Raw genomic sequence first — 144179 nt, forward strand, 5'->3', positions numbered from 1 at the left:
CATAACACCATGATGATAGACATTGCATTTTCCCTAAGCTATGAAAATTTTGATGATGTCAAGGACAACAAAATTGCATTTGAAATGTGGAACAAGCTAAAAGATATCTATGGAGGTGATGATAATGTGAGAAGAGCCAAAGTAGAAAGTCTAAGAGTACAATTTGATCAGATGAGGATGAGAGAGGATGAAAACATTTTCCAATATGTTGAAAGAGTCAAAGTAGTTGTCAGTGTAATCAAGACATGTGGAGGAGACGTTGAGGAGGAAATAGTTGTAAGTAAATTTCTTAGAAAATTACTTCCCATTTATGGAATTAGAGTTTCTGGAATTCAAGAAAGAAGATGTGAAGAAAATCATAAGATAAATTTAGAGGCCATATTAGGAGGATTAACTTGATTTAAGCTAGATGACTATGACATCTAGCTTCCAAGAACATTGCATCAACATTATAGCCAAGTTGTCACTCAAGGAGAATGGCAAGAAGATAAATGATTCTTAGTCAGAAAGTGAAGAAGAATTAGAATAGAGTTTAGATCGTGATCTTGAGATGGTTGAAGCTATACTAGCAAGGAAATATTGTAGAGGTAGAGGAAAATACAAAGGTAAGGTTCCTCTATTTTTTTTTTCATGTGAAGATATTGGACATATTGCTACTAGGTACCCAAACAAGAAAAACAAGGATGAGAAGAAATGTCACAAGTGCAATGGCAAGAAAGAATTCAAATCATTCAAGGAAAAAGGTAAGAAAACATGTTTTATGGCTAATCATTCTAATGATTCTGATGATGAAAAAGATGAAATTGTTTACATTGTTGTGAAAGATGAATCTAATAATAATGAGGAAGATAAAATATTGGTACTTATTTCTTATGTAAGCAAAAATGATACATAGATCATAGATAGTGGTTTCTCTCTTCATATGACTAGTGATAAAACAAAGCTTGAACAATTTGAAGACTATGATGGTGGTAGTGTGAGGTTTGGTAATAATGAACCTTGCTGCATAAAAGAAAAAGGAAGAATCTCACTAACCAAAGAGCTTGTATGTGATAATGCCTATTGGGTTGAAGGTCTGAAACACAATTTTTTGAATGTGGCATAGCTACTCAATAATGGATTCAAAGTGGAATTCATGCATGGAAAAGAAAGACTACTGGATGACAAAGGAGAACTGATTGGGTCAAGCATATAGAGAAAAGGTAACTTGTTCTATCTTAAACTTGGTGAATGTTCATACTTTATTGCTCAAGTTGAAGAAATCTGGTTATAGCATAGAAGGTTGTATCATGTGAACTTTGATAACCTAGTGAAAATAAGAAAATTTAGAAAAGTAAGAGGCATTTCTAGTATAAAGAAACCTGAGGTTGGTCTATGAAAAATTTGTTAGATTGGTAAGATGGGAAAGACTAGCTTTAAAAGAAAGAACTATCAATTTGAAGAAGTTTTGGAAATTGTGCATACTGATTTGTGTGGATCTATTGGAATTGAAAGCTATACTAGAGAAAAAAAATTCATTCCTTTTGTTGATGATTACTCTAGAATGATGATTGTCATGTATGTGAGAGAGAAATCAAAAGCATTTGAGAAGTTCAAATGGTATTTGGCCAAAGTAGAGAAGGAAATAGGGAAAAGACTGAAATTCTTGAGGTTAGATAGAGGTGGTGAATTCATCTCCCATGACTTCAATAACTTTTGCATTGAAAGAGGAATCAAAAGATAGGTATCAACACCTGGAACCCCAAAACAAAATGGAATAGCTGAAAGGAGGAACAGATCTATCATGGACTATGCAAGAACTTTAATTATTGAAAAGAACATTGCTATCAAATACTGGAAGGAAGCTATCAGCACTGCAGTTCACACCTTGAACTAAGTACAACTAAAGAAGGACTCATTCAAAACTCCTTATGAGTTATGGTATGGCTATAAACCCAATGTAAGTTACCTGAAAGTATTTGGAAGAAAATGTTACATTTTGAAAGAATCTAGAAAAGGTAAATTCGATGTGAAGGGTGATGAAGGAATATTTTTGGGTTATTCTTGCAAGAGTAAAGCATATAGATGTTTGAACTTGTCTACTCATAAATTCATAGAAAGTGCATATGTGAAAGTTGATGAGTTTGCAGAAAGGACTAATGAAGAAAGCAAAAAGGAACTAGAAGATTACAGGAGATTTTTTTTCATTGAACCTGATATAGTGCCAAATACATCTATCAATTAGGAATCTTCTACTCCTGAGTCTTTAGTAACTAATTTGTAAGAAGTTCAAACTGAGCTACAGGAACCCGAGTCACATACAGATGCTACCAAGCCAATGCCTATTGAGTCTAAGGACCCAAGCAGTCGATAGAATAGCTAGAACATGAAGTTGAAATGCAAGAGGATGAAAATGTAATTCATTCAAAAGGCAAGGAACCTATATTAGTGAAATATGTCAGGAGACATCATGCACTAGATCAGATTTTTGGAGAGAAATATGAAGGTACTATGACAAGAAGTAAGCTAAAAGGTACTTTTTTATTTGCTGATTTTGAACCTAGAAGTTTCAAAGATGCATTAGCAAATGAAAGTTTGATTGAGGCTATGAATGATGAGATAGAGAAAATAGAGAAGAACAAAACATAGACTCTTGTAGCTAGGCCAAAAGATAAAAATGTGATTGGAACTAAGTGGGTATTCATAAATAAGTTAAATGAAGATGGTAAGGTGTCAGGGAACAAAGCTATAGTAGTATGTAAAGGATTTAAGGTATATTAGATGGATGCCAAATCAACAATTCTCAATGGTATATTGGATGAAGAAGTCTACATTGAACAACCTGAAAGTTGTTTTGATCCAGAAAAGGACATGGTCTAAAAATTACACAAAGCATTGTATGGTCTTAAACAAGTCCCTAGAGCATGGTATGAAAGATTACATAACTATCTTATTTAGATTGGCTTTCAAAGAAATAATGAAAATAACAGCTTGTATATCAAGGAAGGACTAGATTACAAGATTGTTTTGGTAGAAATATTTGTGGATGACACGTTGTTTATAGGAAATGATGATCTTTGCAAAGAATTTTCAGAGCAAATGAATAGGGAATTTGAGATGTCAATGTTTGGTGAGATTAAATTCTTTGTTAGTCTACAAATTTAGCAAAGTAAGAATTGCATCTACATCACTCAGTCTAAATACATCAAGGAGATACTGAAAATTTTTGGTATGGAGGATTGTAAACTAGTTGGAACTCCTATGTGCACTGGTCTAAAGCTTACCAAGGATGATGAATCAAAAGAGGTAGATCAGACATTATATATATCAATGATTGAGAAATTGCAGTATGTAGTTCATACAAGGTCGGATATTGCTCTTGCAGTTGGTATTGTGGCAAGATTTTTATCAAAACTAAGAGAGAATCACATGATGAAAATCAAAAGGGTTATTAGATACTTGAAAAGCACTAAAGATTATGGATTGTGGTACAAATTTGGAGGTAATCAATATTTGAAAGTGTTTATTGATGCTGATTGAGCAAGAAACATTGATGATAGAAAGACTACAAGTGGAGGAGCTTTCATTCATGGAAAGAGGTTGGTTTCTTGGACAAGTAAAAATAAAAATTACACATCCTAATCTATAGCAAAAGAAGAGTATGTTGCAATAGCAATAAACTTTTCTAATATTGTTTTGTTCAAACAATTATTGGAAGGCATGAAGGTGGAAATCAAAGAATTTACTATGATGTTTTGTGAAAATACAAGCGCAATCAACATATCTAAGAATCCAGTGATGCATTCAAAAATCAAGCACATTGCAATAAAGTATCACTTTGTCAGAGAATTGGTACAGGATAAGGAGATCAAATTGGAATATGTCCATACAAAGGAACAAATTGCTAACATATTCACCAAACCATTACCTAAGGATGCATTCTTCTATTTAAGAGGTAAGTTAGGGGTCATTCCCCTATCTGAGGCTCACTAAAATGAAGTTTTAGTGATGCATCAATAGGTATCAAGTTGAAGATCTATCAATTGCTTCAGTATAGTCATGGGACCATTACATATGAATTAGTATTCAAGGTACATCACTACTCATTTGGTTTTTGTTGTCTTTGGAATGTGTTGTCAAAGAGGGAGAGTATACTATCATATCTATCTGAAATTTGAATTTATTTGTGGAGATTTTGATGTTTGATAAGAAGTTATATAATTCCTTCACAGAGGGAGATTACTATATTTGTGAATTTTTTAGAATAAAATCTAAGAGGGAGAAATATTATGTTAGAAAAAGACTTGTTCTAAAATTTTAACTACTATGGCATGTTGTGTTTCCATCTATTCCAAAGAGGGAGATTGTTGGATACAATTAATCAATTGTGTGTTGTCTTTGATGTTACACAAATGTCATATCAGTTATCAAATAGAGTCTATCAAGCTTAGTTGGTCAAAAAAGAAAAAGATAGAGTCTACCAAGCTCAGATGACTAGAAAAGTGAATTATAAAGTCTACTAAGTGTTCCTAAATATTACACTATGGAGACAGTTTCTACTAAGCTCACTCGAGTGTCAAAAGATTTCATGGTAGATGTCAGTGGTAACTAAGCCCCCAAGGTTAACAAATGAAAATCAATTTCTATCGAGTGCACAAGGTCAGTAAAGGAAAGTTAGTGTTTACTGAGTTCACTTAGTCTCTAAAGGATTTTACAAAAAATTTAGTGTCCACCTTGTTAGAAAATTGTAAAATCCTATTGTAAAATTTAGTGCCATTTTTGTAAATTTTTTAACAAGGTGGACAGTTTTATTGAGTTGTTCTAAAGTCCTCTAGCAAAGCCACTCCTAGTAGTGATTAAATTGTCTAATAGGGTCACACCTAATAGTGTGTTTTGTAACCTTTAATAGGGTTGGCTCCAAATAGGACTCACTTCCAAAGAGTGAAAATTGGTAGCTAGTAACTTGGTGGTTTCTCCCATATTGGGTTACCATGTTAAATCTGGTGTCTCTTGTGTTGATGTTATTTCTTTTATGCATGCATGTTAAATTTCTGTGAATGTTTAAAGATTAGTAATAAATTAACATCTACCTAGTTATAGAATTTTTCTATGTGGCTACCCAATGATAGAAGTATCTAGTTTTATAAGACATCTCAGGGATCTATAGATTTGTTTTTGTGGTAATTGATTCAACCCCCCTCTCAATTAGTCCATCTATAATTCAAATAGAATGAAACATGCAAGGCATGGTATCAAGATGGCATATGGAGGAAGACCACATGGGGAAGAAGCCACCAATCTAAGGAGGAACTCATAGTTAAAGATGAAATGGGAACTCATAGCAAGATGGTCCTAGGGGAGATGCCAACATAACAAGACAATGCCAAAGAATAAGGGTAGCATTATTAGTGGTAAATCCTTGTCACAATAAAACAAATTCCATTATAAGAAGAGACCATGTGGAATGATGAACGTGAAAGCAAGGAGCTCCACATTAGCAAAAATTAGCCTCAAGCCTAAGAAGAATGTCTTAAATGTTGGAAAGGATTGAATAAGATCATGAATGAAGAATGATGGAACTGGCAAAGAATATTTTCAATCATTGTTTTGTCATTGATGTTAAACTTGCTACTTGCAGGAATGATAATTGTTTTAGTGATCCAAATACTATCAATTGGTTGATTGACAAGGAGGTGGCAATCAATAAGATGTAACTAGAGTACCTAGAGAAAGGTTAAAGTTATGATATTGTAATGAAGTACAAGGATCAGCTAAGCCATTGATGAAATAGTGTATTGTTGACATACTCTAAGACACAGATAATAGACACACTAAAAAAAATCAAAGATGTAAGCGTTTAGCTAAGTAATTTGTGAAAGCTTAACTAAGTTCATAAGAGAGTGCCGAGCAAGCTGGTTTGTGTCAAATAGATTCTTAGTTGAAGTTGAGAAAGCTCACTTTTAGAGTGTGCTAAGTAGATAACAAGTGTCAAGTGAATATCAAGTGCCAAGCAGAAAACAAGTATCGAGTAAGAAATAGGTGCCGAGTGAAAATATAGATTTCAAGATGAAAACAAGTGTCGAGTAACACAAAAGAAGCTGAGTATCAGTAAACTAATAATGTTGAGTAACATAGCAGAAGCTGAGTATCAGTAAACCAATAATGATGAGTTGCTGCATTATTTTGAAATCAAAGATTTGCTAGATTGGTTGTTACCTAGAGTTTTGTAAACTAGATAGAAGATAAGAATGATGAGCTGGTGGCATAGAACACCATGTAAAACATTTTTAGTGAATACAACTAGATGCTAGACAAAGTTTCTAGATGAAGAGATATGGGGTAGATACATTGTATCCTACCTAATCCATTGAAACCCTAAAGTTGGAAAGGGAGAATTAAGTAGGAAAGATATTTCAGATTTCTATTTAAGAAGTTATAAGGTCACAAAGCAGATATATGGTGGTAAAAAAGCATGAAAGCATGAAGTGCTGAAGAAGGTGCTAAGGAGAAAGAGAGCACAAAATACTCTATTTCGCTGGTTGACCACAGATATGATTGCATTGGTATGATGAGTAAGAAGACTCAAGGAGACGAAGCTTGAGAGGAAGACAAGCTATCAAAACTGAAGTGATTAAAAGCAAAGAAAATGATTGAACTGAAGCATGATCTGTAATTGGCAAGATATGTTGTAAGTTGTATTAGATCAAAAGCCATTTTTGTTACTCTCTAGCAATTGTAATAGTTAAGATAAATCCTATGGACTTAGGTTGGTTTAATAGCCATGTTGTAAATCCTTTAACAGGGTGACATTCCAAGTGAATGTTCTAAAGTCCTTTAACTAGGCCCATTCCTAACAGTTTGGTGAAATCCTCTAACAAGGTCACATTTAACAATGTGTTATAGCCTTTAATAGGGAAGGCTTTTCACAGGACAGACCATCAAAAGTGGTTAAAAATCAATTGCACAGTTATTTTGTGGGTATCATCCCCACTATAGTTTTACCTTCTTATTCCTAGAGGGTTTTTGGGTTATCAAATTCTTAGTGTTATGGAGTGATGCATGTTTACTTTTCATAGTTGTTTCAATATTTAAATTGCATGCATGATAATTTCAGTTATGTACCATTAAGGATTTATAGAGAAAGAGAAAAAGTTTCATTAGGGCATTTGGACCTTGAATACTTGATTCTCCCCCCCTCTCAGTTATTCTAAAGAATTATAACAATTGGTATCAGAGCATTGGTTGCTGATTTAGTTAAAAAGGACTAGAAGAAGAAAAGATCAAAATGCCTAAGAGAGAAGCTCCCAAGCTCAACAATGACAACTTTTTTGCATGGAAAAGCTTGATGAAGATACATCTTGGATCCATAGGAGATTATGCTCAAAATTCAATTGATAACGTGTTGATCCAACTGGTACTCTTACTATAGAAGATTTGAAAAACAAATAGGAATACAATTAGACAATGCTAGAAATTGCTTCTGCACTCAACTATACTGAATTCAATGATATCAAAGGATGTGACACTAAATTCAAGATGTGGAAAGCCCTATTTGACATTTATGGAGGAGATCAGAATGTCCAAAGAGAAAAAAGAGAATGTCTTAGAGGAAAGTTTGATGATATGAAAATGGAAGAAGGTGAGAATGTTGTTCACTATGCTGGAAGAATAAAGGAAGTGGTAAGTACAAATAAGATGCTTGAATGGTCAATTAGATGATGATAATATTAATAGTAATTTTTTAAGAGCCTTTCTCCCTATCTATGCTATTAAAGTATTAGCTATACAAGAGCTAAGATGTGTTCCAGGAAACAATCTAAGTTTTGAAGGTATAGTAGGTAGACTCACTGCATTTGAGTTATCTAACTTTGACAACTACAAACCTGAGAATGTTGAATCTTCTTTCAAAGCTAAGCTATCATTAAAAGGTGTTGATTAGGTGAAATAAAAGAAGGGAAGAAGAAAGATGAAATATGTATCTAGTGATAGTAGCACTGATGAGGAAGATGTGGAACAATTGGAAGCATTACTAGCTAGAAGATTTTACAAAGGCAAAGGAAAATTCAAAGGTATGCTACCTATCATTTGTTTCAATTGTAATGAAGTAGGACATATTGCTGCAAGGTGTACATAAAAAAAGGAATACAAGGAAGGAAACAAGTACAAAAATAGAAGAGAAGATGATAAAAGAGATTACAAAGACAAAGGCAAGAAGTGTTATATTGCTGAAGAGGATTCTAATGATAATGTTGATGAAGTTGTTTGTGTGGCCATAAAGGACCAATCTAATGAAGAAGAGCCAATAGAACTGGTAACATGCATGAACAAGAATGATATATGGATCATAGATAGTAGATGCTCACATCACATGATAGGAGACAAAAGTAAGTTTGTTAACTTTACTCAGTATGATGGAAATAGTGTTAGATTTGGTAATGATGCTCCATGTCAAGTCAAAAGAAAATGTTCCATTAAGCTTATAGAGAAAATCTCATGTGATAATGCATACTATGTTGAAGGACTAAACTACAATTTGATAAGTGTCTCACAATTAGGCAATGTAGGTTGCAAAGTAGAATTTGGAAATAAAATTGCAAAAATCTATGATACTGATGGTAGATTGGTAGGAAAAGGAGATCAAACAAGAAGTAATCTATTTTATCTTGATCTAGAAAATACCTCTTCTCTTTTTGCAAAATTTGATGATGTATGGTTAAGGCATAGAAGGCTATGTCATGTCAACTTTGATAATCTAGTCAATATCAGTAAAATGAAGAAAGTCAGAGGTTTACCTAAATTGAAGAAATCTAACAATATCATATGCAAACAATGTCAGCTAGGAAAGATGACCAAGTCAAGTTTCAAGATTGAAAACTATACATCTAAAGAAGTACTTAAGTTAGTCCATACTGACTTATGTGGTCCAATAGAAGTAGAAAGCTAAAAAGGAGATAAATATGTAATGTTGTTTGTTGATGATTATTCCAAGATGATGATTTTTATGTTCTTAAAGAAAAAATCTCATGCTTTTCAAATGTTTAAGTTGTATGTGGTTAGAGTTGAAAAGGAAACAGGAAAAAGTTTGAAATTCCTAAGATCAGACAGAGGTGGTGAATTTACATCAAATGAATTCAAGATATTTTGCAATGACAAAGGAATCAAGAGACAAACATCAGCCCCAAGAAATCCCCCACAAAATGGAATTGCTGAGAGAAGAAATAGATCTGTGATTAATTGTGCCAGAATATTAATGATGGAAAAGATTGTTTCTCTATAATATTGGAGAGAAGCTGTAAGTGTGGTCGTTCATACACTAAATCGAGTACAAGCCAAGAAAGGTACAAATGCAACACCTTTTGAATTATGGTATGGTCACTTACCCAATGTAAAGCATTTCAAAGTATTTGGTTGAAAATGTTTTATCCTTAAAGATGCTAGAAATAGAAAATTTGATGCAAAAAGTGATGAATGCATATTCCTTGGTTACTCCACTAGAAGTAAAGTGTACAAGTGTTTAAATACTAACACTAAAAAAATTGTGGAAAGTGAAAATGTAAACTTTGATGAGCATGTAGATGTCCAAGTTGAATAATCAAAGAAAATGGATGACTACATAACCTTTGTGTATTCTTATGAAGGAATGCATATTGATGAAGATACTATCAATCAAACTGGGATTCAACAACAAGTTATAGTTTCAGCTAACTCACAACCAGTAAATGTCGAGCTACATTGAGAAGCTGAGTTACAGATGAAGAAAATGCTCATTTTGACTATGAAGTTAGTACATATGACAGAGATGTAGAACTACCTATCAACAAAGCACATAGTGATCCTAAATCTGAGAGATCAAATATGGAAATAAGGACAGAACCAAGATTGTCCAAATATGTGAAGAGGCAACACCCTACTGAACAGATAATTGGTAACAAAGATGCAAAACCAATGAAAAGGAATAGACTAAGAAATGAATCATGTCTACTAAGAAAATTTGAACCTAAGACAGTGTATGATGCATTACAAGATGGTGACTATTATAAAGTTATGGAAGAAGAAATTGATCAAATAAAGAAGAAAAAAACTTGGAGTTTAGTTCCTAGACCAGTTGACAAAAATATGATTGGTACCAAATGGGTATTCAAAAAAAGCTAGATGAGAATATTGAGATTACTAGAAACAAAGCTAGACTAGTATGTAAAGGTTATGCTCAAGAAGAAGGATTAGACTATGGGGAAACATTTGTCCTTGTTGCTAGAATGGAAGGAGTAAGAACTTTACTTGCATATGCTGCATATAAAGGTTTTAAAGTCTATCAAATGGATGTAAAGTATGCTTTTGTGAATGGTATATTAGAAGAGGAAGTCTACATTAATGAACAACCAGATGGTTTTGTTGATGAAAACAATAGAGATATGGTTTATAAACTACATAAAGCACTCTATGGTCTGAAACAAGCACCTAGAGCATGGTATGAGAGACTTCACAAGTATCTAGTGCAAATAGAATTTGAAAGTACTGATGATAACAACATGTACATCAAATTTGAAGAAGGTAAGGATATTATTGTATCTGAAATATTTGTGGATGACATAGTGTTTCGAGGAAAGGAAGTCCTTTGCAAAAGTTTTGCTGACAAAATGAAACATGAATTTGAGATGTCTATGTTTGGAGAAATCAAATTCTTTGTTGGATTACAAGTACATCAGCTAAAATATGGTATATTTTTGACACAATCAAAGTACATCAAAGAGATATTTAAAATGTTTGGATTAGAAGACTCCAAACCACTCAACACATCAATGGCAACAAGACATAAGCTATCAAAAAATGATGTATCAGCTGAAGTTAATCAAAAAAAGTACAGATCAATGATTAAAAATTTACAATATGTTATACATAGTAGACCAGACATAGCATTAGTAGTTGGAATAGTGGCTAGATTCTTTGCCAATCCTAAAGAGAACCATCTCATAGCAGTAAAAAGAATAATGAGATATCTTAAAAGAACTGATGACTTTGGCCTATATTATAAAAAAAATGAAAAGTTTGAGCTTAATGCATATACAGATGCAGATTGCAGAGGTAACATTGATGATAGAAAGAGCACAAGTGGAGGAGCACTATTTTTAAGAAAAAGATTAGTTACTTGGACTAGCAAGAAGCAAACATGCACATCTTAGTCCACTGCAGAATCAGAATACATGGCAGCAGCAGCCAATTGCACAAACATTGTGTGGCTCACACATTTATTGAAAGGAATGAAAGAAGAGGTAACCAAACCTGTGATATTATATTATGATAATACAAGTGCTATAAATATATCTAAGAATCCAGTAATGCATGCAAAAACCAAGCATATTGCAATCAAGTATCACTATGTCAGAGAACTAGTAGAAGACAAACAAGTGAAGATGGAGTATATTCACACAAAGGAACAAATTGCAGATATCTTCACCAAACCATTGCCCAAGGATGCTTATGAATATCTAAGAGGCAAGTTGGGGGTAATGCCCGCAACTCAAGTAATTTAAAGCAACAAAGATGTTGCCCTACATCAACAAGAGTAGATCATTGAAATATTAGAAGAATGATGTAGAGGATGATATCAAAAAAAAGAAAATCCAAATCAGTCACAAGCATGGTGACAAAGGGAGAAAATATGAGATGCAAAGCTTATATTTCGCATGTTAAAGATGTTACATCTTTGGCATTTATGTCAAAGAGGGAGATATATGCAGAAACTGATCAAAACAAACAAAATAGTATCAAAACAAACAAAATGAGAGAGAGATAATCATGAGGTAGATATATATGAAAGAGGGAGACTTATGAGGAATGATCGAAAAGTGGCAAAAAAGATATATGAGATCAGTAATAAAGCTACAATCAAGAGGGAGAAATAGAAAGTAGAAAAAGAGGGAGAAATAGAAAGTGGCAAAAAAATGTATGTAATTTTTGTGGTAACTAAGTTGATAAAATGATCAGTTTGGTTTGCCATCAATGCCAAAGAGGGAGATTGTTGGAAATGATTGAATAAGATCATGAATGAAGAATGATGGAACTAGCAAAGAATGTTTTCAATCATTATTTTATCATTGATGTCAAACTTGCTACTTGCAGGAATGACAATTGTTTTAGTGATCCGAATACTATCAATTGGTTGATTGACAAGGAGGTGGCAATCAATAAGATGTAACTAGACTACCTAGAGAAAGATTGAAGTTATGATGTTGTAATGAAGTAAAAGGATTAGCTAAGCCATTGATGAAATAGTGTATTGTTGACATACTCTAAGACATAGATAATAGACACACCAAAACATATCAAAGATGTAAGGGTTTAGCTAAGTAATTTTTGAAAGCCTAACTAAGTTCATAAGAGAGTGCTGAGCAAGCTAGTTTGTGCTGAACAGATTCTTAGTTGAAGTTGAACAAGTTCACTTTTAGAGTGTGCCAAGTAGATAACAAGTGCCAAGTGAATATCAAGTGCTGAGCAAAAAATAAGTGCCAAGTAAATATCAAGTGCCGAGTAAGAAATAGGTGCCGAATGAAAATATAGATGCCAAGCAGAAAACAAGTGTTGACTAACATAGAAGAAGTCGAGTATCAGTAAACTAATAATGCTGAGTTGCTACATTATTTTGAAATTGAAGATTCGCTAGATCTAAGCCAACAAGGTTGTTACCTAGAGTTTTGTAAACTAGATAGAAGATAAGAATGATGAGCTGGTGGCATAGAACACCATGTAAAACATTTGTGGCAAATACAACTAGATGCTAGAAAAATTTTCTAGATGAAGAAGAGATATGGGGTAGATACATTGTATCCTACCTAATCCGTTGAAACCCTAAAGTTGGAGAGGGAGAACTAAGCGGCAAAAGATATTTTAGATTTCTATTTAAGAAGTCATAAGGTCATGAAGCAGATATATGGTGGAGAAAAAGCATAAAAGCATGAAGTGCTGAAGAAGGTGCTAAGGAGAAAGAGAGCACAAAATACTCTATTTCATTGGATGACCATAGATATGATTGCATTGATATGATGAGTAAGAAGACTCAAGGAGACGAAGCTTGAGAGGAAGACAAGCTATCAAAACTGAAGTGATTAATAGCCAAGCAAATGATTGAACTGAAGTGTGATCTGTAATCTGCAAGATATGTTGTAGGTTATATCAAATCAAAAGCCATTTTTGTTACTCTCTAGCAATTGTAATAGTTAAGCTAAATTCTATGGACTTAGGTTGGTTTAATAGCCATGTTGTAAATCCTTTAACAGGGTGACATTCCAAGTGAATGTTCTAAAGTCCTTTAACCAGGCCCATTCCTAATAGCTTGGTGAAATCCTCTAACAAGGTCACATTTAACAATGTGTTGTAGCCTTTAACAGGGCAGGCTTTTCACAGGGCAAACCATCAGAAGTGGTTTAAAATCAATTGCACAGTTATTTTGTGGGTATCATCCCCACTCCAGTTTTACTTTCTTATTCCTAGAGGGTTTTTAGGTTATCAAATTCTTAGTGTTATGGTTTGATGCATGTTTACTTTTCATAGTTGTTTCAATATTTAAATTGCATGCATGATAAGTTTAGTTATGTACCATTAAGGATTTGTAGAGAAAGAGAAAAAGTTTCATTAGGGCATTTGAACCTTGAATAACTGATTCACCCCCCCCCTCCCCCCACCTCTCAATTATTCTAAAGAATTATAACATTAAATCCTAAGGAACAAAGCCACCAATGTTAGAGAAGGAAAGTCAATGGCAAGGCATCTAAAAATATATCCCACATTCATTATATGGTAAAACTTTGGAGTGTTTAAATGAAAAAACACATGCATTGTATAATGTCTTAAGACATGTGGCCTTTTGAAAAGGCAAGCTATTCATTGACTAGCCCATATACAGCCAACCAGAGGAAGATAGTGTAAAATTTTGGATGCCCAAGTAACCACCATGATGACTATTAATCATAGATTGGTTTTGACATTTAAGTATCAACACACTTAAAAAAATTCTCAAGATGATGCTGAGTATAATATAGAAGTTGAGCTATAATCTATGTTGAGCCAGAGAATTTAAGAGGTGTCAAGTGAACTTCAACTGCCAAGCAATCTTTAGGTGCTAAGAAAATTTCAAGTGTCAAGAAAAGTATAAATGCTAAGTCACTATAGATGCCAAGTGAAATAGAATTACTATAGGAGTCGAGTGAGATAGTTTTCCTATAATTTTCGAGCATCAACAACTAATAAGTGATGTGTAATACAGAACCAACATATGAGTTCGTATCTTCAAAAACTTAGATGTAAATCATTTCGGAGCTGACATAGGACGAATCTCAAAAGATCTTGAATATAAGATCAAATATTTTGCATTACCTATGTAATCAGCATGCAACCAATAAGAAAAATATAGAAGACATGCAACCAAATAGGAAAAGTGCAAGAAATAAGTGGGAAAAGAAGATTTAATATTGATCATAGATTCATACCTAACCCTAAGTCTTTGAAACCTTTAAATGGAGGATGAAACTAAATTGTATGTGTGAATGAGAGAATTGTATGGGTGAACTATAAAAAAATTCAAAGGGGAGTTTAAAAGACTTAGTGAAGAATAGAGCAACATTATAGAGTCTAGTTGACTAAGAATAGAGTATTAGAACGTCGAAGAGTAACACATTAGATCAAGAAAGGATCATATCAGTCAAAGAAAAAATAGGATTTGTGATCATCAATTCATCAATTAAGGATTACAAGTTATCAGGTCAAAATCTTCTAATACTTTCTAGCAATTATATTATATATGGAAATCCTATGGACTTAGGTTGGCCTAGCAGCTATTAGAAAATCATTTAATAGGGTGGCATTCCAAGTGAATGTACTAAAGCCCTTTAACTAGGCCTACTCTTAGTAGGGTAGTGAAATCCTCTAACAAGGTGTGAAGTCTTTAACAAGATAGGCTTTTCATAGGGAAAATTATTAGAAGTGGTCAAACAATGTAAACTTGAATAGTTACACATTGCCGCAGTGATATTTTGTGGTTGTCATCCCTACCCTAGTTTTACCTTAGAACTCATTTTGGAGGGTTTTTGGATTACCAAATTTGTGTGTTATCTATTTTCATGCATGTCTTCTACTTTCATATTTATGAGATGAATTAGATTCATGTGGATAATATTAGTTGAAAGGATTTGAAAAGGTTAAAGTTAATTACTTCTGATTCACCCCCCCCCCCCCCATAGAAGTAAATATTCTCACTTGTTAATTTGAACAATTGGTATCAGAGTGAGTTATCCTAAGAAGAAGCCTTACATTTTGGAAAAAAGATATGGAAATTGAATTCTACAAGCTTTGGAAGATCATAGAGAATCAATCAATTAATATACAACTTGCTCTACATGCATTGGAGGAAGCTAGAGAGGAACTAAGAAAATCCTTGAAGAAAAGAAGAGAGATTGCATAGCTGAAAATGGCACACAATACAAGGAGATTGGCACCTCAAATCTATTTTCAAATGGAGATTCCAAAGAGTTTGATGCAACAATAGTAGACCTAATGGAGAAGAATAGATCTCAAGCAGAAGAAATTAGAACACTCAAACTTGAATAAGAGTCACAAGCCATAATGCTTTCTGAGATGACTAAATAGAAGAAAAGAGCCACTAAAGTCAAAGCTATGCTAGAAGAAGATGAGAGAAACCTTGCCAATAGACTAAAAGAAAAGTCAATTGAGATTGCAAGAATTTCACATAGGCAACTAGACACCCTGAGCTAGATGATGAATGTACATCATGAACTAAATATCAAGGATATTGAGATCTCCACATTGAAGATGCAAAATGATCAGCTGCAAAATGACCTGAAAAGAGAAAAGGAGATTGAAAAAAGCTTCAATAAACCCAATGAAGCAATCAAGTACTTTGAGTAGCTACTAAAATCACCAAGGGCTAGCAATGGTACTTCAGGACTTGGTTACACCAATACTAAATAGGGAGAGTCATCCCAGACTATAGAAGAAAGGAGTAACAAAGGTAAGAACACTAAACCTACTTTTCATTTCTATGGTGAAAGGGACATAGCTCTAATGTGTGTAGGAGCAAGAATGAACATCAACATGACAAGCCTAAGAATGCAAGTTATTGTCATAAGTGCAAAAAACAAGGACATCAAGCACATAACTGCAAGACTAGGACTATCAGGACACCAAGATTTGAAGGTCATTGCTACAATTGGAAAAAGTATGTACATAGAGCTTTTGAGTGCAGATCAAAGCCTATGTGGACACCAAATCAAGTAGTAAGGGGAAAAACCCATGGAGATCACTACAATTGGGATTACAACACTAGTTATAGCTGCCATTACTGTTAGGAATATGGACACATTCCTAAAAGTTGCATAAGGACACATTTTAGAGGAAATTACAGAAGATGGTTGAGTCAAACCACATGTTTCAATTGCTTGAAGACTAGTCATATCAGCCCAACAAGGTCAAAGACACCCAACTCAAAGAAAAAAAAAGGTAAAGAGAAGGTAGATGTTGAACACATCATAGGAGAAATGAATAAGACATGGAAGAATAAAGATGGGTGTAACACATCAAATGAAGGGATCACCTAATAGGTCAAGTGGTCACACTTCATCAAACTAAGAAAAAGTGAAGGCATGAGGGACTGATTTACAAAGTTTTATCATAAATCAGTTCCTAAAACAAGAAAATACTTAAAGGAAGAGATTAGCATGAACAAATATGCAAAGTTAAAATTTCAAGGTTTAGGAAGTGTTTCCTAGTTACCCTCAAATGCTGAGTATCAATCCAGTACATGATGATTTGACTGTCAAAATAGTGGGACCCAAATGATTAGTAGAAGCTGAATGAAGAAGAAAATTTAGTTAAAGCCGAGTAAAGAATACTCCTATGGAATCCAAGTAAAGAAAAGCCAATGGAAGTTGCATAATGTAGAATCTTTTAGAAGCCAAGTGGATAGGTGTATCTATACTAAGCATTAAATGCATAAAAAATAGGGTATATCATCACGTTTTCAATCATTTTTCCTCACCACAAACAAAGAGAAAAGACATGAAAGAGCACATAGAAAGTTTTAAAGTAGAGAATCCAATGTTTGAACAAGATTTCAACATCATTTCAACTTGATTTCATTAGTCTTGAGATATTTACATCTGTATCGAGTTACACAATTTACCATTTTCTTCATGTTAAAACCCCATAATTATGGAAATGGCTTCTAGCTCTAGGAAAACTCAGAAGAAGAAACCTTTCAAAGTCTAGCTAGTGTCCAATGAGGTCAAACAACTCAATTTATGCTCAATACCAAAGGTTACATATAAGAATGACCCTGTTGGAGCCCTATCCATCATACACCCTGAGGATGTAATGGTTCAAGATGTTAGGAGATGCTATAATTGAAAAATTGGAGCCATAGGTGACATGGAAATGAGAGAGGCATATGAGAAATTATGTGAAAATGGAGTGTTGAAGAAAGAGTACAAAATTGTTGAAAACAAGGGTTTAACATGTGCCCTAGAATTTCCTACAGTTTTCAAAATTTAATGGATTAGACTAGTACTTAGTTGAATAGATGATGGAAGTTTATGGTTGGAGGATGGTCCAATAAAAATCACCAAAAGAATTGTGCATAGAGTGATAGGGTACCCAACCTTAGATCAGCTGAAGACACTTAGGAGTGATGCAAAGGAGGCAATTCAAAAAAATACTGGTGCAAAGTGGAATAAGAGAGGGATGAAAATTGATACCATCCAAGACCCTCTTATTGATTTTTCTATCAGAGTGATTGCACATAAATTCTATCAATCCAATAGACTCAACAGTGTGCCTTGCATTGTAGTGGATGTAGGATATAAATTTTTGAAGAAGGATCATACCTATGATCTTGTAGAACTACAACTACAATAGATAAATGAGAATCTAGTAGCTATCAGGAGAACCAAGGGAGCCCAAAGCAAATTTGGTGCCATTTTAATATATATTTTCTTTTATGTTAAGAATGAGTTTCCTTCATTTGGTAAAGTAGCCTAGAAAACTAATAGGTCTATTATAGCTCAAGTCAATGAATGCATAGAGCATATGGGAGCTAATTTTGAGAGCTTAATAACTATCTATTTTGAGGACTTTAAGAAGACAATGAAGAAAAGGCTAAGGATTCTAGTGTAATTAATAGAAAAATATGTAAATGATGTATGTTTTCTTGTAGATATTGATTATACATACATTCAATTTGCCATACCAAGAGTGAGATGGTTAAGACCTCTTGTGTATGAAATTAACATAGATGAAGCATCAGTAACAATAACTGCATTATTGGTAGAGGAAATAGATAAGGATACACCATATTTTGGAACCTACAATGTGGTAAGGTCAAAAGTGGATATGGATTTGAAGACTACCTCTACTTTGAAAAAGAAGGACAAGCTTTTTAAAATGCTAAAGGCCAAATTTGGGGAAGGCACTGTAGAAGAAGAATAAGGTGAAGATGTCAAGGATGATGAAGAAGAGCAAGGTCAAGGACCACTTGTCTTAACCCAAGGTATGGGGGAGGATGCAGATGAAGAGGATGATGCCAAGTAGGAATCACCCAAGGCTAAGCTAAAGAAAAGAAAGACAAAGAAGAAAGCTACAAAGCCAAGCCCAGCCAAGCCAACTACAAGGGTTTACACTAGGGCTACAACTCTAATGGTAAAAGAGCAGGAGAGACAAAAGGAAATAGAATAAGGAGGAGCTATAGAGAAAAAGAAAAGAAGAAAGTATGTTGCACCTCCAAAATCAGATGAAGAAAGGACTAAATCTGATGAAGACCAATTTAGATTGGTAAGCTATTCTACGACATCAAAATTGGAAAGAATTTGCAATAATATCAAAGAAAATGCTGATTTAACTAGTCTAAAGACCATTGAATTTAATAATTTGTCAAGGGAACAACATAACATAGTGGAAGAGTCCATCTACACTATCATGGCTAAGTTCAAGACCACCCCACTTGAACTGGACAAACACAATGCCTAAGGAGCTAAGCTCTCTAGTTGAGAATAAATAGCATTATTTTCTTAAGATAGAGAAAGAAACAAGGGAGTCTAGATTGGCTCATGTAATGTTATACCTTACAAAAGGTCAAATACCAAAGGCTAGCAAGAAACATGGGAGAAAATTTCCACCCAAATATAGAGCCTTAAGATTTTGAACAACCAAATAGAAGATATTGTCCAAAAGTCCACACAAATGTGGAAATTAATATACAGTTTGACAACTATGAAGGAAGGATAGGAAGACCCATTTAAGGTAGAAATGGTGGAGAAGAAGAAGAGAATGAGAAAGATGAAGGAGAGAAAGAGACAAAAGAAGAGATAGTGGAGAAGACACATGGTGAAGAGGCAATAGTTGAAGAGTAGCAAACTAAATAGAGTGTCCAAGACACCCAGCTACCACCACCAAGTCCTCCACATATAGCATCTATATAAATAGTAATTTTAAAGGATGTTCTTGATACCTTAGGTCAAAACATCAACCCTCTAACTATAGAGGATCTCAAAAAGATCCTTCGCCAAACTACAATGCATTCACAACTTTGTAATGATCTAGTTTTGGTGAGTGTGGATGAATTAAAAAAGGTTGTAGAAGAGATAACAAGGGAGAAAGAAAACATTCAAGTACAATATATACAACCTCCCATAACTACAATAGATAAACCTAAAGAGCCAGAAGCACAACATAAAATTTCTAAGGTTGATAATATAGTTACAATCTCAACAACTACCGAGGAATTAGCAAACAAACAAATAGGGAAAGATGTTCCTACAACACAACCTCAAGGTGCACCTCCTCAAATTATCATTATTGACCAAGGTAGTAGAGAAAAGGAGAAAAAAGAGGAGAAAACCCCTAAGGAGTAGGAGGCAATACAAACATTAGTGAACTTTCCTACCGTAGGGACTCCTACTAAGAAGTTGGGCACTAATGCAGTACCATTGTAGATTTTAGCACTAGGCTCGAGCTCCACCAAGGTTACAAGGGTACTTCACTATGGATACCTTGAACTTGATGAAGAAATAGTCATACCTAGTTATGACTCAAGAACTATGAACCTACAATAGATAAATGAAGTGCAAGAGGTACTTGAGAGAAGGAAGAGACAAGAGATACTAAAAAATGAGTATAGGTAGAAGCAAGCACTGGTGGAAATCAAAGAAATATTTCTTGATGCTTTCAGTTTGAAAGTACCTAATGAAACCAAATCCATCATGGAGAAATTATCCAATATAGTGGACTAGGTATAGAATGAGGACCTTGACACTAATGTTAACTTATTAGAATGGTCAAAAAAGAAATTTTAGATGAAAGTGAATGAGAAAATATCTAGTGAGATAGCACTTTCATAAATTGAATTGGCTAAGAAGATTGAAAAAATGAAGAAAGTACTTGAGAATGTATTCTCATTGTACACCAAGTTGTGTTGTTCATCTTACTTCACACAAGAGACTAGCCAAAGCATAATGATCTTGGAATGAAATCTCTAGATTTCTAGCACTTAGCTACCCAAAGATCCAACTCAGAGTGGGAAGCACTTTGCAACTACACTTCACACATAGAAAGAATTAGTTGTATGGATAGAAGAAGAGGCCAATATTAAGGCCAAATTGATGCAAAAACAATCCTCCATTACTCCACATCTAGAAGTACTCCATAAGGAACAAGCCTATGTAGAAAATATTCTAAAGAAAGACACTAATCTTTCTACACTAGAAGGCCTTGTTCATCTTGTAGCAAAGATAGCCATCCAAAACAAGTCATTGGTAATAGAACTAAACAATTGGGATGCTTCTCTCAAGATTATTATGGAGGTAAATAAAACATTTTTGGCAAAGTACTCTATTCATCCTTAGGACCCTTCAACATAAGTGTCAAAAAGGGGGAGAAATAATAAAGGGAGATGTGATATAATGTTTTGGGGGAGATGTGAATAAGAATAGGAGATAATACATTTTTTGATGGAAATAATGAATATCAAAAGGGGAAGATATTCACATTCACATTTTGAGGAAACAATAAAAGTTAAGAAGGATGCAAAACTGCAAGAAGATGTGAAAGGGAAATAGATATAGAGTACATGAAGTAAAAATAGGGTACAAAGATATAGAAACAAAGGTAGACAAGGCAAAAACTATCAGAATGTACATCAGCATGAGATACATTCAGCACAAGAATTTTGGTTACAAGAATGGAAATGACATATCAGCTCAAAGGGAGTTACAAAATTTTGAGGTATATGGAATTTTGAATTAGTTTTTGAAGTCTTGTACATATGCTAAAAAAAATATGTAATATACTCATAGAGATTAGATTTATAATGTTTAGTTAAGTGTTTTTTCCACTCATGTCAAAGGGGGAGATTGTTAGTCTCAAATTGGTTTTGACATTTGAGTGTCAACACACTTAACCAAATTCTCAAGATGATGCCGAGTATAATACAAAAGCCAAGCTATAGTGTATGTTGAGCTAGAGAATTCAATAGGTGTAAAGAAATCTTTAGGTGTCGAGCAAAGTTCAAGTGCCAAGAAAAGTATAGATGTTGAGTCACTATAGATGTCAAGTAAAATAGAACTACTAGAGGAGCTGAGTGAGCCAATTTTCTTATATGTGTCGAGCATTGACAACTAGTAAGTGTTGCATAACATAGAATCAACATATGAGTTTGTAGCTTCACAAACTCAGATGTAAATAGTTTTGGAGCTAAAAAAGGATGAATCTTGAAGGATCTTGAAGATAAGACTAAATCTTTTGCATTAGCTATGTAATCAGCATGCAGCCAATAAGAAAAATAGAGAAGGCATGCAACCAATAGGAGAAGTGAAAGAAATAAGTGGAAAAAGAAGATTTAATATTGATCGTAGATTTATACCTAACTCTAAGTCTTTGAAATCTTTAAAAGGAGGATGAAACCCCATTGTATGTGTGAATGAGAGAAGTGTATGGGTGAACTATAGAGAAATTTAGAGGGGAGTTTAAATGACTTAGTGAAGAATAGAGCAACATTGTAGAATTTATTTGACTAAGAAAAAAGTATCAAAACCTCGAAGAGTGACACATAAGATCAAGCAAGGATTAGATTAGTCAGAGCGAAACCATGAACTGTGATTAGCAATTGCGGATTGCAAGTTATCAAGTCTAGCAATTGTATTAGATATGGAAATCCTATGGACTTAGATTGGCCTAGTAGCCATTTGTAAATCCTTTAATAGAGTGACATTCCAAGTGAATGTACTAAAGTCCTTTAACTAGGCCTACTTTTAGTAGGGTAGTGAAATCCTTTAACTAGGTCACCTTTAACAAGGTGTGAAGTCTTTAACAAGATAGTCCTTTTACAGTGTAGACCATTGGAAGTGGTCAGACATTATAACCTTGAATAGTTACACATTGTTGCAGTGATATTTTGTGTGTGTCATCCCCACTCTAGTTTTAACTTCTCATTTTGGAGGGTTTCTAGGTTACCAATTTTGTGGGTTATCTATTTTCATGTATGGCTTCTAATTTCATCTATATTAGATGAATCAGATTCATGTGGATAATATTGCAAATCTTCCCACTTGTTAATTCCAATAGATGACATTAGCATGGAGTTCAGATGAGTAAAATATGCCAAGTGTCAAGCACTTCACATTCCAACTAAGCACAAAATTGAAGTATGTCATAGTGGACACATGGCAACATGGGACTTCCCTACTTCATGGAGATGCACAAGGTTTAAATAAAGTAGGAAAGCACCAAGCCACCATGTAGCAGCAGTCGCTAGTTAATGGTTATGTGGATGGCTATATCCTAGACCATTAATAATGTGCCACATGGTAGTGATTTGGTAGGTGCAGATAAAATGATGACAATGCAGTTGACTGGATGATCAGAGGACCAATAAGATGCTTCCATGTGGCAACCTGATCAAAGGGGGTTTGACCCAAAATGGAAGCTAGAAGGAAAATTCAAAAATGTTTTCAAAATATTTTCCAGAGATTAAATACATGATTTTTAAATTAAAAAATGTTATATTTTCTAAAGTTTGAACTTTAGAAATTTTAAATTTTTGAAACTTTGAAGTTTAGACAAAAGATTTATAGATAAGGAGCTGATTTTTCAAAATGACATTTCAAGAGTTCTTGATAAGTGAACATAGGCATATTATATATCATCAAACCTAGGAGAAGATCTTTCTAATTATGGAGCTTGTTTTCACATAGGGAGTCATTGGTTCAAGTTATAAGAAGAAATGTAAAATATGGGCCTTCTCAGTAAAATGGGAAAAAATTTAAAATGTAGTTGTAGGCATGGTAAAAACACATGGTTAAAGGTATGTTGGGTTAATCTTGAGAATATTATGTCAATCTGGTATAATTTGGCTCCACTTTTTAATCATGATTGATATTTGTTTTTCTAGTTGTGCTAAATTTTGGGATTGAAGTTGGAGTCATGATTGAAGAATCAAATCTTTTGTGAAAGAAAAGAGGAAATGAAAATATCTCTAGGTTGGGATTGAATTATTTTCATCCTATATATTTATCTTTCTCTCTTTCATTTAGGGTTGGAAAAATAAGAAATTCTGGAATAAAAACATTTAGCAAAAATGGTTTTCGGAGTTGATGAAGTCTAAATGGACAACATCTGAGATGTGCTAGTTCTAGACCATGAAGCTATTCTTTGGTTGTGATACCCCCTTCCGATCCCATTAGTTTCTCATTTCCACCATTTTCTCTCTTGTATGATAGCATATGCTTATTGTATAGTCTTGTTCATTAGGTATTTTTTGAGTCAATTTCATGCATTTTCATGTATTATTTCAAAAATATATATCACACCAGGTGTTGAGTTTCATTTTAGATCTTGTTTCTTTTATTAGTGGTTTGCAATCTTTTATGATCTTTGAACAAAGAGTCTAGGTCATAGTTGCAGTCCCTTAAGGCTGTATGGTGTTTCATTATTGCCTATAATTCAACGAGTTATGTAAATTATTTATGGAAATCAACAGGGTTGCTATTTTATTGAGAAGGATATTAGGTAAGAATTATATTTAGATTGAACATTGATATCCAATTTACAAGGTAAATGGATAGATCTTCAATCTTGGCATAGGATGTGTGTCTTAGATATCAAAAATGCATGAGAGAGATTTGTAAATTTTCCAATGAATGATGCACTGATGATTTAAAATATTATTAGTTTATTGTGCATACTTGGTTTTAATCCACTTTCCCCACCCACATAAAATAAAATCAATTTCAAAACATCTTTATATTTTATGTTTGAAGAAATAGAACAAGATGCCCTAGGACTCAACTTATGAATTGTATTATCTTACACTTAGCCATTATAGATCTATGTTATTGCATGAGTCAATAGGAGAAATAAGGGCTAAATCTACTATTAATAGATTCAAGAATATGTTTAACATTGGTACCATATAAATTGAATCTGAGGTCCACCTACTTAGATTTTGTAGAGCCTGAAGTAGAAGAAGGTTCTAGCCTTATAGTTGGCTCGGTGTCTAAAAGGATATCTTAATAATGGGAGTTAGCTACCCCTACATGTATCTTGTTCTCATTGGGGTAATTTGAAACCATCTTTGTTTCAAAACAGCAATAGCTCCTATGCTTGGGGGGCAAGGATGTCATCTCCTTCTTTTCTATCTTTTTAGGATCCACTTTTCCTCAGTTAAGTAGTATCTATATATTATGTGATATCCAATCATACATGCAAGTTTTGGTTTGCATTGAGGGTCTCTATCGTTGATCATAACCTATTTTTTTGTTTGACATTGGGTTTCCATTGTTGATAAATCTCTCACCTTGGAAGATGAATAGTGTGTTGTCTCTCACTAGGTTACTTTTTCTCTTCTTGCATGATATCTCTTTACATTCTTCACTTATATGGCCCCATAGGAGATTTGACCTTCTTGGCTTGGACTAGGTGTTGTCTTGATGTTAAAGAAGTCTTTATCCTTGTTCTTTTCTTTCCTTAACATGTCAAAATAGTATGTATTTTTTCTAGATTAAGGAGGGAAGCATATATATGATCTCCCTCATTCTATATTATGCATTTTATTTTAAGATTTTTTGTAACATGCTATTGAAGGTAATGCACATAAGTTGCTAAATTCTTAAGAGACACACATTTTCAATTTTAAATATGCAAAATCCTTAGAAGGTAACATAAATAAGTTGATAAATCTTGAAGAGATCTGCATTTTACAAATGTATTCTATGGTGATATGAGGATATGGATCCATGGGTACTTTAGAAAATTCATCAAAAGAAACACTACATACATGCACAAAGCTACTAGAAGATGCATAACTTTATTGGGTGACTATTAAGTTCTTTCTTGGTGGACCATCTTATTATTTTTGTGGGTTCATAGTGAAATACACATATCTTACTGGATGAGCTAGCCACTCCTCTCTCCCTCTTCTCTCTCTTTGCTAGAGATGTCTCTTTTATTGTGATCTTGGAGTTGAAAAAGACTTGAGTCCCTAGGGGCTTAAGGAAATCTTTGTCCCTTTGATTTTAATAAAATTATCTTTTTGTTTGATCTACTTTGCACAGAGTTTGTGTCAAGTCCACTCTTGCTAATGTGGGGGCTAAATGTATCATCCTAAAATGGAAGCACTTCCATGTTAAGAGTGTTTAGCCATTTGAGTAGGTGATTTGGGGTCATATCAAAAACCTTGAATGGGTCTTTAATGTGGATCCATATTTTTCCCCTATTCTGCACCCTTTTCCACTTTCTTTCTACACTTTTCTAGAATTCTAGACTAAAATCCTAAGATTCTTGACTTTTTGGGTCAAGGACAACCTCAAGTTCAAGGTCAACCTCGACCCTAACCTAGGTCAGGGTCAACCGTGACCCTCACCTAGGTTAGGGTTGACATCAACCCTAAACCAAGATTAAAATTTCAAGGTTCCATGATTTCTAAATGTTAGGTTTTGGAAAGAATTGCTTTGTCCACTTTCGAGATGATTGTTTGTGTCTCTAAAATGGTAAACTCTAAAATTACATTTAATCTAGGTTCGTTTCTAGGGGTTAATATTAATGGGGGTTTAATTATCCAACGTTATCTTCTCTAGAATTTTGTGCCTTAGATCACTATATAATGAAGTCTCCTCTTCTCATTTTATCTAACACAAAATAGAAGGCAGAAGGAAATGAGACAAAGTTATTCTCTTTCATGATCAAGCATTCAAGCATTATCAAGTTCAAGAAAGAATCTATCTTCAAGCATTCAATTCATCAAGGAGATCCATTGTTAGCCATTAAAGGATTCAATCTCTATAGAGCCCTCTTGTTGTAGATTCATCCATTTCCATTCAATTTTGGTGTTGAAGATCTAAGATAATTGATTTGAGACATCTTACATCCATTTGGAGCATCTATACTTGTGTATTCAAGGACTCAAATCCTCCACAAGAATTTATACATAAGAAAGGTGAATAGCTCCATTTACTTTATTTATACATATTGCAAATTCAATTACATTTCAAGGTTGATTCCAAACTAGGGTTTGACCAATGTAAACACACCATTCAAACAAAAACCCATTTTTCTGGTAGGTATAGGTACAAGATATCAAATTGAAGTGTAGATTTGGATACCCTTTTTGTCAAACTTATGGGATACATGAACATAAATTTTGTTAGAGTAGTATAGGTCAAGGTCAACTTTTTGGGGCATAATTGCCCTGGGGTAAGATTGTGCCCTACTATCTAGGTCAAGATCAACCTACCCTCAGAAAAGAAAAAGACTTATGGATTTTGTAGATCTTGAATTTTTGATTCATGAATGTGATTCGATTCAACAATTAATTGTAAAATTGTTTGATAGGGTTTTCAATAGGTTCTTTTGTGGAGGGAAGTATCTTCATCTCTTCATTTCAATACTAGCATTTCCAAGTTTGCACATCATATCAAAATAATCTATACGTATGTGTAAAATGTGGGTTTAGGGTCTATTTCATGTGCATTATTTTAAACCCTATTCATTAACCATATTTTTATCCTATACATTTAGTATCTACCTAGTTCTTTAGTGTTCACTGAGTCATCTAGTGTGAATTGAGTCCCTACTACTTGAAGTGATCAGTACCAAACTTCAACATCAATCGATTGCCTAAGTGTGTCAAGTGTTGGAAGTGTTTTTTGAGTGTTAGAACATCACTGAGTTTTCTTTAGAGCCCAAGTTACAACAACTAGCCAATTTTTTGAATTATGTTGAATTGGGTATTGTAGATGACTTGATGCAATGGAGCCTAGTGGGTTAGATAAAATGTTGATCAACTAGTCCTAAGGTCCTCTTTACTAAAGCTATATCAACCAAATTCCTTTATGATGATCAAAGTGCAAGCACTAATCACAAGTTATTTAGTCTTGATGTTAGGTTATCACAACCACTCACCCAAATAAGGAAAACCCCATTCACAAGGGAACCCTCCAACCAAGATAACTTATCACAAGTTGCTTACAATGCACTACTTGTCCAATTTGGTATAAGACCCCTAAAGCTTGTGAAATGACTAGGGAAGACTCAAACATAAGGGAATGGTATATTTATGTCACATAGAATGGGGTTCAATGGTTAAAACCAAACTATGCAACTTTTGGCACATAGTTGCTTTGAAAAAATGCTCTATGGGCTAGTAGCCATTTTTCATGAAAAATAGAGTTAGTTTCAATAAACTCCACATAACCTAGGGAAAAAATCAAATAATTTCATACCCTTTTGGGACATACTAAACACACTAAAATATCAAGGTTGAGTGAAGAAAACAAATGGGATTATGACCAACATATCGCCTAGGATATTATGCCTATTAGGGCTCCATTAACAACAGAGGTATATGTTATAGATTCCCAATCTTGGAAAAAATTATTTTACATGAGAGGGAAGAAATAAAAAGGTCACAAACCCAATTTCAAGTCTTGATGTCAAATCTGGAGTGAGTTATGGGAGTTATTGAATTAATTTCCTAGCATGCACATGGGTCTTGCATGCCTAGGGAATCAAATATTTAATAGTTCCCTACAAGTACTAGTATGAAACCAAATGCATCTTTTAATTTATTAAAAACACTATGATTTGACCAAAGGTCATTAGATTCCCATCTTGAAATCACTAGTTATGATAAAAAGTTGAAACCCTAGGTTAGAACTTATCTAGACCAACCTATGCAAAAATGTGAATAACTTTAGTTTGATGATAGGAAGAGACTTAAAAAAATTAATTTGAAGGATAATTCACTCACTTATCCAAAAATATTGGTTTTCAATAGTGGAGTGATCGTACAGGTCAATACACTAAGTTGTAGCAGTCATATTGAAGGAAAAAACGGTTATTATATTGATTCAAAATGTCAAAATACATCTCTCTTCCTATCACCTACCTAAAAGGGATTCTTGTAGGCCTTCCAATGGTCATAAAAATATTTAAAATTTATTTTTGGTCATTGGGCTTTTTTTACATTAGTTTTCAAAAAGTTGCTAAAAGTTGCTTCACAACTTTTGAGCGACTTTGCACTTTTTTGCAACTTTTGCAATCTGTAGGTAAAATGAAAAGAAAACTATTCAAAATGACCCAAATAGGATCAAAATATTATGAAATATGGAAATAATTCAAAATACTAAGTTTCTAATCCATTTGACCATCTTTGAACATAGTTGACAAAGGGATTATAACAATCCCTAATCTTGGAACTAGGTCTTACAACTTGGTCCAAATGTTGAGATGATAGTACTAACCTATTCTAGATGTTCTGATGACTTTGATGAGTCATCATTTGTTTTGGGTTCTCCTACACGATGACTCTAGAAGGAAGTTACTTGAATTTTTATATATGTAATACATTATATCATATCCAAGTGAGAACATATAGGATTGAAGTGAGAAGAAGATAAATATGAATTAAAGAAGGCTATAAGTAGTATAAGGAATAGAAGAAAATTATTTATCACATCAAGGTTATCATTTTTATTCAAAGGAATCTAACTCAGCAATCAAAGTTGTAGATAATAGATCAGCCATTGGTTCACCCTAATAGGTGCATTAGTAAAATCCTCTAACAAGGTGGACTTAATAGTCTTCTTCCAAATCTCCTAACAGAGTGCATACTTCATTGCGTGTTTTTGAAATCCTTTTTTAAGGTTGACTAATAGACCTTATTTCTAGTAATAGGGAAGATCACTAGAAATAATCAATTATAAGCCTTAATAGGCTAACTTTATACTAGAGTCATAAATCTTGTGGGTATCATCCCCACCCTAGTTTTACTTTCTATGTGGAAGGTTTTTGTGTTACCATATCTTGTGTCAAAGTATTATGAATGTTTTATTACTTTTATTCTTTCATACATGCAACTAGATGAGATTATGTGGTGATGATTTAATTGGTGAATTAATTATGTTTTATTGGTTTTTGATTCACCCCTCCCCTTTTAGTAGCCTATCCTACCTTATATTTCCAACAATTGGTATCAAAGCATTTGGTTCTCACTTCATATGTTTGACAACTTGAGAAAAATATTAGAGGAAATGGAGGCATATAGGTTAGAAAAATATATTGAGGATGAGAATTTGAATCTACAGTTGGGCCATTGGATAACTCAAGAAAGCTATGGAGCATCTTTTCCAATCTTTGCAAAGAAGGAAGAAAATAGAAGTAGAATTGAATGACAATCTCTACATTGGAAAAAGAATTTAAGACTTGTGCCAAGAAAAAGGTTTAGATAAATTTGATGCAGCAATCAAAGACCTACTTGAAAAGAATCTCACTCCTCATGAAGAAATTAGAAAGCTAAAAGGAGAAAAAGAAATCCAATCAGTCAGGATATGTGAAAACTTGGAACAAAATGACAAAGCCAATGAAGATAAGAGATTGCTATCTGAGAAGATAGAAGAGAAGAATAATGAAATTCATGGACTATCAATTCAACAAGAAGAGTTGTTTGATCAACTCAATGATGAAAATCAAGATCTTCTTAGCTCAATGATAGAGAATGAATGGTTGTACAATGATCTCAGCATGGAGAAGAAAACTAATGAAGGACAATAAAATCTCAAGAAAGAATAAATAAAATTGAAAAGAAAATTCAATCAAGACATAAAGGAAAAGCTGGTTTAGGCTATAAAAATGAAGGATAATCATCTCAACAAGGAGCTCAAAATAAAAAAATCCTACTTGTACTGATTATGGAAAAACAAGAAATTCATCAAACGAGTATTGGAGCAATGGAAAAAAAATATTTAATGGAAATTTTTACTATTGCAATAAGCATGGGCATAGAGAAAGTGAGTGCATAGAGAAAAATGCATTTCAAGGAAAATGTTTCAATTGCAACAAGAAAGGACATAAATATTTTGAATGAAAGACCAAGAAGTGGAACCCAATAAAGAAAATTGTGAAAGCAATATTTGGTTGGGATTATAGTACATGGTGTAGATGTCACTATTGTAGTGAGTTTAGGAATATTGGAGCAAATTGCATAAAACATCACATGAGGAAAAGAGATACTAAAAAGAGATTTTTTTATTGTACAAAACCTTGACACCTTGCCAAGAACAATATGAACAGAGGAAGACTTGAAGATGAAGAGAAAGCAAAGGCTTACAATATCAAAAAGAAAATGAGGCAGCAATGGGTGTAGGAATCTCTAGAGAATGCAAGTCAATGTCCTAAAGTTGTTGACACCCAACTCAATGAGTTGGGTGACTAAGCCATTTCAACTTAGACATCTACTAATATCACTAGAACTATGATTCAAAAGAATAAAGCGTATGTGTAGGATCATGGTGTGCCAAAAAGTGGCAATGTGAAAAAAATAGAATTTGAAAATGTCTAAAAGCATTTCAAAGTCTGCTATGACCTTTTTCCATCCATCCTAATACCAAAGCTAAAAAGTAGGCCCAAGCCTTATTGAGTATCCAATTTAATATTAGATGCCTAATATTATCATATATCTAATATGAAATAAAATATCCGATACCTATACTATGATTTTTTTTTAAAGAAAAACCCAATGGCAATTTTTTCACACTACATTTTGTGTTTTGAGCTTCGGTATTTGATCCACGAATGGATAGCCTATATAGGTTAGTGATTTTTTTATTTTTTCTATGTTTTCAATAAATTTTATTATGAATTTGTTAAATTTTATTATAAATTTGTTAGTTTTAATTGAATTTGTTAAAATTTAGATTTTTTTTAATAGAAATTGTTGAAATTTAGGTTTTTTAAATAGAAATTATGTTTTGCAAATTAATAGGTATGGCTAACAACAAATGTCCCTAGGGGCTCTAGGGAAACTAGAGATGCATTTGGTTGTTTTTAATGCATCAAGAGGGGTCATAGGTTAACCTATCAGCTCTCTCAATGGATTTCATGACAACATATGTCCCTAGGGGCCCTATGTCACCTAGGGACCCATTTGGTTGGCTCTAATGCATCAAGAGGGGTCATAGGTTAAGCTATGACCCCTATTGACACATTTCATGATTACATATGTTCCTAGGGGCCATAGGGCCCATAAGGATACATTTGGTTGGTTCCAATGTCTCGATAGGGGTCATAGGTTAATCTATGACCCCTATCTATGAATTTCATGACAACATATGTCCCTAGGGGCCCTAGGGCCCCTAGGGACACATTTGGTTGGTTCAAATGCATTGAGGGTGGGTATAGGTTAAGCTATGAACCCTCTTGATGTACTTCACAACAACATATGTCTCTAGGGCCCTTGGAACCCCTATAGTTGCATTTGGTTGTTTCAAATGCCTCGAGAGGGGTCATAGGTTAACCTATGACCCCTCTTAATTCATTTAATGACAACATATGTCCCTAGGGGCACTAGGACTCCTAGAGATGAATTTTTTGGGTTCTAATGCATTGGAAAGGGTCATAGCTTAACCTATAATCCTTCTCGATGCATTTCATGACAAGATATCTCCCTAGGGGCCCTAGGGCCCCTAGGGACCATTTGGTTAGTTCTAATTTGTCAAAATATCAATGTATTTCATGAAAACATTTGTCCCTAGGAGCCCTAGGACCCCTAGGGGCCCATTTGGTTAGATCCAATGCATTGGGAGGGGTCATAGGTTAAGCTATGACCCCTATCGATGCATTTCAAGACAACATATGTCCCTAAGGGCCCTAGGGTCCCTAGGGACACATTTGGGCTGTTCTAATGCATTAACAGGGGTTATAGGTTAACCTATGACCCCTCTTGATGCATTTCATGACAATGAACGTCACTAAGGACCCTAGGACCCCTAGGGATGCATTAGGTTGGTGCCAATGCATTGAGAGTGATCATAGGTTAATCTATGGCCACTATCAACACATTTCATGAAAAAATATGTCCATAGGTGCCCTAGGGACCCATTTGGTTGGATCGAATGCATCAAGAGGGGTCATCAGTTAAGTTATCACCCATATTAATGCATTCAATGACATATGTCCCTAGAGGCCTACATTTGTTTGGCTCCATGCATTTCATGAAAATGAACGTCACTAATGGTCCTAGGGCCCCCAGTGATGCATTTGGTTGGTTCAAATGCATTAAGAGTAGCCATAGGTTAACCTATGACCTCTCTCGATGCATATCATGAAAACATATGTCCCTAGAGGCCCTATGACCCCTAGGGATGCATTTGGTTGGTTCTATTGCATCAAGAGGGTTCATAGGCTAACCTATGTCCCCTCTCAATGCATTTCATGACAACATCTATCCCTAGGGGCCCTAGAACCCCTAGGGATGCATTTGGCTAGTTCTAATGCATTAAGTGGGGTCATAGGTTAGCCTATGACCTCCCTCGATGCATTTCATGACAACATATGTCCCTAGGGGCCCTAGGACTGCTAGGGACCCATTTGGTTGTTTCTAATGCATCAAAAGGGGCCATAAGTTAACCTATGAACCCTCATGACACATTTCATGACAACATATTTTCCTAGAAGCCCTGGGACCCTTAGGAACCCATTTAGTTGGTTCTAATGCATTGAGAGGGGTCATTGGTTAATCTATGACCCCTATCAATGCATCTCATGAAAAGATATGTCCCTAGGGGCCCTAGGGCCCCTAAGGATGCATTTGGTTGGTTTGAAGTTGTTGAGAAGGGTCATAGTTTAACCTATGGCCCTGCTCGATGCATTTCATGATAATGAATGTCCCTAGGTGACCTAGGGCCCATAGGGATGCATTTGGTTGGTTCAATGCGTTGCGATAGGTCATCGATTAACCTATGACCCCTCTTGATGCATTTCATGACAACATATATCCCTAGGGACCATAAGACCCTTAGGGATGCATTTTGTTGATTTTAATGTGTCGAGAGGGGTCATAGGTTGATGACCCCTCTAGATGTATTTCATGGCAAAATTTGTCCCTAGGGGCCCTAGGACCCCTAGGGACCCATTTGGTTTGTTCTAATGCATCAAGAGGGGTCATAAGATAAGCTATGGCCCTTATCAATGCAGTTCATGATAATATATGTTCCTAGGGGTGCTAGGGCACCTAATGGTGCATTTGGTTAGTTCCAATGCATCGAGAGGGGTCATAAGCTCCCTCTTGATGCATTTCATGACAAGGTATGTCGCTAGGGGCCCTAGGACTCCAAGAGACACATTTGATTGGTTCAAATGTGTTGAGAGGGGTCATTGGTTAGCCTATGACCCCTCTTAATGCATTTCATGACAAAGAATGCCCCTAAGGGCCCTAAGTCCCCTAGGGACACATTTGGTTGGATCTAATGTGTCAAGAGAGATTATAGATTATCCTATGACCCCTCTCAACACATTTCATGATTCAAATGCATCGAGAGCGGTCATAGGTTAACCTATGACCCCTCTTGATACATTTCATAACAATGTATGCCCCTAGGGGCCCCAGGGCCCCTAGGGACACATTTGGTTAGTTCCAATTATCAATGCATTTCATGACAACATATGTCCCTTGGGGCTCTAAGAGCTCTAGGGATGCATTTGGTTGGTTCTAATGTGTCGAGAGGTGTCATAGGTTAACCTATGACCCCTATCTACTCATTTCATGACAATATATGTTGTTAGGGGCCCTAAGGCCCATAAGGATGAATTTTTTTGGTTCTAATGTGTTGAGAGGGGTCATAGGTTAACGTATGACCCCTCTCAACACAATTCATGACAACATATGTCCCTAGTGGCCTAGGACCCCTAGGGACCCATTTGGTTGGTTCTAATGCATTGAGAGGGGTCATAGGTTAATCTATGACCCCTATCAACACATTTTATGACAACATATGTCCCTAGGTTCCTTAGGGCCCCTAGGGACACATTTGGTTGGTTTGGATGTGTCATGAGGGACCATAGGTTAACCTATGACCCCTCTCGACACATTTCATGATAATAACTCTCTAGGGGCTCTAGAACCCCTAGGGACACATTTGGTTGGTTCTAATGCATCGAGAGGGGTCATAGGTTAACCTATGACCCCTCTCGATGCATTTCATGAGAATATTATATTTAATAATGTAATACTTTATATTTTAGTGTAATAATAATATATTATTAGATTATATTACAGTAATAATCATGTATATTCCTAGATTATATATTTAACAATAATAACCATATATAATATTATATATAATAATAATATTTATCATATATATTACTTTATTATATTTATTTATAATAATAATTATATTTATAAATATATTATATTTAATAATAGTAATCATAATAATTATACATATTACTATATATAATAATTATTATAATCATATATAATAATGATAGTTAATAATAATCATAATCATATGTAATAATAATAATACCCACACTTCCCGAAAATATATTTCCCTCTAAAATTTTCCTCTAAAGTTTCCCTCTAAAAGTTTCATCTAAAATTTCCCTCCAAAATTTCCAATGTGAGTGTCTTCCCTCCCAATTGCAAACTTTGAAGTAATCAAATACGTGATTTCATACTGGGTATCTGATTTAAAATCGAATACTTTATTTGAATTCCCAATTAGACTTGGTATTTATGAAACCTATTTGGTCAACCCAAAAAATGTGTTTGAGAAGGGTTTCACTGACACTTAGACTTCGACTAGCCATTTGACAATGTTATTTTTATCAAAATTGAATGAAGTGAAAAGGTTTTTTTTATAACACTTTCAAGATTCCATCAATATAAGTGCTATCAAATTCTAAGTTTGATAAGTATTTATTAGTTAATTTTCAATGAAGATGATTGTAAAGTGTTGATTGACATACTAATTGAAAAATAGCTATAACTTTCAAATGGTATAATAATTTTTAAATCCAAAAGTTGCATCACATTCAATGTTTTGCCTAGTATAAGGAAAAAATAATAATTTGGTAAAGTTTTCAATTAGTTAAGGTGGTCAGACATGGGAGGTTTTTATTCCAAAAGAGTTTTAGTAGAAAATTCATATTTAATTATTTATTTGGAATAAAAATACCTAAAATATGCATCACATCTAGGCATGAGTCTACTTTTTATATCTGTAATTATATTAAAAACTATTATCATTTGATTTTGATTAAGGTGGTCAGACATGGACTTACATTTTACTTTTTGCCCTTAAACTTTCACAGTACTACATTAAAATCCAAACTTTTGACCAATCAAATATTTTTTCTGTAGATAAGGTCTAGTAGTTTAGAAGCTAAATTCAATTTCTTACAGATTACTTTCTTACAACTTTTTGATATAAAGTATAGAACCACTTTAAAATTATGTGTCAAGTTGACATAACCCAAATTTGGTAGTTTTTCACTACCACTTAAGCCCATAATTTGGTTGACCATGATCTTACTCATACCCTAGATCACACACCAATTCTAGTTAGCAAAACGAAAATCCATATTAGTATTCAAGAAACACAAGGATCCTCGAATTGAGATGAAAAATGAAGACCTTATCAAGCTAGGTTGGGTTATAAGACCTTACTGAGAAAGGTTGGTTTGCATATCTTTATTGAGTTTTGGATTCAAATACTAAGTTGGTGATTCTAGTGAGTACCTAGTTCAAACCAAGTTTGAAGTTCTCTTTCAGTTCACAGTTCCTACTAAGTCAAGAGATACTACTAAGTTAAAGGTGTCTTCTAAGTGATGAAGACCTAAGTGAGTGGAGGAAATCCTATCACTGAGAAAATATTTGTATGAAGAATTAATGGTGATCATAAAGACCAAATTTTTTTTAAAGGAGGAAATTGAATGTTTTGTTTCACCAAAAGAATTTAGAGCATTAAGTGAAGAGAAAATTAAGATACTCTGAGTGATTGAAGAAATTTTTCTTGAAGATTTATACTGTGTTTGAATTTTTATTGATCAAGTGGAATCTTCAAGAATTAAGGTGTAGAAGGGTTCTAAGATGTTGGTTGTTGGAGTTGATTGTGTAGCTCTTGAGTTCAAACTAAGTCCAACAATTACGAAAGTGTTTGACCCTACTAGAGCATAATCATAGATTCCTCCAAAGCAACTCCTTGTACACTACTCTATTCAAGAATTGGGGAAACTAGAGATGAAAAAATCATTCAATGAGCTATGTGTGGATGACATTTTTAAACTTGAGCACAAGCACCTAGAGATGAAAGGTTTGACACATATCTTGCATATGTTGAGGGCTTTCCAAGGGAAATAGATTAGATTCATCTTGAGCCATGTCCATGACATACATTTATGGCTTGATCACCCTATTTTGATCACAAAAAAAATGATATATAGAATTATCGAGTTGACAATGTTAAAAAAGGTAAAGACCACAAAATCCTAGGTTAGGTTGAACTATCCAAGAGAACTCCTGCCTAGTGAGATGGAAGAGGAATGAAACTAAGTGGTGTTAGAGAAATGGAATTATAGTTTGGAATTCATGTGATTGCTCATAAAATATATAGCTCAAGCCGTCTGAACAACATATCATGAAAAGCTATTGACCTAGCCCTAAAGGTGGTGAAGAATAACCTATCCAAATTGGCCTTATCAAGCTAATGCTAAACTAATTCAACAAAAAACATTGACATCATCTAAGTCTTAAAGAACAACCCATATAAGTTTGGTTCTTTGTTGGCATACTTATTCTTTTATGCTCAAAATTTTTTCCCTTCAAAAGGTACTATGATGTGGAAGAAAGATACACTAGTTCTATATCAAATTAATGAGTTTATAGAAGAGGTGGATGAAAATATTAATAGTATTATGAATAACTACTTTGAGTCCTTCAAGGAGAAAATGTAGAGTAGATATAGAATCCCCAATAAATTGATGGAAGACTATGAGCAAGATATCCATTTTTTGGTTGATTGTGACAAGGTCTATATCCATGCAAAAAGGCTAAGGGTGCACAAGTTAAACCTCTCAAACATGAGGTTAACATAGATGACACTAAGGACATCATTAAGGCAATCATGAATGAGCCAATTGACCCCAAGGCATCTTATTTTAGCACTTTTAGGAGGCTAAGACTAGAATAGTACTTGAAATCAAGTTACCTTAGGTATTGAAAAGAGGAAGGAAAAATATAGAGAAAATACTTAATGGAAATAAATTGTCCAGTTCCCCTCTCATTCTAATTGAGGGTAAAGGTGATGACCTTGAAGAAGAATAAGGAGAAGAAGATAATGTAAAGGAAGAAGAACCTAAAGAGGAAGAGTCTCCCAAGGAGAAAGTGAAGGTGATAACAACCAAACTTAGAAAGTCTTCCCCTACTCTGTTTACAAGAATATCCACCAAATCAAGAAAGAAAATAAAGTTGGGCGATGATGAAGATGAAGCACAATAGATCATATTTTAGAAGATTGCCCCTACCTTTGAAGAAATATTAAAAGGACTTGTAGAAGGAGGTGATGGAAATATAAGAGGTGTAACTAAGAGGGAAGGGGTGAATTAGTTACTACAATAACAAATCTCATATCCTTTAGATGTCAGTACAAAAATGCAAATAGATAACTAAATACTGCTGAAGCTTGGTAAACACAGAGAATGTTCTAACTCGGTAATAATTGGATTAGCTTGGTAAATGATTAAAAAATAAGCCTTTAGATTTTATATATGATTACCATTACTTTAACTTAGTTGCAAAAACATAAAATAAAATAGCATGAACACATTTGACACTAGGAATTAACGTGGAAACCCAATTAGGGAAAAACCACTAATTTGCAACTAGCTACTATTTTCCACTCTTTTGAAGTGATCCCTATTAGGAGCCAACCATATTGAAGGTTACAAAACACACCATTATGTGCAGCCCTATTAGAGGATTTAATCACCCTATTGGAAGTGGCCTTATTTGAAGTCTTGAGAACAATTCAATGGAATTTCCACCTTGTTCAAGGATTTGTGAATAGTTGTTAAGACAACTCTATGATGAGATTTAGATCACTACTACAATGGTTAGAGAGTAAAAATGAGATGACCTGATTTGAATGTGACTGAATTGCTGATTACAAATCTCTATTCTGGCTTGTACGTGATCCTTCCTTATCAAATATAGCTTTGCTACTCCACAAGGATATTCCTCTCATCCTTCAAATTTTCTTCCTCTTCTCATTACTGGCTTTTCAATCACATCTTCATACTTGCATCCTTTGAAATCACAACTTGACCTGTACTTATATCTTCCACTTTGTCAAGTTGGCTCAAATAAAACTTAGAATAATCAGTATTCATCACCTTAGTAGGCTAGAATTGATAGATAAATCAAATAAGCTTAATACAACAAAGTAAGAAAATCCTTCATTATTTGAACCAGCTTGGTAGAAACTAAGAAAAAATTTCCTTTATTAACCAATAGAAGCTTAGTTAACATTGAAAACTCAAACAAATCTTTTGCCAATGGAGTGAGCTTGGTTAGCACTAGTTCCATCCAACTTTCTTTCATTTACTGAGTGAGCTCAGTTAACACTCACTTTTTGCAACTTTTCCTTCGACCCCCAAGTGAACTCAATAAACACAGGAATGCTCAATAGACACAAAAAATTGTCTTCACTACACAAGTGAGCTCAACATATACTAGCTGATCATGATATGATATTTGTATAACATCAAAGACAACACATAATTAATCAATTTTATCCAACAATCTCCCTCTTTAGCATTGATGGCAACACAACATGCCATAGCACAATGAAATTTTGGCTTTAGACTTGAGAACTCCCTTTGTTGGTATGAAATCTTCCTTTCACTAGATTCTATCTGCAACTACTACCAAGTTAATTCTAAACTTTCTCCCTCTTTTAGAAAACTTTTTCTTTGGAAAATTCCTCCCCCTTTGGTTTCTTACATTATTCTAGATCCAAAAATTTCTCAAGGATATGATAGTAAACTTCTCCCTCTATATCAACACATGCCAAAGAAAATTATTCTATAAATACCAATGTACATGTTAAGTACTAGTTCATCTACAATATGTTCTTGCTAATTATACACCAATTGATTGATCTTTGACAGGTTTTGGTTGATGCATTCACTAAACTTCTTTTAGTGAATTTTAGATAGGGGAATGACCCTTATCTTACCTCTTAGATATAGACATGCATCCTTAGGTAATGTCTTGGTGAATATGTCTGCAATCTATTCTTATGTATCCACATATCCCAATCTAACTTCTTTATTCTACACTAATTCTCTTAAGAAATGATATTTTATAGCAATATTCTTTGTTTTGGAATGCATTATTGGATTCTTTGATATATTAATTGCACTAGTATTATCACAATATATGACAATTGGATCTTTGATCTCTAACTTCATTCTTTCAAATAGTTGGTTGAACCAAACAATGTTAGAACAACTGATTACTGCTGCTACATATTCTGCCTCTATTATAGATTGAGATGTACAATTTTGCTTCTTGCTTGTCCAAGATACTAGTTTCTTACCAAGAAAGAATGCTCCATTGCTAATGTTTTTTTTGTCATCAAGAATTCCTTCTAATTCAACATCAGTAAACACCTTCAACTCTAAATTGCCTCCAAGTTTGTACCATAAGCCATATTCTTTAGTACCTATTAGATATCTCATGATTTTCTTGATTGCCATCATCTAATTTTCTCTAGGATTTGCTGAGAATCTTGACACCATTCCATCTACTATCTTGGAATCATCATTTTTGGAAGGCTTATATATGACCTGTAGACATAGGGGTTCCAACAAGTTTTGAATCTTCCATTCCAAATTTCTTCACTATCTCCTTGATATACTTGGATTGGTGATGTAGATACCATTTTTGTTATGTTAGAATTTTATTTCACTAAACATGGACATCCCAAATTCTTTACTCATTTCTTTTGAAAATGTTTTACACAAGTCATCATTTCCTATAAATAGAATATCATTAACAAATAATTTTTCCAATACAATCTTCTTGTTTGGCCCTTCCATGATATATAGACTACTGTTATCATTTTTTCTTTGAAAACCAATCTATATCAAGTAATCATTTAGTCTTTCATACCAAGCCCCGGGAGCTTGTTTGAGACCATATAATGCTTTGTGTAACTTGCAAACCATGTCTCTTTTGCTAGGATCTACAAAATCTTCTAGTTGCTCAATGTAGATTTCTTCATCAAGAATTCTATTCAAGAATGTAGATTTAACATACATTTGATATACTTAAAATCCTCTATGTGTTGCATATGCTAGTAAAGTTCTAATACCTTCTAGTCTTGCCACAAGAGAAAATGTTTCACCATAGTCAATAACTTCTTCTTGAGAGTAACCGTTGCACACTAATCTTGTTTTGTTTCTTGAAACTTGTCCATATTCATTCAATTTATTTCTAAATACCTAATTTGTACAAATTACATTTTTGTCCTTGGGTCTAGGAACATGAGTCCAAGTTTCATTATTTTGTATCTATTCTATCTCAACATTCATTTCTTCAATCCAACTTTCATTTTCTAGAGCATCTTTAACACTTCCAAGTTCAAATTTAGCAAGTAAGCATGTACTTTTTAATTTGCCTCTTGTCATTATTCCATCTAATATGTCTTGAATGATCTAATGAGGTGCATGATGTCTTTCGACATATCTTGCTAACATAAGATCTTTGGTCTTTGAATGAGTTCCACCATCTTCTTCTTGAAATTCAATTTCAAGCTCGGGTCCTTTTGTCTGTGACTTAGGTCCATCAGGCTTAGTTTGCACTAGCTCAATAGCCTCTGATTATGACCCAGGTCCTTGTAGCTTGGATTGTACTATGTACAACTTGGTAACTATTGGAGTTTCTCTAGACTCAGGAGATGAAGATTCTTTTCTATCAGATAGATTTGGTAGGGTATTAGGTTCATAGTAAACAAATCTTCTATAATCTTATGGTTCCTTGTTGCTATATTCTTCACTCTTTTCTACAAATTCATCAATTTTGACATGTGCACTTTCTATAATTTTTTGAGTAGACAAATTCAAACATCTGTATGCTTTACTTCTATAGGAGTATCCAAGAAATATTCTTTCATCACCTTTTAGATCAAATTTTCCTTCTCTAAATTCTTTACATATATAACATTTTTTGCCAAATACATTCAAGTAATTGACATTAGGTTTGTAGCTATACCATAGCTAATAAGGTGTTTTGTTTGAATCTTTCTGAAACTAAAATCTATTTAAGGTATGAACTACAATGCTGATAGCTACCTTCCACTGTTTGAGAGCAACATTTAGTTCAATTATTAGGGTTCTTGTATAATTCATGATAGATATGTTTCTTCTTTCAGCTATACCATTCTACTGTGGTGTACCAAGGGTTGATACTTGTCTTTTGATTCCTCTTTTAATGCAAAAATTATTGAATTAATGGGACATGAATTCACTACCTCTGTCTGATCTTAAGCATTTCAACTTCTTTCTAGTTTCTTTTTCTACTCTTGCTAGATACCACCCAAATTTTTGAAATGCTTCTAATTTTCCTTTTAGGTACATTACTGTCATCATTCTATAGTAGTTATCAACACAAAGAATAAAAAATTTCCTCCACTATAACTCTCTATTCCAATAGGTCCACATAAGTCTATATGAACAATTTGCAAGACTTCTTTTGACTAATAGTCTTTTCTCTTGAAGCTTGTCTCTCCCATTTTATCAATTTGGTAATTCTTGCATAGACCGACGTCAGGCTTCTTCAAACTAGGAATAGCTCTTACTCTTCTATGTTTGCTTATCTTAGCTAGATTATCAAATTTCATATGACATAGCCTTTTGTGCCATAACCAGCTTTCTTCTAATTGAGCAATAAAATGTGAACAATAACTAAGATCAAGATAAAATAAATTACCTTTTGTTTACTTGCTAGGTCCAACCAAATTTTCTTTCCCATCTAATATTTTGGCTTGTCCATTCATGAATTCTACCTTGAATCCAATGTTTTTCAACTATGCCACACTTAGTAGATTATGCTTTAGTCCTTCAACCCAATAAGAATTGTCACATACAAGTTCTTTACTCAACAAGATACATCCTTTTCCTTTTATGTTATCGAGTTCATTGTTTCCAAATCTTACACTACCTCCATCATAATATTCCATCTGCTCAAATTTTGTTTTGTCACTAGTCATATGATGTGAGCAACCACTATCAATAATCCATATATCATTTTTGCTAACATGAGAGATAAGTGCCATCTTATCTCCTTCATCATCAGATTCATCTTTCATAGCAATATATACCATTTCATCTAGACTATTATCAAAATCTTTTGCTATAAAACAAGATTTCTTACCTTTTTCCTTGTAGTTCTTGTAGTTCTTAGATTCCTTCTTGCCTTTATGCTTTTTTCTTTTCTTCTCATCCTTGATTTCCTTATTCAAACACTTAGCTGCAATGTGACCAACTTCTTCACAAAAAAAAGCAGGTTAGAGAAACTTTAAATTTGTATTTTCCTCTACCTTTGAAATACTTCCTTTCAAGTAGGGATTCAACAACTTCAAGATCACTTTCTAAACTTTTTTCTAATGTTTAATCTTCTTCACTTCCTAATTGACTAGATTTTGAATTTTTACCCTTTTCTTTGGGTGTGAGCTTAGCTTGGAATGTAGATTCAATATTATTTGAAGCAAGAACATAGTTATCATAGTTATCTAATTAAAAAACTATAATCTTCCAACTAGAGTATCCAAGCCTTTTTTAAATTTGGATCACATCTTTTTTCTTGAATAGTAGATACTCTAATTGTATAAATAGGAAGAAAAGTTCTGAGGACTTTACTTACAACATTTTCCTCCTTATTGTCTCCTCTAGATGCTTTGATTACACTTACACTAGCCTTGATTCTTTCCACATATTTTGTAATGTTTTCATCTTCTCTCATCCTTATTTGATCAAATTGTCCTCTAAGGCATTCTACTTTGGCTCTTCTTACATTGCCATCTCCTCCATAGATATCTTTTAGTTTGTTCCACATTTCAAAAGTAGTTTTGCAATCCTTTACCTCATCAAATTTAGCATAACTAAGAGCGGATGCAATGTCAATCATCATGATACTATGATTCTTCTTTTCAACAATATCTTCAACTAATAAAGTTCTAGTGGGAGTCTTATATTAATAATAAAGATACTTGCAACCAAAATCACTAATAGTGGCTAGATGTAATCTCATAAGTCCTTGCCATGCTAAAAAATTGTCTTTGTTCAGTTCGAGAATCTCTCTTTTGTAACACATTGTCATCTTTAGCTTAGGTCCTTGAAACCTTCTCTACAAGAACTAAAAGCTCTAATACCAATTGTTGGAAATATAAGAGGAGTGATTGAGAGGGGAGGGGTTAATTAGTTACTACAAAAATAAATCTCAAATCCCTTAGATGTTACTACAAAAATGCAAACATATAACTGAATACTGATGAAGCTTGATAAATGTACAATATGTTGTAACTTGGTAATAACTAGATTAGCTTAGTAAATGATTAACAAATAAGCCTTTAGATTTTATCTATGATTAGAATTACTTTAATTTTAGTTGCAAACACATATAAGAAAAAATAGCATGAACACATTTGACACTAGGAATTAATGTGGAAACCCAATTAGGGAAAAACCACCAATTTGCAACTAGTTTATATTTTTCACTCTTAAAAAGTGAGCCCTATTAGGAACCAACCTTGTTGAAGGTTACAAAATACATCACTAGGTGTGACCTTGTTAAAGGATTTAATCACCCTATTAGGAGTGGCCTTGTTAGAGGTCTTGAGAATAATTCAATGGAATTGCCACCTTATTAGAGGATTTATGAATATCTATTAAGCTAACTTTGCTAGGATATTTAGATCACTACTACAATGGTTAGAGAGTAACAATGAGATGACTTGATTTGAATGTGACTAATTTTTTTATTACAAATCTTTGTTCTGGCTTGCACTTGATCCTTCTTAATCAAATATAGCTTTCTTGCTCCATAAGGATATTCTACTTATCCTTCAAATTCACTTCCTCTTCTCATCACCAGCTCTTCAATCACATCTTCATACTTGCATCATTTGAAATCACAACTTGTCCTTATATATCTTCCACTTTGTCAAGATGGTTTAAATACAAATTAGAATAATCAATATTCATCACCTCAATCAGCTAGAATTAATAGATAAATCAATTAAGTTGAATACAAAGAAATAAGAAAATCCTTCATTAGCCTACCCAACTAGGTAGAAACTAAATTAAAAATGATTTTCTTTGTTAACCAACAAAAGCTTAGTTAACACTGCAAACTTGCAAAAATCCATTAGCAACTAAGTGAGCTTGGTTAGCACTAGTTCCATCCAACTTTCCTTCATTACTCGAGTGAGCTTGGTTAACACTCACCTTCTACAATTTTTCCTTTGATGCCTAAGTGAACTTAGAGGACACTACTTTTTTAACTTGCCAAACATAGGAACACTTGGTAGACATAGAAAACTATTTTCACTACTTGAGTGAGCTCAGCATATACTGACTAATAATGATATGACATTTTTGTAACATTAGAGACAACACACAATTAATCAATTATATCCAATAGGAGGACGTATTGCATCTTTCGAGTCACTTAAGTATTACACTAGGAGTGTATAGGAGAAGAAATAGATAGAAGATTCCCTAGCAGAAAAAATGGTAAAATAGAAATACTCTCTTAATGAATTGATGAAACAAGTTCCTAACAATACTTTGAAGGGAGTTAAACCTATTTGGGAGAATGTAATAAATTTGGAAAAAGACATTAGGGAACAAAATTTGAGGAAACTAATGCCTAATCTATTAGACAAGGATGTAAATTAATCATTGAAGATAAATGAGTAGAAGCTTACCCCAAAATCCAAAGCATTGCCGATAATGTCTAAGGACATTGAACCTATTTTCAAATCAAACATTGCTGCATGGAAGAACATCTATGTGATGCATAAAACTAGTGAACAAATTGTGCAAATTGATGAAAAGGATGATAAGGAAGAAGATGTGAAAACAGACAATGAGGAAATAGATAATGAAGAAGTTGATAATATAGAAGAAGATGATGTTGATGAGGAAGAGGTTCAAGAAGCTATAGGAGGCGATATTCCTAAAATTTAGAGCATAGAATACTCAAATGTAGACAATATAGTAGAAGAGATGATAGCCTCTCTTCCTCATTCTCTAAGCAAAGACTTAGTGTAACCCATCTGAGAGAAGGCTTCTACCAAGTTTGTTAAGGTAAAAAATGTATCATCAAACACCAAACCAATCTCTAGAGAAAGCTTACTGAGTGCTATACTGAGTGAAGTTTCTATCACTTCATCAACTGAGAAATAGGCTCAAGTCATTCGAACATCGGGCTTGGCTGAGCAACAGAAAGGTATTCCTATTGTTAGTGTTATTTCTACTGTTCCTACATTTGTTTATGTTTCTACTATTTCAACTATTGTTTTTATAGTAAGTGTGCCCACATCAAGTGTAATGATAGTTGAAACTCAGTCTCAACCAAGCACATAAGTTTTGAATAAAGGAAAGGAAAATTTTTCCTCTATTATTCATAAAGAAAAGGGTTAGGAGGTTGAAGCCTCTAAGAAAGAGATTGATCTAGAGGAGGATATTGTGATACTAGACTGGGATATTTCAAATCTAGTTCCTAATCAAATGGATACCCTTGGTGAGCTCTAGAAGGAAAGAGAAGAACAAAAAATCTCAGACAATAAAGGAAAAAGAAAAACTAAGTACTTGAAGACATCAAGAGCACATTTGTTGATTCTCTAAACATTGTGGTTGATGAGAAACTACCAATTTTTGGTGAACTTGTGGAAATTGTTCACAAGTACAATGAGGAGCTAAATACACAAGAAGAACTTATACAGAGGGCAAAGAGAAAGTTTGAGAATAAAATTTTGGAGAAGGTAGCAAAGAAGATAGCTATAGACCAAGTGGAATTATCCACTATTCTTGCTACACTTGAAACTTATGTAAATAATGTAGTTTTCCTATTTATCAAGTTAAGTCACAAATTTATCTTTTTACTAACAATATAAAGGCTAAATTATCCAAGATAGATGAGGAAATGAAGGAAAGTGCACATCAATTGTTTCTTGATCCTAGTAGCATCTCTACACATTTTGTAAAGATTAGGTACTTGACAAATCTTTAGGCATAATTGTTAAGGAAAGAAGCCAAGATTAATGCTACACTTGGAAAAATTCAAGGTAGGATTCTTCCAAACATGGATGCAATATATAAACACATTATACATGCAAAGACATTGATTTGTGATAACAACTTCTCCATAGCTGACCATATGATGAAATTTTTAGCAGAAGTATAGATAGCCTTGCATGCATCAAAGGTATTGCAATAAAATTGGGACAAGGCCATGGAATTCATTTTGAAGGTACACGATCACTTCTTGTCACATTTTACTATTAACTTGTATTTTATTTTATTTTTTGCATTTTTGACTTTTGTGTCAAAAAGGGAGAGTTGTATATCATACTCTAGATATCTGTATAGGGAAGTTGAGATATATGTATGGTGGAGTATGCAATAAGAAGAGAAACACATGTACAATATGACAGATGTAAATATGAAGAAAAAAATGTATTTACAAAAAATGAGAGTAAGTGGTTACCAAGCTACAACAATAGACAATAGTCAAAACCAAGTTGAAGACCTAGATTGTTGATAAAGGGAGTTTTGACATTTATTTTGGGCATTCAGATTTTGGGTATGATAAGTGTTTTTATCACTAGTGCTAAAGAGGTAAATTGTTGACCTTATGGTAAAATCATTTGTCTATAAATGACTTAAAACTTAGTCAGTTGGTTTTATTGCTACCAAGATCTATAGTTTCTACTAAGCTTAACATACTTCTAGTAGTGTTAACCAAGTGTTTCAGTTGCTCCTGAGCTATATAGTCAAATAATACTTCATGCTGAGCTTTACAGTGTCTACCGAGCTACTAAGCTAAAACACAGTGTTACCCAAGTGTAGCAGAAGCTACCAAGATCTCCAGTACAAGTGATGAAGATCTTAGTGTTAACCAAGATCTATAGTATCAACCAAGTATATCAGTGTCTAGGAATCTCATAGTGTTAACTAGGTGAATGAAGTAATGAATATAGTGCTGACCAAGCCATGTAGTGTCAACCAAGTAATTTAGTATCTATCGAGTTCTTCAATTTTCACCAAGTCATCCAGTGTGAACTGAGTTCCTACTACTCAAAGTGATTAGTATGGACCAAAATTCAATATCAACTGAGTGCCAAAGTATTCTAAGTCTTGATATCATTTTTTGAGTGCCAAAACATCAATGAGTTGTCTTCAAGGCCCGAGTTACAATAGCTAGCCAGCTTTGTGAATTATAATGATTGGGTATTGTAGTCAACTCTAGAAGGAAATTAATTAGATTGGTATATATGTAATAAATTATATCATATCCAAATGAGAACATGTATGATTAAAGTGAGAAGAATATGAGTGTGAATTAAAGAAGGCTACAAGCAATATAAGGAATAGTAGAGACTTATCTATCACAACAAGGTGATCATTGCTATTCAAAGGAATCTCACTCAAAAAATTAAAGTTGTAGATTGAAGATCAGCCATAGCTTCATCCTAATAGTTGCATTAGTCAAATCCTCTAACAAGGTGGACTTAGCATTCTTATTCAAAATCTTCTTAAAGAGTGCATACTTCATTGTGTGTTTGTAGAATCCTTTCACAAGGTGGACTAATAGTCCTTATTGCTTCTAACAAGGCATGTCACTAGAATTGATTAATTGTAAGCCTTAACATGCAAAATTTATACTACACTAATAGATCTTGTGGGTATCATCCCCACCCCAGTTTTAAATTATATTTAGAAGGTTTATGGGTTACCATATCTTGTGTCAATGTGTTATGAATTTTGTATTGATTTCATTCTTTCATGCATGGTGTAATGCCCTGCCAAGGGATCCAAAGAATTAACCTAGAATTTAACTAAGTTTAGAAACAATTTTTTTTTCATGATAGTAAACATCACATATAACTTATGCACAATAATAGAAGCAAAATCATTTTCCATCTAAAAGTAAACATAACATAAATAACAGATTATATTCTTTAAGATGCCTTAATGTTGAATCACATACATGAATCCATCTAGTACAACATCCTCATGAAATGACAAGTCCAATGTTTATACATTACATTTCAAATGCTCATTCATCCACTGTACATGTCACAGGTATGACAAGCTAAAAAGAATATACATACATAGAATAAGGTACATCATCCTATTCTAATCCATGATACATCAGAGTAGAGATAATCACATGATACAACATCATAGAGAACATATAAATCCATCATAAAGATCAAACATAATAAACTAAGTGCACGGTTCCTCCCAACTATCAATAGCATCATTAGACCATCGTGGATCCTAGCCATCCCTCCGTGCATAACATTCCAAATCACCAAAGAGATCATCGGTATTACATAGTAGGAATGTCACTCCTAATAAATACAACATCATATGTAGAAGTAATCTAACATGCAAATAAAAGCATAAGATAACATCATCTAACATATACTAATCATCAATGAAAAAGGATACATATCCATCATCATGAAGGACGCATCAGCCACGATGTCTCAATGAATTTCAAAATGATAAGAGTGGAAAATACACTACCACTTGACCACGTGGTACGTAAGTGGTCCACTCCCACTGTGCTAAGGAGATAATCTCAAGTCCCAAACAGGCTATCAAAATCACATAGCACATATCTCTATAATTCCAAGAATCCTAAAAGTTTACTAACTCAAAGGTTCCAAACACAAAATCTAACATCTAATCCCAGAGGCACACAATGACATGTAGGAACCTACTATGCAAGCAGGAAAGTGTCATCGCAATTATCACGTACAAGTTATCCTGGTAGTTAGCTAAACTCCATGGGTCCATACTGATTTCATGCGGCCACTAGTATCGTCTCATACTGAAGAGGCATACTATGGAATGCAAGGTCACAACCATGCATCTCACTACTCCTATCCTAGCCTATACAAGCACTCAAGGCATGGGTGAGAACAAAACATTTATCTTTTTAGGTTCATTCAGTTAGTATTAGGTGTGAATGTTATCACTTATTAATCCAACTTACAATGAGTTACCCTGGTAGCCTCTTAAGGCCCCGGCCCCCATTGCAAGCCACTTCCAGTCACTACATGCAGATATCCTACCCTAATGCTCATGGAATCATAAATCTCAAAATTACAAAAGATAATCCATAAAATCATCAATTATGCATAAAAGCATCAAATCTCCATGAGCTAACATCCATAGAAATTATGAACACAACAACTCTCTATTGGCAACTGAAGTATCACTGATAATCAAATATCCAATGGTTCACAATGACCAAAATATATATATCTCAATCATACTGATCGAAGAATCCAAAAATGGTTGAGTCGAACATGTCACATCATGACATCGTCAAAATAAATCCACATTATAGTCCCATCATGGAAACTAGAAAATAAACCAAGGATAACTGATCGATGACCAAAAATAATGGTTAAGTCAAGTGTCTCATTCATAATAATCTCAACTATAACAATCAGTAATCACAACCAATACATAGAGCATTCCATCACATAACCATGGTTGGGTTTATAAAGATCGTTATTAAAACATCATCATGTCAACACAATCACATAACCTGCAAGCCTCTAGTAGATGTCCTATACTATCAACACTAGTCAACCCAAAACCCAAAACAATAGCATAAAGAATACACAATGTAGATACATGTTTTGGTTTTACAACTTGAATGTAGAGATCTCAATTTAAGTTTCCAAGTCTGAAGAATGAATGAAGGAACACATATATTGTTTTGAATAAAAGTTTTCCTTATTAGAACTAAAAAAATCCATTTTCCAATTAATAACATTTGTTTGATACATCCCCCACCCAACTATCAATTTGTTATTTAATAATTTAAAACATTTTAATTATTAAATAGTTGAAAATTATTAAAGAGTCACCTTTATGAAAATAAACCATCAATATAAGCCATTGATCAAATAATAGCTTAAATTTATAAATAACATATTTACATATTACATATATATATATATATATACATACATGCATACATACATACATATGTACATACATTTTCATTAAATCAAATTAACAATTTCGATTGACACCATATGAGAATCAATTGTATATAAAAATTTTAACATAAATGTTATTATTATTTTTGCATATCATTAACATCAATTAAAACCCCCCCAACTCTTGTTGTGGTACGCAGTACCTGCAGTTGCAGGCACTGCGCCGACAGCGGGTACATAGTACCCCTGTCGTCGCAGACCTGCGACGGCAAGTCTCTTCCTTCCATCGGTGCGGGGAACGAAACGTACCCACGACATATAATATATACTATACTTTGTTCCATATGATATGAATCACGATGCGAATTAATCAATTTCCCACTGCAATTTTATTAATCGCTTAATTTAGTGCATTATATATATATATATATATATATATATATATATATATATATATATATATATATATATATATATATATATATATGTATGCATATCTGAACATATAAACATGTATGTTTTTTTTTTCCTGTTTTTCCACAAAGATTATATCTACAATTAAGAATAAGATATTTGCATTGTAGAATGCATATAAAGTTCTCCAATTAAATTAATCTACCCACATTGAGAATGCATATAAATATGAAACTTCTTCGAAGACATATGGAAGACATGAAGAAGACAGGGAATGCATGATGCAAAAATAGCATAAGTAAAATCACAAGAATCTACCCAAATTCTGATGCTAAATCGCTCTTCCTTAGAAAATCCACAGAGCAAGCTCCTCCCTTCTTTAGAATTCTCGAGTCTTCCAATGCTCCAATTTCTCTCTCAATGTTATCCCTAAGCTTCTATGAATGCTTGAATATAAAGAGCTTTCAGGAAACATCTAGAATGCTTCTAGAAATAGCTGGAAGGTAACACCAACTAAGCATGGGTCTTTTCCAACCTTCAAGATGAGCCTTTAGGGTTGTAGAAACCATGTGCTTAATTGATGCACTAACCCTCGTGTTGTTGACACTTGAGAAATAGAGAAGTGCATTAATTCCCATGCAAGCTTATAACTCCAATTCATTTTTTATATAATTTTTATTTAAATATTTATAACTTTCATTTTAACTTTTATAACTTTTATTATTATTATTATTTATTTATTAATTTATTATTATTATTTTATTATTATTAATTTTAATTTCTATTTTTCTTTTATTTAATTCATTTTCCTCAATAATTCACATTTAATTAATTACAATCAAAATATCAAATAACATGATATTTTATATTAATTTTCTCAAATAATTAATTTACTAATTAAATCTATTTATTAAGACTTAATTAATAGAAAATTCACCATAGACCTCCAAGATAAAATATGAAAACCCATCATAGAGAAAATCACTCACAATCAGTCTAAAGGGTTTAAAAATCACGAATCATGTCATTCGACACATTCGGCGGGTAAAATATCTAGATACTTGTCCTACCTCACTAGGACAATTGGTTTAAAGGTTTGGGATTTGGACTTGAGAATTTATCTCCCTTCTCTTATCATTGAGATAGTATAGTAGGGTACGCTCATCCTGGCAATTCAAAGAAGTCAATACCCGGTACCTGCAACCTGCAGAAAAACCATGCATGTACATACAATATATATATAATGCTAAGCTAAAAAGACAATGGCAGGAAGTGGTGCATCATGTAGATCCTGACTAAGTAGGTGACTTTGACTCCCTTCCTTAACCACATCAGAAATGCCATACAATAAGAAAACACACACACCATACACATGCAAGTATGGGGTAAGTATCCATAATAAAACACATAAGATAATAAACCATCCATCTAATCATCAATAATAATTGAAAATAGTATAATGATCATCATGTATGCATGAAATGTAAAATCTAAATGATCTCATCATATAACCACTGAATCTATAACATAACATCTGATAGTGTCAATACCACTAATCCATCAACATAAAACTAGTCTATCATAGTCTGAAGATAATAACAATGTCCAGAAAAGATGTGAACAAGGGTAGGCACTACATCCACCCCCCCTTGGGTTAGGTTTTTTCCTAGAAGCCTACAAAAAAGTAGGAATATAACTCCCTCAATCTAGCTACATCCTCCCAACTAGCTGAAGAATCATTAGTAGGGTCCCATTGGACCCATACTTGCTCGATGGTTCGACCCCTGAAGGTCAACTCCTGCTACTCCAGAATACGAACCGGCTCCAAAGCCAACTACCCGTCCTCTACCTATAATGCATTCCAATCAAGAACATGTACAATATTAGGAATATACAGTCAAAGCACTGAAACATGGAAAACATCATGAATGCGAGCTAGGCTGGGTAGTACAGCAAGATGGTAAGCAACTGGGCCAATCCTCTCTAGAATCTTGAATGGTCCCACAAAGTGAGGTGCTAGCTTAGAACCCTTTCCATAAAGGATTAGACTCTTTCGTGGGTGCACTCTCAAGAAAACCTTATCACCCACAGCAAATTGCTTATCAATCCTATGAGCATCAGCATACTTCTTCTTCCTATCCTGTGTTGTAGTCAAGTGCTCACGGATACACGCTACCTGTTGCTCCATATCATGAAGCATCTCAGGACCCAACAGGATGCAATCCTCAAGACTATCCCAACTCAATGGTGTACAACAAGGATGCCCATATAATGCCTAAAATGGTGCCATACTAATAGAACTATGATATCTGTTGTTGTAAGCAAACTCCACTAAGTAGAGATAATCCTTCCAATGTGTTTGCCTATCTATCACATACATCTGTAACATATCCTCCAAAACTTGATTCACCATCTTTGTCTGACCATCAGTCTCTAGATGATATGCCAAATTGAAGTTTAACTATGCTCCAAGCTCATGCTGCAACGATGTCTAGAATGCAGATGTGAATACAGGATCCCTGTCAAAAATGATCTTTCTAGGAATACCATGTAATCTCACAATATCACACATAAATACATTAGCTATAGAAGCTACTGTGTAGGAAGACCTAATTGGTGAAAAATGCACCACATTAGTCAATTGATCAACAGTGACCATGATAGCATCATGACGTCTCACTATCATAGGTAATCCCACAATGAAATCCATGGAGATGATATCCCACTTCCAAGAAGGAATGAGATTAGGCTACAAAAGTCTAGCTAGGTGCTGATGTTCTACCTTAACTCCTTGACACTCAAGGCACCTAGCCACAAAATCAGAAATATCTTGCTTCATCCTAGACCAAAAAAAAAAATGTCTCAAATCAGCATGCATCTTCTTGACACCTGGATGTGTTGAGTAAGGTGTATGATGGGCTTCTGCCAGTATCAAGGTGCGAAGCTCATCTGAAAATGGCACATAAATCCTCCCCAAATGTCTCAAAAGACCATCTAACTCTCGAACATAACCTGCAAACTTACCTTCCAAAGATCTTCCTGAATCAATCTCTTTGCACACTTCCTGATACCAAGAAGTGCCTAAAGAATATGACTCCTCAAATCCACACTAAGAGTCATCGATGATAACACATGTCTCCTACGACTCAAAGCATCTTCCACCACATTCTCCTTACCTTGAATGTACTTAACCTCAAAATCATACTCGCATAGAAACTCCATCCATTGCCTTTGGCGAGCATTCAAATTAGGCTGAGTAAAAATGTACTAAAGACTACGATGATCACTATGTAGCTCGAATCTGTGCCCCAACAAGAAACATCTCCACCTTGTCAAAGCATGAACTATTGTTGCTAACTCAAGATCATGTGTAGGATAATTTAACTCATGATCCTTGAGCTTGCGTGATTCATACGCAATCACCCATCCATTCTGCATCAATACTACCCCAATCCCTTCAAGAGAAGCATCTGTACATACCATGAAATCAACTTCTAGATTTGGTACAGCCAGTGTCGATGCACTGGTCAAAAGCTCCTTGAGCTTCTGGAAAGCTTCCTCACATTTCTCTATCCATATGAACATCTTTCATTTCCTTTGAAGAGAAGTGATAGGATGTGCTATCCTAGAGAAGTTTTGGACAAATCTGCGATAATAACTAGCTAAACCCATGAAAATATGAATCTCTGACACATTAGTCAGTTTCGACCAATCTATTATCGCTTGAATCTTTGCAGGATGCACTGAAATACCATTACTTGAAATAAAATGCCCTAAATACTGAATCTCCTATTTGAAGAGTTCACACTTAGCTACATTAGCATAAAGCTAATTGTCCCTTAAACACTGCAATACCAATCGTAGGTGTTCCTCATGCTCCTTTTGAGTCTTAGAATATATCAATATATCATCAAGAAACATGAGTACAAACCTATCCAGATAAGATCATAACACACCATTCATCAAACTCATGAAAATCGATGGAGCTTTAGTCAATCTAAAAGGTACCACTGTGAACTCATAATGCCCATAATGAGTTCAAAAAGCAGTCTTGTGAATATCTGCTTCCTTAATGCAAAGTTGGTGGTATCCTGACTTAAGGTCAATCTTGGAGAATACTGTACCTCCCTTGATTTAATCGAATAAGTCATCAATCCTAGGTAAATGATACTTTTTCTTAATAGTCACCTTATTCAACTATCTATAGTCAATACAAAGGTGCAAAGAATTGTCTTTCTTCTTCACAAAGAGCACTGGAGCTCCCCATGGTGATACACTAGGTCGAATGCTCCCTTTGGCCAAAAGTTCTTCTAGCTGAAGATGTAGCTCACCCAATTCTTGAGTAGTTATGTGATAAGGAGCTTTAGAGATAGGCTCCACTCCAGGAATCAAATCAATACTAAATTCAATGTCCCTCTTCAGAGGCATGCCTGGAATCTCACTTGGAAAGACATCTGCATACTCCTGCAAAATGAGGTGATCTAAAGTCTCCCTCATGGGATCTTCTTCATCAAGATCATTTACCATAACAAAAAATATCTGACATCCCTTACTAAAACTTCACTTCAATTGCATAGCAGAAATCATCCGCAGAGATATAGGTCTCAATATCCCAATTATCTGCACATCATTCCCTTGGTCATCTTGGCACATAATAATCTTCTTTCTGCAATCTATACTGGCTCTATGAGATCCAAGCCAGTCCATGCCTAGAACCACATCATAGGAACCAAGGGGTATGACTTGAAGATCCACTGCCATATTGAAGCTTCCTAAACTAAGCCCACACTTATGAACTACAGAATCTGTGGAGACCTTAATGCCTAAGGCTAGTTCCACTTGCCAACCATGATCTTGCTTCACCGCATCTAGCTTACACTTAGAAACTATAGATGGTGAAATAAATGAATCTGTAGCTCCTAAGTCAAATAATACTGAAAGAGATATACCTCTAATAGTACCTGTGGTCTCAACCACTGTTCCTGGATGATCTACCTGATGCTGATCAACTACTGCAAAAACTCTATGAGCTCTACCTACATCACCCACTGTAGGCTCTAAAATTGTAGGTCTATGTCCTAAAAACTGAGGTGCTTGCTGAGGACACTAAACTGCATAATGTCCAATCTGACCACATGAAAAAAAAATTGTATTTCTGCCAGAACCTCTTCCCATAGGTGGTACATTTGATTGCTGGTGACTATTCCTACTAACAAAAGACTGGCTACTCTGAGCTAGCTAATTGGTCTGATTTTGTTTATTGTGTTGAGCATTGTGGTTGTTCTTGGTGTTAGAACCTTTGCCACCACCTTGAGCTTAAGAATTTGAGCCCTTCTATTGCTGTGTCTATTGAGACTACTACTGATACTATTTTCCCTTAGAAAAAGAAAACTTCTTGTCACCACCTGAATTGTAGTTTCTTTTAGATCCTGATGCTATTGGCACTCCTACAAAACCACCTTGACCAAGGTTAACACTTTTATCAACAAGGATAGCTTGATGCACTGCATCCTTAAGGTTTTCTGGCTCAAACACCTTAACTCCCCCATTAATATGGTTATTCAAACCCTTAATAAAATGTTGTGTCAACTGAGCTGAATTTTCACTGAACCCTAAAAAAGGCATAAGCTCATAAAACTTACACTCATACTTGGTCACTGACAAAGTGTACTGTCTGAGATTATGAAATTCATCAGCCCTTTGTTGTTTCAATTCTTCTAGTAGGAATCATTCATGGAAACTCTCTAGTAGTAATTCCCATGTAACACTGCTCATATCAATTCCCAACTTCTTCTCCTCTATTGTCGACCAAGTGGCCCCAAAATTCTCTAGATTAGTGATTGCAAACCTTCCCTTAACATTTTTGTCGAACTCCTGCATGGAAAAAATCCTATCAAGAGAAATTAGCCACTGCTCGGCCACATAACCAGAACCTTGCCCATTGAAAGGCTTAACCTTGGATCTTGAAAGATCCTTCATCTGAGTGGACACAATGGACCTCTGACGTTCCTTCTAAGGACTTGTAGATCTAGGTCTATGCTCTTGTTCTATCTAATGCACTTTAGGCTATTCTTGAACAAGGGGTAGATGTTCTAGAATAGTCTACATCATCTGCCTCAAACCAACCTCTTCAGACTTAGCTTGGTCCTCTCTATGGCTCTCTTCCTGCTACCTACTAGAGTGCTCTTCCCTGCTCTCTACATGATCTAATGCCTCATGGGCAAACTCATGGACATTGATAGTTTTTCCATGACCATGACCTCTACCATGGCCTCTAATAGGAGACCTAGTCCTAGATACCATCCTACAGTAGTACAAGGTACTAAGTTCAGTTCTATGTTTAGGTTTAAGTTAAAATTTCCAGTTTTGAAACTAAGTGTTGAAGTATGAAAAATATTCAAGTAATAGTTTGAGTCTTGTTTCAATTTACCTAGATCAAGTTTGGAAAGTTACACTTAATAGTTAAAAGTTCTAGTTGTTCCAAATACCCAGACCTCCCAATGTAGAAATTCGGGCTCTGATACAAAATGTAATGCCCTACCAAGGGATCCAAAGAATTAACCTAGAATTTCACTAAGTTTAGAAAAAAAAAATTTTCATGGTAGTAAACATCACATATAACTTATGCACAATAACAGAAGCAATAGCATTGTCCATCTGAAAGTAAACATAACATAAATAATAGATTATATTCTTTAAGATCCCTTAATGTTGAATCACATACATGAATCCATCTAGTACAACATCCTCATGAAATGATAAGTCCAATGTTGATACATTACATTTCAAATGCTCATTCATCCACTATACATGTCACAGGGTATGACAAGCTCAAAAGAATATACATACATAGAATAAGGTACATCATCCTATTCTAATCCATGATACATTAGAGTAGAGATAATCACATGATAAAACATCATAGAGAACATATACATCCATCATAAAGATCAAACATAATAAACTAAGTGCACGTATGCTCCCAACCATCAATAAAATCATTAGACCATTGTGGATCCTAGCCATCCCTCTGTACGTAACATTCCAAATCATCGAAGAGATCATCGGTATTACATAGTAGGAATGTCACTCCTAATAAATACAAAATCATATGTAGAATTAATCTAACATGCAAATAAAAGCATAACATAACATCATCTAACATATGATAATCATCAATGAAAAAGGATACATATCCATCATCATGAAGGACGCATCAGCCACGATGTCTCAATGAATCTCAAAATGATAAGAGTGGAAAATACACTACCACCCAACCGCATGGTACCTAAGTGGTCCACTCCCACCATGCTAAGGAGATAATCTCAAGTCCCAAACAGGCTATCAAAATCACATAGCACATATCTCTATAAGTCCAAGAATCCTAAAAGTATACTAACTCAAAGGTTCCAAACACAAAATCTGACATCTAATCCCAGAGGCACACAATGACATGTAGGAACCTACTATGCAAGCAGGAAGGTGTCATCGCAATTATCACGTACAAGTTACCCTGGCAGTTAGCTAAACTCCACGAGTCCATACTGATTTCATGCAGCCTCTAGTATCCTCTCATACTGACGAGGCATACTACGGAATGCACGGTCACAACCATGCATCTCACTATTCCCATCCTAGCCTGTAAAAACACTCAAGGCATGGGCGAGAACAAAACATTTATTTTTTTAGGTTCATTCAGTTAGTGTTAGGTGTGAATGTTATCACTTATTAATCCAACTTACAATGAGTTACCCTGGCAACCTCTTAGGGCCCCGACCCCCATTGCAGGCCACTTCCTGTCACTACATGTAGATATACTACCCTAATGCTCATGGACTCATAAATCTCAAAATTACAAAAGATAATCCATAAAATCATCAAATATGCATAAAATCATCAAATCTCCATGAGCTAACATCCATAGAAAATCATGAACACAATAGCTCTCTATTGGCAACTGAAGTATCACTGATAATAAAATATTCAATGGTTCTTAATGACCAATATATATATATATATATATATCTCAATCATACTGATCGAAGACTCCAAATATGGTTGAGTCAAACATGTCACATCATGACATCATCAAAATAAATCCACATTATAGTCCCATCATGGCAACTAGAAAATAAACCAAGGATAACTGATCGATGACCAAAAATAATGGTTAAGTCAAGTGTCTCATTCATAAGAATCTCAACTATAACAATCAATAATCGCAACCAATACATAGAGCATTCCATCAAATAACCATGGTTGGGTTTATAAAGATCGAGATTAAAACATCATCATGTCACCACAATCACATAACCCCCAAGCCTCTGGTAGACGTCCTATATTGGTCAACACTAGTCAACCCAAAATCCAAAACAATAGCATAAAGAATACACAATGTAGACACATGTTTTGGTTTTACAGCTTGAATGTAGAGATCTCAGTTTAAGTTTCCAAGTCTGAAGAATGAATGGAGGAACACATATATTGTTTTGAATAAAAGTTTTTCTTATTAGAACTAAAAAAATCCATTTTCCAATTAATAACATTTGTTTGATACATCCCCCACCCAACTATCAATTCCTTATTTAATAATTTAAAATATTTAAATTATTAAATAGTTGGAAATTATTAAAGAGTCACGTTTATGAAAATAAACCATCAATATAAGCCATTGATCAAATAATAACTTAAATTTATAAATAACATATTTACATATTACATACATATATATATATATATATACACATACATACATATGTAAATACGTTTTCATTAAATTGAATTAACAATTTAGATTGACACCATATGAGAATCGATTGTATTTAAACATTTTAACATAAACGTTATTATTATTTTTGCATATCATTAACATGAATTAAAACCCCCCCAACTCTTGCTGCGGTACGTAGTGCTTGCGGTTGCAGGCACTGCACTGACAGCGGGTACATAGTACCCCTATCGTCGCAGACCTGTGATGGCAGGTCTCTGCCTTCTGCCGGCGCAGGGAACAAAACATGCCCACGGCATATAATATATACTATGCTTTGTTCCATGCAATATGAATCGTGATGCGAATTAATAAATTTTTCACTACGATTTTATTGATCGCTCAATTCGGTGCATTATATATAAATATACATAGGTATATATATATGTATATCAGTATATATATATATATATATGTATGTATATATATATTCAAATTTTATAATAGATCCATAATAAATGTATCCATATGCATATATATAAATATATATTTATATATATGTATATGTATGCATATCTGAACATATAACCATGTATGTTTTTTTTCTGTTTTTCCACAAAGATTATATCTACAATTAAGAATAAGATATTTGCATTATAGAATTCATATAAAGTTATCCAATTAAATTAATCTACCCACATTGAGAATGCATATTAATATAAAACTTCTCCGAAGACATATGGAAGACACGAAGAAGACAGGGAATGCATGATGCAAAAATAGCATAAGTAAAATCACAAAAATCTACCGAATTCTGATGCTAAATTGCTCTTCCTTAGAAAATCCACAGAGAAAGCTCCTCCCTTCTTCAGAATTCTTGAGTCCTCCAATGCTCCAATTGCTCTCCCAATGCTATCCCTAACCTTCTATGAATGCTTGAATATAAAGAGCTTTCAGGAAACATCTAGAATACTTCTAGAAATAGCTGGAAGATGTCACCAACTAAGCATGGGTCTTTTCCAACCTTCAAGATGAGCCTTTAGGGTTGTAGACACCATGTGCTTAATTGATGCACTAACCCCTGTGTTGTTGACACTTGAGAAATAAAGAAGTGTGTTAATTCCCATGCAAGCTTATAACTCCAATTCACTTTTTATATAATTTTTATTTAAATATTTATAACTTTCATTTTAACTTTTATAACTTTTATTATTATTATTTATTTATTACTTTATTATTATTATTAATTTTAATTTCTAATTTTCTTTTATTTAATTCATTTTCCTCAATAATTCACATTTAATTAATTACAATCAAAATATCAAATAACATGATATTTTATATTAATTTTCTCAAATAATTAATTTATTAATTAAATCTATTTATTAAGACTTAATTAATAGAAAATTCACCATAGACCTCCAAGATAAAATATGAAAACCCATCATAGAGAAAATCACTCAGAATCAGTCTAAAGGGTTTAAAAATCACGAATCATGTCATCTGACACATTTGGCAGGTAAAATATCCAAATACTTGTCATACCTCACTAGGAAAATTGGTTTAAAGGTTTGGGATTTGGACTTGAGAATTTATCTCCCTTCTCTTATCATTGAGATAGTATAATAGGGTACGCTAATCCTGGCAATTCAAAGAAGTCGATACCCGGTACCTGCAACCTGCAAAAAAACCATGCATGTACATACAATATATATAATGCTAAGCTAAATAGACAATGGCAAGAAGTGATGCATCGTGTAGATCCTGACTAAGCAGGTGACTACGACTCCCTTCCTTAACCCCATCAAAAATGCCATAAAATAAGAAAACATGCACACCATACACATGTAAGCATGGGGTAAGTATCCATAATAAAACACATAAGATAATAAACCATCCATCTAATCATCAATAATAACTGAAAACAATATAATGATCATCATGTATGCATGAAATGTAAAATATAAATGATCTCATCATATAACCACTGAATCCATAACATAATGTCTAATAGTGTCAATACCACTAATCCATCAACATAAAACTATTCTATCATAGTCTGAAGATAATAACAATGTCTAGAAAAGATGTTAACGAGGGTAGGCACTACACATGCAACTAGATTAGATTATATGGTGACGGTTTAATTGGTGAATTGAGTTTAAAGTTTTATTGGCTCCTGATGCACCCCTCCCCTCTTAGTAACCTAGCCTACCTTATATTTCCAATAAAACTATGTTCAAAACCATATATAAAATAAATGGAAAATATTGCAAGGTAATTGTTGATAGTGGAATTTCTTATTATTTAGAATCTAAGCAGTTGGCTAACAATTTAGATTTCTAGAGATTGACATATTCTGGGACCTATCATGTTTCTTGGATCTAGAAAGAAGATAAATTGCTTGTATGTAAACAATACCTTGTTAAATTAAAAATTGGGAATTATCATGATGAAGTCTTTTCTGATATTATGCCTATGGATTGTTGTCATATTCTTTTGGGAAGATCTAGGAAATATGATAGACAAGCTTTGCATGATGATAGATTTAATAGGCATACTATTTGGATAAATGGAAAGAAACAAAAATGGTTACCCTTGGTAGAGAAATATGAGTAGAATCATTGTACCATAGTCAGAGTATGTTCAATATAGGGTAATAAATTTGCTAGAGATGTAAATGAACATAATGTTTCTTTTTCTTTGGTTCCTAGAAAAATTGAAAAATATTGAGTTAGAGTGATGGGGACACAACCCAAAGACCAAAATGAACACACAAGAAAAAGGAAATATTATTATCAATGTAAAATGTCTTATGGGCTTACAATAGTATGATTCTAGAGAAAGAAATCCTCCTCACAATACTTTCTCTCTACCTCCACTAAGAGCTACCTTTACAATGTTAGAAATGTTCTTAAATAGGCCTCAATTGGTTTAGGGTTAGGAATACATTCTATAATATGCCAGTTAGCATCCACCACCAAAATAAAAGGTTCCAAAAGTCATGTTAGAAGTTAGTGTAAAATTAGAAGAATCTAGAAACAATAGTCCAACTTCTGAGAGGCATGACTTTAGAACTGGGTCTTTGATTGAAAAACTGTTTACATTTCTAGAAAGTTCTCAAAGCGCTCTACAGCCCTATGGACCAGCTTTGTTTGTCCCCCATTTTTTGGCACCATACGAGGCCATTTAGTGACCCATATTTGACTTTAAAGCACTCTTAGGAGGTCTCTAGGAAAATCAAAACTGCAATAACTTTCTAATCGTAAAGTCTCTTGACCTGATTCTTTTTCTAGAGCATTTAAAATTACAAGTAAAATCATCCCTCCAAATTACACCCTATAACTGATCATATTTTTGTATCTATTACAAAATAACCCATTTTCTACATTTACATGTATCCCAAGGTGCTTAAAAACTAATAAATCTCTAACCCAGAAAACTAATAGTGGATTTGTGAGAGTTGGAACCTTTATTTGACCCAAATGGGTATCCCAAAATGGAAACACATGAAATAGAAACTATCTCTAAGCATATTTTTGGGTGATACAAGATTGCCCTTACACTACTGGATGCTCCTGCATCATAGAGAATGCACCTGAGAGTTAATCTATTTAGCAAAATTTTAAGACATAATGTTTGATAATGTGCCACATGGTTTACCACCTATGAGAAGTTTAAGTCATTGTATGGATTTGATACTAGAAACTAGTTTTCCCAATAAAGAATTACATAGATTGACTAATGATAAAAAGGTTAAATTGAATAGGCAAGGGCAAGAATTGCTTGAGAATGGTCTGATTAGAGAAATTTTGATTTCTTGTGTTTTACCTAGTGTGTCAGCACCTAAGAAGAATAGTGAATGGAGGATGTGCATTGATTCTAGAGCTATGAATAAGATAACAATGAAATATAGATTTTATTTTCCTAAGATAGATTAGATAATGGATATTTTGAGTGGAGTGAAGTATTTTACTAAGATTGATTTTACAAGTTGTTATCACTAGATTATATTTAAAGAGGGGGATTAATGGAAATTTGATTTTAATACTAATGAATGTTTATATGAGTGGTTGGTTATGCCCTTTGGTTTAACTTATGCACCTAGTACTTTTATGATATTGGTGGATGGGGTTTTGAAAATATTCTTGGGTAAATTTGTGATTATATATCTAGTTGACATTTTGATATTTAGTAAGACTAAGGAAGAAAATCTTAAACATGTTACAAAAGTATTGCATAGATTGAAAGAGGATAAATTTTTGATTAACCTTAAAAAATGTTCATTTGTGAAGAAGAGATTGTGTATCTTTGTTTTGTTATTTAATTTGATGGTTTGCAGATGGATCCTAAAAAGGTAAAAGTTATTCTTGATTGGCCTACACCTCATTGGAGAAGTAAGATCATTTCCTAGGTTAGGAAACTTTTATAGAAAATTAATTAGATAGTTTAGTTCTATTTGTAATGTTATGACTAAGACTATGAGACCTGAGATAAATGAGATTTAAAATGGACACATGGAGCACCTAAGAGTTTTGAAACATTGAAATGAAAGATTGCAAAATTGCCTACACATGGTTTTCCTAATTGTAGTATAGTTTTTCAAGTTTAATGTGATGCTAGTGGAAGTGCTAGTGGGGTTTGAGTGAAGATGGAATACCTTTAGCTTTCTTTAGTGAGAAATTGAATGATTCTAAGAGGAAATATTCAACCTATGCTCAAGAAATCTATGCTATTGTTCAAGCTTTGAAGAATAAGAGACACTATTTAATGTCAAAGGATTCAATGTTTTATACTAACTGTAAGCTTGGTAATATTTAGGAAGTAAAAACAAATTTAATCAAAGACATATGAAGTGGATTGAGTTTTTTAAAAAAAAATTATTTTATTTGAAATATAAGAGTGGAAATTCAAACAAGGTTGTTGATGCCTTGAGTTGAAGGAGGAATTTTTTGATAGAAATAAGAATTGATGTACTTGATTTTTATGATTTAAAGTATTTCTATGAAACTAGTCCCAATTTTTTGGAACCTTAGAAATCTTGTAAGGAATATATGGTGAAGAACAACTGGATTGATTATTTAATTCAGGAAGATATGTTGTTTAAGGGAATTCATTTGTGCGTATCTAGAGGATCTATAAGAAAAAAATCATAAAAGAGAAGCACACTAGTGAACTTACTGGAGATTTTGGGATTGATAAAATAGTGAAGTTTATTTTAGATAGGCATTTTGTGGTGTGGATATATAAGGATTTATAGAAAATGGTAAGAAGTTTCAAAATATGTCAAACAACAAAAAGGTCTATTTTGAATTTAGGATTATATTCACCATTTCCTATACCTGACAAGAAATGGGAAGATACTAGTATGGATTTTGTTCTTTTTTTCCTAGAAGCCATAGATGTAATGATTCTATTTTGGTAGTTGTTAAAATATTTTCAAAGATGAATCATTTTATATGTTGTAAGAACAAATTTGACGTTATACATGTAGCCGAATTATTCTTTAAGGAAGTGATGAAATTGCATGGATTGCTTAAAAGTATTGTTTCAGACATAAATACTAAATTCATTATCAATTTCTAGAGGACACCTTGAAAGAAGTTGAATATAGAGTTGAAGTTTAGTTTACATTTCATTTTCAAATAGATGGACAAACCAAAGTTGTAAATAGATATTTGTGTAACTTGTTGAGATGCTTGGTCGGAGATAAGCCTACCAATTTGGACTTGATTTTTGCACAAACAGATTTTTCATATAATAATTCTATGAATAGGAGCACTAAGAAGATACCTTTTGAGATTGTTACTAGGATAAATTCTAAGTGAACTACTGAATTGAGAAATCTAAACCTTGAGACAAAGAGAAGTGTTTAAGATGAAGAATTTGTAAATTTTATGAAGGATTTACTTGAGGAAGTTAGAAGGAACCTAAAAGATAGTAACCTAGAATGAAAAAAGAGAGAAGATAAGTGGAGTGATGAAGGTATTCTCTACTACTACTTGATGATGGGATGCTCCCCTTAATACCTTATAGACATAAGAGAAACAAAGAAATAACAACATTTTTCAAGAACAAAATATGGGCTCCATATTATCATTGCAAATGAAAAATTATAGAGTTTAGAACCTCCCCCACTAAAATTAGGGCATTCTAAGCTCATATGACTAACGTACTAAGTATAAAGCATCCAAAAATAGAAACTATGGATTAAGACAACCCTTATTCAAATAAGAGAAATGAAATATTTTTGGTTGACACAAGATTTCTCTTAAACCCAAGATGCTCTTGCATCAAGGAGACATAAATCATTTCATGTTAGATGTGAGGTAATGATTCACATGAAGAAAAATAGATTTCTATCTAGTACCTATAGTAAGTTGGAGATGAATACATTTGTTCCTTGTAAGATTCTATGAAAGTTTGATAGCAGAATTTCCTTCAAAATCAAATTACAAGTGTAGACACCTAAATTTGATTACATTGCTTTAGTAATCCTATTTAGTTATCTCTAAAGGCATCATTAATTAAATTTTAATTTAATTAATCCTTTGTCATCGCCTAGCTGATTAATTTAATTAATCATCTATAGTCCTAATTGATAAATCAAATAACCTATTATTTATCAATCAAATCCTATTCTTCTACCTAAATCCAAAATCCCCATTTATTAAATAAGCCTATTTGATAAATAAAACCCTCAAATCTAATAACCCCTAACCTATCCTAAATCCCCCTTTTAGCCTAATCCACCCCATCCACCCATACTAACTAAGCTTAGTCACTAACTCGCCCACCCTCATGAAGGCCATCCACTTGCAAATCTCTAACATCCCTAATCTAATCCTAAACCAAAGCCTAATCCACCCCCTAATGTTGTCACATTCCCTAAACAAGCTTAAGACTTTCCTAAGCCAAGGAAAGTCAACAATCTCAACTCCCCTCAAAATATCCCAACCACCCAACAATGAATGCTCTTACAAAAGCCATAAAGACTCTTACAAGCTCTTACAAGCCATAATGAAGGGTCTTTATGAAGATATTATCCTTTGAGCCTCCTTTGTTGACTCATCCTTCCCCTTTCCTCCATCCACTCACCTTGTGACATGTGTCACTCCTTGATTGGTGCTAAACAAGCACAATCCATGTGCTCCCTTTTGAGTGCATCCTAGCCCTCCTTAAGCTTTCATCTTTCCTTCCATCTTAGCCCTCCATCCCTCAAGCCCTTAGCCTATAAATTGAATCCCCTCCCAAGCCATTTCATCACAGTCTTGGAGCTAAAGTTATAATGCCCTTTTCAGAGCTAAAAGCCATCAACAATACCCTTATGATGCCAAATTGAGATCTCACAAAGCTACCAATTTTCCATTTTCCATCTCCATTGAAGCTAGTTTTTGGGAACCTTGAGCATACATCCCAATCCTTAGACCCATCTACCAAGCAAGGAGCTAAATCCTATTGGGAGAGTCCATTCATTTGGCTCACATTTCCAATTGGGGTTTCCTCTTTAGTCTCTCATTTATGTTATGGTTTATATGCTAGTTAATGCTTTTGTTTTTGAATAGGTTAGTATTACTTGCTAACATATTTCTCATATACATTTTGGCACACCTGGTGGGACCTCGCATGGGTCATCTTCATTAGTTTTTAGAGTCAAGTTTTGTATGTCATTTTCTGATTTTGGCTAATTTTTCTTGTTTTTGTGATTGGTAGGATTGTATAAATTGGTTTTTGTAGGTCCACATGAGCATGAAGAAGACAAAGGAACTCATAGTCTATCTCATAGTGTTTGCAGATTTTTCAAGCTTATAGGTGCACAAAGCACTTGGAATTCTTCTTCCTCTTCTTGTCTATATTCTTCTTATTCCATATACTTCTTCTTCTTCTTCTTGTGGGAGATCTTGGCCATTTTTTTTTAAGGAAGAAAAATCATACACACTTCTTTTTAGTGCTTAAAATGAACCCCTAAATCATACTTAAATCCTTTAAAAACTAAAAATTTGCAAAAAAAAAAAAAAAAAAGCCTTTTAGCAAGTGAAACTAAACAAATCCAATCATTTGCATCCTTGCAACATCAAGGTTTTAGATGCATTCATGCAAAGTTAGGAACACTTCTTTTTTGGAGATTTAAAAAGAACTTCAAGTTTCCATTTCAAAAGGTTCAAAATCAACACTAAGTGCACACTAAAATCTAAATCAAACTCAAAGCATCAATCAAGGATAAAATGAACCTCATTTGCAAATATTTTAAAGTTCTTTTAAAAATTTCATGAAAACTAAGAGTCCTAAATGGTTGCCAAAATTGTCCTAAAAGCTTTGTTATTTGTTCCAAACAAATGTCTTGTTGCAAAATCTTGAATGTTTCTTAGGTTTTTCATGCATCAAAACAATCTAGGAATATCATTTTTGGGCTTAAAACATGCAAACTAGAACACAAAATCTTGAATGAAAAGCAAAGTCCAAAGAGTCATTTTCACTTTTGAGTCCAAAACAATCTTGAATGATCTAAGGTTAAAACAAAGCACTTAAAAGTTCTTAAAACAACACACAAAATCTCAATCTTGAATACTCAAAAAAAAAAAAAAAAAAAACTTGAATGTTTAATCACTTGTCTTTGAATGCATGTTGCTAAAATCACTCTTGAGTGCCATGGATTAAAATCAAGTTTTTTTTTTTTATGAATGCATGATTAAAAAAAAAAATCCAATCTTGAATGCAAAAGGTCAATTAATCATTACAATATCTCACACTTCATCTTTTGGGGCATAAAAAGAATCTACATTCTAGGAAATTCCTAAATTATAAAAACCAAATAAAGACTCTTTAAGTGAGTTTGTAGTTGGACTCACCCTCTTTAATCACCCATCAATTTAACCATTGGTTGCAATCTCAGTGCCATCTATGAGGATGGGTCCACCTAAGAGGGTGTTAAGTGCTCCACAAAGATCAAATGTCACTTACTTGTGTTTTTATTAGTTTTTCTAACTTAGAAAATTCCTTAAATGCACATTAGGCTCACTAACACTTCATTTGGACATTCATTTGGACATTAAAATTGAACAACTCTTGACGTGGAGCACCTCCGAGCATGCGCTTGAAATAAAATTTCACACATCTTTGTTTTGGGCTTAAAACAAAATCACACCAACTCTTGAATGCCTTAAAAGAAATTAATCGATACTTGATGTGGAGGGCCTCCGGGCACACGGGTTTACTTTCTTGTTGACCCTAACTCTTCTTCTTGTTCGCATTCTTCAATCAATTTTTCTTTGTTAGCACATTTCAAAGTTGGAATTGAACATTTGCATCTTAAAAATGAGTGCTTGCAAAGTGTAGATCAGCACACATAAGAGTCAGTTGGAAAAGGAACAAGCGTGTTTTTTAGCCCAAGGTCATCCAAGTCTTCTCTCCCCTTGTCATCTTTCGAGGCCATCTTGGGTGCATAAGATTAGGATCCAAAACTTTGTTTTTCTTTTTAGGAGGCCTACTTGGGGATTTCATCACCCCTTGGGATGACCTCAACTCCAGCATTCTGGCAGAGTATAAAAATTAGGAGGTGAATCCAAAGACACCTCTCTTGGAATCAAGATTTTGTCAATCGGGCTAAGCCTCAAGGACCTTTATACCCTTGAGAAGTGAAAGAGGAGAAGTGGGTTACCGCTCCTCTCAGCTGTGTGACATCTTTTTGGTTTCATCTATGGATTTGGGCCTCACGTACCTTGCGTATATTGAGGACTCCCTAGCTATAACAAATTTCATCCTTTTAGAAAGCTTCCTAGGATGTTGGTGTGTTTGACGTGCTTGCTCCAAAATTTTGTCTGCTTGTTTTTTTATAGCTTTTGAATGAATGTTTGCCAACTTTGGTCAAAATCCCAAAAAAGCAAAAATCTCCCAGCTCAAGGCATACTTAGTGTAGTCACTGCCTCATCAGAAGATCATCCAAGATCCCTTAGTTCTTTGCTTTAGAAAAATCCCAAATCCAAAGTCCATCCAAATCATCCCCCCCAGCCAGCTAGCAACCCAATCCAAAATCACACCCAAGCCTTTAGAGAGTTGTTGTCATTCTGCTAGAATTTTCTATCCAATCAATCCTACCAATCAACCAATCTCACCAAGGTTATCCCTTTGACAAAGCATTTTCTAGGGTAACTCAACTTTGTCACTTGTATCCCTCATCACCTTGAGCTAAAGGTTGGGATTCACAAGTGGTCAATCTCGTGTCATGCCCATAGGATCATTAGTCTATCCTTAAGTTGACACAATCTCCACCAATCCTACACATAGGAAAGAAAAACTCTCACTTTTTGATAGCATACCCTTGAAAGTCTTCCATCCACCAGAAAGCCAAAAATCTCCAGCCAATCCTCCTTAGGTTTTTCATACAGCTTTGACTCTCCCTAGGAAATCTTTCATCAGCCAATCCAAAATCTAAGCTTAATCCAAATCTAACCATGAGCTTCCATGTTCATGCATATGCAAGACCCCATCCCCATCAAACTCATTGTCAAAGCATGAAGTACCAATCCTATCATGATGTGTTTAGTCATATTGTCCTTGCTCCTGCCACCTCCTATTCCAATGATGATGAAGATCTTGTTGACTATGAAGGGTATCTGGAGAGCCTTAGAAACATTCCACCAACCATCCCCCAAAATCCAAGAGTTATTCCAAACTATCTAGTTATGCCATCTGATATCCCAGCTTCTCCTCCATCACCCAATCAACTGAGCTTCCAATCTCCCATCCCCATCACACTAGCTATTCCTGTCAATTCACCTCCACCTCTGACACACAAGTCTCCAAGGAATCTCCCAGAGAAAATACAAGAAAAGCAGCCTCTAGCAGTCGATAAGCCATGTCATCTAATCCAACCATGTGAAGTAGTCAGTGATGAAGCTTCCCCATCCATAATGTCGTCTCCATCTCCCATAACTATCATCCCCATACCATCCATGAAATTGCTTAAAATCCTTCCACTTCCTGCAAGCACCAAAATCCCACCACCTATCAAATCCCTCCAAATCCTATCCACCTCACCTCCAAGCATTTCCCAAATCTCCCATAATGACCCTTATGCATCCATCTTCTACTCACCCATCTCCACTACTAAATCTCCCATCTATCACACCTATCCATCCACTACCTTTGAAGAGTCCATCCCTTCACCTCCTATCGCACCATCCACTCCAAACCAATCCTATCAAGATCCTACCCAAAAGCATGTTGACATCCCCCAAAGCATAAATGAAGATATCCTTGCACCATGTCTTCCATCCATAGTGCAGTCACCATCTCCTCCATCTCCAAAAACTCAAGCCATACCTCCTCTACTGAAGGATATCTTTTCATCCCATCAGCTAAATCAAGATCATATCCTACCATCTCCTTCACTCCATGCTTCCATCTTACCACCTATCCAAGCTATCCCACCATCTATAATCTACCCTCTTGGTTCACTTACATTCATCCATGGTGTCCTCCTCTCAGCAGAAGAATTAAGAATAGTATCTCCCCATTGCATTACATCTGATAAAGCACCTCCACCATTTTCTGCAAACAAAAAGTATCCTCAGGTAGTTCAAATGCTCAATCAATGGCATTATCAAGGTCAAGGTTTAGGACCACAAGAACAAGGAATCAGAGAGCCTATTATTGCACAAAAGAATCCAAGATGTCATGGTCTTGGATATGTATCCAAAGGCTCACCATCTAAAGGTGTTGGTACACCACACCCCCAAACCAAGCCTATCTCCAAGCCCACCATGCCAGCCTCCCATCACTCCTTCAAGAAAGCTTATGTCATCCCCCCTCCACCATCCTTGCAACCCAAAACAACCTACCATATCCCTGTTTCCTTTGCTAAATCCATTTTTGGTCCCTATGTCCCAAAATCTACCATCCTCCATCCTCCTATCAGCCATCATTCAAATCCTATTCCCTCCATTCCTACGCAAGATCAACAAAGGCACATATCAGGGCACATCATCCATCATCATCCCCCTACATGCTCTTCCATATCCTCTTCATCTCATAAAGCTTCTCCTAACCATCTTCCCAAAGCTTACCACAGCAATGTGAATGCCAGCTTCAAAATGCATAAAGCTAAAAATCTGCATCATAGGCAATCATATGTCCATTCTAAAATACATACTCCAAAAAGGCAAAATCCAATCAAAGAATGCAAAACAATGCAAAATCCTATGAAAAGGAAATCCAAAACCATGTGGGTCCCAAAGCAAAAAGTTGAAACCCAATGCATAATGGCATCCACCATTGCTAATCCCCCATCTAGTGCTTTGTGTCCCCCATCTCCTAACTCCATCTTGGGTGCCTATATCCCCAAGCGTGCTTCCACAAATCCATCATCAAGCCCGCATCTACCATATATCCCCCATATGCTCTTTTCACACCTTTCCCAACATGTGCCAATGTTGATCCTACAAGCATCCCCATCTCATGCTCCTTTCCAGCCTTTTCATCCCTCCATCTCCTACAATCAATCCTGTCTAATCCAATCTATTGCATAAATCACACATCCAGTGTACCAACAGCCAGCAACAAAATTGAACATTCCAACAACTAGTGAAAAATCCCAAAGAAGCCAAAAATAGCTGAAGAAAGCCAAAATCATTCCAGCTAAGTCCAAAGTCAAAAAGTAAAATAAATAAATAAATAAATAAAGTGTCCACTGGTGAAAACTTGGAAATTCAAGCACCTTGGACAAGTACCATGATGAAAACTTGGCAAACAAGTGTCATGCGTAATCTTGCCATCTCCAGCTTAGCCTATCAACCTCATGCTTTTGGTCATCTCTTGACATCCAACTCCATCTTCCAATTTATCCACCTATCCTCCATCCTCCATCTTCCATCTATCACCATCCACTTATCTCCTGCAGCTTCAACCAACCATTCTAGCTATCATCCATCTCCCTAGTCCTTCAGCTTTTTTTCCATCCTAGCTTCAATCCTATCACATCCATCATAAGACCTCCTTTCGCATGTTATCTTCTAATTGGAGGCACTATATTCCTTGGAGATCTTGTCTTGTCCATCCTCCCTTGTCATTGGTATCTAACTCTAGGCTATCCTCATGCAAACCCAATGTCATCCCTTTATATCCATCATAATCCTAGCTATCTACCATCCTATCCAGCCATCTCATCCTGCTCCTCTAGCTATCCTTGGTCACAAAATCTCTCATCATCATTGGATGCATCCTTTCACATCCATATCTTATGCTATCAACTCATCCTTAGATTTTGCATCTTGCACCAACTTGAGCCATCCCACTATCTTATCATCTAGAGCTCCTGTACAGCCTATAAATAATCTTGTACCCTAGCTTGTATACTATCACGTGCACACACAAAACCCCATTTTCACTTAAGATTTTCGCAAACCATCTACCTATCCACCTATCACCTATTATAGACATCCCATCCTTCACAATCATTTCCATCTCACAAAACCCAAACATGAACAAACTTGTACATTTGTAACATATCTTGGTCCGTCAGCTTGTACATCCTCTTTAGCTTAGTACCATTGTATCTATCTAGTTTTTGTGTCAGTTCCTCCTTGATCAACATCTTGCACACATCGCACAACCCTTGGTTAGCTATTCCAATGCATCCTTTAGCTAGATCTCCTATCACCAAAGTGTTATCCTTCTTAGTTCAGCTTGCCAGATGCATCACTCATCCTGATCCACTAGCTTAGGTGCTCTCCGATAGATCCTTGCAGGATATAGCTTTCCTCATGTCTGATCTTGGTCTGTTAGTACCTCGTCCTACCCATCTTGTTGGAAAATGGTTCTCTTTTGGATTTTCACTTTCTTTTGATTTGGGATCTTCCCTTTTGGGTCTTGAAGTATCTTTTCCAAGCAATCTCCTTGTTCCCTCCTCAAGGTTTCCATGATCTTCCATATCATGGTATGCTGCAAATGGGGCAATTAGAGTGTAAGGTCTTGATCATGTCTTTTGTTTGTTTTTCTTTTCTGCTTGTGGGTTACCCAATGTCGGTTCCACGCTGCTTCCTCTAGGATTCATGTGTGATGCTGGGGTAATCCTTGCATGTTTGTTTTGAGCCAGTTCGTCAGTCCTCTGGATAGTTGGTGAAAAGGACTTGATGTTCTTGGTAACCTTGGCAATTAACCAACAGTCCTATAGAAAATCTAGTGCTCAACTACATGGTGGTACTTCTCTTTTAAGTATCCCCCCGCTCAAAAAGCTTCAATGGAATCCCTTCCTCTCCATTATCCCCCATCCATCTCCAGCATCTGTCTCTCCCACCCCAGCTTGTGCAACTATATCTCTTTGAATCAATCATCACTCTTAGCTTTAGGGATTACCAATCCTATCTTAGGGATCCACTAATCCAATCAATCCACCAAGCCTCATCTTTCGAGATCCACAATCCTAGTCCTAGGGATCTTCGAAACCCATCTTTCGCCAATCAGACTCTTTAAAATCCTGTTGCATTAGCTCTATCATCCCATCATCCATCTCCCTACCATGGATTCATTTTATAGTGCTTCACTCATCCATCCTCCCCCCAATCTCGTAAGTCTTAAGCTTGCTTCCTCTTGTGCATCTGATTCTCCTTTATCATTCTCCCATAGTGAGAGTTTGAGCTAATTTAGCCCCTTCTCTTAAGCCAATCTGTGTCTCCTTGCTCATCTCAGATTCTTCTACTTTTCAAGAAGCCGTCGAGCCTCATTTCTCTCTTCACCACCTTCTTGAGGGGGCATCATCTAAGTCTAGTCTCTCCTCTTCTTATCCGAGACTGGGGCAACCTTGTTGCTAAAACATCTTCCTCGTATTGTCTTCATTCAAACTTCTTTGAAATAGTGTTGTCTCAACACTATGTCAAAGAGGGAAAAAATGTAGACACCTAAATTTGATTACATTGCTTTAGTAATCCTATTTAGTTATCTCTAAAGGCATCATTAATTAAATTTTATTTTAATTAATCCTTTGCCATCCCCTAGCTGATTAATTTAATTAATCATCTATAGTCTTAATTGATAAATCAAATAACCTATTATTTATCAATCAAATCCTATTCTTCTACCTAAATCCAAAATCCCCATTTATTAAATAAACCTGTTTGATAAATAAAACCCTCAAATCTAATAACCCCTAACCTATCCTAAATCCCCCTTTTAGCCTAATCCACCCCCTAATGTTGTCACATTCCCTAAACAAGCTTAAGACTTTCCTAAGCCAAGGAAAGTCAACAATCTCAACTCCCCTCAAAATATCCCAACCACCCAACAATGAATGCTCTTACAAAAGCCATAAAGACTCTTACAAGCTCTTAAAATCCATAATGAAGGGTCTTTATGAAGATATTATCCTTTGAGCCTTCTTTTTTGACTCATCCTTCCCCTTTCCTCCATCCACTCACCTTGTGACATGTGTCACTCCCTGATTGGTGCTAAACAAGCACAATCCATGTTCTCCCTTTTGAGTGCATCCTAGCCCTCCTTAAGCTTTCATCTTTCCTTCCATCTTAGCCCTCCATCCCTCAAGCCCTTAGCCTATAAATTGAATCCCCTCCCAAGCTATTTCATCACAATCTTGGAGCTAAAGTTATAATGCCCTTTTGAGAGCCAGAAGCCATCAACAATACCCTTATGATGCCAAATTGAGAGCTCACAAAGCTACCAATTTGCCATTTTCCATCTCCATTGAAGCTAGTTTTTGCCTTGAGCATACATCCCAATCCTTAGACCCATCTACCAAGAAAGGAGCTAAATCCTATTGGGAGAGTCCATTCATTTGGCTCACATTTCCAATTAGGGTTTCCTCTTTAGTCTCTCATTTATGTTATGGTTTATATGCTAGTTAATGCTTTTGTTTTTGAATAGATTAGTATTACTTGCTAACATATTTCTCATATACAACAAGAAGATAAGGATATTTTGTGTATAATCATCATTGTAGATATCTTTGAGTATTTTGAATAATATGAGTAATGGAGAATTTAATGGGAATATCTTAAGAAGAAAATAGATGGCTTTGATAAAATCTTGAGTAGCCAAATAAGTAAAAGAACCAGAGGAAAAATGTTACTTGGAATACCTATTATAGTGAAAAGACAAACTAATTGAAGATAGTTCATGAATCATGTAAGGTGAATTGGATCTATATGATTTGGGTTAGAATACCAGTCATTCTTAATGTGGACATAAATTATTTCATATGCCCAGGTGTCTAGCACAGGAGAATCTTGGGTCTTGGGTAATCTTGCATCAACCAAAAATGTTTCATGCATTTTGTACCTATTTGTTGCTCGTAAAGTAGCTATTTCTTCTTTTGTTTACATGCTGCACACAATTGTTATCATATCTAGGACCTACCCTTGTTCCTTTTTCGAAGTGCACAAATGATTATGTTCTATATTTCTTGAGTTTTTTGCTAGTTTTTTATGGTTCTATTTTCCTACTATTTCCACCTTGTAAAGTGCATTTTTTCCAATTGGTATGGTTTCAGTTGATTATGTGGCATCTTGTATAGTTAGGAGTTGACTCCTAACACAATTTTGGACCTAAGATCAAGTATACATCACTTCATATGATCATTTGTAAAGGTTATTTTCTTTTACTCTTCCAATTATTGACCTAAATATAAAATAAATTATTGACTAGCTTGCTTGTGGCTTAGCTAGCCATAAAAGAAGATTGGTTAGATCTAGAAAAGTAATAGTTTTAGAGAGTAGAAGATAGAAGATCCAAGATAAGGCTTTGATTTAAAAGAATTCTTATTATGTATAAGGTCACAACCTAGAAGGCCTCATAGTAAGGCATGTTGCATTTGTTATGCATGTGAAGTTAAATTATTATACCTACAAATATGCTACATCTTTCTTGAGTTCTCTGTTGTTTTCTTTAATCAATATGTAGCTTCTATGTGTAACACTAAATCGGGAGTATTGAATATTAAAGTTGAGTTTTTTCACATGTTGTTTTAGAGATTCCATTATCTCCCTATGCTAATTATCCTATTAATGGCCCTAGAATATATACATAATCTCAATTTTCCATTATTTTAGGGGCTAATGCTATGAGCACAAAAAAAGGGATCAAGTTGCTTATGATCCAAAATTTGTCAAGTAATTCCTACACTTTTCTTGAACCTTATCCACTTTTTTGTGGGCTCAACATAGGAGAAAAATTATTAAGGAGTGCTACACTTGACATGTGGTCTATTTGGTCTTTAATGCCTCTAATATGGGGTAGGAAATATACAATGGGTATGTGCAATGATCACGAGGGGATAAACTATGGCCTTAAGTGATAATGAAAAACTAGTTAATCAATGCTAGTCAACTTGACACAAAACATTGAACTAGTTATGAACCTTATATAAAAAAATCTATTAAAATAGAATCTATAGGAAATTTAATGTACTTTCTAAAATACTAGACCTTTTTTGAAAAAAATTATAATTTGAATGGTAAAGTTTTTAGACTTCAATGAAAAAATATGAAAATTATAGAAAACAAAAGTGTATGTTTGACCACCTTAATCATAATTAAATGATAAATTTTTTATCATATTCTAGATTTCTGAACTAGACTTGTACTTGAATGCAATGCATTATTTTTTCTAATGTTCTTCCAAGTAAATAGTTAATTTAGATCTTTTTGTTGCAATATTTTATAGAATAAAAAAATCTCATGTTTGTTTGCCTTAAGCTCATTCAAAACTGTAAAAAAATGAAATTTGTGTTTTCTTCCTCCTAGCACAAAAACCATAGAATATGATGCATCATATAGATTTCAAAAGATTATATAAATCTTTCTAAAGTTATTACTTTTTTTAATCAGTATGTAAATCAATAATTACAAGTAATATTATATAACATAGAGTGAGGAGTAAATAAGTTATATCCAATTATCTTATAGGCCTTTCAAACAATTTAGTACCAATTCAAACTTATCAAATCAAATTCATAATCCTTTAGCATCAAACTATCATTTTACTATCCAATACTTCACCAAGTATAATAGATATAAATTAGCTTATAATGTATTGTACTAGTAAGTAAATAACATCAAAATCAATGTGCAATATATAAGAAATGAAACATTTAACACAAATATTTTAATATAGAAACCCTCTAAAGGGAAAAACTATCTAGGTTCTAGCCAATGAAATATTTAAGTCTTCTGAAGTGATCACTATTAGTGTAGTGCCTGCCCCTAGGTCGCATTTTTGTTGTCATTGCCAAACTCTTTTAGAGCTGGTTTTATGTTGATGGTCAGTAGCATTATTTTGAGACTATCAGATATTGTGCTATGGATTCAGTTGATATGTGATGAGATTACTTTGACTTTACATTTCATGTATGCATGATGATTATTCAAGTGATTCCAGTTATTGATGGTTATTAGCTAGATGGTTTATTATCATATGTGTTTTCTTATGGATACTTACCCCATACTTGCATGTGTATGGTGTGTGTGTTTGCTCGTATGTATGGCGTGTCTAATGTGGTTAAGCAAGGGAGTCGTAGTCACCTGCTAGTCGGGATCTACACGATGCACCACTTCCTGCCATTGCCTGTTTATTTTAGTATACATTGTGCTTGTACATGCATGGTTTTTTATGCAGGTGGCAGGTACCGGGTATCGACCTTCTTGAATTGCTAGGATGAGCATACCTTATCAAATTATCTCAATGATAAGAGAGGGGAGGTAATTCTCAAGTCCAAATCCCAACCCTTTAAGCCATTTGTTCTAATTGGAAAATTAGGACAAGTATCTGAGTTGACTACCCTCATAATGTATCAGATGATGTAATTTGTGATATTGACCCTTGGTTTGATTTTGTATGTGTTTTGGCTATGATGGGTTTTCATATTTTCACCTTGTGAGTCTTTGGAGTATTTTCTATTAATTAAGCCTAATTAAAATATTTAATTAATGGTTTAATATAATGGAAAATTAATATGATCTTATTTAATTCATTGGAAATTAATTAAATCAAATAATTAAATTTGAAAACAAAAGTTATAAGTTTAAATTTGGAATGTGACAATATTTATTTTAATAATGATATATATTCGGAGTTCATTTTTAAATAAATGACTAAATAATAATATTATTAAAGCTAATGAATATTTTAGCAATTAAGTTTTGAAAATGAAATTTAAAAGTGGAAAATATATTAAAATTATTAAAAGATTCTAGATTTCATGTGACTAATATATAAATATATTTACTTTTAAATAAGTGGAATTATTAAAGTTAGTGCATGAGATTTAATAAATAAATAAATTAAATTGGAAAGAGTAAATTAAATATTATATTAATTAATGTGGATTATTTGCTCACATAGGAGTTGGAAAATTTTTTGGGAGTTGTCATGTAGACAACACAGGGGTTTGCACTCTAAGAATGCACTAAGTTGTTTACACTTAGGAGTTAGCATATTATTTTGAGCACATGGTGTCTAAAACCTTAAGACTCATCTAGAAGGTTGGAGTAGACTCATGCTCAGTTGTCATGCTTATCTTCTAGTTCCTTCTAAACAATTCTAGATGCATCTTAGAGGCCTTTAAATAGAGGCTCTCCTAGTGTGTTTGGACAAGCTAGAATGGAAGCGTCAAAGCTTACATGCATTTGAGAAGCTCATTGGAGGATTCGGTTTGCTTGGATCTTGAAGGAATTGCGAATGATGGAGAAGGAAGGGATTTTTTGTGGACTTCTGAGGCATGGCGGATTAGCATCAGTGTCCAGGTGCACTCATGATATTCGCATATTCTCTTTCCACTATTTCTCTTCCTATCTTCATCGTGTTTGTTATATGTGTTTGAATACTCTCTCTGATTGAATCTACAATTTGAACTTAGAATCTAGATATGCTATTTTCTTGAGAAGAAAACAATAGAAAAACCCTAGATCCAATTAAGGAAGAAATTAGATCTAATTCAGGTTTGGATTCGATTTAGAATCAAATTGAAATAGATTTGAGAATGGTTTCTAAAACTATAGTCAAACCTATTAGAGAAATTATTGGATAAATTTAGAGATCAAATGTTTTATAGGAAATTATTAAAGTTTGGAAGCCTTTTTGTGGAAACATACATGTTTATATATTTTCAAAATCTCCACATACACACACACACACACACACACACACACACACACACACACACACACACACACACACACACACACACACACACACACACACACACACACACATATATATATACATATATATTTAATGGAAGTCGAATAATTAAAAAATGCAATGAAGAAGTTGTTCACAAAAAACCCAAATTCGCATTTGAAAATATTATGTGAATCACTCTTATTTAAAAACATTTGATTTGATATGCTTCACATTGGGTGGGTGGGGTTTACCCCGACCACACCCCCACCCCTCATTAACCCATGCAGTGGTACAACTCTCCGTATCGCAAGGTACTTGTGTACGCAAGGTACCTACGATCCGCAGGTTGCATGCGCCAGCGGTCACAATTTAAAATCGCTGATAGTTTATTTTAGTTTAAATTTTATTAAATGTCATTTGTAGTAATATATATTTATATTATTAAATATTATTCAAAATATTAGTTGATATTAATAATTGTTAATCTATTTGTTATTTAATATATAAATTGTTAATAATTATTAACAATGTTGAATATGAATTTGTTAAATAATAATCTAAATTGAATAGAGATATTCAATAAAATAATAAATAATCTATTATCATAGATTTACATATAACTTGTAATTAGCAAGTTATCATTGAACTATTAATTCAAGTGTTAATTTAGGTTATGGAAACTATGGTTAATACGTTATATATTATTAATTAAATTATTGATATACGTTAAAGTTTAGTTAAATATTAACTAATGGGGTTTATGAAAGGTTCTCTAGATTGATTAATAATAGTTTGATAAGTTTATTAACATTTGTGGGGTTTAATAAACTATTAATAAATAATGGTTTAAATAGTTATCAATAAATTTGATTAGAGTTAATCTAGTGGAGATTACTTAATGATTGAAGTTTTGTAAAAGAAATTAATTTTTGGATTTGGAGTATAGTTGATTTTTAATCAATTGATATTCATTGATTTGTTATTTTATATAATTATGTTATGCGATAGAGTTTTAACTTGAAATGATTATCATTAATACGAAATTGCTAAGAAAATATTAGTATGACCAATGTGCTCATTATGGATAAGATTTCCAAAATAACTTGTTATTATTATTATTATTATTATTGAAATATTAATATTTGTATTAAGTTGACCTTTTTCATAAAACCATTGTTAATCAACTGATATTCATTGGGTTGATGGTATGGTTGTGCAATTATTAATTAAATCAATTAACTAGAGTTAATTAGATTTAATTAATAATTATGTTATGTAATAAAGATTTAATCGATATAATTATTTTAATGAGATTGTAGAAATATTGATATTGAAGTGGATAAGTCTTATGACTTGAATTATGACTTTAGATATTATATGGTTGTCGACGATGATAACGATTAAATTAAAAGACTCAAACTGTAGTAATGCTTAATTCAGTATCTAATTGAGAACTATAAGAATGTTAAAAGGTCATGGATTGTGTACCTAGGTTAAATGATTGATTTAATTGATCATTTTAATAAAGTTATAATCTTATTATTCGAAGATTGATAATTGGCTTTCTTATATTTTAACGAATAATGATCCTTGATTTATGTTGCAAGTTGAAGTAACCTTAAAAGAAGAGTTAATCAATTAGAATATGGATATTAGTTTATAAAGAGAGCAATTTAATTAAAGGTCAATGATGATCAGTTTAATGAGTAAATTATATTTACCCTTAAGCTATTCTTAGAATACTGTTTTAAATAATAGAAGAATAATGCTATTGGGGAAACAAATGGTTGACTTGTAGGTCAAATGATTAAACTTAGACACTTGAAGTATACTTGAAACGAAAATTGAAAACCTCAACACTTGATTCAACTATGAGATTTTAGCAAAACCAAAACATGTCTTTGCATCATGTATTCTCTATGCTTCTTGTTTTAAGTTTTGGGTTGACTAGTCTTGACCAGTCTTAGGTTGTTACTAGAGGCTTGGGGGTTATGAGATGTGATGGCATGTTGATCTTATTTGGTCTCAATCCTTATAAGCCCAACCATGGTTATGTGATCGTATGCTCTATGAAATGTTTGTATTTGTTCATCAGATTTCATGTGTGAAGCTGAGATGTATGTGTATGCTACAATTGAGCTAACCATTTTTGGTTCATCGATCAGTTATCCTTGGATTATTTTCCATTCACCATGATGGGACTAAAATTTTGATTTATTTCTTGATGATGTCATGTTGTGACATGTTTTGACTCAACCATTTTGGAGTCTTTGATTAGTATGGTTTTGAGATATTCTTGGTTTCTTGTTAAGAACCAATGGATATTGTGATTCATTTTGAGATATATTTTAGTTGTTGAGAACCAATGGATATTGTGATTTATTTTGAGATATATTTTGGTTATTGAGAACCAATGGATACTTATGATTATCAGTGATGCCTTTAGTTGCCAATAGAGAATTGTTGTGGTCATGATTTTCTATGGATGCTTTTCAGATGCTCATGGAGATTTGACGATTCTTATCATGGAGATTTGATGATTCTTATTGTGGATATTTGATGCTTTTATCAAGGATATTTGATGATTCTTTTTATGGATTATCTTTTGGATTTTCTTTCCAGTCGCTTGTATAGGACTGTGGTGATTTTATGAATTCATGAACTTAGGGTAGGTAGTCTACTTGTAGTGTCGGGAAGTGGCTTGCAATGGGGGCCGAGGCCCTAAGTGGCTGCCAGAGTAACTCATTGTAAGTTTGGTTAATAAGTGATAACATTTACACACTAAATGGGGATTAAATTAACCTAAAAAGATAATTGTTTTGGTTCTCGTCCATACCTTGAGTGCTTGTACAGACTAGGATGGGAGTAGAGAGAACACATGGTTGTGACCTTGCATTCCATAGTATGCCTCATCAGTATGAGAGGATACTAGTGGCCGCATGAGATCAGTATAGACCCATGGAGTTTAACTAACTGCCAAGGTAACTTGTACATGATAAATGCGTTGACACTTTCCCGCTTGCAGAGTAGGTTTCCTACATGTCATTTTGTGCCCTTGGGAATTAGATGTTAGTTTTGTGTGATGGAACCTTTGAGTTAGTATACTTTTAGGATTCCTGGACTTATAAAGATTTATGCTATGTGGTTTTGATATCCTATTTGGGACTTGATATTATCTCCGTAGCACGGTGGGAGTGGACCACTTAGGTTCCACGTGATCGGGTGGTAGTGTTTTTCCACATAATTTGACATCCGTCTGAGACACCGTGGTTGGAGCATTCTTGGTTGGTATTTATCTTTATTTTGTTCTTGGAGCATTATGATAGATGATATACCCTATGATGGATGTATTTACTGGTATGTTTCTTATATAGATAATTTGCTTTGCCTTGCATGTTAGATGATGTTATCTTATGCTTTACTTTGTATGTTAGTAGGATGTTTTTAGGAGTGACATTCCTACTATATTAATACTGATGATCTCTTCAGTGCTTTGGAATGTTACGCACAGAGGGATGACTAGGATCCATGATGGTCTAATGATGATATTTACTATTGGGAGGAACCGTGCACTTAGTTAGTTATGTTTGTGATATATGACTGTATTATATGATGGATGTTTATATCTTTACGATGATCATTAATCATGTATTATGGTTTCATTTATGTTATTGCATCATGGATTAATAATGGATGATGATGTACTTTATTTACATGGATGTTTATTCCTTTAAGCTTTTCATACCTTGTAACATGTACAGTAGATGATTGAGCTAAACTAAAATGTAATTACTAAAAGGACACTTGTATATTGTTTAACAATGTTGGATGTATTATTGTTATTTCATATGGATGTGATGTTAGATGAATAGTTATTATTATATGCAATTCAACGTTAAGGGATTCTTAAAGAATGTAATCTGTTATGTATGTTATGTTTACTTTCAGTTGAATGATGTTATTGCTTTCACTATCATGTGAATGGTTTATCTTTCATGTTTTTAAAAAAAATTGTTTGGAAAACTTAGTGAAATTCTTTGGATCCCTTGGCAGGGCATTACATTTGGTATTAGAGCCTGAGTTTCAACATTGAGAGCTCTAGGTATATTTGAATGCCACTAGTTGTTAACTAGTTGAAAAAAATGAAAACTTTGAACTATCATGTGTATCTCTCTCAAACTAAAAAATTTGAAGCTAGGTGAACTGAAACATAACTTAAAATTGTTACTTGCATATTTTTCATACTTCAACACTTAGCTTTCAAAATTGAAAATTCTACTTAAACCTAAACGTGGGCAAAACTAAAAATTGAAACTTATTTTAGTTGCAAAACATGTATCTTGTATCTTTATGTTGTAAGGTAGTATGCCCTTGAATACCTTTGCAAGCATTAAGTTGTTCTTGTCTAAAATGTATTAAGGGATCTATTTTAGTAGTTGTTAAAAGAATGAATGTTGGATCGATATGGTTTTTGGTTTACCATTAAACCAGAATCATATTGCTCTAAGGGTGTTGTAATATCTCCAATAGAATCATATCCCCCTGTAGGGAGGAAAAGGGTTCAATGGGACCCGCATAATGAGTATCTTAGTTTTTCATTCTTGCAGGTTTCTAGGAGTAAGCCTAATTCTAAGGGGGTTGGATGTAGTGCCTACTCCTAGGTCGCATTTTTGTTGTCATTTCCAAACTCTTTTAGAGTTGATTTTATGTTGATGGTTAGCAGCATTGTTTTGAGACTATCAGATATTGTGCTATGGATTCAGTTGATATGTGATGAGATTACTTAGACTTTACATTTCATGTATGCATGATGATTATTCAAGTGATTTTACTTATTGATGGTTATTAGCTAGATGGTTTATTATCGTATGTGTTTTCTTATGGATACTTACCCCATACTTGCATGTGTATGGTGTGAGTGTTTTCTCTTATGTATGGTGTGTTTGATGTGGTTAAGGAAGGGAGTCATAGTCACCTACTAGTTGGGATCTACACAATGCACCACTTCCTACCATTGCCTGTTTAGTTTAGTATATATTGTGCTTGTACATGCATGGTTTTTTATGCAGGTTGCAAGTATCGGGTATCAACTTCTCTGAATTTCCAGGATGAGCATACCCTACCACATTATCTCAATGATAAGAGAGGGGAGGTAATACTCAAGTCCAAATCCCAACCCTTTAAGCCATTTGTTCTAATTGGAAAATTAGGACAAGTATCTGAGTTGAGTACCCTCTGAATGCGTCGGATGATGTCATTCATGATATTGACCCTTGGTTTGATTTTGTATGTATTTTGGCTATGATGGGTTTTCATATTTTTACCTTGTGAGTCTTTGGAGTATTTTCTATTAATTAAGCCTAATTAAAATATTTAATTAATAGTTTAATATAATAAAAAATTAATATGATCTTATTTAATTAATTGGAAAATTAATTAAATAAAATAATTAAATTTGAAAATAAAAGTTATAAGTTTAAATTTGGAATGTGACAATATTTATTTTAATAATGATATATATTTGGAGTTCTTGTTTTTTTTTTTTTTTTTCATGGAGGGTTCAGACCTGTGAGGCAGCCCAGTGAGGCACGAAGCCTGCGGGATACCAACCAACGAAGGCCACCATTAACTTTTAGGTACCTGATATGAGCCTGGACACGTGCCTGAATACTGAACACCTCTTTGAGTAAGAGCCAAGGACTGAGGAGCATCCACGCTGCCAAATTCACCCGAGGCATGATTCTGGCCTCATCCTTTATGATGTCTATGGGCCTTGCACTCAACAAGACTTGATCCCTGGTGGGCTCTTTGTGAGCCATTCAACTCCACCAATAGACCAAGGGCCCATTGAAAATGAAATTTTAAATTAATGACTAAATAATATTATTATTAAAGCTAATAAATATTTTAGCAATTAAGTTTTGAAAATGAAATTTAAAAGTGGAAAATATATTAAAATTATTAAAAGATTCTAGATTTCATGTGACTAAAATTTAAATATATTTACTTTTAAATAAGTGGAATTATTAAAGTTAGTGCATGAGATTTAATTAATAAATAAATTAAATTGGAAAGAGTAAATTAAATATTATATTAATTAATGTGCATTATTTGCTCACATAGGAGTTGGCAAATTTTTAGGAGTTGTCATGTAGACAACACAGGGGTTTGCACTCTAAGAATGTGCTAAGTTGTCTACACTTAGGAGTTAGCATATTATTTTGAGCACATGGTGTCTACAACCTTAAGACTCATCTAGAAGGTTGGAGTAGACTCATGCTCAGTTGTCATGCTTATCTTCTAGTTCCTTCTAGACACATTCTAGATGCATCTTAGAGGCCTTTAAATAGAGGCTCTCCTAGTGTGTTTGGACAAGCTAGAATGGAAGGTTCAAAGCTTACATGCATTTGAGAAGCTCATTGGAAGATTCGGTTGGCTTGGATCTTGGAGGAATTGCGAATGATGGAGAAGGAAGGGATTTTCTATGGACTTCTGAGGCATGGCAGAGTAGCATCAGTGTCCAGGTGCACTCATGATATTCGCATATTCTCTTTCCACTATTTCTCTTCATATATTCATCGTGTTTGTTATATGTGTCTGAATACTCTCTATGATTGAATCTACAATTTGAAATTGGAATCTAGATATGCTATTTGGTTGAGAAGAAAACAATAGGAAAACCCTAGATCCAATTAAGGAAGAAATTAGATCTAATTCAAGTTTGGATTCGATTTAGAATCAAATTGAAATAGATTTGAGAATGGTTTCTAAAACTATAGTCAAACATATTAGAGAAATTATTGAATAAATTTAGAGATCAAATGTTTTATAGGAAATTATTAAAGTTTGGAAGCCTTTTTGTGGAAACATACATGTTCATATATTTTCAAAATCTCCACACACACACACACACACACATATATATACATATATACTTATATATATATATATACATATATATATACATATATATTTAATAGAAGTCGAATAATTAAAAAATGCAATGAAGGAGTTGTTTACAAAAAACTCAAATTCACATTTGAAAATGTTATGCGAATCACTCTTATTTAAAATTTTTTTATTTGATATGCTTAATTTTGGGTGGGTAGGGTTTATCCCAACCACACCCCCACCCCTCATTAACCCCGACGGCGATACAACTCTGCATATCGCAGGGTACCTGCAATCTGTAGGTCGCACGCGCCAGTGGTCCCGATTTAAAATCGGTGATAGTTTATTTTAGTTAAATTTTATTAAATGTCATTTTTAGTAATATATATTTATATTATTAAATATTATTCAAAATATTAGTTGATATTAATAATTGTTAATCTATTTGTTATTTAATATATAAATTGTTAATAATTATTAACAATGTTGAATACAAATTTGTTAAATAATAATTTAAATTGAATAGAGATATTCAATAAAATAATAAAGAATCTATTATCATAGATTTACATATAACTTGTAATTAGCAAGTTATCATTGAACTATTTAATTCAAGTGTTAATTTAGGTTATGGAAACTATGGTTAATACATTATATATTATTAATTAAATTATTGATATACGTTAAAGGTTAGTTAAATATTAACTAATGGGGTTTATAGAAGGTTCTCTAGATCGATTAATAATAGTTTGATGAGTTTATTAATTCTTGTGGGGTCTAATAAACTATTAATAAATAATGGTTTAAATAGTTATCAATAAATTTGATTAGAGTTAATCTAGTGGAGATTACTTAATGATTGAAGTTTTGTAAAAGACATTAGTTTTTGGATTTGGAGTATAGTTGATTTTTAATCAATTGATATTCAGTGATTTGTTATTATATATAATTATGTTATGCGATAGAGTTTTAACTTTAAATGATTATCATTAATACGAAATTTTTAAGAAAATATTAGTATGACGAATGTGGTCATTATGGATAAGATTTTCAAAATAACTTGTTATTATTATTATTATTATTGAAATATTAATATTTGTATTAAGTTGACCTTTTTCGTAAAAACTATTGTTAATCAACTGATATTCATTGGGTTGATGGTATGGTTGTCCAATTATTAATTAAATCAATTAACTAGAGTTAATTAGATTTAATTAATAATTATGTTATGTAATAGAGATATAATTGATATAATTCTTTTAATGAGATTGTAGAAATATTGATATCGAAGTGGATAAGTGTTATGACTTGAATTTATGACTTTAGATATTAGATAGTTGTCAACGATGATAACGATTAAATTAAAAGACTCAAACTGTAGTAATGCTTAATTAAGTTTCTAATTGAGAACTATCAGAATGTTAAAAGCTCATGGATTGTGTACCTAGGTTAAATGATTGATTTAATTGATCATTTTAATAAAGTTATAATCTTCTTATTCGAAGATTGATAATTGGTTTTCTTATATTTTAACGAATAATGATCCTTGATTTATGTTGGAAGTTGAAGTAACCTTAAAAGAAGAGTTAATCAATTAGAATATGGATCTTAGTTTATTAAAGAGAGCAATTTAATTAAAGGTCAATGATGATCACTTTAATGAGTAAAGTATATTTACCCTTAAGCTATTCTTAGACTATTATTTTAAATAATGGAAGAATAATGCTATCGGAGAAACAAATGGGTTGACTTGTAGGTCAAATGATTAAACTCAGAAACTTGAAGTATACTTGAAACAAAAATTAGAAACCTCTACACTTGATTCAACTATGAGATTTTAGCAAAACAAAAACATGTCTTTGCATCATGTATTGTCTATGCTTCTTGTTTTGGGTTTTGGGTTGACTGGTGTTCACCAGTCTTAGGTTGTTACGAGAGGCTTGGGGGTTATGAGATGTGATGGCATGTTGATCTTATTTGGTCTCAATCTTTATAAGCCCAACCATGGTTATGTGATCGTATGCTCTATGAAATGTTTGTATTTGTTCATCAGACTTCATGTGTGAAGCTGAGATGTATGTGTATGAGACACTTGAGCTAATCATTTTTGGTTCATCGATCAGTTATCCTTTGATTATTTTCTAGTCGCCATGATGGGACTGAAATGTTGATTTATTTCTTGATGATTTCATGTTGTGACATGTTTTGACTCAACCATTTTGGAGTCTTCGATCAGTATGGTTTTGAGATATTCTTGGTTGCTTGTTGAGAACCAATGGATATTGTGATTCATTTTGAGATATATTTTGGTTGTTGAGAACCAATGGATATTGTGATTCATTTTGAGATATATTTTGGTTGTTGAGGACCAATGGATATTGTGATTTATTTTGAGAGTATTTTGGTTATTGAGAACCAATGGATACTTATGATTATTAATGATGCCTTCAATTGCCAATAGAGAACTATTGTGGTCATGATTTTCTATGGATGCTTTTTAGATGCTCATGGAGATTTGATGATTCTTATCATGGAGATTTGATGATTCTTATTGTGGATATTTGATGCTTTTATCATGGATATTTGATGATTCATTTTATGGATTATCTTTTGGATTTTCTTTCCAGTCACTTGTATAGGACTAGGGTGATTTTATGAATCCATGAGCTTAGGGTAGGTAATCTACTTGTAGTGTTGGGATGTGGCTTGCAATGGAGGTCAAGGCCCTAAGTGGTTGCTAGGGTAACTCATTGTAAGTTTGGTTAATAAGTGATAACATTTACACACTAAATGAGGATTAAATGAACCTAAAAAGATAATTGTTTTTGTTCTCGCCTATGCCTCGAGTGCTTGTATAGACTAGGATGGGAGTAGAGAGAATGCATGGTTGTGACCTTGCATTCCATAGTATGCCTCGTCAGTATGAGAGGAATCTAGTAGTCGTATGAGATCAGTATGGACCCATGGAGTTTAGCTAACTGCTAGGGTAACTTGTACATGATAAATGTGATGACACTTTGTCGCTTGCAGAGTAGGTTTTCTACATGTCATTGTGTGCCTCTGGGAATTAGATGTCAGTTTTGTGTGATGGAACCTTCGAGTTAGTATACTTTTAGGATTCTTGGACTTATATAGATTTATGCTATGTGGTTTTGATATCCTATTTGGGACTTGAGATTATCTCCTTAGCACGGTGGGAGTGGACCACTTAGGTTACACGTGGTCGGGTGGTAAGGTTTTTTCACTCTTATCATTTGAGATCCGTCTGAGACATCGTGGCTAAAGCATTCTTGGTTGGTATTTATTTTCATTTTGTTCTTAGAGCATTATGATAAATGATATACCCTATGATGGATGTATTTACTGGTATGTTTCTTATATTGATGATTTGCTTTACCTTGCATGTTAGATAATGTTATCTTATGCTTTACTTTGTATGTTAGTAGGATGTTTTTAGGAGTGACATTCCTACTATATTAATACCAATGATCTCTTCAGTGCTTTGGAATGTTATGCACAGAGGGATGGCTAAGATCCATGATGGTCTAATGATGTTATTTACGGTTGGGAGGAAACGTGCACTTAGTTAGTTATGTTTGTGATATATGGTTGTATTATATGATGGATGTTTATATCTTTATGATGATCATGTATCATTTATTATGGTTTCATTTATGTTATTTCATCATGGATTAATAATGGATGATAATGTACTTTATTTACATGGATGTTTATTCCTTTAAGCTTTTCATACCTTGTAACATGTACAGTGGATGACAAAGCTAAACTAAAATGTAATTACTAAAAGGACACTTATATATATTTTTAGAATGTTGGATGTATTATTGTTATTTCATATGGATGTGATGTTAGATGAATAGTTATTATTAGATGTGATTCAAAGTTAAGGGATTCCACAAGAATGTAATCTGTTATGTATGTTATGTTTACTTTTAGTTGAACGATGTTATTGCTTCCGCTATCATGTGAATGGTTTATCTTTCATGTTTTAAAAAAAAACTGTTTGGAAAACTTAGTGAGATTTTTTGGATCCCTTGGCGGGGCATTACAATTAGGATCCAACCTTGTTAAAGGTTAAAAGTAAATTTTTAGTGTGAGCTAATTAGAGGATTTTAACCAAAAATCATCTTGACCTTATCACTCATTTTCATTACTAAAGAGTGGCCTTGTCTAAATGAATTACAAACTTTGCTAATTAATTTTATCATATAGGATTTCAAACACTTGTTAGGCCCACTTGGTTAAAAGATTTTGTATGCTACAATGGTAAGAAAGTAATAGTCAAATGATCTTATAGGTTTAGAATTACGTTTTTTATTTGGATCTCATCTTTTCTTTGGCTTCTTCCTTTTGATCTTTGTTAGGCTAATTCACACACTTTTTTTTTAATTTTTACTTCATTTTCTTTATCTTTCTTCCTATACTCTTCTCAATTCACCGTATTCTTCTTTGACCTTCAATACTTCACTCTTTTTCCAATATCTATTAGAAAAAATTAGCAAGAAAATAAAGCCTCAATAACCTCCTAAAATAGGTAACTTATGTCTTCTAGTTCCTTCCAAATTTTGGAACTTACAATCAAAGATCTCAAATTCATTTTATTTAGTCACTCAAAAAATAGAACTTCCTTAAGCTTTGTGCTCAACCTTATCTTTCATAAATATTCTTCATCAGATCTTCATTATATTTTTCTAGCTATAAATTTCATAAATAACTTTTTGTTTATCATTTGAACTTCTCAATCATTCTTTATTTTCACCACAAGTTGACCTTGGATTCAATCTTTCCTAATTTTTTCTTCTTGTTCATATTCAGTGAAATTTACAACTTACTTAAGAGATACATCACTCGGTTGACATTAAAATTACTTGGTTTATACTAGACTTTAACTTTTCTTTGTTAGGAACTCATTGATAACTATAATCACTTGATGTATATTGCATTTCTTCTTTTACCTAGTTTCTCAATATAACTTGTATAACTATGTGAATATATGAACTTTATCACAACATTACATGATTTTATAATAATAAGACTAAAATATACTTTAATAGTCAAATTCATTCAAGTACCAATTGAATAAAAATACTAATGAAATCTACCAACCTATATTCTTCAAATCCTATTCATCAAACAAATCCTCTTCATCAATCAAATGATATGGTATTCTTTTGACTTAGAATAATGTCTAACCAACATAAGACTTTATAGTATAAAAAATTATACATAAGATAATCAAATTTATGCATTATCAACAATACAAGTTTTTATCTTTGTAACTTAATTTAGATTCTTTGCAACAGATTTCAATCGTCAGAATTCACTCGATCTATGTCTTTAGTGGTTTCATCTCCACAAATTCCTAATTTTCCTTGTTTATGGTAGGCTTCTCTATTTTATAGAAACTCCATCAACAATTGTCCCCCCTTTGGGACCAAACATCATTCATATCCATAGTATACCACTCCCTCTTTTCTCATTTTCTCCCTTTTTGACAACAATGCCAAAAGTATATATAAATTTCAATGTTAAACACATAATTCCTCATAGTAATACCTTTTACCTTGCATGTACATTTTACATCAGTTTCATTACAACGACTTACACATCTTCAAGAAATATCCCTAAAGAGTGAACTCTTACATGGAATCCAAAATGATATACTTGATTATCCTTTAATTGATCCAATATAACATGCATCTATGCTTAATGAATCTTGGATAGGGGTAAAAACTCTAGTTTACCTCTTAGATACCCAAATTATCCTTAGGTAATGACTTGGTAAATATTTCTGCAATTTTTTCTTTAAACTTCACATATTCAAGCCTCACTTTCTTTCTTGTGCTTTCTCTCATATTTTTCTTCATACGCCGCTAGATTCTTTGATATATTTATTGCACTAGTATTATCATAATTGATAGTTATAGAATTAGTTACCTCCTCTTGCATTCCTTCCTACAATTTCTTCATCCAAAAAATATTAGAACAATTGATTGTAGCAACAACATACTTAGCTTTAGTAGGAGATTGTGAAATGCAACTCTATTTCTTGCTCATCCACGTAATCATTCTATCTCCTAAGAATAAAGCTCCACCACTTGTCCTATTTATGTCATCCACATTGCCAACCCAATCTAAATTAGTGTAGACTTTAAGTGTAATATCACCATCTTATTTGTATCATAATCCAAAATCTTCAATTCCTTTCAAATATCCAAATATTATTTTAATAGAAATCATGTGTGTTTCCTTAGGATTAGACATAACTCTTGCAATAATTCCAACATATGGAATATCAAGTCTACTATGCAAAATGTACTATAATTTACCAATCATTGATCTATATTGTGTTTCATTTACCTCAGCAATAGTATCCTTCTTTGATAATTTGTATTTAGACACCATAGATATACCAATTGTCCTTGATTTTTTCATTCCAATTATTTTGAAAATTTCTTTCACATATGTAGATTGGGTCATATAAATTCCATCTTTTGTTTGATGAACTTATAACACAATTAAAAAGATTGATCTCACCAAACATAGACATTTCAAACTCTTTGTTCCTTTGATTAGAAAATGACTTGCACAACAAATCATTCCCACCAAATATGATATCAACCAAAAAATTCAACAATCAACACCAAGTTATCAGTTTCACTTTTCAAATATACATTACAATGCTAACTTGTTCTAAAAAATCTAATCTTAATAAAGAATGAATTTAACCTTTCATACCATGCTATCAATTCTTGTTTCAACCCATATAAATCTTTTCTCAATTTCCAAACCATGTGCTTTTGATCAGGTTCAACAAATCTCTCTCATTGTTCTTTGTACACTTCTTCTTCAAGTGTTCAATTGGGAAATGTTGACTTAACATCAATTTTATATACATCAAATCTCTTGGAAGTGGCATAAACCAAAAAAGTTTGAACTCCTTCCAATCTTGAAAGAAGGGGAAAATTTTCACCTTAGTGACTAGCTTCTTCTTGAGCATAACCTTTGCAAACAAATCTTGCCTTGTTCCTCACAACTTCTCCATTTTCATTTTGTTTATTTCTAAAAATTATCTTTGTTCCTATTAAATTATTATTATATGGTCTTTTTACATATGTCCATGTGCTATTTTTCTCAATTTGATCAATCTCTTCATTCATGTTATTTATCCAATTTTTCATTATCAAGTGTATCTCTAACAGTTCTTGGTTCAAATTCAGAATTTAAATAGATTCTATTTGTCAAATTGCTTCTTTTCATCACTCTTGAAATTTCATCTCCAATTATTTGTTTAGGTTAATTATTATTTCTCACATATTTTTCTAGTACAGGTTCGGTTATCTAATTTTTAGCATTATCTTCACTAGGTTGGTTCTCAACATCTTGCTTGGGTTGATTTGTCTGTGACTTGGGTACTATAGGATAATGCTTAGTCATTTTGTATGCATTAGTCCATGTACCTCTTCATAAATATATACAAATTTGTTGAAATAAACTAGTTCCTTTTTTCTTTCTACACCATTCTTGTGTACAAACTGATCAATTCTTAGATTTTCACTTTCAATAATTGTGTTAGTACCATTATTCAAATATTTGTATGTCTCTCTCTTAGATTAATATCCAAGAAAATTAACTTCATCAACTTTTGAATCAAATTTACCATTCCTTTCATCTTTATGAATGTAATGTCTACTTCCAAATATTTTTAAAAACTTACACTAGGTGTATGAGCATACCAAAGTTCATAAGGTGTCTTGTTTGTTCATTTCTTCAGTTGAACTTGGTTGAGTGTAGAATGTAGTGCTGATAACTTATCTCTATTTGAATATATATATATATATATATATATATATATATATATATATATATATATATATATATATATATATATATATATATATATATATATATATATATATATATATATATATATATATATATATATATATATATATATATATATATATATATATATATATATATATATATATATATATATATATATATATTCAATTAGTAGTTTTCTTGCAAATTCAACAATTGATTTATTCCTCCATTATACCATCTATTTTTCTATCACGTTCTTGGGAATGATAACTATCTCTTAATACAATGCTCAACACAAGTTTTTTGAATTCAATAGACATAAACTCACCTACCCTATCAAATCTAAAACATTTCAATTGTTTTGTAGTCTCTTTTTCAACTCTAGATTTATACCATTGAACATATCAAAATCTTGTGACTTCAATTTCATAAACATAATTGTCATCATCTTAGAATAGTCATCAACAAAGAGTATGAAATATATGTCACCATAATTTTTTTCTACTCACATTGGTCTTCACAAATTAGTATGCACTAATTCCAAAATGTCATTAGAAGTACTGACCTAACTTGAAAAATTTGACTGTGCCATCTTACTGACTTGACATTGTTTTCCCATTATATTCTCATGTTTATGCAAATTTTGGAAGCCTCTAACTCTTTTCTTTGAATTAATAATAGTTAGTGAACACTTGAAATAATTACCAATTTTAACCTCACTATTATCAAAATACTCAACTCAAATGTAGCTAACTGGCAAACTAAACCATCTATTGTAACATCATTACTAGGAATTGAATGATAGATACTTGAATAGAATAAATAGGTAAAAGATATATGAGAAATTTACTTACAAATTCTATATTACTTATGACTCCTCCAACATCTTTGATTTCATTCACAACTTCCTTGATTTAGTTACATACTATACAACATTTTCTCCTTCTGTCATTCACATGTTATCACATTTGCTTCTTAGACTTTCTACCCTTTCTCTCTACACATTATCATCAACACCATGAATAAGTTCCAACTTGTCCCATTGATCTTTAGTAGTAGTACATTTCTTAACATCTTCAAATATGGTAAAATTCATAATGGATGCAATCTCAATCATCAAACTATTAAGCTATTTTTTCTATGCCATCTCTTCCACAGCCATAGGAGGGGTAGAAGAAACATAAGAATTATCTAGCTAGTGGCTATCATTGTCTCCAATTCTAGATAAGTGTTGTATTATCATTTTTTACTATTCTTAATGAAAGAAATCCTTTCAAATGTCTCTCTTGAAAATATGATCAATGAACAACTCTAAGGTTTCAAATGGCTATTTTTCAACTTGCTAGAAAACTCAATTAAAGATAAATGTGTTTGTTCACAAAGACGCCTTTGTTAGTACCCACCAATCTTCACACCTGTTGTTGAAATGTAACCACAAAAGAGACATATTTTTGTATTTTCAATTCTATGATGAATGCAAATTATCAATGAAACTATATAAATTCCTATTTAACTAATTATTTGGAAAGAAAATAAAAATGATATTGCAACAAGAGATTAAAGAAAACTACTGAAAGGGAAATACCTAATAGACATAAGCCAAAGTAACAACATGTCTACAAATTAAATTATTAAAAGAATATTGTGGGAAACCAATGAAATTAGAAGAAACACTTTCCCAATTCCACTAATGTAATCATTGATGGGAACTTCAATAATGACTAAAATATGTTTCACATTTCATCAAATCTTGAGGCCATGGAAAGTGTACTCAAATAAGACAAAACACTATGCAAGAACAATAGTGATCATTTATCCAATTCATCATAACAAAAAAAATCATTCAGACAATGGAAATGCCAAAAATAAAAGATCACACAATCATAACAACACAATAAAACCTTTGGCTCCATTATTATTCATGATCATGCATTCACAAATATAACACGCTCTAGCAAGAATAACTACACTCAAAATGAGAGCACCAATACCATATAATATTGCATGAAAGTAATGGCTTGGAGTACTTATTATATTGATGTATTTAAAGAAATTTCCTCCTTCTATTGTGTTAGGAGTGAGAGCTCTTAATGAAAACTAATGCTAAAAAACTAATAAAATAAAGATAATTATATACAAAGTGACTGTCTAAATGGTGCTAAGTACGTATTTTCCCTTGTTTATATCATTTAATGGGTGCATGAACCTTTACATGACTTGAAAAAATAAAATAATGAAAAGATAAGAAGATAGAAGCCATGAGGGGTCTCTAAAAGTGGAAGCTTGACCTTCTATAGGTGTCTCTAGGAGTTAATCTTTTGTCAAAATGTATTTATTATGCATAAAATGCTAAAAAATTGAAACTAGTAGTTAACTTTCAGTGCACTATTTCTTCTTCAAAACTGTTAGTACACATCTAAGAAAAGCACACCTACACACCTATGCACCATGGTGACAAGACCCAAAAATCCAAAAATTAAGTGTCAAAATTGAATTTCTAGCATCAACGTTTTCTTCCCCTTCATATTAAAATAATGTCTAGTTATTTTCTTTTGAACTCATAAATTATTTCTGCTACTTTGTTAGCCTCCAGTAAATCCAAAGAATTATACTTATTATTAACTACATGTTGGTAGTTTCTTACTATTGATCTCATTTTGGTTTGACAAGGTAGTGTCAAATCACTTAAGTCATCTTCTAGCAAAAAGATAATGCATTATGAGTGCATAATGCAATTTGAGCATCAATTGCTAGACAATACATACCAAACAATATGAAAATATGTGTTGAGTACTAGTATGTGTCGAGCAGTCTATACGTGTTGAGTCACTTATGTGTTCAGCCAAGAAAAGGTGTCGAGCAAGTTAGTATGTTTCAAGTGATATTGGTGGCAAGAAGACAGTGTATTCTAAATTGTTCAGAAACTAAATTACAACATTATGATCATAGTGATGGTTGAGCATCAGAGCCTTTGGATTCTAAGTGAATAGTCTATGACATAGTTGTTTGTAATGGCACAAACTAATATATAAACATGTTAGTTTGTGGTGACTAGTTAGGAAGTACTATACATACTTGATAATTATTTGGAGTTTGGGGAACATAATTTTTGGGTTATAGCTGATGTTGTGGCCAACATATGGCCGACATGTTGTAACCCTAAAGTGAGAAAAAATACTTGTGTAAAAGGGATTAGGGTTACATATCTTTCATTAAGTGTGATGCAAAAATTTCTTCTTGCGGTAGTATTGAGTTGTAAGGGATTATGGATTGTAATCAGGTTGTAATCACTAGATTGTAATAATATTGGACTTTCTTTTTGGTGGACATAGCCTAGGGTTTGGGTGAACCATGTTAAATCTTTTTATCTTATGTTCTTTTCTGCTTTATTATTTTCTAATATTGGTTATATTTGCATGTAATTGTTATTTTTGTCTATGGTTTAATCTTAACAAGTGGCTATTTTTTAGTTATCCTCTATAGGAAAGTCTCATGGTTGAGTGAGAGTGATGGTAGATGAGGGTAAGTTGAAGGTTGACAAGTTTAATGGGAAGAACATTTAGTTATGGAAGATGTAAATGGAAGACTATCTTTATCAAAAGGATTCATGGAAGTTGTTGGAAGGAAAAGTCAAGAACCAAGGAGTTATGATAAGTGACTATTGGGATCTTTTAGATAGAAAGACACTTGAAAAAATTTGATTATGCTAACACCACTGGTGAAATTTAACATTGCAAAAGCAAAGACGATGAAAGAACTAATGGAAACCCTAGTGGAATTTTATGAAAAGCTCTCCACTTCAAACAAGGTATTTCTCATGAAGCATTTATTTAATATAAAAATGGTAGAAGTTAGATCTATTGTAGATCATTTGAATGAGTTTAATACTATTACTATTAGTGTTCTTCTATGAGTATCAATTTTGATGAAGAAATTAAGGCTGTCTTGATTTTGTGTTCTTTTCCTAAAAGTTGGAATGACTGTGAGTAATTCTATCTCTTGATCTAGTACCGTACAATATGATGATGTGATTGGTGTTATTTTGAGTAAGAAAACTCATAGGAAAACCTCAGGTATATCTACATTAGGAATTCCTTTGAGTGCACAAAGAAGAGGTAGAATGACTAGGAGAGGAAATAATTATGGAAACCATGGGAAATCAAGAGGAAAGTTGAAGGGAAAGAGATCTCAATCTAGAGGACCAAGAGATTACTAGTACTGTAGTAAACCAAGGCATAAGAAGAAATATTAATGGACTCAAAAGAACAATGAAGGAGATAAACCAAAAGGGAACAAGGAGAGAAATGTGGTAAGTAACAAATATTAAGAGGATGCTTTGCTTCTTTCTTATGAAAGTGTTGATGATTCATGGTTTTTTGATTCTAGTGCTTCATTTCATGCTACACACCATAGAGGTTATATTATTCATTATGTCCAAAGGGATTTTGGGCTTGTTTATTTGGAGGATAATGAAACCTATTAGATTTTTGGAAAGGGAGAAGTTAATATTAAGTTGAAGAATGGGAATCATTGGCTACTACATAAGGTGAGACATGTTCCAAGGATGAGTCAGAAATTAATTTCAGCAGGGCAACTCGGTGATGAGAGTTGTGTAGTTACTTTTAATGATAAAAATTGGAAGGTTTTAAAAGGTTCCCTTGTAGTAGAAAAAGGTGTGAAATTAGGAACCTTATATCCTTGTATAGGTCTTATTGTTCCTTCTACTCTAATTTTTTTAGAGAAAAATGAATATTTAGGAATAGTTGTTGCAGTTGAGCAAGGAGAATAAATAATTGTCATTGATTCTAATACAATACTTTGGCACAATAGACTTGGACACATGATTGAGAAAGGTATGAAATTACTTCATTCAAAGAAATTTTTACCGAGTCCAAAATCTTTCAATATAGATTTCTGTGAAAGTTGTGTGTATGGAAAACAAAAGAGAGTGAGTTTTGTGAAGAGTGGGAAGGAAAAAAGAAGTAAGAGCTTAGATCGTCTGCATACAAATGTATGGGGACCACCTCTAGTATCTTCCATTGGTGGATCTCATTAGTATGTCTTATTTATTGATGATGCAACTAAAAAAGTGTGGGTTTATTTCCTCAGATAGAAATATGATGTATTTCAAACTTTTAAGAAATGAAAATGCTTGGTTGAGAATGAGACAGGTACAAAATTAAAATGTCATAGATCTGCTAATGGTGGTGAGTATTGAAGCCATGAATTTGAATATTATTGCTCCACTAATGGTATTCATAGATAGAAAACTATTCCTAGGACTCCATAGGAAAATGGAGTTGTTGAACACATGAATAGGACTACATGAAGCATACAAGGAGCAGAATGTTACATGTTGGGTTACCCTTACATATGTGGGCTGAGGCTATCAATATTATTGTATATTTGATTAGTAGAGGTCCCTCTACTCCTTTGGGTTGTGGTATTCTAAAGGAAGCATGGACTGGAAAGAAGTTGTATTATTTTTTTCTCGAAACGTTTGGTTGTGAAGCATTTTCTCATATAGATTCTAGAAATAGAACCAAGCTGGAAGCTAAGCCAAAGAAGTTTATATTTGTTGGATATGGAATTGATAAATTTGGCTATGGGCTTTGGGATTTTAAAAATCACAAAATATTAAGAAGGGATGTCATATTCAAAGAGAAAGTGTTGTACAAAGATTTGTTGCAGCAACATGAGAAGAAAGAAGATGAGTATATAGTGCTAGATGATACTCCAAAGGATGATGTTCCAAAAATTTGTCATGATGTGTAACAACCACAATAACAAATACCTCACACCCTAGTGAATGTTAGATAGTCATAGAACTCCAAAAATATTTCCTCTCTCTTTGTAATTTATTTTACTAATAGGTGCTAGTGAACTTGAATATTATGATGAAGCTATGAAATTGGATTCTAAGATTTAGTAGGAGTCTCCAATGGTAGATGAAATGGATTCCTTGCTTAAAAATAAGCCTTGGGCTTTATGAAAGTTGCCCACAAGTAAATGGGCTTTAGATAATGAATGGGTTTATAGGTTGAAAGAAGAGGATGGAGGTAAGAAAACATTTAAAGCTAGGTTATTTGTAAAAGGATTTGCATAGAAAAAGGGCATTGATTTTGATGAGATATTCTCTCCTATAGTTAAAATGAGTTCTATCTCTACTATTTTTTAAGTATTATGTCTACTAAAGATTTTCTTTTGGATTATCTTGATGCTAAAGAAACCTTTCTTCATGGTGATTTGGATGAAGAGATATACATGGTATAAACACAAGGATTTGAGGTCAAGGGTAAGGAGAACTTGGAGCTTCTTCTTGAAGAAAATTTTATATGGCTTGAAGCAAGCACCTCAGAAATGGTATCTAAAATTTAATAATTTTATCCATGACCATAGATATAGTAGGTGTCATTCAGATCATTGTGTTTATTTTAAGAAGTTGGATGATAATAGCTACATTATTTTATGTTTATATGTTGATGATATTCTTGTAGCTGGGTCTAACATGGATCAAATTAATTGGTTGAAACACTAGTTAGTATATGAATTTTCTATGAAGGATTTGGGGGTAGAAAAAAAAATTCTTTAGTATGAAGATTTGCAGAGATAGGAAGAATAGGAAATTTGCATTATCTCATGCTGATTATACTGTGAAGGTTGTGCAATGTTTCTCTATGGAGAATGTTAAATTTGTCAGCACACCTTTACCTGATCACTTGAGATGGACTAAGGAGATCTATCCAAAGACACAAGAAGAGGATAATAAGATGTCCAAGGTATCCTATGATTCAGCTATAAGAAGCTTGATGTATGCTATGGTATGTACAAGGCCATATATTGTACATGTAGTGGGAGTCATTAGTAGGTATATGAGTCATCTAGGAATTGAGCATTAGAATGCAGTCAAATGGATTCTCAAATATTTGAGAGGAACATCTAGTAAGTGTTCACACTTTGGGGGTTCTACTATTCACTTATAGGGCTATGTTGACTCATATTTGGTAGGAGATGTTGATACCAGGTGGAGTACTATAAGTTATGTATTTATTGTTGATAGGGTAGTAGTAAGTCAGGTTTCTAGGTTATAGAAGGTGAATTCTTAATCCACTACAATGGTAGAGTGTTTTTCTTCTATAGTGGTAGCTAAGGAGATTATACAGATTCACTTCTTCTTGGAAGAATTGTCTATAGATAGTCAAAGTGTCATTCATCTTGCAAAGAATTCTACTCTGTATTCAAAGACAAAATTCATATAGTTGTGGTACCATTTCATTTGGATAGTTTTGGATGATGAACAATTAAAGCTAGACAAGATACATAAAAATGAAAATATAATAGATATTTTCACAAAGGTTGTGATAAGGGAGAAGTTGATTCTTCTAGATTGAACAGAATAAAACAAGAACTAAGTCTAGGGTCATTTGATCCAGTGGGAGCCCCATGTGGTAGTGATATTGCTAAAGGATTAGTCTCCAAGTGAGATATTATTTTTTAGTGTAGAGCTTAATTAGTCTCCAAGTGAGAGATTGTTAGTTTGTGGTGACTGATTGGGGAAGTACTATACATACTTCATAATTCTTTGGGGTTCAGGAAACAAAATTTTTGGGTTGTAGCCGACGTTGTGGCTGATGCATGACCAATATATGGCTAACATGTTGTAACCCTAAAATGGCAAAAAATACTTGTATAAAAGGGCTTAGGGTTAGGTATCTTTCATTATGTATGATCCGAAAATTGCTTCTTGTGGTTGCATTGAGCTATAACGGATTATAGATTGTAATGAGGTTGTAATCATTGAATCGTAATATTGGGCTTGCTAATTAGTTGACATAACCTAAGTTTTGGGTGAACCACATTAAATCTTGGCATCTTCTATTCTTTTCTATGTGCTTTATTATTTCCTTATATTGGTATGTATTTTTTGGGCCAACATATGTAGTATTTTACAATTGTAGAAGATAAGTATGAGTGTATAGTATGAGTCCCTATATAGTGCATTCAACCAATCATATTAAGGGATGAAATAATTGGCAATATGGATCAACCACAACAATTGATTCTAATCTAACCCTAGTTCACCTTTGTTTACTTAAGGAGGAAAACCTTAAATAAAGTTTGTATGATGAGGAAGGAGTGAGAGAGACAAATCCTAAGTGTAGAGAGAGAATTCATGGTGACTATGGAGGTTATGACAGTGTTGTGAATTGTAGAATCAGTTAGAGAGAATAAAATAGAGAAGAGGAAGGACACAGGAGACATATCAAATTGGAAGGATCGATTATTCATCAAGAAAGAGAAGATCTAAAATCTAGCAGTGAGGTGCTAACTAAAGGATCATGGTATTGAATCAATTTAATAGGTGATATAGAGAAAATCTCCTAATAGAGAAGCCTTAATAGGTTTTTTGTTCTAATAGGCTCTTTTAGATCTCATAACTGAGTGCTTACTTAATTGTGAGTAAAAATCCTCTAACAAGGTGAGACCTAATAGTCATTTTAACCTTTGATAGGGCAGACCCCATATAGGGTACATCATAGTTTATGATTGAAAACTCATTGTAACTATAATTGGGTACACTTTACTACTGCATTAGTGAAGATTAATGGGTGTCATCGCAACCCCAGTTTTCACTTCTCATTGGAGGGTTTCTAGGTAACCAAATTTATTTTGACATGTGTTAAAAAAAATTTTATGCTATGGATGCAATCTATAGTTAGCTATTTTATTTTATATGCTAAATTATGAGATGGATATGTGGTTAATGTTTTGAAATGTTGATTCACTCCCACCCCCACCCCCTCAGAGCTCTTAGAGTTTTCTTTCTCAGTGTTATTTCCAACAATTGGTATATGAGTGTTGGTTCTCTAGAAGAAAATCCTGATAGCTTTGGAGCAAAGATCTTGAATATAGAAGTCTACAAATTGGGAAAGGTTATTGATAACCAAAAGATTGAAATACAACTTGTCTTTCATCAACTCAACGAAGAAAGAGATGAACTACTACATTCATTGAAGCAAAAGAAAGAGATAGCTATTCAAAAAGATGACACTCAAGACAAAGAAACTGATACTACTAGACTATGTAAGGATGGAAATTCTAGAGAGTTTGATGCAACCATTGTAGATCTGATGGAGAAGAATGGTGCCTTAAATGAAGAGGTTAGAAATCTTAAAAGATAACAAGAAGCATAGTCAATATTGTTGTATGAGAAAAATGAATTGAAAAATAAAGTTGATGAAGATAGAGCCATGATTGAACAAGACAAAAGAGTTCTCACTAATAGACTTGAAGAGAAGACATCAGATGTGCAAAAGCTCACAAACATGAATTGGACACAATGAATCAATTGATTCTTGCTAATCAAGAACCCAATAGGAAAGACATTGATATCACTACTTTTGAAATATACAATTCCCTACTACAAAATGAATTGAGAGATGAAAAAAAAAAATCTTAACAAGCCAAGTGAGCCCATAAAATATTTTGAGAAATTGATTGAATTACCAAGACCTAACCATGATACTACTAGGTTAGGTTACACCTCTACTAAAGAAGGAGAATCATCTAGAAGTGGTGAAAAAAGGAGTACCAAAGGTAAGAACAACAAGCCCACTTGTCATAACTATGGAAAATTGGGTCATATAGCAAATGTTTATAGGAACAAAACTAGAAATCAAAACCCCAAGTAGAGATTCAAGGGTCATAGTTACAAGTACAAACAAAAAAGACATTAAGCACATGAATGTAAGACCAAGACTATAAACACATAAATATTTGAAGGTTGTCATTACAACTGTCAGAAATATTGACACAATGCGTATGAATGTAGATCTAAATCCAAGTGGACATCAAACAAGAAAATAAAGGGAAACCACAATGGAAATTCATATGATTGGGGTTGCAAGACAATATACAGTTTTCACGATTGTCAAGAGTATGGGAATGTTCTTGAGAATTGCATAAGAAGACATTTTAGAAGAAATTACAGTAGATGGTTGAGTGAGACTACATGCTTTAGTTGTTTCAAGACTAGTCATGTTAGTAGAAATTGTCCAACAAGGTCACTTGCACCAAGAAACAAATCCAACAAGGGAAAAGAGAAGGCTGATGTTGAAAAGGTAAAGTTGTAGATGAATAGGACATGGAAAAAAAAGGAGTATTGGAATACATCAGATGCAGATGAGGTCATTTCATTTAATGGATCAGGTGATCACATCACCCCCAACGAGGTAATCAAAACATATGTGTGGGACTAATATTTAAAAGTTATATTATGCATCAGTTCCAAGAATATAGGATCTAAAAATATTATATATGCATGAATTAAGATGCAATGGATTGATTAGAACCTAGAGAAAATCTATAGTTTTGTTTTTTTCTATGTTATTATTAAGCATGGAAAGTTTCATAGTAGTTGTTGAGCATGAATGGAATTTTAGTTGTTGTTGAGTGATGGAATTATGTTAGTATTGGCTGAGCTCATTATGAAAGCTAAGTGTAGTGGAAATAATGTGTAAGTAAAGTGGGTTGTAAATCCTATCATAGCCAAGCTTACAAATGTGTAAGCATTAAGCATTTATTGCCAAATACCAAGGTTTATATAGTCAATTTTTGAATCTTTTGCATTCATTGATAGTTAAAGAAGAGCACAAAGAGCATGAAGGAAAATTGCAATAGGATATTTTATCATTTTTGAAATGGATTTTAATTCCACTTGACATAATTCATCAAATTGAAAGATATTTAACTAGTGTCGAGTTATGTTGTTTAAATTTTCAAAAAGCCTAAGTAGTCAAGATGGAAGCTAGCTCTTCTGCAAGCATTAGAAAGGAATGAAGAGAAGTTTTCAATGTCTAACTAATAAGTAATAATGAAAGTAAACCATAATTTTGAGAAATACCTAAAATTTCATAAAAGGAGATCATTTTTTATGAAAGAAAACAAAATTGTAGAGAAGAAAGGGTTGACCCATGCCCCAGATTCCCCAAATGTATTCAAGAGTAAATGGATCAAAATTATTCTTACTCAAATACATGACGACTAAATTTAGTTGGAGAATGAGTCAATTAAGATCTCCAAGAGGATAATTAACCAATTATCAAGGTGTCCTACCCTAGATAGACCTAAAAGTATGTGTAGTGATGAAAAGAAGGTGATTGAGAAAAATACTAGAGCTATATGGAATAAGAGAGGAATATCTAAATTGATTCTTTTTTTAGACCCCCTAATTGCCTTCATAGTGAGAGTGATTTCTCACAAATTCTTTCAATCTCGCTGGTTGAATAGTCTATCATGCATGGTTGTTGATTTGGGATACATGATAGTGAAGAGAGACCACACCTATGACCTTGCTTAGTTAAAACTTCAACAACTATTAGAAAACATGGAGGCCTTCAGGAAAACACAAAGTGCATCATGCAATTTTGGTTCTCTACTAGTTTGCATATTCTTTTATGTGCATAACACTTTTCCTAAATTTTGAAAAGTGGTATGGAAAACTAATAGGCCAATCACACTTTAGAATGTAGAGTTCATAGAACAACTTGGAGACAACTTTGAGTCAATGATGACTAGATATTTTAAGGATTTCAATAAATCCTTGAAAAAAAGGTTAAGGATACATGTATTGTTAGTGGAGAAAAATTACAACAATGTTTGTTTCTTGGAGAATGCAAATTACACATATGTGTAGGCAGCCATACCTAGGGTCAGATGGTTGAAGCCCTTACCATATGAGATCAATGTAGATGACACATATGTAGCTATTATAAATTTAATAACAAAAGACATTGATTAGAGTGTGACCTCATTTGGGAACTATGAGGAAACCAAGTCTAGACTCATAATTAACTTGAAGAAAGCTACAATACTAAGGAAGAAGGACAAATTGGTTAAGAAGCTGAAGGAGAGATTTGATGAAAGGGGAGGAGAAGAAGAAGAAGATGAAGATTATGAAGAGGAAGGACAAGGCCAAGCCCCATTGGCACTAACAAAAGGCTAAGGAGAGGATCAAGAAGAAGACATAGAAGGTGTCAAGAAAGAAGAAGCCAAGGAAGCACCAAAGAAAGCCAAGAAGAAGAGAAACACAAAAGAACAAATAGTGGAGAAACTTTAGAAGCTTTTAAAGAAACCACAACAAAAGCCTACTCTAGTTACTACTAGGTCAAGAACAAGGGTAGCCATTATACTTGAGCTAGTGAAGTTGTAAAGCCTAAGAGCAAGAGGTCAATCATTACAATAGAGCCAAGCTAGCTTGACAAGAAAACCTCCAAAAGGTTGAGGAAGAAGAAAAAGAAAGATGAATCTGATGAGTAGAGGATTGAGTTAGATGACTTGAGTCAATTTAAAGTGGTAAGCCATAATCCCTCCTCAAATATAGACAATTTGTATGATAATATAAAGTCAAATGCAGATTTATTTGGTTTCACACATGTAGATTTTGATAAGATAGAGATTGTAGATAAAAATAATATTGAAAATGCCATATATGATATGATCGTTACATTCAAATTAACTCCACTAGAGATTGCTGACTCATTACTCAAAAGTCTATATGACCAAGTTGAGAAAAAGGGGAAATTTAGTTTGGCCTTTGAGAAGTAAATAAGAGAGGCTTAATTAGTCCAAGTTATTCCTACTTTGGAAAAGAAAATGATGGCTAAATCCAAGAAAAAGTATAATAAAATATTCTCCCCCAAATATAGAGCATTCTAGATTTTGAGGAATCAAATTGAAGAGGTAGTCACATAGATCAAATATGGAAGTTTATTTATGGTTTGGTAAGTAAGGATGTTGACAAGGAAGAAAATGAAGACAAATAGGAACCTAAGAAAGGTGAGAGGTAGAGAAATGTAAACAAGAGTAGGGTAACCAAGATAAAGATGATAATGTGCATCATAGTAAGGAAACAATAGAAGAGGCTATAATTGAAGAGGAGTAGCAGGATATACCAGATATATAGGTGTCAATTGTCAATCCACCACATATAGACCAAGTATTCAATAGGAATTAGTACTCATCAAGAATGTACCTAATACATCAGCAAAATATGTGAATCCCTTGACTAAGGAAGACTCAAAGAAAATATTGACTAAATCCACCACAATAGAAAAACTATGCACAAATCCTATAGTAGTGAGAGTAGATGAGATTAAGAAGGTAGAATTGGCATCTGTAGGGGAGAAACTGAAAGAAACAACTAATTTTCTCCCTCAATCTACTAAGGTAGAAAAGAAAACAATAAAGCATCTTTAAGCATATCAATGTGCAAACTTGGCACAAACTATTATTACAAATGATTCACTGTCTGCAATTCCCATTGTAGCATTTCAAATGAAAGTGGCCAAGGGGTAGCAACTCGATACATCATTGACTAGCCTAAATAGTTTAGGTTTTCTTGCCATTGTAACTATTGATAAAGATGGAAATAAAGGTCATATAGGTCAGGAGGCAAGTCCTCTACCTATTCCACAAGTTCAAGATGAAGTTCAAAATGAAGTAAAGAAGGGTAATAGTACTAGAGAGTTAGCTTTGACTACTAAGATAGAGGAATGCATTTCCATATAGACATTGGTCACACTACTAGTTTTAGTATCTCCTCTTACTATTCAAACTCTTAAAAGGTTGAGTATAGATGTTATACCACTATAGATATCAAGGCCTAGGCCGAGCACATCAAAGAGTGTAGAAGATACATCATTTGGTGATGTAAGTTTGGATGAAGTGATTTAGTTACCAAAGTTTGATCTTACAACAATCACTATTGAATAGATGAGAAATCTACAAGAAGCTCTATAGAGAAAGAAGAAAAAAGAATCAATGAGAAGGGACTATAAGAAAAAGCAAGTTTTGCATGAGATAAAAGACATATTCTATGATGCTTTTAGTTTCCCTAATATGAATGAAGATAAGCTCATAATTGAGAAACTTGTCAATAGTGTTAAAAAAAAAAGGACGAAGACTTGGATTCAAATGTTAAACTTTAAGAATGGTTTGAAAGGAAATTCCATTCTAGAAGGTACTTGAAAAGATATCTAGTGCTATTGGACTTAGACAGGTTGATCTAGCAAGCAAAGTGGAGAGTGTGAAGAAGCTATTGGAGCAGCTATTTTTTTTTTACACCAAGTTATGTGATGTGAATCTATTCTCATATGAAGCTTACAGTGCTATTGACCAACTACAGTGAGATCTACAACTTATAGTTACTACTCTTAAGTTATCTCCTAGTCAAAGCCAAGCTCATTTGCAGAAGTTACTGTCAACTCAGGGTAAGTTTACTGAGTAAAAAACACAAGATGCAAATATTAGAGATGTTAGTTTTCTTGGACCACTAAAAATATATTAAGAATTTCCATTATGTCTGGTATGTGTTTTTCAAATGTAGCTATTAATATATTTATATGAAGAAAGAGTTATGAATAGACATGTCTCTTTAGGAATATATCTATACATAATATTGACCATTATAATTATATACAAAAATCATATATTATCTCTTTCTCTAATATATTAAGTAATTATAATATATATGTGTATATATATATATATATATATATATATATATATATATATATATGTATGTATGTATGTATGTATGTATGTATGTATGTATGTATGTATGTATGTATGTATGTATGTATGTATGTATGTATGTATGTATGTATGTATATCTCATGTATATCAAATATATATATAAATATCTTCACAAGAGTTTATCAAAATAAAGCTACAAAACAATAACACTCCATCTTAGCTAGGGAGGATAAACACAAGACATATATTACACCATTGTATATTAAGAATGAATTTTTTTAAGGATATCTCATTTGATATCTTAGAAGTTTTACACCATTTGATATTGCATTCGATATCATGAGTATTGGTCTTCCAAAATATCAACACATGATATTCGCCAAGTACTCAAATAAGGTTTGATATCAAGAGTATTGGTCTCCTAGAATATTAATGATATTCACCAAGTACTCAAATAAGGTTTGATATCAAGAGAATTGGCCTCCCATAATATCAATTATATTCACCAAGTAATCAAAAAATTTTGATATCACATTTGATGTCAAGAGTATTGGATTCCTAAAATATCAAAGATATTCACAAAGTACTCAAAAAAGTTTTGATATCACATCTAATATCAAGAGTATTGGCCTCCTAGAATATCAAATGATATTCACCAATTAGTATTTGAGTAATGGCCTCCTAGAATGTTGAGCTGCAAGACATTTTCCATTTACTCAAATTTAGGTCTCATGATACAAGTTATTATAAGATTGTCACCTTACTATAACTTTTGCAAATACAAGTAACATCATTTGGAAGTCATCACTTCCTCATGATGTACACAAGGGTTAGGCCCATTAAAATCACATGGTCACAATGTATGAATCAAGGTCCTCTTGACTATGACAATTTATTGATCACTGGAGAATCCATCTCATCATGGTTTACTCAATCAATAACACCAAGATCACTGAAGGTTAATAACATTGTCAATCTACTCACTCTCTTTCAAGGTTTCCTCTAATAAAATTTCAAGGTCCCTTTGAACATCAATCTTTAGATCTTCAAATTTTTCCTTTAACAAAGTACTAGACTCCCTTTGAATCTCAATCTCCCTTTAAGTGTGATATCAATATTCCTTTTCCTGCAAGAACCATCCTTAGAAAAGATGAAGAAAAATGATTCTTATAGAAATATGAATATAATTCCAAATAAGATTTTGACCACAAAAATAATAGCAACAATATATAAAATATAATAAAAATACTCATCTTATTCATTAGAGTATGATTATTGTATTTATTGAATACATTCACACATCATCATTTATATGATATTTATAATTTTCATATATCCAACCTTACCTTGATGAATAAGAAAACATTATATCTTCTTTCATAATACTATAATCAATATGGTAGCTATTCCAATTATTAAGTAATGAGACATTTATTTTAGATGTTACATAATAAATCATACCTTAAGGAAACCCTTTTGAATAATCACACACTTTGCAAGGGTCCCACATCAATGTGGCCTTATCAATGTGGATCTAAAGCAAGTGACCATTTACATGAAGCATATCACTTACATTGGTCACTATATTTCATCGAATTTATATCTATGTATGTCATTCAACCTCCTTACCCTAGATTTTGGATTTGGCATAGTTTGACCACATAGGACCCACATAATTTCTTTTTGGAAGGCCACATGGGCATGAATCTCCCTATAGTAGCACATCATTTTTTATCCCATCTTACTTTGAAAAATGATTCATATTTTGTGTAATAATCCTTTGACCCACATTTCCAAGTGGACAATGTCTCCTCATTATCATGATTGTAGTTGGTGGTGAATATTGTTAGATGTGGGTGGCTAAAAATGACAATAAGAAGGCTCCTTGAGAATAGGAAATGAATGTGTTGTGCTCATGCCCATCCAATGTATATATCTTCTTTTCTGACCAGTATATGATCTTCTCATCGTGATATGTGTCCCTTCTATAGGTTGTAATTCCATAATAGTCAATGGTTTATAGAAATCCCAATAGATCTAAGGAATATGAGAGATATTGGTATGAGTTATCTCATTTACTACTCACCATTTGAATTATGGAATTTTAATGCATAATGTAAGATTAGTTTCAGGAATCACAAAAGTGTCATCATTGTTGTTTTGGAGAGAATGCTCCAATCTTGACCTTGAATGTTTTAGGCCATGGTCATCAAAACCATGAGGAATAAAACAAAAAAGACTAGTTTGATTCCCCACTACTTAATATCAATAATGAATTGGACATCATCTACAAAATCACCAAACTATATTTCTCATTAAACCAATGAATTGGGATATTACCAGCAATCTGGTTTCTCATTCAATCTTTCAATTTTTGATCTATTGTACTCTCTTTTTATAATAGTAAATCATGAGATGTATATGCAATTCCATTTTAATCATTTATAGTCTAGCTCTAATACCATGTTAGTTTTCTTAGACTATTGTAAATGTACTAAGCATTCCCATTATGTCTAGTATGCGTTTTTCAAATGCAACTATCAATATATTTATATGAAGAAAGAGTTATGAATAGACATGTCTCTTTAGGAATATGTCTATTCATAATATTGACCATTAAAATTATATATTATCTCTTTCTCTAATATATAAATAATTATAAAATATATATCTATATCTATATATATTTATGTATATCTCATATATATCAAATATATATATATATATATATATATATATATACATATCTTCACTAGAGTTTATTAGAACAAAGCTAAAAAACATCAACAAGGGATACCTTGATAAATATTCAATCCATGTTGACCCCACACATATAAGTGTTGCATTAGGAACTAGCCTATGCTAAAACATTGATGAAGAAAGATTCTCATGTTTCAACTCATGATGGCTTAGTTGACCTTGCTACCTAGCTAGACATATAGTATCAAACTCTATAGGTAGCCAACAATAATTGGGATGCAACTCTAAAGATTATAATGGAGATCCATAAATCTTTTATAGATAAACATACTATAATTGTACCACCCACATGACATAAGTATCAAAAAATGGGGATAATAAAGTTCTCGAATTGGAACAGTAAGGGGGTATCAAGTTTTAAAATTTTCAAGGGAATATGCAGTTCATAAGAAACATATACACAAGGTGGGGTATCAGAAGAAAAAGGGAAAAAAAAAATTAAATACTTACTCAGGGAGAGTAATGGAGTAATGGAGTGTTGAGGTGTGGCTGATAGTCATCCATTTTGCAAAATTTTGAAGTTTTGAAATTTTGTATGTGAGCCAAGTCAAGATTACATATTGTTTGAGTTATGCTCATAGTAAGGTTTTATATGCATGAAAAAGTGTTTTTGCCACTCATGTCAAAGGGGGAGATAATTTTTCTAATTTTGGTTTTGACAAGGTAGTGATAAAACACTTAAGTCATCCTCTAGCAGAATCATAGTGCATGTCAAGTGAGTGATGCATGTCAAACATTAGTTGCCAGACAATACATACTAAGAAATATGACAATACATGTTGAGCACTAGTATTTTTTGAGTAGTCTATGCACGTTAAGTGACTTAGGTGTCAAGCCAATAGAAGTTTCCAGGAAAGTTAGTATGTGTTGAGTGATATAGATGCTGAGAAGATAGTATATGCTAAGTTGTTTAGAAGCCAAGTTACAACAATATGAACATAGTGATGGCCAAGAATTAGAGCCTTTGGATGTCCAGTGAAAAGTTTGTGACAATTTTTTATAATGGCGAAAACTACTACATATCCATTTTTGGGCTGACATATTGATTGTTTTACAATTAAAGAAGATAAGTATGAATGTATATTGTGAATCCATATGCAATACATGCAACCAATCATAATAAGGGATGAAATAAGAGGCAATATGGATCAACCATAGATGTTGATTCTAACCTAACCCTAGTCCACCTATGTTTACTTAAGGAGGAAAATCGTAAATAAAGTTTGTATGATGAGGAAGGATTGTGAGAGATGAATGCTAAGTGAAAAGAGAGCATTCACGGTGACAATGGAGGTTCTAACAATTTTGTGAACTGTAGAATCAGTTAGAGAGAATAGAACATAGTAGAGGAAGGATAGAGGAGATATATCTAATTAGAAGGATCAAGTTTTCATCAACAAACATAATATTTGATATCTAATAGTGAGGTGTTGATTGAAGGATCATGGCATTGAATCATTTTAACAAGTGATACAAAGAAAATCTCCTAATAGAGTAGCCTTAATAGGTTCTGAGTTCTAATAGGCTCTTGTAAATTTATCAATTGAGTACTTACTGAATTGTGAGTGAAAATCCTCTAACAAGGTGAGACCTAACAATCTTTGTCGCCTCTAATAGAGCATACCCCTCATAGGGTAGATCATAGTTTATGATTAAACTCATTGTAACTTCCATAATTGGGTACACTTTACAATTGCAATAGTGAAGATTTGTGGGTGTTATCCCCACCCCTATTTTACCTTCTCATTAGAGGGTTTTTGAGCTACCAAATTTATTATTTCATGTGTTAAATTTGTTTATGCTATGGACACAAAGTGCACTTAGCTCGTTTCTATGCTAAATTATGAGATGGATGTGTGGTGAATGTTTTATGGTTAAAGTTTTGAAGTGTTGATTCACCACCCCCTCTGAGTTTACTTTCCCATTGTTATTTCCAACAATTTACTTCTATTCTTGTATCCACAAATTCCTCAATCTTGGTATCTAGTTCCAACAATGCTTCTTTAGTTTAAATGCTTGTCTTACATCATCTTCTAATGAAGCATTTTCAAAGGTATCCCTAAATGGTTGAAGTACTATTTGCACTAAGGAAAGCTTGATCTTTGACTCATCTTCAAAAATCTAAAGGCTAGTAGTATTGTAGTACTTATCTACTTTCAAAAATTTCTCTTCAGCTTTATTCTTAATCTATTGAATTCCTTCATGCATCCCCTCTATAACCTTATTCACCAAAGATATCTTTTCTATCAATTCATCTAACTTGTCTAACTCCTCTACTAAGTATATTTCCATCAAAATTCAATACTTTCTCCCTTTATAGATCTAAGTTCTTGTATATCATTGGCCCAAGTATGCACTTCATCCATTAGCCCAAAATCTTGGTTTATAATGGAAACCAATTTATCAGCATTAGTTTAGATGTTCTACAACAAGTTCAAATTGCCCTATATTATTTCCACTCCCCTCTCCTCAAAACTATGACACCGTTATTGAAATGCATCTAATAATGAATCCATATTCCTACCTATTTCTTTTTTGATGCAACTCCAAAAGAGATTTTCATATTAGTAAAATCTATTGACCCTACCAGCTCATTCAAGTATCCTCTCAATAGCTCATTCTTCTTTCACAACATTACTAGCTTTGACTAATCCATGTCCATGTGTTTAAAAAATCTCTTGATTTTTTTACTGATCAAGACCTTTGTCATATCCACTAAAGATTTTTCCAAAAACACCTCCTTCATCTAATGGTCTTTTGGAGTCAATTCTCTAGTGTCGGCATGAGGACATGGAATGACGATGTGGGGTAGAAGATCTTGATCTTGATTCTTCATTATGAAGGAAATTATTTTAGAATCATCCTTAGGTGGCTCAAGATTATTTATTTCTTTTATCAACTCCATCATCCCCTCTTTTGTCAGTTCTATGCACCTCTTTTTTTCTGAACACTACCTCCTTCTTAAGCCACTATGTTGTTGTCCCCATTGGCAACATGTATTGTGCTAAAGATTTTGGTTTTAAAGTTGGCTTCTTTCCCTTATAACTTATCCTTGGATTCTTCTCATATTAAGGAAGATCTTCAAAGATATTTTTTCTATCATGTTAGGATAAGGACCTAGCCTTTGTATGTGAAGGAACTTTTCACCTTTCTTCGATTATCTATCCTTTCTTAAATACTTCATCATCATGAAATTGTACTTATTCACCCTCTTTGTATTCTAACTCTCTATTTATTCTTGTAATGTTAGAGGAGGAGAAGTTATTGATCCATTATCTACTATTATTGTTATGTCCTATTGTAGTAAAGGAGGAAAGCCAAGAGGTCCTTGAGGTAGAGGATGTAATTGATTGCAATCCTCTCCTAACAACTTATTCCTAGGATTGTACCATAGTTTCTCCCCTACCATCTTGGTGCCTATGGGCATGAATTCAAAATCTAAAAGGTCAAAAATTTATGCTACCTTGGCCTCCATTTCTATTTTTCATCTTTAGAAGTTTCAACCTAGATAGGGTCCCTAGGGATAGATGGAGGTGTTTGAGTTGATCTTCTTCTTCTCTCCTCTTCTGTCACAATAGTTGAGTGATTTCTTTTATTCAAAGGGACAAAATCAACTTTTTCACATTCCTCCTCATGATCCACTTTAGGGATAGTTTCTAGATCCTATGGAGGTGGATTACTCTTCTACTTTATTTTTCTTCTTTTTACTCCTATTGCCATCATTTTGTTCATGCTCTCTTGGGAACCAAGGGGGATGATTCTTCCTCTAAGGATTGGGAAGGTGGAATTGATTCTTTTTCTAGCGGTTCTACCTATTATTGGTCTTTTTGAGTTGGTTGTAGCTCTTGCTAGACTTTTGGTTCCTAGATAACTAGTTTTGCTTGGGCCTCATCCACTTTCTTTCTTATCCTATGGGATGCCTTTCTCTTCTTACCCTTTCCTTTTCTGGTTTCAAAATACTTGACCACCCTTTCATGTTGGTGTACCCACACTAGTGATTTGGTAGGGTAGGTCTAAATAGTGATCTTTCTTCCTTTTCCACTCTTTAGTCAAGAAATGGCTTGAAAAGGTATGGCCGAGGGAATTGGATCCATCCAAAATGGTTTTTTAATCCATTCTCTCATAAGTTCAACAACATGTCAATCCTAATGATCCATATCATCATTCTAGTCATGCCAAATTTTGACATTTATGATGGGCCTATTATAAATTTTGTCCCTATTCTATAAGGGATCCATTATCCTAGGGACATCTCTATAGGGTTATCTCCATATGTAGACTCATTCTACAATAGTCCCTAATACAAATATCATAGTCTTTGACTACATTCATCCAATGATGCTCCAATATTTGCTCATGTTCAAATTTCTTTCCTACAAAATGTTGCACTATCCAAATATTATCAAAATACGAGTGAGGATCTTGATAATTTACTAGAGGATATTGATCCTATTCTAAATTTAAAATAGTGATATCTTGTTTCTACTTGACTTCAAATGCTAAAATGATGATTAGCCATACCCATATTTTCTTGTGTTGTTTTCTCACTCTACCATATCCAGAAGTGAGTTGGTGAGCTATCTCCAATAGGATGAGCCTATCTAATGGGTATTTTTGGAGATTTTTAGGACACATAAGAGTACTAGCTACCAAGATATAGGAGAAATTCTTGAACTAGATGTATTAGGCACCAACTTTAGTTATCCTAGCTACAACCTCTCTTGACATCCTATTTGCATAATTACCTTTTATGAATCTAATGATGGTGAATATGAGCCCATCATTTACCACTCTATATTCCACACTTTATAGTGCAAGCTTCTTCTTGACTAGCTATGGGTGTACTACATATGGCCAAGCATTTGCATCTTGCATGCTTCCCTTCCTGTACAACCTTGGGTAGTCTATGGTTTTTGCTATCAATATATACACCATATAAGAAGTCATGTAAAAGTGAGGATGATTCTTCATCATGATCAATTTCTTGTCCTTATTGTCACTTAAGATAGTGGCCTAATCAAAAGGCATATTTTTGTTCTAATGGTTTCGATGAAGTGCACCATCCATGGCTCTAAGTGACCTACTATGAGAAGGGCCATGGCTCTATCAAGGAGAAGAATTTATTATATGATGTCATCTATCATTTATCTATATGTCATATTGACCTTTCCTCCTCTTCATCCCAAGGGTACCCTATTTAGGAACTTAGATTGTACCAAATCATTTCCTTTTCTTTGTTCTCCCTATACCATCTATTTGCACCTTCATAAGATATTTGAAGGTATAGGTTTTCCCTAGGGAGGTGGAAAACCTTCTCAATATTTCATGGCCAGTGATCAATTACTATCTCTCCAATCATGCTCTTGATGACCTTATCCTTAGTAACATAATGTTGGGTGAGTGCCATGAACAACTTAGAGGATTGAGCTGATGTAGGATGTGAAGTGGCATTCACTAACCCACTTTGAAATAGGTCTAACACTATTGCTGATCTTTTCTTTGGTTTGTTGAAGAGCATTAGGAAAACATTTTTGGTTATAATTGTTCAATAGTGTCTTGTCTTTGATGTCACACAAATTTCATATCATTCATCAAATAGTGCCTACCGAACTCAAAAAGTTAGAAAAGAAAAGGAAAGTGTCTACCAAGCTCAGAAGGTCAGCAAGGCAATAAACAATGTTTATTGAGCCCAAAAGGTTAGTAAAGATAGCTTGTAGTGTCTACCAAGTAGATAGTTGGTTACCGAGCCTTCAAGGTAATCAAAGAAATTTAGCTCTTATTGAGCTCACTCAGTAATCGAAGAAAACATGACAAAAGAAGTTCTTATTGAGATCACTCAGTAATCGAAGGAAATATGACAAAAATTTAGTTCTTACTAAGTTCACTCGATCATCAATGGTAATTTGGTAAAAGTAGTTCTTACCAAGTAAACTGGGCAGCCAAAGGATTTTAAGATTTTGTAATGTTAACCCAGTCAAGAAGGTTAACTCTAGAAATTCTTGGAAGCAATATTTACTGAGCAGGGTCAGCCAGTATAGAAAATTTATTTGTTTAAGAATAATATCTGTAGCTGACTAATGAATGGTTTATTGGTAAATGAAGCATGTAAGTAGGCCGACTTGACAATCTGAATGGTATAAGTAAGAAGTCAATTGCAAATTTTTAATTGTTGTATGAGGAGAAATGTAAAGTTAATGTGATATGAAGACTGATTATTGTGGAAGTAGATTCGAAGGATGATTAGAGATCATTGAGAAGCAGCAGAGCCATATTTGATCAAGGAGGATCTAGTGATGCTGAACAAAGACCTGTATCTAGCAAATTCAATTGCATCTTGTTTAGGTCAATTCATTGTTGCTTTCTAACCATTGTAGCAGTGATTTCAAATCTCTTAATAGAGTTGGTTTAACCACCATTTTGTAAATCCTCTAACAAGGTGATAGTTCAACTGAATTGCTCTAAAGACCTCTAGCAAGGCCACTCCTAACAGGGTGATTAAATCCTCTAACAGGGTCACACCTAACAGTGTGTATTATAACCTTTAATAGGGTTGGCTCCTAATAGGGCTCACTTTAGAAGAGTGAAAAATTGGTGACTAGTTACTTGGTATTTTTTCCCATATTGGGTTCGCACATTAAATCTAGTGTCTCGTATGTTCACTTTATTTTTACTTACATGCATGAGTTCTTGAAAAGAAAATAATAATTTACTAAGTTAGAACATTTGTTTACCGAATAAAAGTAGTAACTAGATCTTTAAGACATCTAAGGGATTTGTGGATTAATTTTTGGTAGTAACTAATTCACCCTCCCTCTCAGTTACTCTATCTTTAATTCCAACAATTGGTATCAGAGCTATTGGTGCTTACAAGAAAATATTTCAAGGATCTAAGCTAAAGATTAGAATGTCTTACAAAAGGGAAATTCCAAGACTTAATAGGGACAACATCTCAGCATGGAAAGGATTGATGAGACTTCATCTAGCTTCCATTGGAGATACAGGACTAAAGTACCTTGATAAAAAATATGCAAAACCTTCTGGTACATTATCTATCAATGATATTGCTAAAAAGAAGACTCACAACAACATGATGATAGATATAGCATCCACTTTGAGTTATGAAGAATTTGATAAAATCAAGGATTGCAAAACTACCTTTGAAATGTGGAACAAGCTAAAAGAAATCTATGGAGGAGATGATAATGTGAGAAGAGCCAAAGCAGAAAGTTTGAGAGGACAATTAGACCAAATGAGGATGAGAGAGGATGAAAACATTGCAAAGTATGTTGAAAGAGTTAAGGCATGTGTTCTTGCAATCAAAGCATCTGGAGGAGATATCAGTGAGGAGACCATTATAAGTAAAGTTCTTAGAACTCTACTTCCCATTTATGCAATCAGAGTTTCTGCAATTCAAGAAAGGAGATGCAAAGCAAATCATAAAATAGATTTAGAGGCCATAGTTGGAAGATTGACTGCATTTGAACTAGACAACTATGACAACTATGTTCCAGCTACCAAGAATGTTGAGTCAGCATTTGAAGCCAAGCTTTCACTCAAAGAAAAAGAGAAAAAGATGAAGGAACCACAATCAGAAAGTGATGAAGAATCAAAACAAAGTTCAGACAGTGATCTTGAAGTGGTTGAAGCTCTACTAGCAAGAAAATATTCAAAAGGCAAAGGAAAATACAAAGGTAAAGTTCCTCTAATCTATTTCTCTTGTGAAGAAAGTGGACATATTGCTTCTAGGTGCCCAAATAAGTAGAACAAAGATGAAAAGAAAAGTCACAAGTACAATGGCAAGAAAGGCTTCAAATCTTTCAAGGATAAAGGTAAGAAAACATGTTTTATAGCAAAAGATTTCAATGATTCTGATGATAAAGAAGAAGATGAAATTGTCTACATTGCTATAAAAGATGAATCTAATAATGATGAGGAAATGGCACTAATTTCTCATTTAAGCAAAAATGATACATGGATCATAGGTAGTGGTTTTTCTCATCACATGACTGGTGATAAAACTAAATTTGAATATTTTGAAGACTATGATGGTTGTAGTGTAAGATTTGGTAACAATGAACCTTGTTGTATAAGAGGAAAAGGAAGAATCTCTCTAACCAAGGAACTTGTGTGTAATAATGCATATTGGGTAGAAGGACTAAAGTATAATTTGTTGAGTGTGGCACAACTACTCAGTAATGGATTCAAGGTAGAATTCATGCATGGAAAAGAAAGATTATTAGATGGCAAAGGAAGGCTGATTGGAACTGGCACTCAAACAAAAGGTAACTTATTTTATCTTGAACTTGGTCAATGTTCATGTTTCATTGCTCAAATTGAAGAAATCTAGTTATGGCATAGGAGGTTGTGTCATGTAAACATTGACAACTTAATAAAGATTAGTAAATTCAAGAAAGTAAGAGGTATTCCTAACATAAAGAAACCTGAGGTTGGTCTATGCAAGAATTGTCAAATTGGTAAAATGGGAAAGACTAGTTTTAAAAGCAAGAACTATCAGACTGAAGAAGTTCTAGAAATTGTGCATACTAATTTGTGTGGACCTATTGGCATTGACAGTTATACTAGTGAAAATTTCTTCATTCTGTTTGTTGATGACTATTCAAGAATGATGACTGTCATGTACCTTAGAGAGAAATCAAAAGAATTTGAAAAGTTTAAATGGTATTTGGCCAAAGTAGAAAAGGAAATAGGTGAAAGACTGATATGCTTAAGGTTTGATAGAGGTGGTGAATTCATTTCACATGAGTTCAATAACTTTTGTATTACAAGAGGAATCAAAAGATAGGTTTCAACACCTAGAACTCCTAAACAAAATGGAATAGTAGAAAGAAGGAATAGATCTATCATGGATTGTGCAAGAACCTTAATGATTGAGAAAGGAGTTGCTATCAAATACTGGAAGGAAGCCATCAGCACTACAGTTCATACATTGAATCGAGTACAGCTGAAGAAGGACTCATTCAAAACACCCTATGAATTGTGGTATGGCTACAAACCTAATGTAAGTTATCTAAAGGTATTTGGAAGAAAATGTTACATTTTGAAAGAATCTAGGAAACATAAATTTGATGTAAAAAGTGATGAAGGAATATTTTTGCGATACTCTTGCAAAAGCAAAGCATATAGATGTTTGAACTTATCTACTCACAAAGTTATAGAAAGTGCACATGTGAAAGTTGACGAGTTTGTAGAAAGAATAGAAGAAGAAAGAAAAAAGGAACCTAAAGACTACAAAAGATTTATTCACATTGAACCTGACACAATACCAAGTATACCTATCAATCAGGAATCCTCAACTCCAGAGTCTTCATTAACCAAGTAACAAGAAGTTCAAACTATGTCAGCATCTATCGAGCTACAAGAACTCAGGTTGCAAACAAAAGCTACCAAGTTAGCATCTATCGAGCCTGAGCAACTTCAATAAAAACCAAAAGTTGAGAGATAGAAGGAAAAAAATGCAAGTCATTCAAAAAGCAAGGAGCTCGTGCTAGCTAAATATGTCAGAAAGCATCATGCACCAGATCAGATCATTGGTGATAAATCAAAAGGAACAATGGCAAGAAGTAAATTGAAAGGCACTTGTTTACTTGCTAATTTTGAACCCATAAATGTCAAAGGTGCACTAGACAATGAAATTTGGATTGAACCTATGAATGAAGAGATAGAACAGATAGAGAAAAACAAAACATGGACTCTTGTAACTAGACCCAAAGAAAAGAATATGATTGGAACAAAGTGGGTATTCAAAAACAAACTAAATGAAGATGGTAAGGTATCGAGGAACAAATTTAGACTAGTATGCAAAGGATATTCACAAGAAGAAGGTGTAGACTATCGAGAAACTTTTTCTCCTATTGCAAGATTGGAAGGTGTCAGAACCTTACTTGCATATGTTGCATTCAAAGGATACAAAGTTTATCGGATGGATGTCAAGTCAGCATTTCTCAATGGCATATTGGAGGAAGAGGTTTACATTGAGCAGCCTAAAGGTTTTGTTGATCCAGACAAGAAGGACATGATCTGCAAGTTGCATAAAGCATTATATGGTCTAAAACAAGCCCCTAGAGCATGGTATGAAAGATTGCATAACTATCTTATTCATATTGGTTTTCAAAGAACTAATGATAATAACAGTTTGTACATAAAGGAAGGAGCAGATAATAAAAAAAATTTGGCAAAAATATTTGTAGATGATACTTTGTTCACAGGAAATGATGATCTTTGTAAAGAATTTTTAGAACAAATGAACAAGGAATTTGAAATGTCAATGTTTGGTGAAATCAAATTCTTTGTTGGTCTTCAAATTCAGCAAAATAAGAATGGAATTTACATCACTCAATCTAAATACATCAAGGAGATACTAAAAAAATTTTGTATGGAAGACTACAAACCAGTTGGGACTCTTATGTGCACTGGATTAAAACTCACCAAGGATGATGAATCAAAGGAAGTGGATCAGGCATTGTATAGATCTATGATTGGAAAGTTGCAATATGTAGTGCACACAAGACCAAACATTGCCCTTGTAGTAGGAATTGTAGCAAGATTCTCAGCAAAACTAAAAGAAAATCACATGATGGCAATCAAAAGGATCATGAGATACTTGAAAGGAACTAAAGAATATGGATTATGGTATAAACTTGGAGGAAAATTGGATTTAAAGGTGTTCACTGATGCAGATTGGGTAGGAAATATTGATGACAAAAAGAGCACAAGTGGAGGAGCTTTCTTTCTTAGAAATAGATTGGTTTCTTGGACAAGAAAAAAGTAGAATTGTACATCTCAATCCACAGTAGAGGCTGAATATGTTGTAGTAGCAGTAAATTGCTCAAATATTGTATGGTTTAAACAATTATTGGAAGGTATGAAGCAAGAAATCAAAGAAAATGTTGTTATGTTTTGTGATAACACAAGTGCAATTAACATCTCCAAAAATCCAGTGATTCGTTCAAAAACCAAGCACATTTCCATAAAGTGTCACTTTGTTAGAGAATTGGTGCAAGAAAAGGAAATAAGATTGGAATATGTGTATACAAAGGAAAAAATTGCTGACATATTCACAAAGCCTTTACCTAAGGATGCATTCTTGTATCTAAGAGGTAAGTTAGGGGTCATTCTCCTATCTAAAGCTCACTAAAATATAGTTTAGTGATGCATCAATAGGAATAGAATTGAAAATCTATCAATTGATGTAGCAAACCAATGAAGACATTGCATATGAATCAGTACATTAGGTACAATGTTATTCAGTTTTTTTGAGTTATCTTTGGCATGTGTTGTCAAAGAGGGAGAATATATATTGTCATATCTTTCTAAAATTTGAAAATAATAAGAGTTTGTGTAAGAGGGAGAGTTTGTGTAAGAGGGAGTTTTGTCATTAAAAGACTTGTTTTCAAATTTCATTCTGCTATGACATGTTTTGTTGCCATCAATTCCAAAGAGGGAGATTGTTGGTTACAATTTTTCAATTGTGTGTTGTCTTTGATGCCACACAAATGTCATATCAGTCATCAGATAGTGCCTATCGAACTCAAGAAGTCAGAAAAGCAAAGGACAGTGTCTACCAAGCTCAAAAGGTTAGTGAGGCAATAGACAGTGTCTACTAAGCCCAAAAGGTTAGTAAAGATAGCTTGCAGTGTCTACCAAGTAGGCAACTGGTTACCAAGCCTTCAAGGTAATCAAAAAAATTTAGCTCTTACTGAGCCCACTCGGTAATCGAAGAAAACATGAAAAAAGTAGTTCTTACCAAGATCACTCAGTAATCGAAGGAAATATGACAGAAATTTAGTTCTTACTAAGTTCACTTGGTCATCAAAGGTAATTTGGTAAAAGCAGTTTTTACTAAGTAAAATTGGCAGCCAAAGGATTTTAAGATATTGTAATGTTAACCAAGTCAAGAAGGTTAACTCTAGAAATTCCTAGAAGTAGTATTTACTGAACAGGGTTGGCCAGTATAGAACATTTATTTGTTTAAGAATAATATCTGTAGCCAATTGATGAATGGTTTATTGGTAAATGAAACATGTAAATAGGCCAAATTGAAAATCTAAATGGTATAAGTAAGAAGTCAAGTTGCAAATTTTTAATTTTTGTATGAGGAGAAATGTAAAGTTAATGGGATATGAAGACTGATTATTGTGGAAGCAAATTCAAAGGATGATTAGAGATCATTGAGAAGTAGCAAAGCCATATTTGATCAAGGAGGATCTAATGCTACTGAACAGAGACTTGTATCCAAAAAATTTAGTTGCATCTTGTTCAAGTCAAATCATTGCTTCTTTCTAACCATTATTGCAGTGATTTCAAATCTCTTAATAGAGTTGGTTTAACAACCATTTTGTAAATCCTCTAACAAGGTGACAATTCAATTGAATTATTCTAAAGACCTCTAGCAAGGCCACTCCTAATAGGGTGATTAAATCCTCTAACAGGGTCACACCTACTAGTGTGTATTATAACCTTTAACAAGGTTGGCTCCTAATAGGGCTTACTTTAGAAGAGTGAAAAATTGGTGACTAGTTACTTGGTAGTTTTTTCCATATTGGGTTTCCATGTTAAATCTGGGGTCTCTTATGTTCACTTTATTTTCAGTTACATGCATGAGTGCTTGAAAAGAAAGTAATAATTTGCTGAGTTACAACATTTTTTTACCAAATACAAGTAGTAACTAGATCTTTAAGACATTTAAGGGATTTTTGGATTAATTTTTGGTAGTAATTGATTCACCCCCCTCTTAGTTACTCTATCTTTAATTCCAACAAACATTTGAGTCAATGTGTCCCAATTTTGTGTCTTAGATCTCTATGTGTTTTTTTTGGAATCTGGATTCCTCAGGGGCTCCTTGGTATTTGAATGCTACTAGCTTTGGTTTCATCTTGTCACCCATAGAGGATGATAATGATGTCATTGTATCTATATAAAATGAGTTTAAAATTAGTATCTTGATGTTAGAACACCTTAACGATGCTCAGCTAGGACATCGACTAACAAAAATATGAGCAAAAAACTAACCAAAATGACAAAAACCTCTCTTAAGTGTGTGATTTATGCACTAGTGCATCTACATAGGTATGCATGTTGTGCAAGTGCACATCAAAATTTTACTTAGGAAAAAAGTTCACAGCTGCACACATAACGTACCTTTTACTTAGAATTTCTTTTACTTCTACCTCTATTATTTTTTTCATTCTTCCTCTAATTTTCTTCAACCCTAAGTTTTATTTTAAAACACATTTTAAATATATCAAGATCAAGAAGACTAATTTCCTCTTAGATATTCATCCTTAAGTCATTGAGATATCTGGCTACCTTCTTTGCCAATGCTTTTTGGTTCTTGAATCCAAAAGTTAGTTTGTAAAACTCTTCTACATAGGGATTCTACAACTTCTTTTATATTTGCACATCATAGTCCATGGGAAGAAACTAGAGGTTGACCTTGGACTTCATTACTTCCATTGATGTTATCATTTCATTTCCTTCCTTTAGCCTCTCTCCTTGGATATAGTTCTATCATGATAGGGATAACCCTTTTAACTTCCCCTTTGTGATCCTAACTCTTTCCTTCTTATGCACCTCATTCATCTAAAAATGGTTTGAGACAGATTATTTCTAATCAATGACTTTTTTTCATTTAGGCTTCCTCTATCAATTGAAAACTTATTAGTCACATCTCTTTTGTTTTATTTTAGGGCATCAATAAATACCCTATATTTTGCATCTGCAAGAGATATTTCTTACTCTTATTGTTAAGGTTGTAGCTTTAGTTAGATTTATTTGATCTGAGATACATTATTGTTATTGGTAAATCATCATTTCTTGTATATACTTATCCATGCTAAATAATAATATGTATAATAATATATATCTATATATATTATATTATATTATATTATATTATATTATATATATATATATATATATATATATATATATATATAGATAGATAGATAGATAGAGGAAATGATGATTTACCAATAACAGTAATGTATTTTAGATTGAATCAATCTAATGGAAGCTACAACCATAACACTCCCTCTTTGCTAGGGAGGATTTGTAGAACACATTATTCTCTCAAGTATGTGAAGAGATATCATGTCTGTATGATATTCCTAGAATGAAATATTGATGGATATCAACATAAAAACATCAACTTAGATGTTATCTTTTAATATAATCTGAAGTATGATTCAACAAGAAGTATCAATCATATGTTATTCATCATATGCATATTCTTTTGGTATGTGACCTGAGATCAAATCCATGACACCTACTAATAGAATATGATATATCTTAGAAGGATATGAGTTATCTAATTTCCAACATTTTAGGATATTAACTTAACAATAAATCATAATGGTGTGGTCTCTATCATGAAAAGTATCATGATCTATGACACTCTGAATAGAAACTTAATGAATTTTGATCATTATACATTCATTATCATGACTTCCAAAACTTGGGGACAACTTAATGAATTTTTTCATGATAGCAGGTCTATTATTTATAAGATTGTCACCTGACATGGTTACCTTATGTCTATATATGTCAATGAAATGTCATCACCTTTCATTACATATCATATGCAAAATAGTAACCACCATGAACCCAAATTGTGGCATAAGGGTTTTCATCTTCATTCTCTCTCAGAGAGAAGAATAAATTAATTAGAATTTCACTAGAACTTCCCCCTCATAGAAAAAATATCATTGACAAAGCATAGCACCTCAAGCATTCTTCCTCTAAATACTGATCCTAAGAAGCGAGGTCTTGTAGTTACTCTTTTTGAGACTTTATTCACCAAAGGATACCTGTCAGGGTCCCTCTAGATTTGATATTAATATTTCAACCTTTAGGTGACAAGCTATTACATCCTCATGATGTACACATGAGTAGGCCCATCATAATCATGTAGTCATACACATGCATGTTACACTTCTTCTAACTATCAATCTTTTGAGCTCCTTGTATAGGATTTTCTCTGATGAAGTATTAAAATCCATATTGATATGGAAGGATACTCATATTATCAATAATCAAAGGAATTATTTTCTTTAGCCTCACTTTCACCAGCCATATCATTAGATGACTAATAAATTCTAGATCAAAACTTCATTCAAGTTACTACCATAAGATTGATTCTGCACAATATTTGGTAGCATATGTAGAGTATCAACCTTCTTTCCATGCAAGAAAATTCTTATACATAAAGGAAAAGATCAAGGAAAATAAATCTCATAGTATATCTACAATTACAAATAAGTGATATAGAGAGGGACTACAATAAGAAAGTTAATATAATATCCAAAGATAATAAATACTTATATGTACAACAACATCCTTAATAGAAGTTTGTCAATTGAAGGCCCATATATATCAAATCAAAAGATGATTTAGATTTGAAACTCTGATTTTGTCCCTTCCCTTATATATCCATGCTAAATATGGTTCAATTGGAAATGAAACATTGGTTATTATTCTCTCCCACAATATAAAATTCCCACTTATTCCATCAGAATTGTTGGGTGATAGTATCTATTTAGTGATATGAAAAATAAATTCATTTGATGTAATTCACATCCTAAGGTATGTATTTAAGTTATGTTCCTATGAATGATCCATCATTGATATTATTCCTCATATCATCATCTCTTGTGGTGTGGCTAATTTTATGGAATTCAAAAAACCATATATGATGGTCAACTAATAATTGATACTTGTGTATCCATTTTGTTGTGGATTTTCCCTACAAATATTATAAAATATTCATGGTTCCTTTCCCTACCAAGTGTTTCATTGTTCGAGTTTGTATTTTTCTTAATGATATGTATCTTTTCATTGAGTCATAAGAATAATTACATTCCTTAACCACTAATTATACCACTTGATAAAAAAATACTTAATGAATATTTATGATTTTCAAGTGGTTCCTATAGTCATTGATTTTCATCATTCAATGAGCTACTAGTTTCATGTTTATTCTAAACATGATTTTCCATTTCTTGAGATTCATATCTTTCCTTTAAGGAATCATTACTTTTATTATTGTTGTCTAATATCACTTATTATGGATAAATTAATAGTAGCATCTTCACAATAGTTTTGTATTTAAATAGTTGTTGTTTTAGTGTTATAAATATACACACACATGTGTCATATTTCTTTCATCATTAGTAAAATTCATTAGCTTTATTTAATTGGTTTCCTTATGAATATGGAGGTTTTTATCTCTCTCCCATTCAATAGACATATGATTGTTTATGAAAATGGATCTTTGAAATGGGTATTAAACTTTTAGTCTTTAGTGATTATTATTAAAATCTCTATGAAGAATTCTAGTAGAGATATTACCACACCTTTATTGATAATTATTATATTAATTAAAAATTATGATTGAATTTATAAGAAAATGGGCATGATAGCTATGTGGCTATCATTTTTAGTCTCTAATGGTATTGTCCTTGATAAGAAAAATTATTTCTTTTGCAACCAAAATTTTATTTAATCCTTATTTGGCATCATTATAACTTGGTGTTTAATAAGTACATATATTCAAATTTATATTTATATTCAACAACATATTAGGATAGGACAGTAGTTTGTTTTACTCACTTTACTACCACACACTAATTCCAAACTCTATAATGTTTCTAGTTCTTTCAAACCTTTTATTAAATTTGAGATTGTTGTTGATGCCTATCTAATTTTCTTCCTATCTATTTGATCATTATATCATTTGTGGGATCTTTCAGAACTATTATTACATCTCCATGATATTTCAGACATTTAATAATCAACTTTATTCTTTGAGTGTTATCTTCTTTCAAACTTGAGCCATCAAATTCTATCTCTTGTCATTTAATAATAAAATATGCTAAACTTCTTTGTCTATTATCACTCCATAATTCATGGAGAATGTCTATGATACATTGATATTAGTTTTTGAAGACTCTCAACAACATCTCCTATATAAAAATTTTGGTACTGTGGGATACAAAATAATATTACTAAAGATTATTTCTTATTACCATTATCTTCTATATGGTTTTTAGTTTGAGGGTTTGTGCAGGATCATGGTGTGCTAAAAAGTTGTGATGTGAAAAACATGTAGTTTTGAAATGCCTAAAAGTGTTTCAAAATGTGCTTTGATTATTTTCCCACCCATCCTAGTACCAAACCAAAAATGTAATACCTTGCATGATCGAGCATCTGATTTGAGAATGGGTATCTTATTTAAGAGTGGGTATTGGATTTGGGAATGATTATCCAATTTGAGAATGGGTACCCAATCTATGTTCCCAAATTATGGTGCCAAATTCAAATGTAAAGGGAGTGGGGACCAATTTTTAAGTTATTACATAATTGGAGGGGGGGGGGGGGGGGGGGCGACCAATTATTATATATAGTTACTAAAATTTATTATATAGTATTAAATAATAATAATAATTTATTATATAATTATTTTATATATAGTTATTATATATTATTATATTATTATATATCATATATATAATTATTATATATTATATATATTACTAACCTAAGTTTATAAACTATATGATGATGTATGTTCCTAGGGGTCCCCCTGGGGACATACATGTGTCCCAATGAGTCCAAATGGGTCATGGGATACCCTAATTATATATCATATATATTATTATTATATATTATGTATATTAGTAACCTAAGTTAATAAACTATATGATGATATATGTTCCTACAGGTCTCACTAGGGACATACCTATGTTCCAATGAGTCCAAATGGGTCAAAGGATGCCTAGGGACATGTATCCTATGACCCCTTTCTACCTAATACATGATAACATATGTTCCTAGAGGTCATATGACCCTTATAAACATATATGTTGTGTTCCAGTGGGTCGAAAGGGTTCATAGAGTATCCTAGGACCCTTTCAAGCCATTACATGACAACATACATTCTGAGGGCTCATAAGACAGCTAGGAACATATGTTGTCATGTAATGGGATGAAAGGGGTCATATGGTGTTTGGTGAACCCTTTTAACCCATTGGAACCCAACATGTATGGTCCTAGGGTATTAGGACCCCTAGGAACATATGGTATCATGTAATGGGTCAAAATTTGACCCATTAAACAACAACACACATGATTATAAGGGTCTTAGGACCCCTAGCAACATATGTTCTCATGTAATGTGTGAAAAGGGGTCATATAATACTCTATGACCCCTTTCTACCCATTTGAATATAAGAGGTATGTCCCTAGGGGTCATAGGATACCCTATTGCCCCTTTCTATCCATTGGAACACAACATATATGTCCCTAGGGGCCAATGGATCCCTAGGAACATAAGTTGTCATGTATTTGATTGAAATGTGTCATAGGTTATCCTATGACCCCTTTCAACCCATTTCAATGCGACATTCTTGTCTCTAGAGGTATTAGGATGCACAAGAACATATTTTGTCATGTAAAGGGTCGAAATGGGTAATAGGATATCATTTAACCCAATTCAACCCATTAGAACACAACATGTATGTCCATAGGTATCTTACAAACCCTAATAATTTATTTTGTCATGTATCAAGTTGAAATATGTCATGGCATGCCATACCACCCCTTTTTACCCATTATAAAAGATCATGTATGTCCCTAGGGGTCCTAGGACCCCTAGGAACATACATCATGTGTTTGAATGGGTCAAAAGGGGTCATAGGGAACCTCTTGACACATTAACTAATAACATATGTTGATAGAAGTCTTATAACCCCTACAAAAATATATCATGTGTTCAAATGAGTTAAAAGGTACTCATTGAGTACCCCATGACCCCTTTCAATACATTATATGACAATATATGTTAGAAGGGCTCCTATGACCCCTAGGGACATAAATCATTTGTTTAAATGTGTTGAAAGGGGTCATATGGTAACCTTGACCTATTTTGACCCATTAAATGACAACATATGTCCCTAGGGGTTCTAGGTCATAGGATAGCCTATGACCCCTTTTGACACATTTCAAATCAACATATGTCTGTAGGGGTCATAAAACCCCTAGCGACATATTATAATCATTTATGTGGGTAGAAAGGGGTGATAAGATAACCTATGATCCCTTTCAACATATTTCATTACAACATACATCTCTAGTGGTCATAGGACTCCTAAGGACATTACAATCATTTCTATGGTTTGAAGAGGGTCATGGTATAACCTATGACCCCTTTCAACACATTTCATTATAACATATGTCTTTAGGTGTCTGAGGACCCCTAGGGACATATTATAACTGTTTATATGGGTTGAAAGTGGTCAAAAGATAACCTGTGACCCATTTTGACACATTTCATTACAACACATCTCTAGGAATCCCAAGACTCCTAGGGACATATTATAATCATTTATATGGATCAAAAGGGGTCATAGGATAACCTATGACCCCTTTCGACATATTTCATTATAAAATATTTCTTTAGGGGTCCCTGACCCTGGGAACATATTATAATCACTTATATGGGTCAAAAGGAGTCATAGGATAACCTATGACCCATTTTTGACATATCTAATGACAACATAGGTCTGAAGGGCTCCTTGGACCCCTAGCGACATATTATAATCATATATATGGATCAAAAGGTGTCATAAGATAACCTATGACCCATTTTGACACATTTTATTACAACGTATGTCTTTAGGGGTCCTAAGACCCCTAGGGACATATTATAATTGTTCATATGGGTTAAAAGGGGTCATAAGATAACCTATGACCCCTTTCAACACATTTCATGACAACACAAGTCTCTAGGGCTTTCAGGACCCCTAGGGACATATTATAATAAATTATATGAGTCAAAAGGGGCAATCAGAAAACCTATGACTCCTATAGACACATTTCATTGCAACATGTCTCTAAGAGTCCCAGGACCCCTAAGGACATATTATAATCATTTATATGGTTCAAAAGGGGTCATAGGACAACCTATGACCACTTTCAATAGACTTCATGACAACATGTCTCTAAGGGTCCTAGGACCCCTAGGGACATATTATAATTATTTATATGGGTCAAAAGGGGTCATTGAAAAACCTATGACCCTTTTCAAAATATTTCATTGCAACATATGTCTCTAGGGCACCCACGACCCCTAGGGAGATATTATTATCATTTATATGGATTAAAAGGGGTCATAGGCTTTCAAAACATTTCATGAAAACATATGTCTCTAGGGGTCCTAGGACCCTAGGAACATATTATAATCATTTATATAGGTCAAAAGGAGCCATTGGATGACCTATGAGCCCTTTTGACATATTTAATTACAACATATGTCCCTAGGGATCCTAGGACCCCTATGAACATATTATAATCATTTATATTTGTTGAAAGGGGTCATAGGTTCCCTTTTGACACATTTTATGATACCATATGTCTATAGGGGTCCCAAGACCCCTTGGGACATATTAGAATCATTTATATGGTTTGAAAGGGGTCATAGGTTTTGATAGAATTCATTACAACATATGTCTCTAGGGATCATAGGAAACCTAGGGGCATATTATAATCATTTCTATGGTTTGAAAGGAGTGATAGTATAACTTATGACCACTTTTGATGTATTTCATTACAACATATGTCTCTAGGGTTCTTAGGACATCTAGGGACATTATAATTGTTATATGGGTCGAAAGGAGTCATATGATAACCTTATGACATCTTTTGACATATTTCATGACAACATATGTCCCTACGGGTCCTAAGACCCCTAGGGGAATATTATAATCATTTCTATGGTTTGAAAGGAGTCATAGTATAACCTATGACCACTTTTGATGCATTTCATTACAACATATGTCTCTAGGGTTCTTAGAAAATCTAGGGAAATTATAATTGTTTATATGGGTCGAAAGGAGTCATATGATAACCTTATGACCTCTTTTGACATATTTCATGACAACATATGTCCTTAGGGGTCCTAAGACTCCTAGGAACATAATATAATCATTTATATGGATTGAAAGGGGTCATGGGATAACCGATGACCCCTTTCAACACATTTCATTACAACATATGTTTCTAGGGGTCCTAGGACCCCTAGGGACATATTATAATCATTTATATGGGTCAAAAGGGGACATAAGATAACCTATGACCCCTTTTGGCACATTCCATTACAACATATTCCTCTAGGGGTCATAGGACCCTAGGAACATATTATAATCGTTTATATGGGTCTAAAGGGGCCATAAGATTATCTATGACCCATTTTGACACATTTCATTAGAACATGTCTCTAGCAATCCTAAGACCCCTAGAGATATATTATAATTGTTTATATGGATAAAAAAAGGGTCATACGACAACCTATGACCCCTTTTGACACATTTCATGAACACATATGTCTTTAGGGTTCCCAAGACCCCTAAGGACATATTAGAATTGTTTATATGGGTCAAAAGGGATCATAGGATAACCTATGACCACTTTCAAAATATTTCATTATAACATATGTATCTAAGGGTGATAGGACCCCTAGGGACATATTATAATCATTTTTATGGTTTGAAAGGGATCATAGTATAACTTATGACCCCTTTCAACACATTTCATAACAACATATATCAGTAGGAGTCTTAGGACCCCTACAAACATATTACAATAATTTATATGGGTTGAAAGGGGTCACAAGATAACCTATGATTCTGTTTGACACATTTCATAAAAACATATGTCTCTAGGGATCCTAGGACCCTAAGAACATATTATAATCATTTATATGGTTCATAAGGGGCCATAGGATGACCTATGACCCCTTTCAACATATTATAATCATTTATATGTGTCAAAAGGGGTCAGAGGATAACCTATGACCCCTTTCAACATATTTCATGACAACATATGTCTCTAGGGGTCCTAGGACCCATAGGGACATATTAAAATGGTTTATACGGGTTGAAAATGGTCATAAGATAACCTATGATCCATTTCAATGTATTTAATTACAACATATGTCTCTAAGGGTCATAGGACCCCTAGGGACATATTATAATCATTTATATGGTTTGAAAGGAGTGATAGTATAACCTATGACCCCTTTTGGTACATTTCATTACAACATTTCTTTGTAGGGGTTTTAGAACCCCTAGGGACATATTAAAATTATTTATATGAGTTGAAAGGAGTTTTAGGATAACCTTACAACCCCTTTTAACATGTTTCATGATAACATATTTAACTAGGATTCCTAGGACTCCTAAGAATATATTATAATCATTTATATGGATCAAAATGAGTCATAGGATAATGTATGACCCCTTTCAACACATTTCATGAAAACATATGTCTCTAGGGGACCTAGGACCCCTATGGACATATTAGAATTGTTTATATGGGTTGAATGGGGTTATAAGATAATCTATGACCTCTTTAGACACATTTCATTACAACATATGTCTCTAGGGGTCCCAAGACATCTTGGGACATATTATAATCATTTATATGGGTTGAAAGGGGTCATAGGATAACCTATGACCCCTTTCAATATATTTTGTTACAACATATGTCCCTAGGGATTGTAGGACCCCTAGAGACATATTATAATCATTTATATGGATCAAAATGAGCTACAGAATGTCTAATGACCTCTTTCGACACATTTCATTATAGCATATGTCTTTAGGGTTCCTAGGATCCCTAGGGACATAATATAATTGTTTATATGGTTCGAAAGGGGTCAATGGGTTACTTATGAGCCCTTTCAACACATTTCATTACAACATATGCCTCTTGGAGTCCTAGGATCCCTAGGGACATATTATAATCATTTATATGAGTCAAAAGGAGTCATAGGATAACCTTATGACCCTTTTGAACATGTTTCATTACAACATATGTCCCTAGGGTTCCTAGGGCTCCTATGAACATATTTTAATAATTTATATGGGTCGAAAGGGTTCATAGGAAAACCTATGACCACTTTTGACACATTTTTTTACAACATAAGTCTCTAGGGGTCTCAAGACCCATAGTGAAATGCTATTATCATTTATATGGGTCAAAAGGGGTCATAGAACAACATATGACTCCTTTTGATACATTTTATAAAAACATATGTCTCTATGGGTCTGAGGACCATAGGAACATATTATAATTATTTATGTGGGTCAAAAGTGGTCATAAGATAATCTATGACCCTCTTTGACACATCTCATGAAAACATATGTCTTTAGGGGTCCCAAGTGTATATGTGAAAATGTGACCTCAGATTTTTCACCTATAGTTCAACATGGTCATTGGATGCAAAGTCATCTTGGAATAAACGTGGAGTTGTTTATCCAAAAGGCTCAAAAATACAACCTGTTGCCTTCTAAGTAGAAGGTTTTTCCTATTGTACTCTCAGATCGAGATGCAGGCAACCACACCTTTCCAGAATGAAGGAGTTTATGAAGAGTATGATTATGCAATTAATCTATATGAAGTGCAAGCATTAATATTTGAAATAAAAGATATTAAGATAAATGTATGCATCTTTAATCTAAATGATAGTTTAAGATGATAGCAATACGGAAGCTAGAAAGAAAATGAGTACTTAGTTTGAATACAATTCAATACAATTCAAATTCTAACATCCATAATGAGGGATTGGGAGTCCCTTAAATAGAATTCAAGGATTGATCAATGGTCAAGATCAATTTGGATGGGCAATTAAGATCAAAGAGAAGATTTAGTTAAAATGAAAACTTCCTTGTGTAGGTGAAGTTAATTATTTTAGATCTGAGTGTGATGTGTAGTTATCTAAGCTTTTCATGAGTGTGAGAACAAGTTAACTAAATTGAGAGATAGTTCACTCAAAGTTTCTATTTTGGAATTGAAGAGAAGATTTTGAAGAGATTATTTAATTTAATAAGGTGAGATATGACTTCACTAAATAAATATTTCAATTAATTGAATAATCACATTCAATTAATCAAAGTGAGTATAGTTATTAAATTAAACATTTTTAATTCCTTAGTACATTAGCCTTAGATAGTAATTTAATTTAATTAAAGTATAAATACTTCAAATTAGATTAAATCTTAGTCAATAGGTTTAATGTGACTAATTCAAGTCAATACTTGAGGAATTAAATAAGTAGCATGATTAATGCAGTTTAGGATTTTCTGCATTTGACACTTAAGTTAAGTAGCAAAAATTAGAATAAGAATTTCCTATTAAAATAGGACTTAGGAGTTGATTAAAATAGACTAGAATTGGTTAACATGGCAATGAGCCAATTTTGGGGTATTACATTTTGCCCCTCTTTGAATGAATGTGCGAGTAGCATATTCAACTCAAAGAAAATCAAAAAGCATGATGCATAGATCGAGAAGTGAAATTGATTCTACAATTTGATGATATAGAAACCAATCTATAAGCTTTTAAAGATTGTCTCTAGAATGGAGCTTAATCTTAGGAAATCAAGATATAACACCTAGATACCTAGAGTTGATAAGATTGGTTCCGAAATTAATGACACAGATACCAATTGATAAGCTTTTAAAGATTATCTCCATATTGGAACTTAACCTTAAGGGATCTAGATAGAACACCTAGATTCTTGTATTGACAAGCTTTTAAAGATTATCTCTAGAATGGAGCTTAACCTTAAGAGATCTAGATAGAACACCTAGATACCTAAGTTGAATAAACTATTAAAGATTATCTCCAAAACAAAGCTTAACCTTAAGGGATTTAGATAGAACACCTAGGTACCTAAGTTGAAAAGATAACAAGATCTAATCATGAGCCATAAAATCATCCCCAGAATGAGGCTTGATCCTCAAGAGCCAGGGTTTAGCCTATTCTGATACCTATCCATCGAACTTTGACCAAAAAATTTATGAGATAGATGAGAAAGATGTCAAATAAGGGGGAAGAAGATGCCCCAAGTGATGAAATTCCCCTAGTAATGAGGACATAATATGGGAACAAGATGCCCCAAGTGATGAAGATTCAGATCGATTTGAAATTTAGATTCAATGATGTAATCATTTTGCCCCCTTAGGAGTGAAATAAAAAGATGACACACTAGAAATATGTGAAGCAGTATATTGAGAGACACAAAAGAAATTCAAGAGTCAGCAAAATATAGAAGAGATCAGAATGATTAGAAGAAAATTTGGAGTCAATTTAGCATGATTTTGAGGTCCAAAAGTTGACCATAGTTGAATTTTTCTAGAATAAATTTTAAAAATTTGAAGAGTGTTGAATTGAAAAGGTTCTGAGAGTCACAAAGTATAAGAAAAATTTGGACTGCACAAGCATTCAATCGCGTTGGTCCCAAAATTTTGAAATGTGTTTTTTAGCTAAGTGTGTTAGATTTTGAATTTGATCCCAAAAATGGATTTAGAGCAGTCAAATTAGTCATGGGGGTGATTTTCATGCAAATCAAAGCACTTTAAAAAATTATGTCAAAACTAATATAAGGGCCCAAAGGGTCATTTTCAATCATTTGTTCATTTTTTCTTTAGTGAAGAAGAGAGCTCTGAGAGGAAGATGGCAGTTCCTGTGTGTACACATTGTTTTGAGTGCTCTTGACAACACAGCTACTTGGAAGACTATGGACCTCCAGTGAGTAATCGATTATCCTACTTCATATTTAATTTTGCATGCACTTAGAGTAATATTTTAGCATGTTTTTAGGGTTTTTCAACTTGGGTCTATTGGTTCTCACGTAAGGGTTTTGTTCCTCGTGCAGACCCAATCTATCTTTACGTAAAGATACACCAACCGCATGTTTCTTTGCATGCATAGGTGGGGAATCTCTCCTACGAGATATCTACCTCTCACATGAAATGCACAGGATTTTGGGTGCATCTCACCCATAGTATTGTCATTTCTTGTGTGAGAATGCACTTTCTCATGCAAAAAATTGGTGTCCTTTTTAGCATTGAAATTTGAAATATTTGTCATTTTGTTGGATTTTCAAGCAATGACTAGCCTTGTGCTTATTGTCATTCATCATGTGTGTAGGCTATATTTGATGACATTGTGTTTAGGTCCCACTATCTATCTTATGGAGCTCTATTGTAGAGTTTAGATGATACCAACATGGCCCATATTAATTGATTGGGGTTAGCATATCTATGCTAGATCCAAGCAATGTTGGTGAATCATGTCCTATTGACTACCTTGGTGGAGTGTTATAATTTAGATATGAACACCTTTCACCTGCCCTAGGGAGAGATGACCATCACCCTTGAGGACATCTATAAGATTTTGCAAATACCCTTCCATGGGTAGAGAGTAGTCTACAACATGGGTCCTAGAGTAGGCACAAAGGCATTGCAGACCATTTTCGAAAGGGATTTAGTGATAGGGTGAGCCATCACAAGGGATGAGCTCATCCAAACATATGGCCCTACTAAAAGGTTGGCCTTAGTTTTGGCCATTTTCATCAATTGCTTCCTCGTACTAGATAAAGGGTAGCATGGAGTAGAGTGTGGTTGGGGTGTGATGTTGCAGTGGATGGTAGATGCCCTAGAGAGATTTTGGTGGGGAAAATGCTTGCTCACTCATATATATCATGAGATGCATGAGATAGTCTATCATGAGTAGAGGAGCATGGCCATAGGAGTTTATGTTCTACAGATCTAGGCATGGGAGCACTTGCTGATTACCAAACCCATTTTTGAGGATGCATGGGAGCCCATGGAGCCTTACACATGTAGGTATAGTGACCAACTTACCTAGGCAGGTCTGGGTAAGACTTAGCACTAGAGGACACACCTCGATGACCTAGTATCTATCATATTGTGGCCCTGGAGAGAGACCAAGGAATAGGACAATGCTCCTCAAGAGCTGAGCCAAATGTTTTCCTCACAACCACTACTAGGCCAAGCTACCCATATTATAGAGAGATTCCTCATCACTCAAGTATGGTGATAGTATGGGTAGCCTCAAGATATCAACCAAGAGTATTGTTCATATGCCTAGGTAGCTAGAGATGTAGAGTGGGGGTGCTCAGTGAGGTTAGACCCTAGAAGATAGATGATAGATGTGTGCAACCTACTTGTGACATAGTGGGAATATCTCCCAAAGATAGTAGATGTTGGGATGATGCCTACCTAATAGGCATATTTTTTCAGCCATCCCTTCCCATGGTTCACAAATCCATTGGGGATGGAAGCTCCCATGCCATAGGGACCTCAGTAGGCACCCATATAGGGTCTAGTTCAACAATCAACACAATAGTCAGTGTAGTAGCCACCACAGGGTCCCACAGAGTAGGGGAGGCATAGAGTGAGACAAGTACATATTCCTCCTTGATAGATGGGGTCAAATCTAGGTGTTGGTGGTAGTAGGGTGGAGTAGGGTCGGTGGTAGAGATTGCGTACAGAGGAACAAGCACCGATAGAATAATAAGTAGAGATGCTAGATGAGGAGTTGCAGGACCATCTTGCTATTGGGTCTAAGGATGCTATTGGGCCTAAGGATCCTTAGACTATGCGAGTAGGTATAGGCAGCTGAGTGGGGAGCAGAGCTACTGTAGGATGAGGTCCAATTATAGGCAACTTGAGTGGCCTTTTAGTTTGTAGCTTACTCCATAGTGGTGCCCAATGAGGCTTAACAGGTGCCCAAATTTTTCCAGTATGTTCAAGAGTTAGGAGGTTCACGACCACCAGCCAAGCTAGACATGCTACCACCTCCTCCTCCTCCTCCTCCAAGAGGTGAGGGTACTAGATACAGATAGTCATGATATTATTTTGCCTCTGAGTTTTTTTCTAGCTATGTATTGATTGGTGTTCCAACACCATTTTGTATCATTTTTATCCAATAGGGCTCGAGTAGTGCTCATTTTTTTGTATTGATGTATTCTTTATATATATATATATATATATATATATATATATATATATATATATATATATATATAGATGAAATGAATTAGAAATTTTTGTATGGACTGAAATCTCATGTAGTGTTTCATGTTTTTGTTTGATATTGATAGGTATCTCATCGAGGAGTGCAAGAGGACTAACCAAAGAACCAAATGGTTGTACAGCCATGAAGAATCATGATACTTTGAAGAGACCAGCAATTTCTCATCATAGAAGATGGAAGTAGATTGGAAATCAAATCATATGCTAAACCAAGTAATGTATGAAATGCCATGCTATGGCAGATGCAACCTAAAACTAAATGCAACCCTAGGTCTAATTACCAAGCTTCAACAATTATCATCATTGAGCATACAACACAAAATCTCATATGTCGTACAATTCTCACTAACATTGCAATCATGAAAATATGAATAGGACATATGTTATAGTTTTGGCGAGATTAAATGTAAGCATTCAAGGCACAAGAAGCCAAAATGACCAGAGCATTTGTCCCTTTTGATGTAGCAAGTTAACATAAGCATCAAAGCATGAATGCTAGGATGACTAGAATGTTGCTTGCATGTAGACACACTAGACACACAAAAGATCCATTTTTATGCTAAGTATTCAGTAAGTATTCTATCCACAATGACCCTTGCATTCGTAACCTAAGACAGAAGTGTACTAAATATACTCGTAGTGACCCATGCATTCACTTAGCAAGACAAGTATCAGTATTTACTATAGCATGAAGAGTTCACTCTAACAAGAAAGGAGAAGAACCAATGTTGTTGATGTATCCATATAAAAGGAGTCAAGGTACACCTGGCCATCCAATACGAGATAGAGGCTCTTATAGTGGACACCACTCTTATATGAATGCTTCAGATTGTTAGAACTAAGCAAAAATAAGAAAGCAAAGAAAAGATCATGCCCCCAGTCATTGCTTCTTTTGTCAAAAAATGACATCATTGAGTTTCTTGAAGAGACATGATGAGACAAAAGAAAAACAAACAAAGAAAATCTCAACATATCCAAACAAGTATATCATTTTGAGTTCAATTTTTTTCATTATAGGATTGATGTCAAGTGTTAATGTCCAAAACATAAATGAAAGAAATCTCTTTAGTAGGGTGACAACAGTAGATAGATGTAGTTAGAATGACTGGTGACTAAAGTTAAAGAGGAATCTTCAATGTGAAGAATCTGAGTGGAACTGAGTGACAGTAGACAAACATAGCTAGAATGACTAGTGACAAATGCAAGAGAGATCTTCCACAAAGGAATCTTCAAAAGTGACATGAGTTACACTAGGCAGATGCAATTGAAACAATTGGTGACTATTGCAGAAGAGATTCTATGAGGAGAATCTCAAAAAGAGTGACAGGAGCGATAGTAGGTAGATACAGTTAGAACAATTGGTGACTATTGTGAAATAAATTCTATGAGGAGAATCTCAAAAAGAGTGACACTAGCAATAGTAGGCATATGCAGTTGAAATAACTAGTGACTATCAAAAAAGACATTCTATGACACTAAAGGGTGGTGCCCTCAAATTGTGACAAGCTTCAATCCAACGATACATGAGCAAAAAGGTAGGAAACTAAAGAAAGAAAGCAACTATACAAGAAGCTAGAAGATGTGCTACAAGATGGAGCATTGGGAATAAGGGCCACATGTTTGCTAGGTTTTCACTTTCTTGGTAGAGCTTCTATTTTTTTTCTACCATGATGCCTGTTTCTAGGTTTTCACCAATGGTATTTTTTTTGTTTTTAAATTTTTTTTGTATTTTTGTATTTTTTTATTTTTTTGGGTATTACCAAGGTGCCTATTTCTAGGGTTTCACTAGGGTAATGAATTTTTTAAGACATTTTACAATTTTTAGAGTTTTTCAAGATATTTAAATCTATATTGAGAGCTTATGAGATCAAATGAGTTATAGAACCACTTTAGGTACAGAGTATTCATACACTCCTTGAGCACCTCTCCCTTTGGTTGTAGAAAGCTAGTAAGTACAAGATCCATACACTACAGTGATTATGTAAGGACCAAGCCAATTTGTTTTGAACTTCCCTTTTTGGACCCATTGTTGTTGATTCTTAGGATTTTCTCTCAAGATGAGATCACCCAATTGGAAGTTGCGTGGCTTAAATTTCTTATTATAGTTTCTAGATATTCGCTACTGATAAGCTCAAAGATGATTGCACGCTACTTGTTGACATTCATCTAATAGTACTAGCTCTTGAAGCCAAGATATTCTATAATCTTCATCTATAATGAGGCCTTTGATAGAGATTCTCAGAGTAGGAATCTTAACCTTTTTTAGAAGCACAACATCTACTCCATAAACCAAAGCAAAGGGTGTTGTACCCATCAGAGTCCTGATACTTGTTCTATATGCCCATAGAGTTGGATTAATCTAGAGATGCCAATCCCTCCCATATTTGCTAACTGTGTGATGGAGGATCTTGAGGACCACCTTGTTGGATGCCTCTTCTTGGCCATTACCCTAGAGGTAGTAGATAGAAGACCAATGTCATGTGATTTTGAATCTTTTGTATAGCTCCTTGAGGTCTTTGTTTTTAAACTATCCTCCATTGTCAGTAATGATGGAGGATGGTACACCGTGCCTACATATGATGTAGTTTTTCATAAATAGAGGTATAGTTTTTCCATTTGATATGGTGAGAAGTACTACCTCTACCCACTTTGTGAAGTAGTCTATATCTGTAATAATGAACTTATGTCCATTAGCAGATCATGGGTGAATCTGACCCACAAGATCAAAGACCCATTGTTGAAATGGCCATAGTGTGGTAGATGGAATTAGCTCCTTGGCTAGAGCATGAATTAGATTCCCATGGAGCTAGCACTGCTTGTAGGACTTAGCATAATTTATTGCCTCTTGCTCCAATTTTGGCCAATAGTAACCAGCTCTAATGAGTTTGTGAGCTAGTGTCAAGCTATTTGAGTGAGATCCACAAATGCCCTCATGAACATCAATTAATGCATATTTAGACTCTTTAGGTTCTAGACACCTAAGGAGTGTTTCATCAAGATCTCTCCTAAACAAGTTATCAACAATAATGACATACCATTAAGCATTATAGATAAGGTAATATTCTTCATTCTGGGTTAGACTATCTGGTATGGTTTGGTAAAAAAGATAGGAGTAGATGTGGTGGTAGTGAGATGAGTCTTGTCCTAAAATAGAATAGATCATCCTATAACTAGGAGTATCATAGGCAGGGTAGAGTAACACTTTCACTAGGAACTCATGTCAGAGATCATTTTTGGGCATCTATAGTAAGGATGCTAGAGTAGTCATGGCATCAATTGCTTTGTTATCTACTTGAGGAGTTTGCTAGATGTGATGTGGACAACATATTTCTTCATGTTAGAAACCATGCATTTGTAAGGGATCAATTTATCATCCTTTGTATGATACACAATATTAACCTGGTTGATTATGAGCTGAGAGTCTCCAAAATATTCAATTAATCCACTCTCCATTCATTTGCAATCTTCATGTTGTTAATTAGGGCCTTGTATTCTGTAATCTTATTTGTACAAGAAAACAAAATCTTGTATGCTTTGGTAAATGAATATCTTTGTGGTGTGATGAAGAGTAACCCAGCACCAAATCCCTATTGTGTGAAGGACCCATCAAAGAACATTACCCACATTTAGTATGTGAGTGTAAGAATTGTGTCATTAGGGAAATCGATGTTCATCGAAAAAAGGCCCTGCACAGGGGCATTTGCTAGCTGATCTACAATTGCTTGTCCCTTGATAGCCTTTTGTTCAACATACTCAATGTCAAACATGTTGAGTATCATGACCCACTTAGCCAATCTTCTTATGAGAGCTACCTTATTGAGAAAGTACTTCAATGGATCTATTTTAGCCACTAGACACATAGTGTGGGCAAGCATGTAGTGTCTCAAATCTTGGGAACCAAAGAAAATTGCCAAGCAATCTTTCTTAATGATGTTGTAATTAATCTCATAAGAGATCAGTGTGTGACTCAAATAATAAATAACTCTCTCCTTGTTATTTTTGTCCTCTTGAGCTAATAAGATTCCTAGAGATGTTTTAATTGCTGAAATGTCCAAAATCAAAGGGTTCTGATAGATAGGAGGCATCAAGATTGGTAGATTAGCAAGATATTGTTTTATCTGTGTCAAGATTTGCTTGCAATCCTAACTCTACTTATATTTTACACCCTTATGTAGAGTCTTTGTAAAAAGTTGTGATCTATGCACTAGCTATGAGATGAACCTACAAATAGATTGGAGTCTTCCTTATAGACCTCTCATCTGGCTGATGTTACAAGGTGGAGGCATATCTATAATTCCTTGAACTTTCTCTAGATCCACCTTGATTCATTTCATAGACACAATGTACCCTAGTAGTTTCCCTAATGTGACACCAAATGTGCATTTCTTGGGATTAAGCTTGAGACTAAATTTTTCC

The sequence above is a fragment of the Cupressus sempervirens genome, chromosome 10 (assembly GCF_028749045.1).
Source record: "Cupressus sempervirens isolate cs-2001-9-10 chromosome 10, ASM2874904v1, whole genome shotgun sequence".
NCBI classification, from domain to species: domain Eukaryota; kingdom Viridiplantae; phylum Streptophyta; class Pinopsida; order Cupressales; family Cupressaceae; genus Cupressus; species Cupressus sempervirens.